The 141,103-nt window shown below is 39.9% G+C and overlaps 11 protein-coding genes, 1 long non-coding RNA gene and 1 pseudogene across 20 annotated transcripts; 6 read left to right on the forward strand and 7 right to left on the reverse strand.

Annotated features, from left to right (window-relative positions):
• Positions 1-1,918: 1,918 nt before the first annotated feature.
• LOC122040631 (AP2-like ethylene-responsive transcription factor ANT) lies at positions 1,919-5,757 on the reverse strand. Its single transcript, XM_042600017.1, has 9 exons — positions 4,384-5,757; positions 3,702-4,269; positions 3,546-3,628; positions 3,434-3,442; positions 3,262-3,350; positions 3,118-3,191; positions 2,998-3,048; positions 2,855-2,931; positions 1,919-2,769 (listed from the first exon to the last, which is right to left on the reverse strand). Exons 1-9 carry the CDS (start codon positions 4,664-4,666, stop codon positions 2,192-2,194), a joined length of 1,812 nt encoding a protein of 603 aa, XP_042455951.1. The 5' UTR covers positions 4,667-5,757; the 3' UTR covers positions 1,919-2,191.
• Positions 5,758-40,064: 34,307 nt separating this feature from the next.
• On the forward strand, positions 40,065-42,802 carry LOC122040633 (annotated as a pseudogene).
• A 117-nt stretch (positions 42,803-42,919) lies between these two features.
• Positions 42,920-44,602, reverse strand: LOC122040632 (probable transcription factor KAN4). The gene is made up of 5 exons (XM_042600018.1): positions 43,894-44,602; positions 43,730-43,806; positions 43,609-43,657; positions 43,403-43,541; positions 42,920-43,306 (listed from the first exon to the last, which is right to left on the reverse strand). Exons 1-5 carry the CDS (start codon positions 44,297-44,299, stop codon positions 43,075-43,077), a joined length of 903 nt encoding a protein of 300 aa, XP_042455952.1. The 5' UTR covers positions 44,300-44,602; the 3' UTR covers positions 42,920-43,074.
• A 6,927-nt stretch (positions 44,603-51,529) lies between these two features.
• LOC122044377 (B3 domain-containing protein Os12g0592300-like) lies at positions 51,530-53,198 on the reverse strand. 3 transcript variants are annotated; one of them, XM_042604879.1, is made up of 4 exons: positions 52,888-53,197; positions 52,412-52,799; positions 52,116-52,345; positions 51,530-52,033 (listed from the first exon to the last, which is right to left on the reverse strand). In XM_042604879.1, exons 1-4 carry the CDS (start codon positions 53,017-53,019, stop codon positions 51,893-51,895), a joined length of 891 nt encoding a protein of 296 aa, XP_042460813.1. In that variant the 5' UTR covers positions 53,020-53,197; the 3' UTR covers positions 51,530-51,892. The 3 variants fall into 3 exon arrangements, with proteins under 3 accessions (XP_042460813.1, XP_042460812.1, XP_042460810.1); XM_042604878.1 differs by having other exon boundaries at positions 51,531-52,047; positions 52,155-52,345; positions 52,888-53,198; XM_042604876.1 differs by having other exon boundaries at positions 51,542-52,047; positions 52,888-53,193.
• A 1,630-nt stretch (positions 53,199-54,828) lies between these two features.
• On the forward strand, positions 54,829-59,137 carry LOC122040634 (nuclear pore complex protein NUP58-like). Of its 2 annotated transcripts, none has more exons than XM_042600020.1 (6): positions 54,829-55,379; positions 55,738-55,852; positions 57,117-57,578; positions 57,760-58,300; positions 58,749-58,789; positions 58,886-59,137. In XM_042600020.1, exons 1-6 carry the CDS (start codon positions 55,054-55,056, stop codon positions 58,922-58,924), a joined length of 1,524 nt encoding a protein of 507 aa, XP_042455954.1. In that variant the 5' UTR covers positions 54,829-55,053; the 3' UTR covers positions 58,925-59,137. The 2 variants fall into 2 exon arrangements, with proteins under 2 accessions (XP_042455954.1, XP_042455955.1); XM_042600021.1 differs by having other exon boundaries at positions 58,755-58,789.
• Positions 59,138-63,139: 4,002 nt separating this feature from the next.
• On the forward strand, positions 63,140-67,706 carry LOC122040635 (calcium-transporting ATPase 10, plasma membrane-type-like). 2 transcript variants are annotated; one of them, XM_042600023.1, is made up of 8 exons: positions 63,140-63,569; positions 63,974-64,028; positions 64,135-66,083; positions 66,172-66,330; positions 66,538-66,709; positions 66,817-67,115; positions 67,215-67,480; positions 67,622-67,706. In XM_042600023.1, exons 1-7 carry the CDS (start codon positions 63,393-63,395, stop codon positions 67,461-67,463), a joined length of 3,060 nt encoding a protein of 1,019 aa, XP_042455957.1. In that variant the 5' UTR covers positions 63,140-63,392; the 3' UTR covers positions 67,464-67,480; positions 67,622-67,706. The 2 variants fall into 2 exon arrangements, with proteins under 2 accessions (XP_042455957.1, XP_042455956.1); XM_042600022.1 differs by lacking the exon at positions 67,622-67,706 and having other exon boundaries at positions 67,215-67,610.
• A 638-nt stretch (positions 67,707-68,344) lies between these two features.
• Positions 68,345-68,861, reverse strand: LOC122040636 (transcription factor bHLH103-like). Of its 4 annotated transcripts, none has more exons than XM_042600027.1 (3): positions 68,691-68,861; positions 68,522-68,611; positions 68,345-68,458 (listed from the first exon to the last, which is right to left on the reverse strand). In XM_042600027.1, exons 1-3 carry the CDS (start codon positions 68,859-68,861, stop codon positions 68,345-68,347), a joined length of 375 nt encoding a protein of 124 aa, XP_042455961.1. The 4 variants fall into 4 exon arrangements, with proteins under 4 accessions (XP_042455961.1, XP_042455960.1, XP_042455959.1 ...); XM_042600026.1 differs by having other exon boundaries at positions 68,522-68,614; XM_042600025.1 differs by having other exon boundaries at positions 68,345-68,611.
• A 6,465-nt stretch (positions 68,862-75,326) lies between these two features.
• On the reverse strand, positions 75,327-77,391 carry LOC122040638. 2 transcript variants are annotated; one of them, XR_006128666.1, is made up of 3 exons: positions 77,014-77,391; positions 75,676-75,734; positions 75,327-75,605 (listed from the first exon to the last, which is right to left on the reverse strand). It is a non-coding gene; the product is annotated as an uncharacterized LOC122040638 (long non-coding RNA). The 2 variants fall into 2 exon arrangements; XR_006128665.1 differs by lacking the exon at positions 75,676-75,734.
• Positions 77,392-79,178: 1,787 nt separating this feature from the next.
• On the forward strand, positions 79,179-82,074 carry LOC122040639 (probable receptor-like protein kinase At5g61350). The gene has a single exon (XM_042600028.1). The coding sequence runs from the start codon at positions 79,354-79,356 to the stop codon at positions 81,901-81,903; it is 2,550 nt and encodes an 849-aa protein (XP_042455962.1). The 5' UTR covers positions 79,179-79,353; the 3' UTR covers positions 81,904-82,074.
• A 152-nt stretch (positions 82,075-82,226) lies between these two features.
• LOC122040640 (protein IMPAIRED IN BABA-INDUCED STERILITY 1-like) lies at positions 82,227-88,962 on the reverse strand. The gene is made up of 9 exons (XM_042600029.1): positions 88,404-88,962; positions 87,739-88,023; positions 87,331-87,648; positions 86,694-86,921; positions 85,831-85,928; positions 85,020-85,128; positions 84,351-84,875; positions 84,140-84,269; positions 82,227-82,482 (listed from the first exon to the last, which is right to left on the reverse strand). The coding sequence occupies exons 1-9, from the start codon at positions 88,746-88,748 to the stop codon at positions 82,463-82,465; spliced, it is 2,058 nt and encodes a 685-aa protein (XP_042455963.1). The 5' UTR covers positions 88,749-88,962; the 3' UTR covers positions 82,227-82,462.
• Positions 88,963-90,509: 1,547 nt separating this feature from the next.
• LOC122040641 (probable WRKY transcription factor 3) lies at positions 90,510-93,061 on the reverse strand. Its single transcript, XM_042600031.1, has 4 exons — positions 92,389-93,061; positions 91,360-92,030; positions 91,121-91,276; positions 90,510-90,962 (listed from the first exon to the last, which is right to left on the reverse strand). The coding sequence occupies exons 1-4, from the start codon at positions 92,662-92,664 to the stop codon at positions 90,683-90,685; spliced, it is 1,383 nt and encodes a 460-aa protein (XP_042455965.1). The 5' UTR covers positions 92,665-93,061; the 3' UTR covers positions 90,510-90,682.
• Positions 93,062-93,701: 640 nt separating this feature from the next.
• Positions 93,702-96,390, forward strand: LOC122040642 (heparanase-like protein 2). The gene is made up of 10 exons (XM_042600032.1): positions 93,702-93,892; positions 94,105-94,340; positions 94,443-94,479; positions 94,567-94,747; positions 94,822-94,970; positions 95,051-95,284; positions 95,359-95,551; positions 95,621-95,746; positions 95,829-95,928; positions 95,993-96,390. The coding sequence occupies exons 2-10, from the start codon at positions 94,134-94,136 to the stop codon at positions 96,380-96,382; spliced, it is 1,617 nt and encodes a 538-aa protein (XP_042455966.1). The 5' UTR covers positions 93,702-93,892; positions 94,105-94,133; the 3' UTR covers positions 96,383-96,390.
• A 13,788-nt stretch (positions 96,391-110,178) lies between these two features.
• On the forward strand, positions 110,179-117,316 carry LOC122040643 (alpha-1,4 glucan phosphorylase L isozyme, chloroplastic/amyloplastic-like). The gene is made up of 15 exons (XM_042600033.1): positions 110,179-110,510; positions 110,646-110,878; positions 110,971-111,072; positions 111,356-111,532; positions 111,656-111,931; positions 112,557-112,828; positions 113,449-113,566; positions 113,661-114,209; positions 114,331-114,483; positions 115,101-115,229; positions 115,313-115,549; positions 115,645-115,721; positions 115,975-116,161; positions 116,482-116,682; positions 116,932-117,316. Exons 1-15 carry the CDS (start codon positions 110,312-110,314, stop codon positions 117,046-117,048), a joined length of 3,027 nt encoding a protein of 1,008 aa, XP_042455967.1. The 5' UTR covers positions 110,179-110,311; the 3' UTR covers positions 117,049-117,316.
• Positions 117,317-141,103: the final 23,787 nt, after the last annotated feature.

Consider the following 141,103-nt stretch of genomic DNA (forward strand, 5'->3'; position numbering starts at 1 on the left):
TGTTGTGCTCATGTAGCTAGGCAGTGGCCCAAGTGCAGCAATTCCTTGTCAGTTTTAACTTTCAGCCGCTCAAATTGATCATTGAGTTGATCGAGTTAGTCGAGGCTCAACTCGCCGATGTCCCTAGACCAATCCATGTCTTCGGTTTGGACATTGGTTAGCCATAAAGAGAGTCAAATAAATGAATTAGATACGCAATTCATTTCACCTAAATCTATCAATTTGGTAGTTTCCAAACATGTAATGATAAAAAGGCATAAGATTTGATTCCCAAATTGGAATGAAATGCTTATATACACTAATTAGTATGATGGAAAAAGTATAGTTTTGAAACTTAGATAATGTAGGATTGTAGACGTGCTAGAGGGAGGTGAATAACATGCGTTGTTTTTTCACTCATTTTGGTAAACACACAGAATACGCAGCGGAATAAAGAATAAAAAGATAAGCAACGCTAACAAATTTTCTTTTACTTGGTTCGGAGCTTGTGGCGACTCCTACTCCAAGGCTCACGATCGTTGATCGCTTTCGTTGAGCAATCACTATAGATTCGAAAATTGAGTACAAGTACAAATATGCAGCTTACAAGTATTGCTCAAAATTAAACTTGTTATCAACGACTTGGAGAAATAGAACTTCTAGCTTGATCGTCGTTGGAGCAGCGTTTAAATATTTTCGGAGTGCACGCAAGAGCTCACCTTGTTCTTCAAGAATTGTTGTCGAAGCACCTTATCGAGCCTTCCTTTTATAGCCGAGTTTGATCTGATCCAGATCCCCTGATCTTGGGATCAGATTTGACTCGTCGTTGATCGATCAACCGATCCTCTTGATCGATCGACCGATCCCGCCTGAATCGGTCCGCCTTCCGGTTCTTCTACTCGGATATACTTTCTTTGTTCGATCGACCGATCCCGCCTGGATCAGCCCCACTTCCCGTCCAGATTCTGCTGTTTCGGATAAGCCTTCGTTCGGTCAATTGATCTCGTCGTTCGATCGATCGATCAGCTAATAATCTCTACCCCAATCAACCCAACCTGATCCAATCGTCGTTTATCCCTAGTTTGGTCGACCAAACCCGAGATTCGATCTGCCGATCCCTTGGTCAAACTCGGTCCACTAGTTAGAACTCTGATCTTGCTGCTTGGAAGTTCGATTGATCGATCTCGATCAAACATCAACCTGCAGAATCATTAGTCTTCCTACAAAACAGAGTTAACACATAGCAGATACTATGTAAATAAATAACTTTGACTGCCTTTAGATTGCCCGGTTCTGACTTCGGATTTTCTCCGGAAATTCTAGGTCGAACCGACGCCTACTAATTCGTCACCAAGGAACGCGTCCTCACTTACTCCTCTCAAGAGAGATTATCTGTTGTCAGACCAATTCTCTAGACCGACTGAACTTTTACTCAACGTCCGATGCTTCAAGACTTTCTATTGAACGCCAACTCCACGACCCGTTCAATTTTCCACCTAGTCCGCGATCACCAGGACTTTCAACTTGAGTCTTCAACTCTAGAATTTTGCCTGAAACGATCGACCTGTCAAGACTTTCCGTCTAGGATTACTGCCCTCTAAAATTCTCCACCTACCTAACCGCAGTTAACACTTTTTATCACCTAGGGTTACCACTTCCTAGGACCTAGGATTACCGCCCTCTAAGATTTTCCACCTGTTTAAAATCCACTAAAACTTTTGCCTAAAACATCTTAGAACTTTCATGCAAGCTCAATCAATCTTCTTAAATCACAAGACGACTTAACTTTGGATCCTTTAGACATAATCAAAATCCAGATTCGATGCTTCCCACACCAATAGATAAAACTCTAACCATTAGCAAGTTTGTAAAGCATAAACCCTAAACCCTAAATAATAATGAAAGACAAATATGGAAGAACCATAGCACACGCCAAATGTAAAAAGGATTGAGCAATAATAAGGTTAGAAATTCACTAGCACTAAACAATGCAGTAGCTAATCTACCAGCTCCAAAGCCCCTGTAGTGCAAAATCCTTGCCCAAGTGGCCCAAAAGAAATAGATCAAAAAAAAAAAAACACTCTGTGAGCCACAAGAGAAGAACAGAGGCCAGGTCTCAGGGAATGATGCCATTCCCTTAACTACAAACAAGCTTGATTACTAACTAATGTTTGGTGCTACTGCTGCTGCTCTTGCAAGGCATGGAAGGGGCTCAGGCGTCTGCCCAAGCGGCAAACATTGGGAGGTGATCGAAGGACAGTCCCGGCCTTAGCTGGGTAGCCGGCATCCATGAGTTCACCGGACTAGGACTGAGCTTCGGCGGGGTCTTGGCAAAGAACATGGAGATGTCGGCCCTATCAGGACTCCCTTCTCGAGAGTTGCTCAAGTCGGTAATCAGCGACAGCGAATGCATTCCTATTACAGTGCTCAGGTTCCCTGAATTCCCCGAATCATCGCCGATACTTTGCATCGAGCTACCGTCCATGCCTCCTCCGACTAGGCTGTGAAGATGGTTTGCAAAGGGCTCATCATTTTGGTACTCGGAGCTACTCGTGTTGTTGTTTCCGGCATTCAAATTGAGCTCTTGGTTGCTGCCACTCTGAGCTACCGGAGCTGCACTCCGGCGCTCCACGCTCTTGTTTCTTTTTGCAAGTTCGCCGGCCAGAAGGGTGCCGCTCGACAAGATCTTCTCCACATCGTACCTTGAGATGTCGAAGTTGGTAACAGCATTCAAACCGCGGAACTTGATCGCGGCAATGTCATATGCTTCAGCTGCCTCCTCTTGAGTACCTTAAGAAGAGGAAGAATGTTAGCTTTTGCTTCGACTTTTCGATTTAAAGATCAAGATCAAGATCGATCAACAACATGAACTTACTGAAGGTTCCAAGGTAAAGATCCTTGTTCCCTGAAACCCTTCCGATTCGAGCCTGCCACCTTCCATGCTGGTGATGCCTGCAGAAATCTCCACGAGTGTCTTTAAAACAAGAAACACAATCAAGGAGATAGAAAACAACAGACCTAGTCACGCCACGGTACATCGATGCTCCTCGCGAAAAGCCGCTGCTTTTCCTGTGAAGGAGAGAAGTTCACATTGTAGATCATGTTGGAATTAAGAAACAGAGGGTTTCGAGTTTCGACCTTCTTAGGTGAGCAACGTATTCCTGCCTCGTCATGTTCTTCATTTCTTCAATCTCGTTTCGGTAATCTTCCAGCTGATCCAAATCATCGATCGGTCATCACACTGAAACATGTGTTTTTTGGGGCGAATCTTCGACGGCTTACCTGGAAGTTGATGTGCGTGTTTACTCCCCAGTACTTCAACGCAGCCAAGTCATAGGCTCTTGCAGCTTTCTCTTCCATGTCGTAACCCCCTGCGATACACAAGGATCGAAAGGATGAATAGAATAGAGACTTGATCTCTTGAAATGGTAGAGAATGAGTGATGGGAGCTTACCCAAGTAAACTGGTTCCGACAAGTTCGCCATTAACGGAAGCATGCCCAACCAAGAAATCAACAGTTAGATTGTGGAATAGAAATAACAAGGTGTTTGGATGTGTGAACTGACCTTGCCTCCCTTTCCTGGTTTGACCTTCCTTCTTGCAAGTATTATCCCAGAGATGAGCTTCGTATCTGCCAGTCCACCGGTGCCTGTGGCAAGTTCACCGTTCATAGCCATGAATATCGATCAAGAAGAACAGAGAATGAAAGCTTGGGCACTGACCTTGTGACGCCCCTGTACTGGGACGTCCGCTGCCCGAATGTGTCAATCGACTTGCGATGAACAGGCTGCTTCCGGCCGCCTCCTATAGACTCTCGCTTTTTACAAGGTTCGGAGATGGCGTACTCGCCGGCAGTGGCCGGAGAGGCATGTTGCGGAGCGGTGACGCAGCTTGACTGCGAAACAGGGCTCATGGACAAGCTCAGGGATTGCAAGTCTCCGTAGCCCATCATTACACCGCCGTGAACCAAATCTTTGATCCTGCCGGAGGCTTCCTCGGCAAGCGGCGGCTGATACATCTCGTGGTTGGTGAGCAGAGAAAAAATGCCGTCTTGGAAGGGCGGCAAGTGGCCGTGGATGATGTCCGAGGGAGGGTGGGGGTGGGAGTGACGACCTCCTCCGCTGCCGTCTGCCTCTGCTTTGTGCCGGTGGTACGCGGTGCAGTCCAAACTTAAAGCCATCGCTGCCCCCCTGCTTCTGCCATTGCTGCCCCCGTACTGATGGGTCCCCATGTCTGGACCACAGCCTAAGAAGTCCTCGAGCTTGGGAGACGGAGATGATGCCGCCATTGCTTCATTCGCATGAATGCAACGATCCATGAAAAAGGAAGGTGGCACCTTGGCCTTTCAGATCCTTGTGGAATGAAGCTAAATAAAGAAAGAGGAGCCAGATTTTTGAGACAGACCTTGTTGTGATCTGGCGAGGGCTTCCATGAGGCAAAATGACCCACTGGACTTGAGTGGAATGGAGGCTAACTGAGAATAGTCGTGTCCTCCTCCTCCTCCTCCTCCATTCTCGCTGACGCCATACATGAAACCAGAGCTCGTTAGTGGAGGAGAGATGAAGAAGCTACCAGGAGCCGAGCGAGATTGATCCGCAGCAGTAGCTGCCTCCATTTGAGGGGAAAGAGAGAAGCCCAACCAAGCACCGCAGTCGTTGCTCGTGTTCGTGCTGTATATGGACTTCATCTTCTTCGATTGCACCAGGGGCGAGGCAACTCAATCATCGAGCAGTACACAGCGTAATCACCCGACTCCAAGCTAAGTTAAGAAGCTCCATGGCCGAGACAAGTAGAAGTGATAGCAGGGAAGCAGGGAGGGTCTTAAAATAAGCAAAAAGAATGAGTCCAACGAGCAAATGGCGGATAAATTCCGGTGTTCCTCATAGGGATCTGTGTTCTGAGGACCATTGCTTTACCTTTTCTTCCTTTCCCCTTTCTCTCTCTCTCTCTCCCTTTCTTAACACCCTGCTGAAATCTCTGCTTAAGGAAGGGGGCTTTGGTTTTCCGAGGAGAGGCACGTCGGAGCCTGCCATGCCTAAGCTACGAGCTTTGGGAAACACAGAAAATTAAACTGGGGTTTTGCTTTTTGCCGCTCTTGCTCTGCTTCTGTAGCCACGAGAGAGAGACGGAGAGGAAGGACTCCAAACATGTCACTTCGCCCCAGCTCTATTGAGCTCTCTGTACTGCTATTTTGCGAATTCAAAGTGCATGCATCAAAAAGGATTTTCCTCCTTTAAGCACCTCAGCAGATCACCAAAAGATCTGCCCGGACAAAGAGGTGATTCAAGAAAGAGAATGGAAAACGTCGTCCAGTCCATAGGTTGCGATTAATTATAAAAGTAAGCACGCTCGAAACTCCCTCAGAGAAATAAATTGATTGGTGTAATGATGATCGAGACCAGCAACTAGGAGGTCTCTTTCAGCAACTAGGAGCTGAGGAAGAAGGGACTCGTTCGATCGGGTCAAACGATTCTGCCCCCTCGTTCAATGTTTCAGTTAATGCTCATTATGCCGGCGTACAGTGCGACATTCTTGAAGGTCTTCCCGAGTCAACGATCGCAATGTTGTTACAAAACCGGACTTGACTTAGATCCTGCAGAGGCCGATTAAACAATCTCCAGATACTCAAAAAGAAACTCTCATGTCACTCATTCCTAACGCTGCATATCGAAATGGTGCACAAAATAGGGTTGCTGCCTTCTCTGAGCACTAGAAGGTCTCAGGCAGAAGCAGCAGCAGTAGCTAGCATCAAGTCCATAACGTAATTGGCAGGCATTGTGATAGGGCTGTCTTGTGAAGAGCAAGGGCATGTGTAGAGAGGAGGGAAAGGCCGAGCTCATCTGTCCCCTCTAATACTGAGCAGATATGTTGGTGTTGTGACTGCAGAGATGGCATTGATATCAGACGTGTGCATGGACATACGAGGGCCCAGGACTTCCATACTGCCACCTATGACATTATCATTCAATGCATCACCAGCTGCTCTCTTGTTTGCATGTAAAAAAAAAGTTGGGTCTATATAAAAAGACAGACCGATAGAGAGACTTAAGCAATCAGCAGAATGTGCATCATGCTATATGCTAAGTTATCGACTCGTCCACAGATATAATTTAATTGTATGCCTCATAAATGATTCTTTCTGCTAGAATCAAAACTCATTTAACACAATTTTAAAAAAAGAATTAACAAACTGAGCATTTTGCTGTCCCTTGTCAGAGTCCAAAATGCTTAAATAAGGGCCACGTTTGTCTGCTTATGGTCAGGTCAGCTACAATAAGGCACGTGAGTATCTAATGCAAGAACATGCAAAGTGCTAGATACTAATTTTCATAACAATAACAATAACAAAAGTGGGAAACTTATTTAGATCTATTATGTGGCTTTTTTTTGTCACGTATGGTACTTTGTATATGTTGTTAAGCAAAAGTTCTTAGTGTGTTGAGTATAAGAATGTTTAGTTCCAAACTTAAAGAAAATCTAGCAAAGCTAGATACTAACTTTGTGCCTTATTGCGGCACAGTAAAAACTAAAGACCAGGACAGGCAAATAAACATTGCGGTATATGGACTGACATGGTAAAAGGAAGAAAAAAGTTTAAGAGAAATAAAGCAAAAGCTCATTCCATTCAAGCCTTCTGAAGCAATGCAGAAGCTCAGTGACAAAGGACTTAAATGCTGGTTCTATCTTTCACGAGGGAACGAAACACAAGATCCGAACAAAATCCAAGCTAATTGCCAAACAAAGTGTGCGAAGGCCTAAAAGGGAAAGCTGGGTAAAGAGCCCCTCGACGGGAACTAAACAAGCATCAAAACAGCTGAAAAAAAAAGTAGAGAGAGAGAGTGTAGGAGGAGGAGGACCTGTAGCTTGGTCACATGGCACAACTCTCATTCTGCTCCCTATTGAAGGTCCCAATTAATTCTCCCTCTGAACTAACCCTGTACAGAATCAGATGTCGGTTAGTGCTTTTACCACCCTAAAACAATCTGTCACTGTTCATGAGCAGTCAACATCCAACGAGGGTTCAGTCGTGTGTGCAGATTAAGACTTGTCTCTAATCTTTTCATAAAAAAGCAACTAAGGATGCATATTAAATTTCCAAAGCAGCCAAGGGCAGGTTCCTGCAGTTGGAACAAGTTCAAAAGGAGATAACATGAATGCCAAGGCTAATGACTGGATGGTGGGGGCCCACTCTAAAGTTCAAGCTTGTTCATGCCTCTGCGACATTCTCGCCTGTCCTGTAATCACAGGATTTAGCAGTGGTGTGGGAAGAAAGAGAGAGAGAGCTATCAGCGCAAAAAAGCTTCTCCAGAGCTCTGCTTTCTTTTTGTGTTTTTTCTTTGTCATGTAGCTAAAAATTTAGGACCTGCAAAGTTAATAAGATGCGCAAAACAGTTTTGCCAAAATCATGCAATGGTCTTCAGGAAGCCGTAAATTTGAGTTCAGAAGAACTAATAGGTGTTTCTTTATAGAAGACCAAACATCAGTTTGATGATCTTGAGAGTTGCAAAAATGTTGAGCCTCCATGGCCAACATGCTATCAGATCATTCATGCATGGATGAGACAAGAGAGGACGAGAAGAGTGTCATTCCATGCGATCCTATACAAATCTTTTTTTCATTGGATTTGGATTGGACTCCATTGTGGCAGAAACTTTATGACTGATGGGTTAATGGAGATGGATTGACATAGATGTGAGATAGTAAAATATGTAACAGGAAAAAAGAAACAAATGGAGAAGACCTATATTTCGTGTCCATCACATCACATCTGTCCCTGTGTTTGAATTTATGGAGCGAAGAAGACACGAACCATGAACCAAGACAAACTGAAAAAGGATTTCTTCAGGCACAAATCCTACTAGTTAGAAAAGCAGAGGATTAAGACCTAAACACTGAGAAATCACTATGATGTCAGGATGAAAAAAATAAAGAAACGAAGAGAAAAAATTGATGGCAAAATTAAGAGGAATAATAATTCCAATGGCTCATCCCTTCTTGTTAGGCAGTCCTAATTTGTATCATCTGCAAACAATGAAACTACATGCAAATCAGCTGTTACTCGAGTCCATGCTAAGGAAAAATGACCAAAAGTTTTTTCCATTCAAGCAGTGGTAAAGTTAATCATCTCATCACTTTTATCAAAATCAAAATTTAAATTTGACCTCATTGCATCATTTGCCAATTTGAAACCGTTTGCATGAAATGGAGATGGCTTCCCAGAATGTAGAAAACAAATTGAGATCAGTTGAATTTTTCCCACCTATTTATACGCTATTCCTAAATCTTGTTTAAATCGAACTAAATTGAGTTTGTTTCAGTCTAGAAATTTAATTGATTTGAAGTTTCCCTGAGACCAGTCAACCTGTAGATAGATCTCATTGAAATTGGTCTGTAGTGACAATAAGACTATTTCCTGCAGCACAAATACATAAATAGCCCACAGTAGCACTGACAGTAAAGTCTTCATATTTATAAGGAAGAAAACACTTACGTATACATGAAGCCTTACACCAAGAACAACTTAAAGAATGATTATAATTATTCTAGACCTGATGATATCTCAACAGATAATAAAAGACAGTCATGATAATTCAATATTGGCCTCTTTATGACGGAGTTTACAATGAATCCCTCCCATCATTGGGAATAATAATGAATGTTTGGTTCAGATTAAATATACAAAATCGATTGACTTCGTATACCAACAACTCTAGCTATATTCAAATTTGATTGGATGTTCGTGTTCCTTGCCTTAACTAAGTAAGGTTCATTTTTCCTCAAAGAAATAATTATGATAAGAGAAAATTATATTTTCAGTTCTGTAACTTACATCTTTTTCAATTTTAGTCCTATTATGAGTTAATTTATATTCTTAATCCTGTAACTTGTAATATTTTTCAATTTCAATTTTTTTTCCTCTAAAATTAAAATTTTTCAACGGAAAATATCTAATTTGTGATTGTAATATAAAAAGCACATGGGTCATAAAAAATCAAAATCCTCAAATTCAATTTATAACTCATCAATTTCCGTTGAAAAATTTTAATTTTAGAAGAAAAATAATTTAAATTGAAAAATATTACATGCTAAAGTACTTAAAAATATAAATTGATTCATAACAGGATTAAAATTGAAAAAAAATATAAATTATAAGACTAAAAACATAATTTTCTCTTATGATAAATTTGAATCTGAGGGCCAATTTCCTTTGGAGGGGAGGTAATGGAAGAAAATATGCCTTGAGAAAAGCTTCCCTAGCTAGGCAACATTCCCAGTCATTTTCTAGGATCGAAGCAGATCGGGAGGGAGGGAAGGAAGAGGATGGAGTAATGTTTTTCTAATTATTGTTCATGCAATTGGCAAGGAAATTCAGCAAGCATAATAATCTATGTAATTAAACAGTTTTTTTTTAAATTTATTTAGGTACTAAACTCCGGCCATGACGAATTATTTCATCATGACCGATTCTAAACCAGGATTAAAGGGAAAGATTACATTAAATTGTCATGTTAAATTATAAATTGGAAGAAAAAAAATCCTATCCTTTTCACTTTTCTTCCCTAGCTTATTTCACCTCTCAGAGTGGCCCCTAATAGTAGGGGAAAGGGCCACTCCTTTTAATCTGAGGTAGGAAGTTGTGGCCTATTGATTGGGAACTTCCAAGTTCAGATAAATATATTCTAAACTTTGGTGAGACCATTGGAAAAGAAAAACTTTAAACGAGATTGTGGAGCAATCTCACCAAGCAAGAACAATTTTGAAGATATATAAGGACCCTAGGTCATTATGAATAGATAAACTCCTAAAGAAGGGGTCATTTGAACCCAAATTAAGGACATATTGGTGGTTAAGGAATGAGAGATTCTGTCGGAGGAAATAATTAGTTGTCGGAGATTTATTAGATATTAGCTGAATTAAATTACACTGAACTAAATTCACTTATCTATCGAGAAGACTGAGTAGATAATCTCAGGTTGTCAACGGGGGTTGGTTTCTGTCAAATGTTGAACGCAGACTGCACAGTATCTGAGCAAGCTAAATGGTCGAGCGGGCAGAGGGTCGAGCGATCGAGCGGCTGAGCGAATGATCGTCCGAGCAGACCGAGCGAGCGGGCAGGCGTGTGAGCGGACGGGCTTACGACCGAGCAGACAAAGAGGCCGAGCGAGCGAACGGTCGAGCGAATGAGCGGTCGATCGAATGAGCAATCGAACGGGCGTGGAACCGACCGGACGAAAAAGGCCGACCAAGTGATCGGTTGAGCGAGCGTGCAGCCGATCGAACGAAAAGGCCAACCAAGTTATCGACCGAGCAAATGCAGAGGCCGGCCAAAATTTCATCGAGAGAAGGATTCAGCCAAGCGGAATTTCACCGAGTAGAGCAGCCGAACGGGCTATGAGGCTGGGCAGGCGATGCGGTCGGGCAGGCGATGAGGTCGAGCGGGCACTGCAACCGGGTGAGCGATGCGAGCGGACGCACATGTGAACCGAGGCCCATGATAAGCAGTTTCCTTGAAACAGATTTGCCCCACCTCATGCTATGCTTCGAGGTTTCCTAGACTAGTTTGTTTCTTAGGGTACAACGGTGAATCATGATTTCCACCAAGTACTAATGGTCACGGCGAACTGAAAGGTACTTGACTGCTATCATAGGCACTCCGCCGAGCAAGAGATGCACGGCAGAGGAGAAGGGGTATGCAGGTGGAGAGTTTCAACTTTTTAAGCATGTAACCTTTTGGTTGCATTACTCTTTCTTTAATGCTTCCGTTACACAAGCAGCAAAAAGGTTTATGTGGTAAAATATTGGTTGCTCCACTTGGGCAAATTTTACCCCAGTTGGTCTAGCATTCGGCATGCGCAGGTCGTGTTCTCACATGAGTCAACTTGGTTCTATGCAATCTAGGCCCAGATTTGTACCCCCTGCGCACCCACGCGTGAGAGAGAGTCTCTCCCTATGCATTTATTCACGTCATCAAATCATGTGAATTAATATAAACCAACAAAAATGCCTTAAAACTCCTAATGTGGGACTAAAGTCTCATTCATAATGGAGCTTCTTTCCTCTTCCACCTCTTCTCCATTCATATATATCCAACAATCCCCTACATGAATGAAATATACTTTCACCAAGTATATTAGACTTCCAATCATTCGAGAGTACTCTATCTGAAATATACTTTCATCTTGATTTTTCAATAAATGTTGTCTCATATCTATCGATATTCGTGCCAACATAGTATCACCCTTGGTGAATTTATCAAGAATCTTGTCCATGTAATGGGACTGATTAAGAACAAGTTCTTCTGTTGTTCTAAGAATTTTAGTTCCTAGAATCACATCAGCTAGACCCATATCTTTCATATCAAATCTTGAGTTCAACATATCTTTAGTGGATTTGACTATCTTATTATTACTCTCAATGATAAGTATGTCATCTAAATATAGGCACAAAATGACATAGTCATTCTCTGTTGTTTTCATTAATCTTGAATCCACATTCTTTTATAGTATTATCAAATTTTTCATGTCACTGCTTTACTGCTTGTTTCAAGCTATATAATGACTTTACCAATCTATAAATCTTATTTTTCTCTCATGGCACAGAAAACCCTTTAGGTTGCTCCATGTAGATTTCTTCTTCTAAATCCCTGTTTAGAAAGGCTATCTTTACATTCATCTAATGTATTTCAAGATTTCCTAGAGCGACAATAGTCAACAATACTCTAATGAAAGTTATCATCGACACCGTAGAATACATATCGAAGTAATCAAAGCCTTCTTGTTGTCAATATCCTTTGATTACTAATCTGACCTTATACTTATCAATTGTGTCATCTGACTTTATCTTCTTCTCGAAGATCCACTTGCAACCTAGTGGTTTACTTCCAGGAGGAAGATCTACAAATTTTCAAGTGTTATTTTATAAGATAGAGTCTATCTCATATGCAATTACCTCTCTCTAGCGAGGTCCATCAGAAGAGCTTACATCTTTTGAGTAATTTCGGGAGTCACTTTCCAACATGAAAGTAATAAAATCCGATCCATAGGATTTCTCTACCCGAGCTCTTTTGCTCCTTCTAAGCTCAACCTTCACTAGTTATTCATCATCTTCTTCACCTTGTGTTTCATATTCCCGCTTTGAGGAGCTAGCATCCTTTCGGGTCTTATACGAAAATACATGCTCAAAGAACTAGGTATTTCTCGATTTTATTATCGAGTTCTTGTTATCTTCGGTATTTGTGATTCATGCACAAAAAACTGAACACACTGTTGTGATAGGATCCATTGGCCGACAAGAAGGGGGGTTGAATAACCCTGCATAAAATCAAACAAGCGAACCCTTCTCGGACTTAAAAGAACACTTGCATTAAATAAAATAAGAAATAAACTGAAAGACAGAGGCTCGGAGTATTTACTTGGTTATAACCGGGGAGGTTGTTAATCCAAGGAAGTGAACGCATACTAAAGATCTCCTTCATACGGAGAAGCCTCTTTACAACAATGAAGCACAGAAAATGAGAAGCTAAATAGAAACTAAAGCGTGTACAAGTGTTGTTTGCAAAAATGCTTATTGTCATTAGCTTCTGGACCAAGGTTGTATTTATAGTCTTGGTCAGGGCGCCTGGAAGGGGATAGAATTTTATCCCCAACGCAACGGTCAACATCCACGTCGAAAGTGGATAAAAATGGGTTCTGAGCGCCCGAACCTTAAAACTCAACAAGGTTGACTTTTTCTGATTTGGGCCCTCTGCTCCGGTGCTGCTCGCCTCAGTCCGGATCTTCTGCTCCGGCTCCGCTCGCTTGGATGATTTCGGTCATCCAAAATAGGGTTTATCTGAACCCAACTTCCGTCCTTCTCGAGCAACCTTCCATATCGGATTCTTGTCCCTCGGAAACATCACGCGCCTCCTTTTCGTCCGCCCGCGTACTCTTCCGTAGCACCTCATCCCTCAAACGCACCGAGCGCGTCGGCTCTCTCCCGTGCTGTCCTTCTCACTAGCTGCGTCTTTTGCTCGACTTTCTGTGCTCCTAAACTCCTGCACACTTAGACACAAGGTTAAACACAACATGACCTAACTTCACTTATTTGATCACATCAAAATAAGCTCATCTTTTCGATCCTACAATTGGTATCAGAGCTCGGGATGCCAAAAGTTTTAACCGCCAACTGTGCACAAGAGTTATGGTCTGATTGAGCCATGTGGGTACAATATTGACCTCGAACAAAGAAAGTGGGGGCTCCTATGTTCGGATCAAGAGGACCAGATACCAGGCAAGAAGTCCTAGTTGTGACTAGGCAATGAAGTCATAGTAGGTCGGGTGGACCGAGGGGCAGGAAGACCTGGTCGGTCAAGGATCGGACGTGGGAAGCCTATGGTCCTTTGTTTGAGGGGGGATTGTTGGGGTTGCAAGGTTGCAAACATAGTCCCATATTGAAAACACATGGGAAAGATCATGGGTTTATAAGAGAAAAGATATCTCCATTGGAATGAGGCCTTTTAGAGAGAGTCCAAGAGCAAAGCCATGAGGGTCTAGGCCCAAAGTGGACAATATCATCCTATTGTGGAGATATCTAAATTCTTTTCGATCATACACATACAACACATTGTTCATAGGAAGATCCTTGCCCGAAGTCATCTTCAGCACCACCACTTTTCCTTGGCCCATGATGTCTAAGGTTGTCGAGTGCCACATAAACCATTTCACTCGACATCCATTACAACAAGTAGCAAAAAGTTCCTCTTGAGCAAATTTTACCTTGACTGGTCCGGCATTCGGCAAGGATAGAATTAACGCATTTATGAATAATTTATTTATAATATATATTTATAAATATTAATTAATAAATTGAATATATCAGATAAACATAAATAAATATTTTTTTAACCATAATAACCTGCTTTGCATCTATCGGCATGTGCTAGTTCATGTTTCACCGTTTCTGATTGATATGAAGTATTATGATCTCCACAGATGACAGATGGTGTGGCAGCTAAAGTAAAAGTGAAATGATAGTTAGAGCGCTTTCCTTAACTAGGCCTAATTCCTAACTCACCGTCAGGGAAGGAGCTACACATATCTTTCACCTCCTCGATATGGAATTCCTAGCTCCGTCCTTATTCAACACCACTCTCAACTGTGCCTAATTTCTCACAAAGCGCTAAGGCCTTTGATATAAGGATGATCGGTCCAAGAGCTGGACAGACTTAAAGAACCTAGTGCTCCACTTGTAAATAGTCGGTCGGTATAAATGTTGAGCGGACTTTCAATGCTACAATACTCAGTATACAGTTGATCAACCTTATAATATCTTAGTATATAACCGGTCGCCCCAATAGCTGGTCGGACTTCCGAGAGTATAACAAGTCAATTATAACACCGGTTAATTGCACGAGATCTAGCTTCCCATTTTTTCAATATCACTCAGCTTACAGATTGTTAGGCCTACAGTACAACCTTCAGTATAACTCCTATTGGCAGATAGACGGTCAAACTTACAGGGTTAAGCTCCCTATTCTTCGAGAGTCAATCTCTCATCATACGGTTGGTCGGTCCTAGCGCTGATCGTACCTACACGACTTATCTTCTTATTACTTATCAGATCTTTAAGACCAGGGCCCATAGGCATATAGTCAACTGACCCTATGGCCGATCAAATTTAAGGGATTCAGCTCCCCATTCAAAGGTACAGAGCTCCTATTACATGAGGTCGGTTGGATTTATAAGGCTATGTTCTCATCTCATATATGTATACTCAAGGTAAGGGCATAAAGCAATTCTCATTACAAATCCAGTCATACATAGATCTGATCAGGTCTCCAAATTCTAGAGCATTTCAGGGGCAAGTCCCATAACATGAGGTTGATCAGTCCAAGGGCTGAACATATATCCCAGGGCTCGGATCCCCACTCTTCTAAGATATACATCACAGTATATAGCGGGTTAGCTAAAAATCCGGCCAGGCTACCTCGTTTGGCTAAAGATCCAGTCGAGCTATATCTAGGAGACAACATTGTCAAATAATCGCAATAGTCCTTCAGAGAATAATAGTTATTCACAAGGAATATTTTGATATCTAACACATATATGTGATAGAATCTTCTTATGAAGATGGTTATACAACTTCTATAATTACTGTAGAGGTTACAAAAGATTGTGCATATACATATAACGGAAGATTCCTTGAGGGAAGATTGTACACTTTCTATTACCCGATATTTTTTGACACCGAATATTTCTTGTCGACTCATTATGACGGAGGTTATAAGAGATAATATATAAAAAAAAAGATTCTCTCTGTTTGTCAAATACGCTCTCATGCGCACATCCACACATTTACTATAGAACTACTTTTTATCTTCTCCAACTTTCACTCAGCCACAGTACTGACTTGAATGTCGAATGACATGCACCAGAGACCTCTTCTATGATTTTTACTATAACGTTCTGTTTACTTTCTCTTTGGTGTTGCATAAAGAAAAGAAGTATCCAATCTTTTTTGCTCCGGTTCACGGTCTTTTTTCTCTAGCTTGGAGTATTCTTCTAGTGAATAATATTAGGGTACCTGCAACGGTGGGTTTACAAAACCCAAGAAGTTGGGTTTTGTAAACCCAATGGCATTGCAGGTATGGTAAAACTTGAGGATTCGTGAACCCAGCATCCAAAATTGGATGTTGGGTTCATAGTGATTTTTAATAAAAAGTTAGTGGACATGGGTCCCACTGTGTCAGCCATATACAACTTATTTTTTTAATTAATGAAGAAGACAACGTTCATTGCCTTTTTTAAAAAAAAATTAATGAAGAAGACAACGTTCATTGTCGGCAACGTTCAATTGGAAAAAATTTTGACAACGGTTATTTGGTAACGGCTATTTTTTTTACAAAACGATAAAAAAAAAATGGCTAACTTTTTTTAGCTTATAAATAAAGAAGTATTTTTCATTTATCTACTCACTGTCTAAAACTTTCTCCACAATATTTCTATCTTCTTATTCTAAATGGCTAAAAATAATATCCGTGAATTTTGGAGGAATGAGATGTGGGAAGATGCGAAAGATAATGTTGATCGAATGATGATTACGCTACTTGAGCAGGAAGAGCAGAGATGTTAAGAAACTCGAAGTTCTCGAAGAGCTACAAATCGGAGATATGTGGATCGGGATCATGAAGACGGGCATGTTCGCCTTGTCCGGGATTACTTCTCAGATGTTCCAACATTTTACGCTGAAGTCTTTCGACGATGATTTCGTATGCGAAGAGAGTTGATTGTTCGCATAGTCAATGCCTTGACAAATCAGTCAGAGTATTTTCAGTGGAGGAGAGACGCAATTGGAAGAAAAGGTTTGTCGCCACTTCAAAAATGCACAACGGCTATTCGTCAATTGACATATGCATCCCCCGCTGACTCTCTGGATGAGTATGTACGAATGGGTGAGAGAACTGCCCTTGATTGCTTGATCAACTTCTGTCGATGTATGATCAATGTGTTTGGGGCACGATACTTGCGAAGACCCAATGTTGTTGACACTCAACGCTTGCTTCAAATGCATGAGCAAAGACACGACTTTCCTGGAATGCTGGGTAGCCTTTATTGCATGCATTGGGAGTGGAGGAATTGCCCCGTCGCTTGGAAAGGCCAGTTTACTAGAGGTGATTATGGTGTCCCAACAATAATTCTTAAAGCTGTCACGTCTGCAGACTTGTAGATATGACATGCTTTTTTTGGCGTCGCAGGGTCGCATAACGATATAAATGTTCTTAACGAATCACCGTTATTTAATGCCGTCCTACAGGGAAATGCTTCGGATGTTAATTTCACGGTAAACGACACATCATATACAAAAAGATACTATCTGACATATGGTATATACCCGGAATGGGCTACGTTCGTGAAGAGCTTTCCGTATCCCGAGGATCCCAAAAGGAAAAAAATTCAAGAAGAGACAGGAGGCTGCAAGAAAGGATGTGGAGTGAGCATTTGGAGTACTCCAAGCTCGTTGGACAATAATTAGAGGTCCTGTGCGATATTGGTACAAAAATGACTTAAGGTATATCATGTATACATGTATTATTTTGCACAACATGATTATTGAGGATGAAGGAGATGCATCAGTTAATTGGTCAAATGAAGACTCTCCTCCACCTGCACGAATAGTCATGGGCTCTACCCAAGAATTCCGAGAGTACCTCCAGAATTATAGCGAGCTACGTGATAGAGAAGTGCATCACCAGTTTCGAGCTGACTTAGTTGAACACGTCTGGACACGTTATGTTATGAATGTGATTAGTAGGGAATAAGTTAATTATTAATTAATTCTGTTTTAATTATATTATGTTTTATTTATCATCTCATTGTAATGATTTATTGGTTAATGTTACAAATTATTAAATTTTTAATAGTATTTTTATGAAATTATTTTGTTCGTAAATAAATTTAGTGAAAATAAAAAATAGAGTTAATTATTATATATTAATTATTAAATTAATAATTTATTAAAAATATTAAATAAAACTAATATATATTATTAATAAATTAATTAATATGTATATTATAAATATATATTTATGATGATATATAAATAAATATTAAATAAAAATAGTAAATATAAAATATAGACAATGATGTGGTGGATCTAATATAAAGTTATTTGTTGGGTTTATGATTGTAAGAAGATGTTTATAAAAGTTGTAGATTTTTTTATTTTTGATGTGACAATGATGTAGTATAATAAGTCTCATTATAAAATTGGGTTTATAAATTTAGGGTTAAGGTTACCCTTTTTACCATCTACCTAGCATATACCTAGCGTGTCATCTTTTTCAACCAAGATCATTGATGAACACTTGAATGCATTGATGAGACATTCACGTGGCAAAAGGCGAAATCGCTCGCCCCCAGCGCCCCCGTCGCACCCGACTCAAGGTCATCACGAGGGAGGTAAATCACAACATCCTGAGCGAGCATGTGGCAGGTGGGGTGAGTTGTACAAGGATCGAGGATTTACGTCCCAACTACCCTGAGTTTCGACCCCGCGACCTTATGTGGCAAGCATCCCACCACATATCAACTCGGATGACATGTGGGATCAAGTTAACTGAGGTGATAAGTAGTTGATTCTTTGCCATATGTGATTTTGAGGTTGAATCTAAGGCACAGGCCGATGGAACTCAAATTTCTGCATTTACTCATAAAGCTTAATATTTATCACTTCAAATTCGCTCTATTTAAACATTTGAGTGTGTTCATGGAACACAACCACATGTGTATTTCTTGTATGAATAAAGAGGGCTATATATTATATATAACAATATATATTTTTCATGTTGAACCAGGAGCACGAAGTAGATCTGCCCAGGGCGCAGCTCTTCCGGCGCTCGCACCTCCGGCACCGACCCCTTCGATCTCCATGTCACCCGGCGAAGCGCACGAGGAATCGCACTCCAATCCGCCCCGCGCCCCCTCCCCCAACGCGCGCGGGTACTCGCGGGCGGAGGCGGCCGTCAGGGAGAATCAGTGCAATCGCCATCGCATTTCCGAACATCGCGGCCGCCGCTGCATCGCACGAGTAATGACCGCCCATCGCCTCCGGGAGCGTGCCAGGAGCCAGGCGATGATCCGGAGGGGTAATCTGGTAAATTAGTTGTGAGATATCTTGTGTAGCAATATAAAAGGGGTAATTTGGTAAATTAGTTCCAAGATTGGGTGCTTTGCCTGATAGACTGATAGTGACGACCAGGTTGGCATCAGCATCTCAACCACGAGGAACTGATGTTATTGCTTAATTTACCTCGTCTACAACCATATGTATAATCGTATTACAAAGTGTGCATACACTAATTATCTATCTGATCAGGGGAAGGCGAAGCTAGCGTCGAGCCACGAGTAGCACGGCGCCCCCTCGACGGCGTTCCCCTTCGCCTCCCTGCCTGCGGAGGAGGGTGGCGCCGCCGGCTTCAGCAGAGTCTGAAGAGCGTTCCGGAGCCAGTAGACGTGCTTCCGCCGGCGGATTCGCCGAAGTACCGCCTCCCTGTCGAGCGACCTCTTTTCGCCAGCCACCGCCTTGAGGTAGAGGCACGTGGTCACTGCCACGGTCGAAAGATTGAGCTTGCTGTCGCCGCTGTCAGGGGAGGGAGGGGGCTTGTGGGTGGTTAAGGCAGCCATGGTTTAGATTTATAACGACGATTAGCGGAATTAATTGGGGTTAGGAGAGTGAGCGAGTGGATGGACCGGGTTTATATAGAGAAGAGGAAGTGTTTGTGGGCGGTAAAAACCGGGTTCGGGAGCACGTGGTTTTTTTTACTTTGCTAGGCGCACAAAGTATTGGTTGACGGATTTTGCAAATCCGTTAACCCGTTTCTCAGTTTTCAAGACCCGATATTAAATTTTGGATCTTGTCTAGTGAATCATCCTTTCCGTGGGGAGAAAAAAAAATAATTAATCAGGTTGGGTAACGTCGAGTTTGGGATGATCAATCTAGTCCCACAGAAATTTTTCATCGGTCATCAGGATAAATCGGGAAGCGCTCGTAATGGGCAGCACAGGAGTCCAATATCCTTTAGTTGCGTGCCCCATTTGAAGGAAAAATTCCTATAAATTCGTCATAGTTGGAGCTCAAACCGTGAATACTTGGATGTAGGGGTGAGCAAAAGTTCGGTTAAACCGAATAAATCGATTAAACCAACCGAATTTAAAAATTCGGTTCGGTTTATTCGGAAATTCGGTTTTTTATTTCTAAAAAATCGGTTAATTCGGTTAATTCGGTTCGGGTTCGGTTTTGATTTTTTTTATTCGGTTAAACCGAATAGACCGAATTTTTAAACCAAATCGATTTTTTAGACCATTAATTTTAGACCAAACCAAATTTTTATTAAGTTAAACCAATGTTTTAGAAAAAATCAGTTTATTCGATTTTTTCGGTTCGGTTTGTTCGGTTTTATTGAAAATTCGGTTCGGTTCGGTTCGGTTTTTATCAAAAATCGGTTCGGTTCGGTTTATTCGAAAACAAATCGGTTCGGTTCGGTTCGGTTAATTCGGTTCGGTTCGGTTCGGTTTTAACCGAATACTCACCCCTACTTGGATGACAATCTAGATGCTTTGCCGCTGTACCATAACCCCGAGGTAACCTTTCCAGGAGAAGCATGACGGTGTCAAGGAGTTAGGGCAAAATATCAGTATGATTTCTCTCACGGAATGGATCGTTAGGTAAATGCGCCTTGTAATTTATCCTTTTTCATAAAGAATGGGTTCATGAAGATGATTGTTCCGGCTAAATTATTATGGATGATTAAGCCGGTCAACGGATAAGCTGAGGTGTGCTTGTTCCGAAGATTGTCAGTGAAGGAGATGAACATGCTTGAAATGTACTTTCAAAAGAGGGTTAAACGCTCAAGTTAGGATTTTATCTAAATAATACGTAAAAAGTAAGATAGGAGAAATGAGATAGTACTTGGCAGAATTTCTGGTAAAAATGTAACATCCCTTTGTTTTTTTTTTCCTTCGTGTGTGCTTGTATTCTCCTTCGAAGAACTTCTCCATGTCAATCGGAATATCATCGCAGGGTCAAAGATGATATTAGATCCGACAATCGTTGATCGCACCCACTCACACAACATCATGTGTTAGCTAGGTGAACATCTAAGAGACCGAGTTTGATAATCTCGTAATTGTCAGGTCATTTTCAGGATGTCACATGTCTGAGAATATTGTCTTGTCATTCTTAGGATGCTATGTGTTTTTGGAATATTTATTGTTATCGCTAATGAGTTGATACATAAGGTAAATATATTTCAAGGGTAAAGAAAGTTATATTAGTACGAAGTGACCTTAAAGAAGATTATTGGACACCAAACAATCTGTAGCCGGAGATATATAGGGTATTTAGCTGAATTTAAAATTACACCGAATTCAAATTCAACTTACAATTGAGATGACCTGAGCTGATAATCTCAGGCTGCCAGCAGGGGCTGGTTTTGAGCAAATCGTCCGAGCAGCAAGTCAGCAGCTTGGCGGGTCGGCAGACCAGCTCGGCGGGTCGGCAGACCAGCTCGGCGGGTCGGCAGCTCGGGTCGGCAGACCAACTCGGTGGGTCGGCAGCTCAGCTCAGCGGGTCGGCGGGTCGACAGCTCGGGTCGGCAGACCAGCTCGGCGGGTCGGCAGCTCAGTACGAACAGCAGGTCAGGTCGACAGCACAGTAGCTCAGCCGAACAGCGGGTCAAGTGGATTGATCGAGGCCTGCGAGTTCGCAGTTTCCTTGAAACATATTCGCCCCCACCTCCGGCTGTGCTTCGAGGCCTATTCGGGAGGTCTGTTTCCCAGGATACAACGATCTGACCGTGGACTCCACCAAGCACTGGTGGTCACGGCGAACTGAGTGGCACCCGATCACTATCATGGGCGCTCTGCCGAGCAGGAGTTGCACGACAGAGGGGAACGAGGAGGAGGACCTTTGCTTTTGTTGCTCTCTCTTCTTTTTCTGCGTGTGATCACAGCCTCCTTATATAGGAGCTCAGATCAACGGCAGTGTTAATGACCTTAATGGTCATTATTAGCCGAGCAGCGAAACGACCACCGTTTCACTCATTATTATTCGGCCAGTTTTATTCTGCATTAATCTCGAATTAATGTATCCGTTTTATAGCAACAAAAAGTTCAACGTGGCAAAATGTTGGTTGTTCTGCTTGGGCAAATTTTTGCCCCGACCGGTCCGGCATTCGTGTGTGCAGTCGCGCTCACACACGAGTCAACTGGGTTCAGTGCAATCCGGGCCCTGGATTTGCACCCCCACCTGCGCACCTACGCGTGAGAAAGAGTCTCTCCCCATGCACTTGTTCACATCCTCAAAGTATGTGAATGAATATAAACCAACAAAAACCACTTGAAACTTCCAATGTGGGACTAAAGTCCCCATTCACAATGAAGCTTCTTCTCTTCCTCCTCTTCTCCATTCACACTTAATCAACAATCCCCCACATGAATGGAGATATGGTATGTGATAGCATTCAGCAGTTGAGTCAAGTATAGGATAAGTAGGGTTTACCCTTTGAACCTTCCCTTGTGAAGATCTGGTTGCTTACTGTGTAACGACCCGCCTTCTAACTACTAGGCTGTAAGGCGAATCGCTACCGCTGTACTGTACTGACTGTGCGGAAAACTGATCTAATTTAAATTTTTCTACTAATTGATGACTGTTCTTGGTTCTACATGTGCTAAAGGATGCAATCTGAGGAACACAAAGCGTATCCTACATCCCCCATGGACTAGAAGTTGATCTACTGAGTTTCTTGGTCGAAACTGAGCTTCCCAATCGATCCAAACTGAACTGGATCGATTGCTTTCCCGTTGGATCGGTCAGCTGACCGATCCAGAAGCTGCATCGCTTCTGTATGCTGCTGGATCGGTCTCCCGACCGATCCAGGAGTACACTGATCGGTCGGCAGACCGATCCAGGTATGTCTCGATCGGTCGGCTGACCGATCCAGGTACCTAAAGCTCTCTGGAAACTACTGTATCGTGCTGGATCGGTCGGCTGACCGATCCAGGAGGATACAGTAGCATACTGTATCTGTCTGGATCGGTCGGCTGACCGATCCAGTGACATTGCCCAGGCTCTGATCGGTCTGGAGACCGATCAGAGTTCTGATTTCGCCTGGGAACTCTGATTTCAGCACTTTGGCGTGCCAAAATACCGCATAACAACTATCCAATGCATGATAAACTATTCTAATAACATGTAGTAACAATTCTAAACTTAAACTAAAGCAAGGTTCATCAACTCATAACCTTTAACTACTAGAAATGCATAAAAAGCAAAGTATAAGAAAATGTCTTAAGGAAGAACTAGTTTCTAATTTGCTAAACTCTCCAAGGTCTTTTATTCCAGTTCCTGCCACACACACCATCCTTTGCATTGTCCTCCAGCTCCCTCTGCTAGTCCATCTTTCCTTTACCTTTATCTGCAGTATAAGGAAAAATAGTATCTGTAAGCTTAAAGCTTAGTAAGAAACCATCTACCTCACGAAAACATGCAACGATGCAAATATGATTTTAAATCATGCTGTTTAAAACATATGCTGGATATACTGAATAAACTGGCATGGCATGGCATATAAGCATACAATCATGGCATACCTAAACCTGAACATAAAAGCATGTTTAACAACTGCACATAAAGTTATCATGCATATTCATAGGGAAGAACTAAACTGGAGCATGATACTGAACTGAAACTGAACTGCGCTAAAACTAATCTTAAACTATAATCACTGGATTAGATTAAGAGTTTGAAAGCTAATATCATAATAAATGAAAATAGTAATCATGCTGTTTGGGCCCGGCAACTGTACTTGCTGTGCGCGCATCCCTAACTAGACCCGGGTTTGCAAGTCCCGAATTTAGTAGGGTTAACTAGGTTATCTAAACCTAGGGACGACTGTGGGAGTCCAACCCAATGGATATCTGATCCAGTACAGTGCCACTGAAAATAAAATAATGAATATAGCTAACTGTTTTAACTTGCTGTTTCTAGGTTATCTGAACCTAGAGCTATGTTATCTGAACCTAGAGCTAGGTTATCTGAACCTAGAGGCGACTGTGGGAGCCCACCCATTGGACCGTAGTCCCATAAACTGAACTAAACTAATGCGCTGTTTTAAATGCTCCTAATGCAATTAACTGAGCTATTAAACATAACTGAGGTGGTATTTAGCTATACTAACATTTTACCGAACACTTGGTGTGCTCCAACTCTCTCCTCTAATAGGGAGATCACCTCTAGGCACCCGACAACGTCTAGAATCTCCAACTAAAGGAGACCAACGTGTCCGGCCCGTCTAGAGGTGCTTAACTAGATCCCTAATCCTCGAGGAGGGTTTAAACACACCCTATGTGCTGAAAAACCTGCCTATAGCTAAAACTAATGCGTAGAAAACCAAACGGAGCTATTATACTGCAGGTGAGGGGTTTCTTACCTCCTATTCGTAATTTCTTACGATTCAAACCGCTGGTTTTCCGATGGAAACGGTCCTCTCGACGATCCACTTGCGTCTTCGCGTTCCTCTCGCGGAGAAGAACCTTTTTCGTGTTGGAGTCGTCACCGGAAGAAGTTCCCTTGGCCCTTGGGCTTGGTGTGCCGTGAGAAGGAGGAGAGGGAGAGGCGGCGGTGAGGTTTTGAGAGGAGAGAAGTGGCGTGAGGTGAGGAGGTGTCGAACCAAACTCTTAAAATAAACCAAACCCTCTTTAAGTTTTTAATCTATATTAAGTGGTTTAATGAACCCAACTCTAATATAAATATATTTGGTTCTCCTTTCTTTCAGCACGGCCCTGCTGGGTTCAACCGGTTACTAACATTATCCCGTATACCATAGGTCTCGGGTTCGATTCCCGCCTAAGCTATTTTGCGGTTCTAATTATTTTTGCTACTTCCGATACTCGGAAAATTCCGGAAAAATATCTAAAAATTCTAGAAAAATCATAGAATAATTCTAAAATAGTTTTGAGAATTTTCGGGCGTTACATACTGGCTGATAGTAGACATGATGTCCTTAAACTATACTGCCGTCTGTGTAAGCAGTGACAAATCTCACCCAAGACTCTCCCTGATACAACTCAGTTCTCATGAGTGTGTTCGTTCTTGGCCATGAACACGCCTGGTTCTGTGAGAAGCTCTAAGAATTGTGCCTCCAATTCTCTTCGAAGCGGCCCCACTTCTTTCTCACATAGGTGATCCCGCAAGAGTTATCATCTACTCTTTTTGATCATTAAAAGCTCATTAGCTTATCCTGCTCTAGTCACTGTTTCAATGGGCTACCCCCCACAGTGTGTCTAGTCAGTGCAGATTAGTTGTCCCTTTGAACCTAGTTTTTGGGATCTTCAGTCAGCATAGGTTGGGTGTCCTCTGCACTGATCGCTGACAACGGCATCAAGTCCATTCCCTGTGATGAGCTTGCAACTAACTCTCGATTTAACTCTTTGGTTACCGGATCCACTAGGTTATCCTTTGACTTCACATAGTCAACAGTGATAACTCCAGTTGAGAGTAGTTGTCTAATGGTATTGTGTCTACGACGTATATGTCTAGACTTACCATTATACAGATGGCTCTGTGCCCGACCGATTGCTGATTGACTATCGCAATGTATGCAAATCGTCGGCACCGGTTTCGCCCATCGTGGAATATCTTCTATGAATTGTCGTAGCCATTCAGCCTCTTCATCGCACTTGTCAAGAGCTACAAACTAAGATTCCATCGTGGATCTGGTTATTACGGTTTGCTTAGAATATTTCGAGGAAATGGCTGCACCTGCTAGAGTGAAGACATACCCACTCGTAGACTTAGAGTCTTTTATATCGGATATCCAACTTGCATCGCTGTATCCTTCGATTACAGCAGGATATCTCGTATAGTGCAGTCCATTTCACGAGTATACCTCAAGTACCTCAGTACTCTTGTTATCCCTTTCCAATGCTCAACACCGGGATTACTTGTGTATCTACTCAGTTTGCTTACTGCGTAGGCCAAGTCTGGTCGAGTACAACTTATCAAGTACATCAGACTTCCAATCACTCGAGAGTACTCTATCTGCGAGATACTTTCACCTCGATTTTTCGATAGATGTTGACTCATATCTATCGGCGTTCGTGCCAAAGCAGTATCACCCTTGGTGAATTTTTCAAGAATTTTATCCACGTAATGGGACTGACTAAGAACAAGTCCTTCGTGTTGGTGTGGTTAGCACTAACGGTCTAACTCAGGTTTTGATGAATGACAAATCAGGTTAAGTTAGGTTCGTCGTTATCTAACACTCTGATCGAGTGTGCAGGATAAGTCCAGCTAGGTCGACGGGCTGACCGGATAGCTGGCGAGAAGTCCAAGCGGGTCGACGGGCTGACCGGACGCTTGGCGAGAAGTCTAGCTAGGTCGACGGGCTGATCGGATAGCTAGCAAGAAGTCTAGCTAGGTCGACGGGCTGACCGGATAGCTAGCAAGAAGTCCAGCTAGGTCGACGGGCTGACCGGATAGCTGGCAAGAAGTCCAGACGGGTCGAAGGGCTGACCGGACGTCTGGCAGGTAAGTGAGGTAAGTCACTGGAGGGGAGTGACTGCGAGGACGCATTCCCGGGAAGGGAACATTAGACGTCGATCCGGCTTAGATCCATTTCGGATGTCTAAGTCGAGATCGTGACTAGATTCCGGTCTCGGAAAGACGAATCTAAGTCATACTAACTTATGCTAATTCATACTATTATAAATGTGCTAATAATCTGTTTTGCAGGATATATATTGCCTTGGACTAACTTTGTTTTGCAGGAAAATGGAGATTTCTAGAACAAGGTGGTCCGGGCGCCCGGAAAGGATCCAGGCGCCCGGAAGGCAAATTATATCCAGCCGAGTCGTCGCCACGTGGAGCATCACGGTTTGTGCAGCTACGTCGCATTCCAGGCGCCCGGAAGGGATCCAGGCTTCATCAATAATTTATCTGAGAACTCTTCTACTGCTGGTCTTGCTGCTCGACGTTCAGTGCGACGCCAACAACGCTCCGACAAAGTGCTCCTTCAGTTTCTATTTAATTTCCTTGTCGGTATTGCTTTATTTTCACTAGCATTTCCTGTATTCATTCTGTAATCATATTTCGATTTGTTAGTGATTGCCCAACGAAAGTGGTCAAGGACCACGGGCCTTCGAGTAGGAGTCGTCACAGGCTCCGAACGAAGTAAAAAACATTTGTGTCTATTTTTACTTTTCCGCTGCATTTATACTCTAAGTTTTCGAATCGATATTCACCCCCCCCCCTCTATCGAATCTAACGGTCCTACAAGTGGTATCAGAGCAGGTACCGCTCTGATTTGGTGCAACCACCAATCAGACTGGGGGTGAAATTCCGGTCTTCAGTTTTACACTCAAAACTCCGGTCTTCAGTTTTACACTCAAAACTCCAAGCTGGTTTATAATTTTCTATAATTTTTTCTTACTAAATTGGTGCAACACCAATCTAGATTTTTTTAATTTATTTTTATTTTCTCCTCCCGCACTACTAATCCAAGACCAAGTCTTGGGTTTTTTTTGGTTATTTATCTGTGTACAGGATGTCCCAACAAGAAGGCTTCAGCACAGTACGACCTCCACTTTTCAATGGAGACGATTTTCCGTACTGGAAAAAGCGCATGGAGGTCTACCTCAAAATAGACTTCGACCAGTGGATGAGCGTTACGAGGCCCTACAAAATTCCAGCAGACACTTCCGGGAATATACTGGATCCTGAAGACTGGACAGCTGATTTGAAGAAGAAAGCATCAACAGAAAATAAAGCAATCAACACTCTACAGTGCGGATTAACAAGAGAAGAACTAAACAGAGTCGGTCCACACAAAAAAGCTAAAGAGCTGTGGGACAAATTGATCGAGCTGCACGAGGGAACGAGCGACGCAAAGGTAACCAAACGAGACTTGCTCTTGAATAAAATTTTTAATATAAAAATGCAGGAGAGGCGGCGAATCGGCTCCACGCGAGGATCAAGGATATCCTCAACGGGCTTCATGCGATAGGCCACCAGATGGATAATAGAGACTTAATAAGGTACGCATTAAACGCCTTTCCACGTAATAGTTTGTGGGCATCAATAGTGGATGCCTACAAAATTTCTAAGAATCTTTCTAAATTAAAATTAGATGAGCTTTTCTGTTAATTAGAATTACACGAACAAACTAATGCTGGAGCCGAGAAAGGTGTAGCTTTATTTGCAGGTTCCTCTAAAGAAAAGAAAAGCAAGCCTGAATTTGAAGAAGACTCCGACCAAGACTCCGAAGACGAAGAACACCTGGTGAACTTGGTAAGAAAAATGTTCACCAGGAGAAAGAGGAGCTTCAGCAAAAAGGATCTTCAAAAGATCAGTTCTCCTTCAGAACAAAAGAACGTGACTTGCTACGGCTGCAATAAAAAGGGACACTACAAGAACGAATGCTCAAAACTGAAGTTCGACAAACCAAAGCCAACCAGAAAGAAGGCACTCAAAGCAACGTGAGATGACTCCTCGGACGAATCAGAGGAAGAAGAGCAGAAACATCAGAGCCACCTCGCATTGATGGCCCGCGAAGACGAAACAGAAGACGAGTCGGAAGATGAAGACGGGTCTGAACCCGAAACAAGCCACGAGTCCATACTCGTTTCCGAAGGCCCGAATGAGGTATATTTTAATTTAAACAAAAAAATTTTTAGAATTATTTCCTACTTAAATAGTAAATTAACCAAAATAGAAAATGAAAACAAATCACTTCTTGAGGAAAATCAAAACCTCAAGGAACAAATCAAAAATTCAAATCCAACTCAAGATCTAACACTTGAGAAGGAGAATTTATCACTAAAAAATGAGATCAACAGTTTAAAAGGAATGTTAGAAAAATTCACAACAATATAAAAAAATCTTGACTTAATCCTGAACAATAAAAAAGCATGTTATAATAAAACCGGACTCGGATACAAGTCAAACTCAAATAAAACTTTTAAGTCGTTAATAACTCAATACAAATCAACTAATCAAGCGTGGGTTCCGAAAGCGTGCTTAACCACGCAAGTAGGACTCAATCAATATTATATACCTAAAGAAAAAATACATTATATAAAATCAAATAAACCAAACCAAAATCCAAAATACAAACCTAAATCAAATTCAAAATCTAAATAGTTTAAAAATCAACAAAATTATCACTAAGTTAACCATGACTATAAAAGGAATCGACACAAGCCTAAAATCAAAATTTATTAAAGGCCAATAATTCAGGGGGAGGCTCCAGAATAGCTGGCACCTCCAAAACTAACAGGGTAACCCAAAATTTACCAACCGGGTAATTAGGATTAGTTAAAAAGAGACCAAGTTTAACTTGAATCATGGTACTGGTGAAATTTTTGGATGATAGTACGTTAGGGAAGCTTGGGCATCGCATGTCTAGAAAGATATGGCTTCGATCTGGTGCATTTGGCTAAGTGGAACTAACCAAAGCTACCCTTAAATGAATCCTAACCAGTTAGACCAAGATTTAGTACTAAGTTCCGTGCATAGGACTATTCGAAAAACCTCGAAAGGTTGGTTACTTCTAATGATGTCCATGTGACTCACCAAGCTTAGAAGTTTATCCGAAGAATGCCTATTTGTGGAAACCAAAACTAAATCTGAATCTAACACACGTTAAACCAAAACTCCATAATTAAAAATCCAATTTCATCTCACGAAATCATAGGATTCCCTGATTGAAAATATAAATCGGGTGAGATGAATAAGGCTTCAAAATTTTATTTTTAAACTTAAAAATTAATTTCAAAATTTTAATCTTAAATTAAAAAAAAAATTAATTTCAAAATCTTATTTTTAAAATTTTTTTAACTTAAAAATTAATTTTCAAAATTCTAATTTTTAAAACTTCAAAATTATTTTCAAAATTATTTTCAAAATTTTAAACTTAAAAATTAATTTCAAAATTCTAATTTTAAACTTAAAATTACTTTCAAAATTTTAATTTTAAATTAAAAATTATTTTTTTAAAAAAAAAATTAATCTTAAAAACTTAAAAAATTTATTTTTAATTAATTTCAAACTTAAATTAATTTTACACTTAAGTAATACATGCTCAAAAGACTAACTTTAAATCCTACTTACTGTAGGAAACCAAGTGGATTTTGGACAGTGGTTGCTCCAAACATATGACTGGAGATCACACCAAGTTCACTCAACTCACTTACAAAAGCCTAGGAACAGTTGCCTTTGGAAACAACGGCAAATTCAAGGTAATTGGTATAGGTAATATTGAATTAAAATTAGACTTTATAATTACAAATGTTTTACTTGTTGAAAATTTTAAATATAATCTTCTAAGCATAAGTCAATTGTGTGATACTAGGTATAAGGTCAAATTTCTATCTACAGAGTGTTTAATCAAACATCTAGATAATCCTACCATAAACCTAAAAGGTTTTAGAAAAGACAACATCTATGCCATCAACCTAACCATTTCTTCCATTAAGTGTTATTTAACACAAAAAGAAGAAACTTGGTTATGGCATAGGAGGATGTCTCACACCAACTTTAGAAATATAAGTAAACTAAATGGACTTGTAAAAGGCTTACCAAAGCTACCTAACTTAGATTCAACTATATGTAATACTTGTCAACAAGGCAAACAAACTAAATCAACCCACAAACAAACAAATCAACCACAAACTAACTCAATCTTAGAACTCCTACATTTAGACCTTTTTGACTCCCATGGAGTCAAATCTATAAATGGAAACTTATATTGCTTAGTAATTATAGACGATTATTCTAGGTTTACTTGGGTAAAATTCTTAAAACATAAAGATGAAACTTTTGAAATTTTTACAAATTTTTGTAAACAGATTGAAAACGAAAAAGATATTAAAATTAAAAGAATTAGGAGTGACAACGGGGGAGAATTTAAAAATCACAACTTTAACTGTTTTTGTCTAGAAAACGGTTACCATCATGAGTTCTCATGCCCTAAAACCCCCCAACAAAATGGAATTGTAGAAAGAAAAAATAGAACCTTACTTGAAGCTTCTAGAACAATGTTAAATGAGTATAACCTACCTAAATACTTTTGGGCAGAAGCCGTTATGTACAGAACAGAACAACAATAAATAAAACTCATAACAAAACATTCTTCGAAATGTTTTATAATAAACAACCTAATATAAAATATTTTAAAGTATTTGGGTGCCTAGTCTTTATCTTAAATACAAGAGAACACTTAGGAAAATTCACCACTAAAATTGAAAATGGAATTTTTGTAGGATATTCCCTAAATAGTAGAGGCTACAGAATTTACAATAAGGTTACCTTAAAAATTGAAGAAACTACTAATGTAAAATTTGAAGAAACTAAACAAGACATAGAACCTACACAAATACCTAAGTTTGTTCCAGAAACCAACCAAATTCTAAGTCATGAAGAGGAGGAACAACATCAAGAGAGTCAACCCCCTAGAACAATAAGGGTCAACCCAAATCATCCATTTGATCAAATAATCGGTGACCCAGACTTAAGAGTTCAAACCAGATCATCTTTTCGAAACCTAAGTCAAATTTCATTAATTTCAAAAATTAAACCCAAAACTGTGGATGAATCCTTACTAGACCCAGATTGGATTATAGCTATGCAAGAAGAACTAGCCCAATTTGAGCGTAATGAGGTTTGGGACCTAGTCCCACCACCTAAGAATAAGAAAATAATAGAAACAAAATGGGTATTCAGAAACAAACTAAACTGGGGAAATTACTAGAAATAAGGCTAGGTTGCAAAGGATTTAGTCAAGTTGAAGGACTTGACTATGATGAAACATATGCCCAAGTTGTTGTTAGAATCCATCAGAATGTTACTAAGTTATGCAGCCCATAAGGGATTCAAACTATAATGGATGTTAAGTCCGCCTTTCTTAATGGACTAATTAAAGAAGAAGTTTATGTAAATTGACCTCCCGGGTTTGAAAGTCTAGAACATCCGATTATGTTTTTAAATTAAAGAAAGCACTATATGGACTTAAACAAGCACCCAGGGCATGGTATGAGAGGCTAACATCTTACTTAACATCTAAAGGATTCAAACAAGGTCAAATTGACCCAACCTTGTTTGTTAAATCATTAAATACAGACATATTTATTGCACAAATATATGTAGATGATATAATATTTGGCTCAACAAATTCAGAATTTTTAGAAGAATTTATTAATCTAATGGAAAAAGAATTTGAAATGAGCTTAGTGGGAAAATTAACCTATTTCTTAGGATTACAAATCAAACAAACAAATGAAGAAAATTATATTTATCAACATAAATACACCAAAGAATTACTTAAAAAATTCAGAATGGAAAATGCAAAAGAAATAAAGACACCTATGGCAGTAAACACAATCTTAGACAGTGACCCAAATGGAAAACCAATTGATTTAAAACATTATAGAAGTGCAATAGGTAGCCTACTGTACTTAACTGCAAGCCGACCTGATATTTTATTTGCAGTTAGTATGTGTGCTAGATACCAAACCTGTGCTAAGGAATCCCATTTGACACAAGTCAAAAGAATTTTTAGATATCTTAAAGGAACAACAAATGTAGGAATCTGGTATCCTAGGACAAATAATTTTGAACTAATAGGGTATTCTGACTCAGATTATGCTGGATGCAAATTAGACCGCAAAAGCACAAGTGGTGGATGCCAATTATTAGGTTCATCACTTGTTAGCTGGTTTAGTAGAAAGCAACATTGTGTTGCTCTATCTACAACTGAGTCAGAATACATAGCTATAGGCGAATGTGTTGCACAATTATTATGGATGATGCATACTCTAAAAGATTTCAACTTAAATATCACAAATGTAAAAGTATTAATTGACAATATAAGTTCAATTAACTTAACCAAGAATCCTGTGCATCATTCAAGAACCAAACATATTGAAATTAGGCACCACTTCATCAGGGATCATGTTACTAAAGGTGATATTGAACTCAAATACATTGAGTCCAAATCAAATTTAGCTGATATTTTTACAAAACCACTCCCTGAAAGTGAATTTAGCAACTTACGGCGACAATTAGGAATGTGCCTAATAGACTAGGATTTTTTTTAAAACTACTTTAAAATATTTTTTTTAACTTATAAGTTAAAACTGTATGTTTTCAAAACTTTCCATTTTTAGATTTTCAAAAACAGCTTTGGCCTTAGACTAGTTTCGAATCCATAGAAAGCATGTACCCATAGGTCTAGTTTTTGAGCATCTCACCAACACCTTAGGTTTACCTTGCTTGTGTTTGACAAACATAGAAAAAGGGTGAGATGCATAGGCCAATTGTCTGGACTTAAGATGCTTATTTCAGTGCATCAGCATAAGTCTGGACGTTAAATACAACTCAGATATTAATCAGATTAAGTTGATCAGTCAAGTCAACTTAATCTGACTAACCAAGTGAAAGCTACTATCTTCTGATAGTCAGTTAGTACCAAATTGGTTAGACAGCTGGTTAAATTTAAGTATCAAGTTCAGAGGGAGAGTTAACTAAAATTTGTGTGTTTGAAAAATGTTTTATGTTTACAAAAAGTTAAACTTAACTAAGTGTTTGAAAAACTTGAAAGATTAATTCCACCTAATTTCCAAACCTGATTTAAAAAGTTGACTATTAAACTTTACAAATTTAGCTTTTATCAAATTAGCCTTAAAATTTTATTTTGGCAAAATTTAATCTCACTTAATTTTTGCTTTGTTTTGAAAAAAGTGAAAAGTAAAAGTAAATGTTACTTAAACCAAAAAATTTTTTTTGAAAAGTTGAAAAACCTGATTTAAAATTTTTTTTTTACTTGGATTTTTTCTTGAATTTTTGAACCAAACTCAGATATTTTTCAAGATCAGCTGTTTTACAGTAACTCTACACTATGTGTACCCTTGTTTTTTTTTTATGAATGCCAAAGGGGGAGGGTTAGGTGGTTAAGTTAGAGCAACTAAATGCAAACTTGAAAAACTAACTTAAAAACCTCGAAAATCATGCTTGATTTTTGCATATATTTATCACTAACTTAACCAAGTTGTCATTCCATCAAAAAGGGGGAGATTGTTGGTGCGGTTAGCACTAACGGTCTAACTCAGGTTTTGATGAATGACAAATCAGGTTAAGTTAGGTTCGTCGTTATCTAACACTCTGATCGAGTGTGCAGGCGACGGGCTGACCGGATAGCTGGCGAGAAGTCCAAGCGGGTCGACGGGCTGACCGGACGCTTGGCGAGAAGTCTAGCTAGGTCGACGAGCTGACCGGATAGCTAGCAAGAAGTCTAGCTAGGTCGATGGGCTGACCGGATAGCTAGCAAGAAGTCCAACTAGGTCGACGGACTGACCGGATAGCTGGCAAGAAGTCCAGACGGGTCGAAGGGCTGGCCGGACGTCTGGCAGGTAAGTGAGGTAAGTCACTGAAGGGGAGTGACTGCGAGGAAGCGTTCCCGGGAAGGGAACATTAGGCGTCGATCCGGCTTAGATCCATTTCGGATGTCTAAGTCGAGATCGTGACTAGATTCCGGTCTCGGAAAGACAGAATCTAAGTCATACTAACTTATGCTAATTCATACTATTATAAATGTGCTAATAATCTGTTTTGCAGGATATATATTGCCTCGGACTAACTTTGTTTTGTAGGAAAATGGAGATTTCTAGAACAAGGTGGTCCGGGCGCCCGGAAGGGATCCGGGGGCCCGGAAGGCAAATTATATCTAGTCGAGTCGTCGCCACGTGGAGCATCACGGTTTGTGCAGCTACGTCGCATTCCAGGCGCCCGAAAGGGATCCAGGCGCCCGGAACAGCATATAAAAGAAGCCCCAGGCAGGAGCTTCATCAATAATTTATCTGAGAACTCTTCTACTGCTGGTCTTGCTGCTCGACGTTCAGTGCGACGCCAACAACGCTCCGACAAAGTGCTCATTCAGTTTCTATTTAATTTCCTTGTCGGTATTGCTTTATTTTCACTAGCATTTCCTGTATTCATTCTGTAATCATATTTCGATTTGTTAGTGATTGCCCAACGAAAGTGGTCAAGGACCACGGACCTTCGAGTAGGAGTCGTCACAGGCTCCGAACGAAGTAAAAAACATTTGTGTCTATTTTTACTTTTCCGCTGCGTTTATACTCTAAGTTTTCGAATCGATATTCACCCCCCCTCTATCGAATCTAACAGTCCTACACTTCGGTCGTTCTAAGAATTTTGATTCCCAGAATCACATCAGCTAGGCTCATGTCTTTCATGTCAAATCTTGAGTTCAACATATCTTTTGTGGATTTCATTATCTTATCATTACTCCCAATGATAAGTATGTCATCTACATAAAGGCACAAGATGACATAGTTACTCTCTGTGACTCTCATGTAGACACATTTATCACATTCATTGATCTTGAATCCACATTCCTTCATGGCATTATTGAATTTCTCATGCCACTGCTTTGGCGCTTGTTTCAAGCCTTATAATGACTTCACTAATCTACATACCTTGTTTTTCTGTCCTGGCACAGAAAACCCCTCAGGTTGGTCCATGTAGATTTCCTCTTCTAAATCCCCATTTAGAAAAGCTGTCTTTACATCCATTTGATGTATTTTGAGATTCCATAGAGCGGCTATAGCCAACAATACTCTAATGGAAGTTATTCTCGATACCGGAGAGTATGTATCGAAGTAATCAAGGCCTTCTCGTTGTCGGTATCCTTTGATTACCAATCTAGTCTTATATTTATCGATCGTGTCATCTGACTTCATTTTCTTCTTGAAAATCCACTTGCAACCTAGTGGTTTACTTCCCGGAGGAAGATCCACAAGTTCCCAAGTGTGCTTTTGCAAGATAGATTCTATCTCAGATGCAATTGCCTCTTTCCAGTGAGGTCCATCAGAAGAGCCTACAGCTTCTGAGTAACTACGGGGCTCACTCTCCAACATGAAAGTGATAAAATCCGATCCATAGGATTTTTCTACCCGAGCTCTTTTGCGCCGTCTAGGCTCAACCTCCACTGGTTCCTCATTGTCATCATTTTCTTCTTCGCCTTGTGTTTCATTCGCCCGTTTTGAGGAGCTAGCATCCTCACGGGTCTTATATGGAAACACATGCTCGAAGAAAGAGGCATTTCTCGATTCGATTATCGAGTTCTTATGTATCTCCGGTATGTGTGACTCATACACACAAAATCGATAAGCACTGCTGTTATGTGCATATCCAATAAATATGCAATCAACAGTCTTTGGTCCTATCTTAATCCTTTTCGGATCAGGTACCAACACTTTGACAAGACACCCCCACATTCATAAATATTTATAGGACGGTTGTCTTCCATTCCACAACTCATAAGGGCTCTTATCTATTTTCTTCCGGGGCACCTTATTTAAAAGGTAATTAGCTGTTAACACAGCTCCCCCCACATGGACTCTGGCAATCCAGAGCTTAATAGAAGAGCGTTCATCATCTCCTTAAGAGTTCGATTCTTTCGCTCAGCGACCCCATTTTGCTGAAGAGTATAAGGAGATGTTGTTTCATGTTTGATCCCATGTTCAGCACACAACTCAGCGAACGGTGACACATATTCACCGCCTCGGTCACTTCGAACCACCTTAATCTTTCTATTAAGCTGGTTTTCAACCTCGTTCTTAAAGAAAGCAAATTTCTCTAGCTTCATCCTTACTTTTGAGAAGATACACATAACAGTATTTTGTGTTATCATCTACAAAAGTGATGAAGTATTTATTTCCACCACGCGTTGGCGTACCTTTTAGATCGCACACGTCAGTGTGGATTAGGTCAAGTGATTCGTTACTTCTTTCAATATGTTGAAAGGATGACCTTGTCATTTTCGTTTCAACACAAATATCACACTTGTGTTTTGGGTCAAGGTGGAATGTAGGTATGCTTTGCATGTTTATTAATCTACGCAATACATCGTAGTTAACATGTCCTAGTATATCATGCCACAAACACGAAGACTCAAGCATATAAGTGGAAGAGCTTTCAGTTTTATTTATCTTGTGCCTAATGACCATTACATTGAGCTTAAACAACCCATCAGATACATAGCCTCTTCCTACAAACATCCCATTTTTGGACAATACAACTCTGTCCGACTCAAAAACAATGCGAAAGTCATGCTTGCTCAGAAGTGATCCGGACACTAGATTCTTCCGAATCTCCGGAACATACAGCACATTGTTCAGAGTGAGGTCCTTGCCCGAGGTCATCTTCAGCACCACCTTTCCTTGGCCCGTGATGTCCGAGGTTGCTGAGTTCCCCATGAACAGTTTGTCTCCAGTGACTTCTTCGAAGTTGTGGAGCAGCTCTTTGTTGCAGCAGATATGTCGAGTGGTTCCAGTATCGATCCACCATTGCCGCGGGTTTAAACCGATTAGGTTCAGCTCAGAGACCACAGCGCAGAGGTCGTCCATTTCTGGTCCCTCGTTCAGGTTGGCCTCCTGCTTCTTCTTCGGCTTTCTGCACTCCGAAGATTTGTGACCCACTTTGTCACAGTTGAAGCACTTCCCAGAGAATTTCTTCTTGCTGATGCCTCCTTTGGGTCCCATCTTAGAAGACTTGGGGTTCTTCCATTTCGAGCTTTGTCCGTGCTCGACCACGTTGGCTTTGACAGTAGCCGGAGAGAACAACTTTCTCTCTGAACTCTTGTTGTCTTCTTCGATGCGAAGTCGAACGATGAGTTCCTCCACATTCATCTCCTTCCGCTTGTGCTTCAGGTAGTTCTTGAAGTCCTTCCAGCCGGGAGGTAGCTTCTCGATGATAGCAGCCACTTGGAAGGTTTCACTCAGAACCATCCCTTCTGAGTGGATCTCATGCAAGATCACCTGAAGCTCCTGGGCTTGACTGATCACCGTCTTGGAGTCAACCATCTTGTAGTCCAGGAATCTGCCCACGATGAACTTCTTTGCCCCTGCGTCCTCCGTCTTGTATTTCTTGTCTAGGGACTCCCACAGTTCCTTAGCCGTACTCTTCATGCTATACACAGCGTACAGCGAGTCGGCAAGGCAGTTGAGGATGTAGTTTCGGCAAAGGAACTCGGACTGAGTCCATGCCTCCACTGTACTGATGGTTTGCGCATCAGCATCCTCAGTGCGCTTGGGATGGTCCTCGGTCAAGAACCGAGCCAGATTGAGTGTAGTCAGGTAGAAGAGCATCTTCTGCTGCCACCTCTTGAAGTTCAGTCCACTGAACTTCTCTGGCCTTTCCCCATGACTGATTGGCACAGTTCCAATCGGGGCGGAGGGGGCCTGAATGTGTTGAGTCTGTTGCACCTCAACAGTTAGTTCCATGGCCATCTCAACAGAATCGAATCTGTTTCAAGATTGTTAGACACCAAATAATCTGTAGCCGGAGATATATAGGGTATTTAGCTGAATTTAAAATTACACCGAATTCAAATTCAACTTACAATTGAGATGACCTGAGCTGATAATCTCAGGCTGCCAGCAGGGGCTGGTTTTGAGCAAATCGTCCGAGCAGCAAGTCAGGTCAGCAGCTCGGGTCGACAGACCAGCTCGGCGGGTCGGCAGACCAGCTCGGTGGGTCGGCAGCTCGGGTCGGCAGACCAGCTCGGTGGGTCGGCAGCTCAACTCGGCGGGTCGGCAGACCAGCTCGGCGGGTCGGCAGCTCAGTACGAACAGCAGGTCAGGTCGACAGCACAGTAGCTCAGCCGAACAGCGGGTCAGGTGGATTGATCGAGGCCTGCGAGTTCGCAGTTTCCTTGAAACAGATTCGCCCCCACCTCCGGCTGTGCTTCGAGGCCTATTCGGGAGGTCTGTTTTCCAGGATACAACGATCTGACCGTGGACTCCACCAAGCACTAGTGGTCACGACGAACTGAATGGCACCCGATCACTATCACGGGCACTCTGCCGAGCAGGAGTTGCACGACAGAGGGGAACGAGGAGGAGGACCTTTGCTTTTGTTGCTCTCTCTTCTTTTTCTGCCTGTGATCACAGCCTCCTTATATAGGAGCTCAGATCAACGGCAGTATTAATGACCTTAATGGTCATTATTAGCCGAGCAGCGAAACTGCCACCGTTTCACTCATTATTATTCGGCCAGTTTTATTCTGCATTAATCTCGAATTAATGTATCCGTTTTATAGCAACAAAAAGTTCAACGTGACAAAATGTTGGTTGTTCTGCTTGAGCAAATTTTTGCCCCGACCGGTCCGGCATTCGTGAGGTCGCGCAGGTCGCGCTCACACACGAATCAACTGGGTTCAATGCAATCCGGGCCCTAGATTTGCACCCCCCCTGCGCACCCACGCGTGAGAGAGAGCTTCTCCCCATGCACTTGTTCACATCCTTAAAGTATGTGAATCAATATAAACCAACAAAAACCACTTGAAACTTCCAATGTGGGACTAAAGTCCCCATTCACAATGAAGCTTCTTCTCTTCCTCCTCTTCTCCATTCACACTTAATCAACAAAGATGAATTATAACTTCACTTGAAAAGGAAGTTGTCGGCAGTTGAGGCTAAGGTGAAGTTGTCATCTGGGGCTACAAGGTAGACTGAGAGGATGTTTGATGTCGAGGTGGAGCTTGATGTCGAGACGGAATCTGAGATTAAAATAGAGTCTTTGATCGAGATGGAGCTTGAGATCAAGATGGAATCCAGGATAAAGATAACGTCTAATCCGAGATGGAATTCAAGATTTAATTCAAATTAGGTTGGTCTATAAAAAAAAATAAATTCGGATTGTATATTTTTATGTTCAAATCGGATTTAAGTTGGATTTAGATTGATCCATATTTTGATCGGAATTTAGGTTTTAAAAGATTTTTTAAGATTAAATTAAATTTTATTTTAAAAATTAAGTTATTTATATATATATTAATATAATATTAGTATGATAATAATAAAATATTAAAATAAAAATGAAGAATTTTAAGAAAAATAAGTTAGAATTGAATTATTCAGATTAGATTTGAATGGATCAAATTTAGAAGTTTCGTATTGAACTCTGATTGATTCGGGTCATATTCGAATTGAATTTTAAAAAAAAATTCCAATTCGATCTGAATATGATTCAATCCATTCGCCCACCCTCGTCGTTCACTCAAGCGACCAAAGTGGCTCTCACCTCTTCTCTGCTCTTGCCCCTCTTGCTCTCTCACTCTCGCGCGTGTACCCGAAGGTGCCTGCCGCCTTCTACCCTTCCTCTCCTCTTTGCTTGATCCGCCGACTGAATCGAGGCCAGGGTTAGGGTTCCGCTGCGCTACGGTCATGCTCCACCATCCCCGGCGCCCTCCGCAGTTCGATTCCCTCCTTTCCGCTCCTGCAATGGCCTGCCGAATCATCAAGGCGCCGCTGCCTGCCGTCGAGTAAAAGGACCACCCCCCCCCCGGTACCCTTATGACCTCCGACGCTCTTTCCTCATCGTCCATCGACGTCAACTTCATTCCCCTCGCCGCTGTCTCCCCGCTTTCTGCCGCACTTCCGGATCTTCCCATCGTTCGCCCGCTTCCCTCCCCTTCATCTCCCATTGCGAAGCCGCCTCAGTTACTGCCGCAGCCGCCGGAACCCGCCATTTAAGCCGCTTCCTCCGTCTCTGTCGTTGAGATTCGTCCGGTTCGGTCGACCCTTCCTCGACTAAGACTTCCGACGTCGTCGACAGCTCTGGCGCTGTTGGATTCTCTGACGAGTTCGGCTCACGACATGGTGCCGAACCGGCTCTCAGCAGAGTCGACTATCAGCATGGAGTTTGGCTTCCAGTCGTCTGCCTCCGAAGACGAGGAGGATGAGGTGGTCTCTGTGCAAGCGAAAAAGACGTTGTTTGTGTCCTTTCAGGAATCAGGTCAGTCCAGTTGTTCATTGTCCGCGGCAATCGTAGACTGTCCTCAAGCAAGGGCGGAGGAAATGGAGGTAAAGATTTTTTTTTTAAAAAAAAAAGGCGCTTGCTGTAAGTGTTTGAAAGGAGAAAGAATTTTGCTTGGTCTGCAATGCTAAGTACTGCAGTGGATGCGTGTTGAGAGCCATGGGATCCATGCCCGAAGGGAGGAAGTGCATTGCCGGCATTGGTTCTCCAATCCTGGAATCGAATATGGAAAGACTGGGAAAGAATTTCCGCGTGTTGAAGAAGTTGCTCAGTTCCCGGGAATTTCAGCAATTGATGAAGATTGAATAGAGCTGTGAGGCAAACCAGCTACGGCCAGAAGATATTTGTGTCAATGGAAAGAAACTCAGCATGGACGAGATGATCCTCTTGCAGAGCTTCCGTTACCCTCCAAAGTTGCAACCTGGATTCTATTGGTACGACAAAGTATCTGGTTATTGGGGCAAGGTACTTTTTAAATTATGCTCTAGATGCTGCTCTGTTTGTTTGTGGAAATCTTTTTGCTTTCATTTTTTTTCATACTATCATGCATTTTGAAGCTACATCTACTCTCTCCTGATCATTGCATTTTAAATTTTATTCTTAACTAAGAATTCCACAAATCCATCTTAGCATATACGTCTCTGCTAGCATTATTTTTTTTCATGCATTGTTTACTAACAATCCAACACTCTTAACTATCATTATAGCCCCAGGGACTCAATATCAACGATGCATGTTGATCATTATAATTTATGATTTAAATCTTTACATTGAAGAATTTCAGATTGTATACAAATATTGAGAAAAATCTGAAACCATATTTACAGTCAATGCAGTTCAAAGAGATTTCTTCTATTCAGTATAATGGGCAAAAACTTCAGTCTTATGTTTGACAAATGAATATGCTATTAATCTTATGAGATTGAATAGAGAGCAACACAAGAAATTTCATTGGAAGCTAGAATAATTAATCAAATGAAGAAATTTTCATTAGGGCAGCGAGTAACTTGTTGAGGATGTCAATTCTGCAGAAGCTTAGTAGGAAAGTTTGAGTATATTATACCCATCTTAATGTGAATGGTGAATACTATAGGATATACTTTTGTCCTTGTATTCTGAATGGCAATACAACAAAGAGAACCCAAACCACCCTTTTTGTGGCATGCTGGAAGTTGTATTAGGGACCAATTTTAACTTCATAGTCAATGTTCAATTTATTAGTAATGATGGTGCTGGGAATTCTTCAGGTTGTTGGTACGTCAAGAGTTGATTTCAAGCCCTCTGATACTGATATCTTCTATGCTGCTGGAATAACTTCCTCCAATGGATTAATGTACATGGACTTCCAGTTTCCTCCATCAGCTTATGCTGGAAGTGGTCTTGATGATGACGAACAGCAAGAAACCTTGTCAAGGTCAGTACCAACTGCATTGGCTGTTGCAAGTATAACCATGTAAGGTAATCAAGATATTTAAAATTAATTTCCATAGCACTTGGTAAGAAAATTACGGACACATAATGTAAGGGAAGAAGAGGTAGTTTTAGGGTCTAATTGCTGGATGAAAGATTATGAGAGAGGAGGCAATGTGATAAAAACAATACATAAATGATGCAGCTCCTATGTATTCTCCGCTTTCTCTTATATTTTTCATTACATTGTATGGGGAAACAAGTTTTCTGACAAAATTAGATGAAGCAATAAAGATGTTTTCTATCACCTTATTTCCTTCTGGGCTTCTTTCCCTCATAAGAAACACACTTTGTCTGAATTTTCAAACCGTCCTACAATTGTGTTTATGATGGTTCCTTTCTTGCACTTGTTTTGTGTGTGTGTGTATGTGTTTTTTATAAATAGTTAGTCCTCTTAGAGTATGTTTAGAACAACTATTGTCTCAGAAGCTTTTGCCATAACTCCACATCCGCTGTAGGTGTCAACTGATCAGAATTCACACCAAAGGCCTCGGAGAGAACTGCAAGTGTCTTGGCATGTTTGAAGATGTTCACATTGTCATTTTCTCTATTGCTATAACAGACTACAATGAATACTATGAAGACACTGATGGCATGACCATGGACCGGATGATGGAGAGTAAAAGGCTCTTTGAATGCATTGCCAGTCATCCATCCTTCCAACATACATATTCCCTTTTTATACTTAGTAAATTTGATTTGCTTGAGCAGAAGTTAGACACAGCACCTCGCTGGGCATAAACCCTACAGCACTTGAGTATGCCAAAGAGATCATCAATTGGGAAGATGAAAGTATGGCACATGGCACATCAGAATCCATGTATAGCACAGAGTTAAACTCCTATTCTTACTGATACTTGCAGGAAATATAGCTGTAAATACATGGCCTGCTCCATTTTTTTCCTCCCTTTATCATGTTGATCTAAAATGTCTTCCACTGTATGTAATATTCATTATTCTTAATAGTTCTTCCAAGGAAAAGAGAGCTCTCTGACCTGGTATGCAGAAAATAAAAACTCAGTTGGCACAAGAATCTACTAAATCTGTCCATTGATTGCTCTACAATTCTGAATAGGAGGTTGTTAAGATTCATGGGGAGGAGTTATTTTCTTATCAGTCCCAAAGAGTTAATCATCATAAAATCATGAGTACAAATGCATGCACCATACAAAAATTTAATCTCTAGCCAGATTTTGTCAGGACTAGATTTTACATGTACAAATGCAACTCTAACTCCCCAAATGCAACCCTAACTCTTCAAACATTCCAAGTAATGCTATTTCTGTGACTTGATAGGCACTTGAGAAGGGTCCTCTCTTCAGATACATCCTCATGCTGCATTTGCCAACTCTGTCTGCCTAATGTTATTTCAAGGTCAGGAAATGCTCTTCCACCATCTACTGCAGCAGAGAAAGTGTCGATATTTGCCTCCTCTTCCCTCTGCACCTGTCTGTCACTCTTCAGCCAATGATCCCTTCTCAACTCAGCACTGACAATCAATTAATGCCCAATATTAAACTACATGCAGCTCTTAAATCGCATCTACAGGCCAATAATAATTTTTTAAGGAGAGAAGACAGGAGACCTAGAAGAGCAGTGGCAATGGCTGATCTGATCGTATTGCCCAGCTTTATCATATGCCTGCAGTTGTCCTCCCTCCACTTCTAGTTCTGCTGCTTCCACCTCTCTTCCACTCCTCTGAGCAACACTATTCATCCCCATTTCTGCACCTCGACCATTAATATATATATATTAAGGAATTAATTTATTGATTATGGTGAATCCAAATACCTCCTAATTGTGCTCCTCCTCTGTCAGTGCTCTTCACTGTTCTATACATCTGCAGCATTAATGGACAGCAATTAACCACTCTAATTAGTCTTTAGGCTTAATCTCTGTGTGTGTTTTGTACCTGGAGATGGCTCTTGACGTGAGCTAGGGTTAGATCCTTGACGTTCATGAGTTCCAGAACCGATTTCGGGGTTGCTCCTGCAGCAGCATGCAATCGGTTACCATGCGATGAATGGAAATTAATATATATTATTTGAGACCATGTGGATCTCCAACTGTGCTTACTCTCATGGCCGCCGAGGAGTTCGACGGCATGGACAAAATGGGCGTGGAGTGTGGTGGTCCACCTCATTCTCGGAGCTCTGATGCTCCTCTTCCTCGCGTGGCTGGCCTGCGTGCGCTTGAACCCGTGCGCCGCCTGCCGGTGACGGAGACGGCGCAGGAGTTGATCATGGTTAATGCTGTCGTACTGGTCGAGCCCAAGGTGTAGCGTCGGTTCGCAGCCGCCGTGCCAGACTCGATGATGGTGATGAAATGCCTTCAGTCGTTGCTGTTCTCGCACAAGGAGGCCATGGCTCAACTCGCTCCCGCTGCTGCCGCTGGAGTTGGATGCCACCGCCGCTGCTGACGCCGCCAGGGCGGCCGACGGCGGACAGATGTGGAGTGAAAGATCAGGGTAGACGGTCGCCATATGATCGATCCACCTCCACTCCAATCCCAGGTCAAGATCAAGATCAAGCTAAGCTTGCAGTTGCCTTTCTGGAGGAAGGAGAAAAAGCTAAGTGAATCTAGAAAAGCAAAGGAAGGAGAGAGATAAATAGAAGTGCCGGAGTGATTAGGTCATGAGTAGGTTATGATTTCTATGGGTGCATAATAAAGAATAATAATAATAATAACAATAATAATTAAGGAGGAGAATAAATGGTAAATTGCAGTGCCTGTGGTCAGGCATATTGACTGGAAGGGAGGTTATATGTTTTGAGGAAGATGAGGAATAACACCTAGAGAGAGAGAGAGTCGAAGAATAATAATGTAACATCTCTTTCCTCTTCCATGAAAGGGCAAGGAGATTTAAGGGCACTGTCCCTGACCCTGTTCATGACTGCAGCATGCATGGACAGGGGCAGGAAGAAAGTGAGAGGAATAGGCACGAGTACTGTTTAATTTCTTTGGCACACTGATTCATTCAGACCGAGCCTTGTGTGAGCTGGTGCACTTGCGTTGGAGCTAGTGAGGAAGCTGCCATGCAAATGAACAGTTGAAAAAGAAAAAAGAAGAGAAGAAGAAGAAAGAGTAATAGTCGTCAAGTAATTAATTATAATGGATTAACTAGAGAGTTTCTTTGAGCTAGATATCTGAGGATCGAAACATTTGATTAATTAGGGCAGAAGAAAGAAAGAAAGAAAGAAATATGCATGGAGATGGTGTAGCTGATTGGTCCCCTGCTGCCTGGCCCTCACAATGTGACAGCTTACAGGGACATGGCTCCTACTAGTTTCTCCTTTCAAGCTTATCGAGACTGCTTTTAACAACTATGCATATGTCATGTCTCATTTCTACTTGGGCCATTTACTCTTTCAAAAGTCATTTTTTGAGTCGTAAAAATAGTTACTTATAATGTAAAATAAATAAAATTATATACAGTGGACTCAATGATCTAATCTAAGACGTGTAAATAACTTCTCTTGTCATTTTATATTGTTCTTGAATGACTAAAGACTAGTGTGCACTTGTTAATTATCACCTCTTGAAAATTTAGGGAGTGTTTAGGGATCAAGGAATCAGTTTCGTTGATAGGAATGAAATTAAAATTTTGAAATGGAACCTAAAAATTTGGGTATTGATAAAACTCATCTCCTCCATTGGATTTTGCTGGGAATGAGAATGAGAATTAAGTTTTGGACAAAAATATCTTTAATATATTTGTTTAATTTCTTTTTCATGACATACTTTTTCTCTTCTTATTTTATAATCACACTTTCTCTTTTCTTATGTTATTTCATCATACTTTCTCTCTCCTTATTTATCATCACATTTTCTCTCTACCGTACATTATCTCCCATAATACTTTCTCTCTCCTTATGCTTTCTCTGATTCTCCCATCACACTCTCTTTCTTCTTTTTTTCTCATCACACATTTCTTTCATCATAATTTCTCTCTTCTCAATTTCTCCCATCACACACACTTTCTCCTCATTTTCTCTCATCACCCTTTCTCTTTCATCACACTTTCTCTCTCATCTCATTTTCTCTTTCATCATCTTCTCTCACATTGCTCTCTCAAATCATACTCTATTTTCTCATTCTCTCATCACATTTTCCCTCTCTTTATTCTTTCTCATCATATTTTCTCTCTCATCACACATTCTCTCTCATCGTATTTTTTTTCATATTTAATTTTTTTCTCTTATTTTCTTCTAAGAGTAAAAAAAAAAAAGTTTTGTTTATTCTGATAAAAAAATAATTTATTAAATATTATTTTTAAAAATAATATCTATACTCATATCTATTATCATTCCATAATATTATAATTCTCATACTTATTTTAATTCCTATAAAAAAACCAAACAACATAGTTAGTTGATAAAAAAAAATATATATCATTTGAATCTTTTGTGAATTCTAAATGAAGTGATCCTTTTACACCAACTTTGAACCTTTTAAGGGTTATATATAATATAATTATTAAACATAAAAAAAATAATAAAAAATTGATAAACATGTGGTTTAATTACAATTAGTGACTGACACGGTGGTCAGCATGTCCGGGAACACCGGAGCCGGGCGCCCACGTGCATGGGATTGGGCGCATCCTGACCCCACGTTGGGCGCAACCGACGGCTACCATTTGTCGGCTTCCCTAGATGTACACCACGCCACTTAATTCCCTCCGTGTCCAAATATTCTCGAGCCCCTCGAGGCCACGTGGCGCACACTCAGCTAGTTTCCGGGCTCCTCCACGGGCTCCTCTCACGTGACCATTCATTTATTAATTCTCCTTCTTTTTCTTTTTCCTTTTTAAAAAATATTATTAATAATAATTATATGGCTTGATGTAGTTTATTCATTTATGGAATATTACTCGATCTAAATGCATTTAAATTCTTCATTCGACCATTTCAAGAATTTGACTTATCACCCGATCGACCTAACTCCCCCCTCAGAATAATATTTTCTTTTTAAAAGATTTCTCATACTTAATTTCACCTTATGCTTTTTAATTATACTTTTCTTCTATATTTCATGTTCTAATCATTGAGCAACAAAATTCGAAATTCACCTATGGCATCTCCAATGATTAAAACTTCATATAAATTTTTTTTAGACTTCTATATGTCACTTTAATATCACATCAAAAATATAAAAATCTATCATTATTTCCATTATAAAAAAAATCTCCTTATATTTTTTTTGTGAATCCTATATTATTAATATTTTTATACATCATTAATTACTGGTCTCACCCGTATTGTTAATTTTAAGGTGGAAAATAAAGTTTAAAATTTCACTACCACTCTTAAGTACAAATCACAAACCTTACATTCATAATAATTAAAACTTTTTTTCTTCAATTAGGCTCACTAGCCGTTTAAGTTAGGCAATCAATAAGGGCATCTTGAAACCCTAAACAATTCTTCAATGATTAGTGCTAAATATTTTTAAGGTTTGGAGTTTTAGTTTGTTAAAAATATTTTTTTTTAAAATGATATCCATTATAGCATTTTTTTTTAGTCTATTGTGGGTTCTTTGGAACATTTTGAGTCTTTCTATATATTTTTCATTTTTTTTCAATGTTAACTACTTGTTCCTATATAATAATATTAATATATGAATTTAAAGTAGATGCTCCCAAGAGCCTTTTAAGTTGTTTATGCCTTTATTTTTTAATTGTAATAAATTTAAATATATATATATATATAGTAGTTTTGATTAAAAAAATCTATTGTATAGATTTAAATCATTAAATTTTTAAAATGATAAATTTAGTGTGTTCCTTAAAACCTCAAAATTATTATTATTATTATTATTATATGAACCCTTAATTAATCAAATTTCAAAATTAACACTTCTAGAACCTTTAAAGCCCTAACTTTTTCAATTAATTCTCACGAGCTTTAAAAACATTATCTCCCTCTCTTGCCGACAAAAAGAAATTACAACTGAAAAGTTTGATTGATGGTGTAGAAACAAACCACAATGCAAAAGCTTCACCAAAAGTAAATCTAGAGCATTATTGACACTTATCACCAACTTGCTTGCACCTTTTATATTTATTTTTCACTTTTATCTATTGTGTTTCAACTCCATATATCCAAGAGTATTAATTTTGTTTCTCCAATATTTATTATTTCTCTCTTCTAATTATAAAAAAAAAACTAAACTTTATAATATATCAGATATAATAAACTTTTTTTGCCTTGGGAATTCATGCATGGTGTCAGTAGGTGGCTAGATTTATTTAATTAATTAAGTCCAATTCTTTTAGTGGAAGAGAAGTCAGCGGAAGCAGACAAGAAGAGGAAGAAATTAAGGAACATTTCGAGCAGAGTGGCAAGGTTTAACTAATCAATTAACGCACTAATTAATACACTAATTAAACTGTTCATGGATTCCTCCAACACCTTTTACCTCCTTTTCCTCTTTATTATCACTATTTTTTTTATTTCAAGTACTAATTCAGGAGAGACTTATTATTATGCACATTCGACAATGACCCACCTCTAAAATATTTATTTATTTTGAATCTTGATTCTTTGATTATTTTTACGAGTGTTTTAAATTACCACATCATTAATTATGTCGTCTCACTGGCTTCCTTCTCCTTGAATGAGATGTTTTTAAAGAGATTTTGTGAGATGAAAAAATTGTAGGAAAAAAAACTCTAACTATTTTGAATACTTTGAGATCTTAAATCGGGAAAGATGGTGTGTGGGTTAGTGACTCTGATATTAACTGTGAGAAGACTATGAGCTGAAAGTTGAAGGCTCTGAACTATCATGTATGTCAAAAAGGAAAATAGGGAGAAAAAATGTTAGTAACCGTATCAGGGAAGGGTCCCGGTACAAGTACTCTGACGCTCAAGCCAAATAGATGACTGAGAGAAAAAAAAATAATGTAATGAACAGTAGCCAAGAAAAGCGAGCTCTGAGTGTGTAATGTTGACCCTTTATATAGTGTTAGTTTTCCTATCTGCACGAATCTCAATGCATTATCAAAAAAGGACTAAACCTTTTGATATTCTGACAACATTCCGAAAATGGATCCACCATCTCTGTGATTTGTATAGTAGAAGCTTCCTTTATAAAGAATGCACAGGGAATATTTCTTTGTTTCTTTGACAACCATTACACAAAATATCAAAAGAGAATATTAGGTCGTTGGGTTGATGGACCCTCAATATGCTTTACTGGCAAGCCGACCGAATCCCCTTTATAGTCTAATCAGATCTCGTTTGTAAATGCGGTTGGGCCGACTTAAGGAATAATGCACTTTTTGATGATTCAGCCTTCGCTCGGTTTGTTCACTTGACCAAAGAGTCTACTCTGATCGAGTCGCGTGCCTAGCATGTCCGATCGGACCTATGATTCAATCGGCCAAACCACTCGGCAGAGATATTGACTCGACTCTGAATGACATTAATGCAACTCGAGGTTTCATCGGTTCTGAGAGACTCAGAATCCAATCGAATCAACAGCCCGATCGACTAGACCACTCTATCGAAATAAGTGATCGTATTATTTCTAAGGGTACGTTTGGTTCGGGGTTATTCTTGATAACCTTGGTTATTCATCCAAGGTTATCAACAAAAACCTTGTTTGGTTTAGGTATTCGATGATTCCTAAGTAATGTTCTATTCCCGACACGTCAGCAAAAGGGTTATGCAGCCCGGAATCGGAAAACCTCAGAAAACTAAGATTTTCCTTGATTCCGGGGTTAACGAATTTTTTTTACCAAAAATATCCTCCGATAAGAAAAAACATGAAAAAAAGAGAAAAAATGTAAAAAAATATTAAAAAATGTAAAAAAAATAAAAAATGTTTTTAAAAATTTAAAATTTTAAAATATATTTTTAAGAAAAATTTAAAAATATAAATTTTAAAATAAAAAATAAAAATTTTAAAAATTTTAAAAAAATTTATTTTTTTTTTAAATTTAATTTTTTTAAAAAAATTTAAAATTTTTTTAAAAAAATTAAAAAATTTAAAAGTTTAAAAAAATTAAAAAAATAAATAAATAATATTAAAAATGTAAAAAAAATAAATAATATAAATAATATAAAAATATAAAAACATTAAAAAAATAAAAAAACACATAAAAAAGTAAAAAAATATACCGGAAAAAAAAGTAAAAAACATTAAAAATTAACTAAATAAATAATAATAATAATATTATGTATAGTTGGTTTTGTAATTGAGGGTAATACGGTAAAATATTAAACTAGGGTATTCATTAAAACCTTCAAACAAATAAGTTTTTGTTACATTACCTAGGTTGAACCAAACAACAATTGATTATGTTTTATTCCCCATAACCTTGGTTATGTGATTACCTGATAATCACATAACCAAGATAATATATGATGACTTAAACCAAACACACCCTAAGTGTTATCTCTTCTTTAACTTTGACCGTCATCTCAACCGACTTCTCTAACTTTGACCCTAATTTCAAAGGCCCTACATTATTGATCGTATAATATATTTGAGACTAAAAAAATCATATAAAATTCTAATAATAATAATAATAATAATAATAATAATAATAATAATAATTGGAGATGCCTAATTAATTTTTCATGGATTCCGAAGCCGCAGCCAGCAGCGGCAGACGCCGTGATTCCCAAGGGGAATTCCATCCCTTTTTGCTTTTTTTTACTCTTTATTATCACTTTCTTCCAACCGACAACGTCCTTGTGTTTTTTCAACAATTTATCAAACCACACACACATATTTCCTACTCAACATTCTTATTTATTAAATAACATAATCATTTTCAATTATATCTCTATTTTAATCACACACATTTATGATCAACAATCGTCTTCTTGCCATAACTCATCAATCGACTACTATGACCTAGATTAAGATCGATTGAGCCAAATTATGTTAAGATTATGAAGATTTAGTGCAAATTAAATGATATCTTGAAAAGAAAAGGAAAAACAAAAAAGAGAGAAAGAAATGATGCATATCGTCAGTCAGTCGATCGTATCTATGATCTATCAGACTATCATCTTTAACTTTGCAAACAAAAGATCTTCCAATGCCGTGGAAGCTTTTTTGACAGGTTCACTTTCTTCCTTTCTTTTTCTCCTTCCATGAACAGTTCCAAATCTCTATCTGAGAAGCAACAGCAGATAGTGTTTTCTGCCTCTGTCACCTCTTTTGTCTACCCCCAGGACACTATTTGGTCAATCCACCATCTATTGTTCTCTGTCACCCTTCCTTTTACTTCTCATTTCCACACCTAGCTAACTACAACAATACAATCAAACATATATCAATATATACACAGATCACTTCTTCCATCCATATATTCATCTCCTAATTATTTCTCTTCTCAAACGATATAGAGAGAGGAGCTAGAAGAAAGATTAGTTATTAATTGGGAAACCTAATATTATAAAAATGCATGCAATTCGATGGTCGATCGAGCCAGTCAAAACTCCCATCGAGCACTGATCAATAATTGAGCTCAAAAGCTTTCTTCTTTTTTGCACCATCACATCCTTTTCTTTTCACCTGCCTCAACTTAGCCTTCTCAAAGGCTTCACAAAATTCTAGGGTTCCGAGCTTTGAAGTCACGCATGCTCGTTCATGCAAGGACACATGCTACGTAAATACATCTTTATTGTTCTTTCTAAGTTCTGACACCCTAATTCTAGATACATTACAAAAGTTCAGTTCATTTCTCATCAACATGAGCAACCATCAATCACTCTCTTCTAGTAACTTCAACCGAGAAGCTAAAAGTAATTGTTAAACAGAGGCAAGACTACAGATCATCAGAAGAAGTTTGTGAAGAACCATGGCCATTGGATATTTTTGCTAGATCCTGAATCCCTTATATATACACATATACATATAGTTTAATTAGGCTTGCAAAAAGAAGCACTGGTTCAGCAGCCCATACTGTGTCTCATGGCACAAAACATGTACACCAACCAACTCAATTGCCACTCCATACACAGAATCAAGTTTCATGCTTGGAGATGTGAACCATCATCTTGGCACCTTCAGCTTCAGTCAGCTCAAAGACACAAACATCCCCTTCCTTCAAGTTGTTATCGTCGGCGAATCTCTTCCATGTCACTCCGCCAATCGACTTTCGGGTCTTCGCGATCTTTACCATCCATCTTTTTGCTCTGGTTGGGGTTTGGAGAGTAATTTGTGAAATATCTTTGCGAAGATAGGCTTTCCGGAAACTGGCAGGGATGGTCTAAGGACAAAATTATTTATAAACTGAATGAAACATATGGAAGAATGATCATAATTTGCTTGGCTTACTAGTAAAGGTTGTTCTGAAACATTCAAATGCCGCATTACCGCCACGAAATTCGGATGCTCCTTGGGAATTCTGAGAGATAATTTGGAAGCTTTCTTTAGTTCAGTGAGTGATAGTTTAGTCTTCCTTGAGATAAACAAGGAAGGAGTAGTAGTAATCCCCACTTGCTTTTGCTTTTGCTTTTCTTTTCCAACCTGTTCTTCCTTAATCTGAGCCTGATGATCCTTTTCACCTGAAATTAATTTCTCAATCAATCACGCACTGATAAAATTTAATCATAATACAGATTCTGATAAACCTTTATATGAGCTGCTTGGAGAGCTGATTTCTGCAAGGGTTTTGCCATGAGGAGAAGATGCACACAAGTTTAGTGCTTGTGCAGAATCATCTGCCCTTTCTCTTCTCTTCAGATTCCTTTTCTGATTAAGAAAACAAGTAGCTTTCTCGCATCCATCCCCACCAAAGATCAACACATCAAAGCAAGAGTCTCCGTCGTATCTAAACACCAAAACGTCAAATTCCTTAATGTGGTGATCTTTGACAAAGTTCTTCCAACCAGCTCGGAAACATAACTCAGTCTCCATGTTGGTCGAGCCAACCCTCCATTTGCTGCCAGATGGGCCTTTCAAGGTTACATCTTCAGATATGTGATCTTTGAAGTTTTTGACAAAGTTCTTTGGCAGTTTCTGAGGAAGTAAAAAACAAATTTGCAGATCGAAGGTGAATGCATAATAAAGATGGTGTAGTATATATTATATCAGATCAGATGAGCACCAAGCGTTTGTTGAAATCTCCAGCCATGAACTTGAAGAAGTGTATCCTTCTCTTATCCATATGGTTCCAGTAGAAGTGCTTCTCCCACTCCTCACATCCCTTGCATCTTCCACTCATCTTTTGTTGAAGCATGGGAAGAGGATGGCAACAGGAGTGAGCTGAGATGGTAGGAAGGTGCAGGCAAAAGGAGAATTGATCAGATTAAATGCTCATTAATGTTGTCAGTTGGAAACACAAACAACTGGAGTAATGGCTGAGTTCATGAAGAAGCACGAGTTAAACAATAACAACACAACATTGGCAGCGCTTTTGTTGAAGGATAGCATTTAATAGAGAGACAGAAGGTTGTTGTATCAATTTGTGCCGGCAAGAACACAGTTGGATCTCTTCCTTGCGAAATGAATCTTTTACCTGTCCATTTTTGTTTCTGAAGATATATAGCGGCAATGATAGTCAACTAGAATAAACATGAACAGTTTGGTCTGGTTGACTGATCATTCCTTGAAGTCATTCTGAATTTATTCCAGCAAAATGAATAGCAGCAGTTTTGAGATTTGATTTACTCGAGAGGTATTTGATCTTTACTTGCAATCAGTTTGTGTAAATCGATCGTGTGAATCAAAAACAGAACAAATTAGTTTTTTTATCTAACTCAACCGATCCCATTTTCATAAACAAAACAATAAAACATGAGTAATTATGGAATTCGATCACTAAATTAGTGATTAAAGTTATATAATAGTTTAGCGACCAAAACTATATTCGATCGTTAAATTAGTAATTGAAATAAAATTGATCATTAAATTTGCAATCGAATTAGCAATTGACTTAAGTTCAATAGCTAAATTTAGCAACTGATTTTATATCGATTGCTAAATTAACAATCGAATTGAAATTTTTGACCGCTAACCATTAGCGATCAAAAATATAACAACTGACTAAATTAATCTATAAAAGAATTTAAAGACGATAGAATCAGTTATAAAATAATGTTTGATCTTCCTCCCAACCGACTTGGTATATGTTTTATTTGTTATCCGATTAATTTATGTTTATTTGAGTTTTAGTTTTAAAATCATTTTGTTCATCCTCATGGTTCACATCAAATAATAATTTATCCACTAAAAAATAAATTGTAAATAGTAATTCTTAAGTCTTTATGTATTTTGAACGGATTTATCTTGGATAATCTTAATTATTCATCCAAAATTATGAACAATACTGTTTTATTTAGATAATCGATGAATTTTAAATAATGATTCATGCCCAACATGTATGCAAAAGACACGCAACCAAGAATAAAAAAAAACCAAAAATAAGATTTGACTTAACAATTTTTTTTACTAAAAATATCTTTCTATATTTACACTTTGGTATAAAAATAACTTTAAAATTGTTATAACAAAATTCTATTTTAAATTACAAAAATTAAATAAAAAATAAAATATATTATATTTTATTTTAAAAATAAAATTTATTCTTTGATATATATATATATATATATATATATATATATATATATATATATATAATATATATATATATATGGTTGATTTTGTAATCAAGAATAATATTATAAAATATTAAATTGAGTTATAGATTAAAATATCTAAATAAATAAATTGTTTTAATACAGTTAAAAAAATAAAGCATAAAAATATATGATATTTTATTATAAAAAATAGTATTTTTGAAATATAATATCTATGTATATAAGGAAGTTTAAAAAAAAATATTAAAAAAACGTAAAGTTTAAAAGGAATGTAAAGTTGAAAAAGAAAAAAAATAAATAATATGTACGATTAATTTTGTAATCGGAAATAATACTAAAAATATTAAACTAAGTTATATCGGGTAATCACATATTTATATAGATTTTCGACGAGCCATTAACCTAGACTGGCTAAAACGTCTTAATTTGGCGGGCAATATAGTCTTTTTGACGAAGCAGAGTTGGGCTCGCCGTGCTTAATTCGAACCCCCACTGTCGTTAGGGTTTGCAATTTCTATTTATCCTCCGAAGCTCAGCGCTTCTCCCGCTCTAGTCGTCTCGCAAATTGATGCCAATCCCCAATTTGCCAGTTTGATCCCGGTTTCCGTCTCTACAGTCGCCGGCTCGCCGCCAATCAACGGTGGTGGTGGAAGCGTTGGCCTTCGGAAGAGCAAATGGCGTTCTCTTTTCAGACTCCTCCGCCCCAACTACAGTTGCCGCAGCCTTCGCCGTTCCAGACCCCACAGCAACAGTCTTCGCTCTTCCAAAATCCTCAGATTCAGCAGCAGCAGCAGCAGCAGCTATCTCAGCAATCGCCATTCCAGTTCCAGCCGCAGCCGCAGCCGCAGCAGCAGATCCAAATACAGCACCAGCAGCAGCCTGCAAGTACTGTCCCGCAGCAGCAGTTTTTGCTTTATACAAAGGATAGGGCGCCGGCAGGATATAATACCAATTGGGAGGATCTGCATCCTGACTCACAGAAACTGCTTCTGCAAATTGAGTATGCTTATATTGCCCCCTTGTTTTTTTTTATGTCTCTTTTTGTTTTTCTTGTTCGGTTGTTTCTTTTATTAAAAGTATGGTTTTTTTTGTTCCAACTTGTTAAATTTTCTAGCTTCTTACTTAAGATTTACTGCCTTTCAGAAACGGAAAGTGGATTCTTTTTTATTTTACCTTCACAGGATTATGAAATTTTGAGTTGCCTTTCATTCAATTTAGGTTAATCTTCCCTTCACTACTCATTTACTTCGTTCTAACTACCTGCATATCTATTTGGTTTAGACATCCTTTTTCTACTGATTCAGTGTAGGTAATCTTTGCGTCTGTGTTCTTTATCATTATATTTTTTTACCGTGTAGGGAGCGGATTCTGGAGTACAAGCATGAGAGCCAAAGGTTGGATCAATGCAGTCGGCTTTACGATTCATCTGTATCAGGTGACAGTTTCGAGGCTAATTCCAGTCGAATCATTCAGGTTTGAGTCTTTTCTTTGCTGCTTTGTTCTCTTTCTGGTTCTTCAGTCATTTTGTAAATGCCTTTACATGGCGCTAATTTCTTCATTCTTTCTAAACTTGCAAAGTTTAAATTCCACAAAGAAAAAAAATATGTACTTTCTTTCTCTCTTAAATAGAAAGGGATTTGAGCTGTTATTGGACGTCACAAGCACACCATGTGCTTGTCTGGTTCCTAGATATAAGTTCCGGCATGGTATCTCACAGGGATGACAAACGAAAGTTATTACATCCAAAAATTTATTCCATATTTAGCTATCTTTAGTTATCTTAAACAGCTTTTCTGCTGTCAGATTGTAATTATTTTACAATTGGGGTGATGTCTGGTTATTTTTCTCATTAGGGGAAATTGTGAAGTTATATGATACCATTATATAGTAATTTGATCATACCTTTATTACAATCACCATGGTCATTGGATCATCCCCTAATTGGGTGAACTTTGCAATTGGTGCGATTTCTATTAAGTTACTTGTTAGTTTTCTCATTAGACAAAGTTATTATGTGACACCATTATTTAATAATTTAATTATACATTGATAACAAATCACCCTGGTGATTGGATCATCCCCTGTAGGGTGATTTGTTGGCTGTCAAAGGATGGTGATTCCAATTCATCCCATTGATTTGCTCCATATTAAATTATTTGGTCAAACAAATCTTTATTTGTTGCATCATCTTCAGTATTGCAGGACATTCCTAACAGAGATATAATAAACATCTTTGTGTCATACTTGAAGTTTAAATCACCACAGTGATTTTATCACCTTCACCTACCACTTAATAATCTGTAACATAGACCTCAAATTGAATTGTTATTACCATCTGATTCCAATGCAAATATTCTACGTGGATTGCTGCTATCCTTAAGTAGATGAATGCCATTGTATTTTTTATATTGCATTTTGTATTCTTTTGCTTTTTTTTTCTTTGTTTTTTTTCATTAAGTTTTAAAATTCCTTCCATCCATAATTGATGTTGAAGGTGGCCATGATGGGAGAAATAGCATGTATAGAATGAAGATTAGCTTACCTTGCACAAGTCCAACATCTTCTGGCTTGATTTTGTATTTCTATTTTATCTTGTAGTCATAGCACCATGCATCTAGGTTCAATTTCTGACAAGCAATGTGCTCTGCTTATGTATGTTAGATTGTCTATTAGTACTACTGTACTTATCATACTTGTGCATCAATTAATGCATAGTGGGTCTTATTTTGATATTTAGGAGCTTGGGCTTATCACTGCTGCAATGGAAAGGGAAAAAGTTTCTGTCCAAGATCTAATGGCATCTGCAAATAAAATGATGTGGGATACTGAATTTGCCATTCGCTCATATATGATGTTAAGGTCAAGCTTTCTTCGTCAGAGCGTCCCAACCTCTTCAAATGTGGCATCTGGAAGCCCAAATACAGGATATGGAACCGCTTCAAAGCAAACCAATCAATTGGCTTCTGGCTCGGTGGCACCAGTTTTTGATTTTTATCGTGGAATACCTAAAAGGCCATCTCTCTTCATGGAACAAACAGTTGCCAGATTTGAGAAGTATCTCACTGAGTGTTACCAATGGATTGAAGAAGTAGAACAGCTAGTAATGTTGGATAATAAGAGAATGAGTTCAAATTCTCTCGATTCTTTGCCACAAGTGGTTTCCAATGTCCATGATTTTTTTATTCATGTGGCTGCCAAGGTTAGATGATTAATTATTCCCTACATAGTTAAAAATTCCTCATCATTATTTTGAGGATTGCTTTTAATTTTTAAAGGGCAATTTTTTATTAGTTTCTTTTGGAATTTGAGTAATTAGTCTCTTCGTATGCTATTAGTGGATATTTTTGCCTTTTGCTATCTAATTATTGTTTGGATTGCAGGTGGAGAATCTTCACCAGCATGTTGAATCAATGAAGACAGCATATCTTGCTGATCAGCGCCGGCAAGGCAATGTGAATGATCCATTTCTTGAGGCTAACAGAAGAGAAGCGGCTCAACAGGAAGCTGCTGCCAAAAGAGTTCATCCAACGTTGCATTTGCCTGCAATATCTGCACAACCAACTAGCCAAGTTTCTAGTGCATTTACTAGTTTGGTGGCACCCTCAACAAGCTCTGTGCAGCCATCTGCTGGACCTTCAGCAGCATCTTCTGGAAGTGGATTTTCATTATTTAGTACTCCATCCTCAGCTCCTACTGCATCTTCCTCTTCTTCTTTCCTCTTTTCAACCCCGACAGCACCTTCTCCTACATCCACCTTATTTGGTTCCTCCGGATTTTCGCTACAGTCGACACCATTTGGTACTCCTTCTACATCTCTATTTGGTTCTACTCAAACTCCCTCAGGACTGGCAATTAGTACTTCATCATTTGGATCCACTCCGGTGGGTAGCTCACTTTTCTCGACACCGCTCGCTGCGGCAGGTACATGTACAGTATGTATTTTATTGTATTTACACTTATCAAACTATTCATCCATGATAGAGTACCCATGTTTTTTTTGTCTCATGTTTATGTTTTTTGTTTAACAGAGGCAGCTTTATGGGCTGCTAGAGTTAAGCTTGTCGCTCATAGAATATGAATACAATCATCCTTAGAGATATTGAACATATGATTGCTAAACATGTTACATGCCTCCCACACACCGCTAACCATCATCATCGGCCAATACATATTTATGTTGGTCTTGGATTTCTCGTATTCACTCTTAGTCTTCATGCTTTCCTTCTTAGAGGTGAAGACATGTAACAAACCTTTTCTATCTAATGATTGCATTACGACGATTAATGTTAAGTCGACCCCTTCAACCGCAGAACCTAGTCCATAAACATTTGTGTTATAGTTCTATGTTTAACAAGGTTGTTTTGTTTAGGTGCAGGAACTGGTGGTTCGGGTGCTAGCTTCGGACCATCTGTGAGTTTATACATAAACTTCTCTGTTTGTTTTTTTTTTTAAATTTGTATTTGGATACTCACAAAATCATCACACACCATCACCTCTCTTTTGCAGAAATCATCGAGGCCAAAATCTCGCACCAGCAGGCGTTAGTCGTTCGACCAGTTCATCTGCTTTATAATTCGCAACCAAATGGAGATTCTTATCGTGCCAAGTGACCGCGCCCGCATCTAATTTAGAGTCGAAAGAGCATTTTCTATTAATTTGTGGTGTTCGACCATGTATGTAATCTAGAAACAATGGAGTTTTAATATGGATCTATTTATTTCTGAGTAGATTTATCGAAATCAGACAGTTAAGAAGACAGTAATTGTGCATTTCACCAATTTGTTTTGTATTTTGATGCTGTTTACAGAGGTGCCAAATGACTGGCAGTTCAGGTCTGGCATGATATGGATCGTTTCGTGTCCAGCCGAAACCAGACTGGCATGGTCAGGGTGGCACCCACCCGGCCTGTAGGCCGAGTATCAGTTCCATATCATCTGGGACATTAGTTGGTAGAATCGTGATCTTAACGGAGAATCTATTTAAAGTTAAAATTATATCGGTCGGGATTAGATTATACGATTCTATTAATATATATGCAATTGAAATTAACATGTATTATTACTGGTATAAATTTAAATTAATGAACGTCGATAAAATATTTAGGGTGCGATTGGTTTAAGTTATTATAATTTTGATTATGTGATTACTAAGTAATTACATAACTAAGATTATGGGGAATAAAACATAATTAGTTATTATAATCTTGATTGTGTGATTACTAAGTAATCTTGGTTCAATCTAGGTAATATAACAAAAACATGTTTATTTGAAGTTTTAATGAATAATCTAGTTTAATATTTTACTATATTATCATTAATTACAAAACTAACTATACATAATAATAATAATAATAATAATAATAATAATAATAATAATATTATTATTATTAGTATTTAAACTCTATTATATTTTACTATATTTTTAAGTTGTTTATTATTATTATTATTATTATTATTATTATTATTATTATTTAAACTCTATTATATTTTACTATATTTTCACGTTTTTCTCTATTTTTATATATTTTTTATTTTTTTAATTTTTTTTTTATTTTTTAGGTTTTTTGTTTTTTAAAATTTTTTAGGTTTTTTTTTACATTTTTCTATTTTTTTATTTTAAACATTTTTTAAATTATTTTTTACTTTTTTTAAAAAAAATTTCATGATTTTCTATATTTTTTATTATTTTAAAATTTTTTTTTTGTTTTTCTATTTTTTAATGTTTTTATTTTTTAATGATTTTTTATGTTTTTTAAAATTTTTTATATTTTTTTACTTTTTTATTTTATAATTTTTATATTTTTTGTTTTTTTTTTCTTTTCATCTTACTTTTTTTTTTGTCACATTTTTCGATTATCCAAGGATATTTTGGGTAAAAAAAATCCAATAACCCCGGAATTAAGAAAAATCTCAGTTTTCCGAGGTTTTTCCGATTCCTGATTGCATGTCTCTTTTACTGACGTGTTGGACATGGAACATTATTCGGGAATCATCGATTACCTAAATTAAACAGGATTTTTATTGATAATCTTGGATAGATAATCAAAATTATCAAGAATAATCCCCAACCAAACGCACCATTAAAATAAAGGAAGTTATTGAATATTTTGATTTACACATGAATAAAATAATCTTTTAAAAATTTTCATAGAATACTAGATAATAAATATCTAAAATTCATCATTTTAACTCATCATTTAAAAAAAATGATAAAAATTAATTTAAAAATAATTAAACAGATATTTAAATAATTTGAAAACCCTAACCTTAACATAAAAAAATATTCCGAGACTCTGAAAAGTCTTTTAAATAATATTTTTTAGTTTAAAAAGGGACGATTTAGAATAAATCTTGAAATTAACTATAGATATTTTAGAGAGATTTAATTTGAGATATTATAATTATTATGATTCAACCAAAGTTAAAAGTTATAACCTCTCAAAATATAAATTCGTTACATTAATGATCCTCTAGTGCTGGCTCCATAGATATGGAGGGAGGTACAAATAAACCTCAGGTCGTTAATTTCTGATAATCGAATTCTGACCATTACGCCAGATATGCTATGCGCCCATCGTCTATGTTACGCCCTGAGACAAAATTATAACCTCTCAAAAAAATATAGTCCTCCTAGTGTCGATTCCAAGGATATGGAGGGAGATACATACAGGAACATAAGTGTCAGGCGCATGCAAGATTGTCAGTTCCTGATAATCAATCCATGATCATTACGTTAAAAATATCATGCATCCACCATTTATACTACGTCCTCAGGACAAATTATAACATCTAAAAATTTATACTGCTCCGATCGTATCTATTCTATTTGGATTTTACTCAAATCCTACTATAAAATTTAATTCTACATAATTTAAAATTTATTTGTGCTTTCACATCGTAGAATATGATCCTATCATATGGGAAACTATGCATGACACGACTTCTAGGTTGAGCCGGACACCGCTTGCTGGCTGAGCCTGATGCAACACGGAATCTGCCATAATTTTAAATATTTTTTAAAAATATTTTCATTTTAAACAACGTTAATGAATTTATATTCCTTTAAAACGTGCATCATGTGCATTTTAAGTATTTTGTATTTTGCAGTGATGAATGCAGATCTCCTCTGCGATTTTATTCGAATGTTTAGATAAATAAATAATCTAAGATGGAAACTATTCCACAAAGGCGAATTAGTCAGTCCAATAAATCATTTAATTGTTGTATTAAAATTAATCACAAAATTAAAAATTAATTGAAGGGAAAACAACAAAATTATTTGGTGCGATGCTTTAGCCTCAAAAAGAATATTTTAATTTTTTATTAAAAGGCATAAATTGTGCCGAATAACTTTTAACCAATAAAGATTGATTCGTACGAAGCCGGGCGGAAGCATCCGACTAATCGCAAGTCCTTTGTCTCTTCACGCCAATTGAAAGAAAACTGACGTACAAGCTCCCGTGTTAGGTGCAGCGGATTGCAGTATGGTCGGAAAGACATTGAATTTTAATATAGTATATATCATATCAAAATATAAAAATAATATCAATTTTATAGGATATTAAAAATTTTGGTATAATATAATGTTATATTAAATTTTTTTAATATTGCTAACGGTATAATATTTATCTTATAATTTTATTATATATTAAATATTTCATATACAATATTTATCCTATCTAAAAGTATGAATCTAGAAAGTTAGGAGATGACAGTTTCGCTGATCGAATTTGAACTTTGTTTCACTTTGTAAAATATATAATATCAATGTCAGATCAAAGAAGGGGTCTTGGTGTTGACCCTCTAATACTTAAATCAGTCATCAAAATATAAAAAAAAAGTGGAACAATAAAAGTAGCAATAGTAGAATTCAAGAATAATGCGTATCTCTGTCCGTGAAGGACTCCCTTCATATAGAGTCTTGGTGGATAACGTGCACGCTTTTTGAGACAGGGCATGCTCTCTCATGTGTTTCATGAAAGAGCATTGTTAGGAAAGTACCTCTAATACAATATCTTAATAAAACATGTATATCACTGACGTGACATTAGAATATTCCATCGTACGATTTGTCTGTCGACCATATCTCGGGTCAGCGGTACTATCTCCCAAAAGGATGTCGAGCGATACTACAGTGACCTCGTTGCTTGACCGAGCGAGATAGCTTCTTGATCGGGACTCTGCTCTGTCCATGGCCAGGTCCCGTTCCTTGGCTGAACGGGATAGACGTTCGATTTGGACTCCTCCGCTTTATCAGTTTCCGTGGTTCTTCTATGCAGTGACCCTGTAGTAACATATCTTCCATGTTTAGATCAACTATACAGTCTCCTTCGACGTCCTGCTGCTCCGTAATGCACGTAGACGGTCCTGTGTATCATCTCGATCGAATTGGGGCTCTGCTCGGACCCTTCTCCTGCCGGCAAGGGCTTGACCGGTCGATCGACCATTGTAATGATCCTCCGTTCGACTCTTTGACACTCGGATATTGACCATCTTAACTTTAACCTCTGCCCTAATAGTTAATCCCGTGCTAGGTACATCTCCCTCTTCCGACGCATCAATTATAATTATTGATAATTTTGAGATATCATTTTATAAATGATAAATTTGTGACGTTGGAGACCGTCCATTACAAATACGATCTACATTCTGGATGAGAAATTTTAGTAGGACCTTAAACTGTCTTAAAAAAATCTGGCAAACACCAAAAATGAAAAAGAAATATTCCAATTATATTTGGACACGCGATAAAAAGGAGGAAATACTTCGCCTACTCTCAATCCTGAAGTTGACTCCGCTTGTTGCCTCCATGATCTCTTCCATTGTTCATTGTTGTCGCCCATTACTCCTTCCTTCTGCAGATCTAGTTTTTGCCTTCAGTGGAGTAGTTTCTTCCATCTAATTCAGCTTTGGAGCGCTGGAAGTTGGAAAGTTTGCATTTTTTTCTGTTGCTTGTCGCTGGTTAGGAGCCGGAGTCTGCTTCCTCTTTGCTGCGTTGCCGTGGGATAAGGGGGATGGAGAACTACCTGAACGAGAACTTCGGGGGAGTGAAGGCGAAGAACTCGGAGGAGGAGGCGCTGAGGCGATGGCGGAAGCTCTGCAGTGTCGTCAAGAACCCCAAGCGCAGGTTTCGTTTCACCGCCAACCTATCCAAGCGCTCCGAGGCCGAGGCCATGAAGAAAACCAACCAGGTCGGTCCCTTTTTCTTCTCGGCGTGCCCTGGATCTGTTCTACTGTTTCTCTAATTGGTAATTCCCCACTAGGATCGGATTAGGGTTTCGATCTCTGACCAAAAAAAAAAAAAAAACAAAAGGATTCTTTCTTTTGCGAACTGAAAAGTGACCAACATCGGTTTCTTCATCATTTGATGCGTCAGAAAATTTCCATTATATTCTTGTGGTTCCTCAACAATAATTGCTCATCTGCTCTATGTTTTGGTCTTCCGGTCGTTTACCCTACCGATCCTTGACCTTCCTCCCCATGGCAGAATCTGCTTCATTAGAAGCTTGAGATCTTACTGCACTGCTCAGCTCAGCTCATATGGCTTGTTTGAAATGATAAATTAGCCATTAAACTGACTAGTTGCATTTAACAGGAGAAATTGCGGATTGCTGTTTTGGTTTCAAAAGCTGCACTTCAGTTCATACATGGTGATTTATAATCTCACTTCTAATCTGTGTTTAGTCCATCTATCTAGTTGGTTGATAAAGTGATATTTTTGTGTTTCTCAATCTGTAAACATAATCTACGTTTCAGGAATTGCTTTACGAAGTGAATATGTAGTACCTGAAGAGGTCAGTGCAGCAGGTTTTCAGATTTGTGCTAATGAATTGGGATCTATTGTTGAAGGCCATGATGTGAAGAAGCTGAAGATGCATGGTGGTGTTGAAGGGATCATAAATAAGCTTAATGCGTCTACGACTGATGGGCTTTCTACCACTGGCAACAAGTTAAAGAAGAGGCAGGAGATTTATGGTGTAAATAAGTTCACTGAAAGTGCAGTTCGGAGTTTTTGGGTATTTGTTTGGGAAGCACTTCAGGACACTACATTGATAATTCTTGCGGTGTGTGCCTTTGTCTCTCTAATTGTTGGAATTGCAATGGAAGGATGGCCAAAAGGTGCCCACGATGGCCTTGGAATCGTTGCGAGCATCCTATTGGTTGTGTTTGTGACTGCTACTAGTGACTACAGGCAGTCCTTACAGTTCAAGGATTTGGATAAGGAGAAAAAGAAGATTTCTATCCAAGTGACACGAGATGGTTTCAGACAGAAGATTTCCATTTACGATCTTGTTCCTGGTGATATTGTGCATTTATCGATCGGAGATCAAGTCCCTACTGATGGTCTTTTTATATCTGGATATTCCTTGTTGATCAATGAATCAAGTCTAACAGGTGAGAGTGAACCTGTTTCTGTTAATGCAGCGTACCCTTTTCTTTTATCTGGGACTAAAGTCCAAGATGGGTCATGCAAAATGTTAGTAACCACTGTTGGCATGCGAACCCAATGGGGTAAGCTGCTTGCTACGCTTAGCGAAGGAGGAGATGATGAAACTCCATTACAAGTCAAACTGAATGGAGTTGCAACTATCATTGGAAAAATTGGTTTGTTTTTTGCAGTTATAACATTTGCTGTGCTAGCTCAGAGACTTGTTGCTCGAAAATACCAGGAAGACTTGTTATCGAGCTGGTCTGGTGACGATGCACTGGAGCTGCTCGAGTTTTTTGCAATTGCAGTCACTATCGTTGTGGTTGCAGTTCCTGAAGGACTTCCCTTGGCTGTGACATTGAGCCTTGCTTTTGCAATGAAGAAGATGATGAATGACAAGGCACTAGTTCGCCACCTCGCAGCTTGTGAGACTATGGGCTCAGCTACAACAATCTGCAGTGACAAAACTGGAACACTAACAACTAACCATATGACTGTGGTGAAAGCCTGTATTTGCAGAAATGTTGTGGAAGTCAGTTCTGAGAAAGATGGTAATGTGAGTTCCCATATAGTAGACGTTGTGCGAAAAACTCTTCTCCAGTCCATTTTCAACAACACTGGTGGTGAGGTTGTGATCAATCAAGAAGGAAAGCTTGAAATCCTGGGAACACCCACAGAAGCTGCACTGTTGGAATTTGGTCTATCACTTGGTGGAGACTTTCATGCTCAAAGACAGGAAACAAAGCTCGTCAAAGTTGAGCCCTTTAATTCCACAAAGAAGAGAATGGGAGTAGTTCTTCAACTTCCCGAAGCAGGATATCGTGCCCACTGCAAAGGTGCTTCTGAAATTATTTTGTCTGCTTGCAACAGTTATGTAGATTCTGCAGGCAATGTCGTACCTCTTGATGATGACGCAATCAATCATCTTAAGAGCACCATTGATAGCTTTGCCAGAGAAGCTCTTCGGACTCTATGCCTTGCTTACAAGGAACTTGGCGATAACTTCTCTGCCAAAGAGCAAATGCCGTTAGAAGAATATACATGCATAGGAATTATAGGAATTAAGGATCCTATTCGTCCAGGCGTGAAGGAGTCTGTTGCAACTTGTAGGGCTGCTGGGATTATTGTTAGAATGGTTACTGGTGACAACATAAATACCGCAAAAGCAATTGCCAGGGAATGTGGTATCCTCACTGATGATGGTATTGCTATAGAAGGTCCAGAATTCCGAGAGAAGAATTTGGAAGAGCTGAATGAATTGATTCCAAAGATTCAGGTAGCTTTCTTGGTACTTCTAGATTTACTAGTTTTCTATTCAATGATGTTCTATCACAACTAACTGTTAATCTTTTGTTTACCGCAAGGTCATGGCTAGATCGTCGCCAATGGATAAGCATACCTTAGTTAAGCATTTGCGGACCTTGTTCCACGAAGTTGTTGCCGTGACTGGTGATGGCACAAATGATGCCCCTGCACTCCATGAGGCAGATATTGGACTTGCAATGGGCATAGCAGGAACTGAGGTAATTCTTGAATGCTTTTACTTTGTAATATTCGTCCAAAGCACTATGATGCTCCAATCGCATCACAATGTTTGGCTTCTTTTATGCATTTTAGTTTTCTTTCGGTCGAGTCAATAGGCAGTTTGTTTTTACACAATTTATCGCTGAGACTACTTAAGGAATAGCAAAATACTAATATCAACACTTTCCTGGGCTTACTTGATGCAGGTAGCTAAAGAAAGTGCCGATATCATAATTCTGGACGACAATTTCTCAACAATAGTGACTGTAGCAAAGTGGGGACGGTCCATATATGTCAACATTCAAAAGTTTGTGCAATTTCAGCTCACTGTTAACGTGGTTGCTCTAATTGTTAACTTCTCGACGGCATGTTGGTCAGGTTAGGCATATACTCAGCATGCTTCCAATACTTCTCTATCAACACTTCTGCAATAAGTTTACCATGTTTCCCATTTTTCTTACTATTTCTTTGGACTTCTTCTGTAGGAAGTGCTCCACTCACAGCTGTTCAACTACTTTGGGTAAACATGATTATGGATACTTTGGGAGCATTAGCATTAGCAACTGAGCCACCAAATGATGACTTAATGCAAAGAACACCAGTTGGAAGGACTGGGAAATTCATCACCAATACAATGTGGAGAAACATCTTGGGACAATCAATCTATCAGTTTATTATCATGTGGTGTCTCCAGACACAAGGAAAAGAGTTATTTAGGCTCAGTGGCCCTGATGCTGATCTCACACTCAACACAATTACATTCAATTCCTTTGTTTTCTGCCAGGTAAACTATCTTTAAATAGGCATTTTATATTTATAGAGCATTCTACTAGTCTTTGTTAGAATTCATGTTGGTCCCAACAAAATTTGTTGCCTGATGCAGGTGTTCAATGAGATCAGCTCAAGAGAGATGGAGAAGATAAATGTATTCAAGGGCATCTTGCAGAATTATGTCTTTCTATGTGTGCTTATGAGCACCATCATCTTCCAATTCGTCATTGTCCAGTTCCTCGGTGACTTTGCGAACACGACGCCACTTACAGCGGCGCAATGGCTCGTGACTGTTTTCATTGGATCCGTAGGAATGCCAATTGCTGCACTCTTCAAGCTGTTACCCGCAAGATCCTGTTAGAGGTCATGCAACAGGAGGTAATTGAATACAAGTAAATTTAGATGCTGTTGTGGAATTTATCCATTCCCTTAATTTTTCAACAAATGAGAATTGACAGAGCAATTTTAGCTCTAAACTCTTCAGTCGTTTAGATTTTCTTGTTCTTTTCCTTTTAACAGTTGAAAGATTTGTTCAACACTCAATTGAAAATGGAAATTGCTCACGTATTGCTTGACTGAAGATACGTAAGCACAGTAAGAATCTTCTTTGTATTGATTAACTTCGTTATGCTCTTCGAAGAAGAAGAAGAGACAAACACTTTAAAAGTCTAATTTCTTGGTCAAACGTTGTTGTTACTTCTTACAAGAATTATGATCTTAAACAAGATTCTGCAGTATCTAGATTCTGTCAACTCTAAGAAAGAACTTAGTGCTTGGAAATGGAGGAAGATGACTTGCTGCCCCCCATCGTGGTAGCCATGGCCGGCGACCAGAAATCAGCTCCATTGCTGCTCGTCACGAGCTCCGCGCAAGAGACCGGCACCAGGCACAACCCCCGGCTTCTTAGATCATCGATCCTTCTCGCTTCTTCCTCCTCCGCCTGCAACGCCAAAGGAGTGAACACTGAAGAAGAAGGATTGACGCAGGGAAAGTCTAAAAGTTTCTGTTTTAATCAAGCTTTACTGCAATTTCTTCCAAGAACTGCGAGTTTCTCAGGTACGGCGAGCTCAGAACCTGACAGAGACCAGATTTATTGATATATTAAAACTATAGGTGTCGAATTTGGGAGGTATAGCTATGAACCTGGACTTGGTCATGCAAGAAGCGGATGTAACCTAGGGCTTCGTGGAGAACACTGGCAGCATCAGACTGCAACAGAGAGACAGTACTGGGAGTAAACGATCAAGCCAATGTCGCCATGAAATTGATATAATCACGGTTAACAATCACCTTGCCAAAGGGAGAAACCAGCTGCTGCAATGCCGTAATTCGATCTCCCAACTTTTCCTTCCTCCTCTGCGATTCACAGATTTGTTTAATAATGGACGTAGCCAAAATGCACATGTATATGAAAGGGACCTTGGTGCTGCCATCGAAGCTGCTGGTAGCTGAAGCAGGGCACTCTGTTTTCGGCGTCATGATGGAGGTTGATAATCTCTTTCCGGCAATCTTCTGATAGCAAGGCGATAGATAAATACAGAAAACCAAATTGCGCATGGAACGAAGGTTAACTCAGTCAAGAAAGAACCTTTGAATTCTCGGAAACTTTGCTGTTTTCTTTTTCTCTTTCTTCTTCCTGTTTCCCACTGAAACAGACCGTCGAAGAAGAAGCAGAGCCGTCGAAGAGCAAGATGCTTTTCCCTGAAGTAAGCAGCTCCATGAAGCCCACCCCTCCGCCGCCTCCTCCGTCTTCTTCCATCTCGGAGCGGAGGAACCTTCTCTCTCGTTCTTGCAGAATCTATTTCTGGCAGATCTCGTATTTATGGCATTGCTCTCTGCATCTTGTTTGGCCTCGCTATGGGCGTCGATGGGAAGGCGGAGGGAGGAGATGCGAGTGGGCTACTGCCCGTTGGGTTCGGATTCGGATCCCTGCGCCGGCTTCGGGCTGCGCGCAAGTCGCATTCGGTCAACGCCCGCCACCCGAAACCCGATAGATCAGAATCTGTGCCTATCTGCGCCGCTTCGGAAGTACCAGCTTCAAGATTCGCTTCATTTAACATCATTTTTACTCGTGTTTTTCCTTTTTTTTCTTTGTGTTTTTAGAATTAGGCGTCCTTTTTTATAAAATTTTACGAGTATACTATTCTATATTATTATCTCTTATCATATCCTACCTATCGATATTTGATATTATACTATACTTATATAAGTATTTATCTCAATAAATCTTAGAGTAAATTTTTAACTGATGTATCTTATAATGAAACTAGCTATATTAAATTGTTTGAGATGAGAAATATAACCTTATGCTTTAATTATCATCTTTTATCACACATATTAAATCCTGCCTCAATCAAGTATAAATAGGATAAATCTATATTATAGCAATTATGATTTCTTAATTGTTACAATGTGAATTAACTTATTCATCTAACATTAACAATGTAATAACTATGTGATGTAGAGTATGATAGATCGATTTAGCGAGTGAAGGAGGTGTTTAGGTTGAGAAAAATAAGAAAGGTATATAGCCGGTCGAATGAAGACCGAGCAAAGCACCCACGTGCTTATATATGCTCGGTCGGTAAAAGTCCGTTCGAGCATAAAGACATTTAGCCTTATATATGGTTCTCAACATATTACCAATCGATCGCAGGCCGAGCGAGCATCTATGTGCTCATATATGCTCGGTCGAGAAAAGTTCACCCGAGTATAAAGGTATTTAGCCTTATATATGATTCTAGCATATTACCAGCCGGCCGCAGGCCGAGCAAGCACCCACATCCTCATATATGCTCGGTCGAGGAAAGTCCGTCTGAGCATAAAGACATTTAGTCTTATATATGGTTTCTCAACATATTATCGGCCGACCGCAGGCCGAACGAGCGCTCACATGCTCATATATGCTCGACCGGGAAAAGTCCACCAGAGCATAAAGGCATTTAGCCTTATATATAATTCTCAACATATTACCGGTCGATCGCAGACCGAGTGAACGTCTACGTACTCATATATGCTCAACCGAGAAAAGTCCGCTTGAGTATAAAGACATTTAGCTTTATATATGGTTCTCAACATATTATCGGTCGACTGCAGGTTGAGCGAGCACCCACGTGCTCATATATGCTCGGCCGAGAAAAGTTCGTCCGAGCATAAAGATATTTAGCTTTATATATGATTCTCAACATATTATCGGCCGACCGCAGGCCTAGCGAACACCCACATGCTCATATATGCTCGGCCAGGAAAAATTCACCCGAGCATAAAGACGTGCTCAATAGAAGGTATTCCTAATATATATATATATACAATTATGATACTATGCGCGAGCTTATTTTGCGCGCCTGTGCGCAACTGTTAACGTGGCATCCCACTTGTTTTTTTTTGCCTTTTATTTTTCTTTCCTCTGCCGCATCAATTGAAATTTCCTTTTATTTCTAAAACCTAACCTTTCAGCGACGAAGTTCCCGCGACGCCGCTCGTCGATCCCCACCTCGACGTTCCTCTTCCTCTCTCGTCGATCCTTCCCATCTTTCGTCGCTACCACTGCCGCCGCTGTCTGTCGAGAGCCCCCTTCTTCGCTCTTTGATCCTCGCAGCCCTCGCCTTGGCGTTCCTCGCTCGCCGATCCCCACCGTCTTTTGTCGCCACCGCCGCTGTCTATCGAGAGCCGCCGACGCCACGCTGCCCCTACCACCGTCCCTCACCGTGAGACCCCTCCCTATTATGTTTCTAATAGCAAAACTTTTTTCTTGCAAGAAAATCCTGTTGTGTCTATCCTCTTCACTCTCAGATATAGCCTCCTGCTTGAATCGAAGCAATCTTCAATTCTAGTAGTTCAACTTGCTTATAGAAATCATTTCTTTTTTCATCCAATTCAATTTCGTGAAGTGTAACCTGTCGATGCAACTCCGTTTCTACCTTTTGATGTTCAACTTCATTCTTCAAACCAGCAACAAGTGAGCTTGTATCTTCTAGGTCCAGCCGGATGGATTCTTTGTCATTTTTTATGTAACTTAGTTAGGCTTCTAAAGCAAATACAAGTTCTAATAGCTCGACATTTTCTTCTTCTAGCTGAGTTACGTGCAACTCTAACTCATTTTTGTTTCTTTCAAGTTCCATTGAACTTCTTTCAAAAGACTTATTAGTGGAAGAATGCAATTCTATGCTACCTGTGATCACTTGCTCACCATGCTCCACATCTTGCAAGTGTTATTTTCTTTAAGCAAGTTGAAACATCAGAGAAATTATTTTCCAAAATAATGTTACTGACATTTCATGCCAAATAATGACACCCCTCTTGACCATGCTTAGAACTTGTAGAAAATGAGGTACTGTGCATCTAAATTTTTAATGGGCATAGTATATAAAGCTAAGAATTGTATTCGTTGAAATATCCTATATTTATTGCTTATTTGCAAAGATATAACACATCCATTCTATTTCCCATTGTCCATGCCTATCATTATAGTGGTAAAAGTTTTGTCATTGTCAGCCTCTTTGATTTGTTTATCTGATGCTGAATGTATACATACACTAGAATCTTCATGGTTTATAATTTTTCTCTCTTCTATTTGTTTCTTTGATGCTGAATATAAACATTTCTCATTGGCGATGACCACCACATGAGAATATTGTGTTAGATTACTAGCTAATTTTTAACTATTCTACCAAACGACACACTTGTTATATGGTACTTATCAAACCTTCACAATCTAACAATATTCTTTTTCTTATGTCTATTTGATTTAGAATGTTTGTGTGGCTATATGGTGATATGCAGAGCTTCACTTCATTTGAATCTGAAATTCCCTAGCAATGGAAGAAAATGATCAGCTATACATTCCCCAAGTTCCAGATGATCAAAAGCCAAAATATGGGATGGAATTCTCATCAATAGAGGAGGCATTTTCGTTCTATAACCAATATGCACGAGAATCTGGATTTAGTGCAAGGATAAATAATAGCAAGAAAAATAAGATGACAAATGAAGTTGTGTGGAAAACATTTGTATGCTTTAAAGAATGACATACAAATGATCAACAAAATAAACAAGCAAAAGGTGATCAACGGACGAGGAAAAGAGCACGTGGCGAAGTTAGAACTGGTTGTAAGTCAAAGATTTCACTTGTCAAAAAATAAACTGGACCTAATTGGGTTGTCACTAATTTCATGGAAGGTCATAATCATCCACTCTCGACTCCTTCAAAGGTGCATTTGCTACGCTCACACCGTAATGTTTCGACAACAAAGAAAGCATTGATTCAACAGTTTTCAGAGGTCAATGTGCCAACTTGTCAACAAATGCGATTATTGGAGATAGAGTATGGAGGACCTGAGATGGTAGGTTGCACAGAAAGAGATATTAGAAACTTTGAGAAAAAATTAAGGGATGAACAAAAAGGTATCGATGCTGAAACACTAATCGAGTTATCTGTATCTGAGAAAGAGAAGAATTCAACTTTTTTCTTTGATTATGAGGCTAATTCAAATAACAGATTTAGTAGGTGTTTTTGGGCAGATCAAGTATCAAGGAAGGCATACAATGTATTTGGTGATGTAGTTGTATTTGATACAACATATAACACCAACAAATATGAGTTGATTTTTGCACCATTTGTAGGAGTTAATCATCATCATTAGACAATTATTTTTGGTTGCGACTTTATAAGTGATGAGAAAAATGAGTCTTTTGTTTGGCTGCTTAACAAGTTCATAGAAGCTATGCCTAAAGGTGCACCAAATGTGATCATCACTGATCAGGATCATGCTATGACGAAAGCCATTGCCCAAGTTTTCCCTCAGACAGTGCATCGATATTATTTATGGCACATATTGAACAAATTTTCAGATAAATTACACCCTTTAACTTTTCGTGACTACTACCAAAGCATAAAGAATGTCATTGGGAATTCTACCACACCTAATGAATTTGAAAATTCATGGGAAGAGGTTATTAAGTGTGCTAACTTGGAGAAAAATGAATGGTTGTCTTCGATGTATGAATTGTGATACAAGTGGGTGCCAGTATATTTTAGTCATATATTTTGTGTTGGAATGTCAAGTAGTCAAAGATCTGAAGGTTCACATGTATTTTTTAAGAGATATGTTTCAAATAAAAACTCATTGATGGATTTCATCCGTTTCAATAGGGCACTGAAACACCAAAGATACAATAAGTTAGTTGCTGACCATATTGATATGAATGAGCATACCAAGATTAAGACGAACTGGCCAATGGAAACTCAAATGGTTAAGTTGTACACGAAAAAGAAATGGTTAGAGTTTCAAAGTGAATTAAGTGAGATCCATGGTTATTATGTGAAACAAACATCTATGGGAGTTAACTCAGTGGTTTATCATGTGATGAATTTTCAAAGTAGTTCTTCCTCCAAACCAAGGGTGCTCACACATGACAAACAGAAGGATATACATTCCATGCAGGCATATGTTAGCCTTTTTTCGTATCAACCAAGTGTTTCATTTGCCAGATAAGTATATACTCAAACGATGGACACGAGATGCAAAGGTTGGAGCAATACATGCTTTGGGGGAGCAAAATTTCATCGATGATCCAAAAAGGGTTTTGATGTCAAGACACTCCAGGTTATCCTATAAAGCTTCAGTGCTAATTGATTATGCATCTTTGACTAATGAGGGGACAAACTTCTTGGATGAACAATTCGATTATATCTACAGCAAAATTCAAGAGATGAGCACTAATAAAACATGTGACAATGGAAGTCAAAGGAAGAAATTCATTGATAAGACTCCTAATATTATTGATCCTTCTTTAGTAAGAACAAAGGGATGTGGGAAGAGAATAAAATCATCAAAGGAGAAGTCAATTTTAAAGTCTCGGTTATGTCGTGGATGTGGGTATCGAGGTGTGTCACATGACAAGCGTAATTGTCCAATTGTACAGCAAGGGTATGTGTCAATTAATTCCGCATTTGTATGATAATTTTATTTGAAAATTAATTATTTTATTAAATTTTGTAAATATAACGATGTGTTGATTGCCAGATCTACTATAGATAATCATTATAACAGCGATGACGACATATATGAAGAAGAATTGACATCTATTGTTGGTACTATCAAAGTTTAATTTTATAAAATTATAGTGGTTGATTGATTGAGATATTGAAATTAACAATTGTTAACAATTGCCTTTATTGTTGCAGGTTCAAACAATATGTGCTAGGAAAAAACTTTTGTAGATTCAATAACAAGTATGAGACTGACAATGGTATTCTTCGTCAATGCCTTGCTTGCTATCTTATCATTAGCATTTGTGTGAACATTTGGCCCCTCACGTCCTGATGATATAGATAACTTGAGGAGATAAGCACCTGAAGCTGCAGCACCTAAAGGTGGAGAAGATGACAATGTCCCATATCTAGTGCTTGGAGAGAAATTTGAGCATACTGTTGAAAAGATACAAGATTCATAGGTTTTACATTTGAGCAGGCTGTTGATGTATTATTTTTTCTCGCTGTTTAATCTTAACGATGTAAACTTTTTTAAATATTTCATATCATTTTTGGAAGATTTAATTAAATGTGGCTATGATGAAGGATTATTTTATATGTTGGTGTTTATCTCTATTGTTTTGATCACTTCCAACGACTTTGAATTGTGATTGTAAATTGTAAGTTGTAAATTGGCACAAACATGTTGATTGCATCTCTCGGTTCCACTTTGATGTGAACTCCCATGCTTGGAAGTTGGAATTGCTATGTTAAAATAAAAATGATTAGATATCTGTATTTGCATGATCAACTCGTTCCTAACATCTTATTGTAGTATCAATCAGTTACGCTTGTGTGAATATGTTGTAGCTTTGCTTCAGGAAGCTCATCAGTTAGAGTAATCATCCTGCAACAGGAAGAGATAAATTAACTGGTTCTAAGGCACCTCGGGAGTACAACACTACTATCGAACAATAGATACGTTTTTTAATAATGACTAGCATATACCAACTTAGAATTCAAAACTACATATATAAATTTATGAATGTGAAACCGTTTTCCAATAACATGTGCCTCTTTAAATAAAGTCCGAATTGAAAACCTAAATGATAGGCATAGTGGTTAGATTTGGTAGACAATTCAATAACACAATATATAGCAAGTCCATGTTATCTGAAGGGACATGCATCATAAATCATCTTTCCACTATGTCTCATGTGTTTGTTGATGGATAATTTGATCATTTAATCATGAAAATAATAACAATAATCAGTATTTATTAGCCATTTCCACTTGAGCTAAAAGCACAAATATTTGTTAATAATACAAAGTCTACAACTATTAACAATGCAAGTGAGAAATACATTTGTTATGCTTCTTGATAAACATCATTAAATTACAATGCTTCTTCTCAGAAATGGTTCTTCAAGGTCTTGGGATGATTGGATTTTGTCTGGTTGGCATTGGGGAAATAATGTCCCGGCAGACGTTCAGCACAAGGAGCTAACAACTAACAAAATTCATCCTCACCTGAGAAAAATAAGAATTAAATCTAGAGATTGCTACAACAAGATCCTGAAAGCATATGCATCTCACTTACTCAAACGTGAAAGCTTGCTATTTTCTTACACCAGCATCGCTCACAGATTTATGTAAGTGCTAAATCAATAAAATTAGTAGAAATTATCAACAGAATCAAGGATGAAGGCCATTCTACTTGCTAAATATCAAAATCAAGAAAGCATTAAGAAATCGAAACCATCTGATTTATACCATAATGAAAGTCATTCACATTGAAAAAAGACTCCTCCACTAGTTTACATGAGTCAAGCAAAATGGAATATAGTTACATGATTAGACAGACTATCTTTCCAAGAAAAGTAGCTTCATATACAATTGACACTTTGTGAAGCAATTTTAATAGGAGCCCTAACAATGGTTGAGATTGTAAGGTTGCAAATAAAGTCCCATGTGTTTTCAAAATACCTTTGGCCTAACACCAACAAAATTCACTAAATACCTTCAATCTTTCATGTCTCAATTATTTGTTAGCAAAACAATATATACAACCCCAACCTTGTCATCCAAGTCTTGACCACATTTTTGTTATTGGTAATCCCTTTTAGCACAATATCTTTTAAAAGAGAAAGAAAAAGAAAAATGTTTAAAAAATAAATTTAACACTCATCCATTGCTTAGCAACATTTGTACAATAAAATTTTCTTTTATGCTACATATGGGAAATACTTGGATGCTCTATAAAAAATACTTGGATGCAACATTTGTACAAGAAAATTTAACACTCATCCACAGTACCTCATTTTCTACGAGTTCTAAGCATGGTCAAGAGGGGTGTCATTATTTGGCACGAAATGTCAGTAACATTATTTTGGAAAATAATTTCTCTGATGTTTCAACTTGCTTAAAGAAAATAACACTTGCAAGATGTGGAGCATGGTGAGCAAGTGATCACAGGTAGCATAGAATTGCATTCTTCCACTAATAAGTCGTTTGAAAGAAGTTCAATGGAACTTGAAAGAAACAAAAATGAGTTAGAGTTGCACGTAACTCAGCTAGAAGAAGAAAATGTCGAGCTATCAGAACTTGTATTTGCTTTAGAAGTCTAACTAAGTTACATAAAAAATGGCAAAGAATCCATCCGGCTGGACCTAGAAGATACAAGCTCACTTGTTGCTGGTTTGAAGAATGAAGTTGAACATCAAAAGGTAGAAACAGAGTTGCATCGACAGGTTACACTTCACGAAATTGAATTGGATGACAAAAGAAATGATTTCTATAAGCAAATTGAACTACTAGAATTGAAGATTGATTCGATTCAAGCAGGAGGCTATATCTGAGAGTGAAGAGGATAGACACAACAGGGTTTCTTGCAAGAAAAAAGTTTTGCTATTAGAAACATAATAGGGAAGGGTCTCACGGTGAGGAACGACGGTAGGGCCAGCGTGGCGTCGGCGGCTCTCGACAGACAGCGGCGACAGCGACGAAAGACGGTGGGGATCGGCGAGCAAGGAGCGCCGAGGCGAGGGCTGCGAGGATCAGAGAGCGAAGAAGGGGGCTCTCGACAAACAACGGCGTCAGCGGTAGCGACGAAAGATGGCAAGGATCGGCGAGAGAGGAAGAGGAACGTCGAGGTGGGGATCGACGAGCGACGTCGTGGGAACTTCGTCGCTGAAAGGTTAGGTTTTAGAAATAAAAGGAAATTTCAATTGATGCGGCAGAGGAAAGAAAAATAAAAGGAAAAAAAAGTGGGATGCCATGTTGACAGTTGCGCACAAGCGCGCAAAATAAGCTCGCGCATAGTATCATAATTGTGTGTGTGTGTGTGTATATATATATATACACACACACACGGTCGGCTTGAACGACCGATCGAGACAGGTTCAACAGAAGGTATTCTCAATATACGGTCGATTTGAACGATCGATCGAGACAGGCCCAACATAATATTTGACAGAAAATATCTTCTAGAAACTTCTTCAGTTACAATGATGTGCCCCCATCACAAATATAAGTCGCAAACGATAAAAGAGGTACATCTAGGGTACAAAAAAGATTCCTTCAAGGATTATTATACGAAATATAGAAGATGACTTCATCTCTTAACAAACCCTAACGAACCGGGGACTACTTCACGACTATGGAGATCACGTGAGGTAGTATAAAAAGGGGAATCCTCTTCGTTGGCAAGGTACGCAAGTTCTAGCATCTAAACTTTGTTTCACTTCAGTTACTATTCTTTTTCCTTTCTTCCACCTTTGAGAGAGAAACTGACTCGAGCGTCAAAAGGCCTATTCAGGGATCTCCATTGGAGTTTTAGGTCACTAACGCTTTGTTGGTTTGTCTCCCTGTGCGTAGAATCACAGAGGGTTTCTTCTAGATCTCGAGGAGGTTCTCTTCATCAAGGATCGTCATTTATCAGAGCTAGCACACATCTTTGCATATTTCAGACAGGATCACCATAAAATCGTAACTGCTACCATTCAGACGTGCTCTATTCAATAATATTTAAATTGTAATAGTTACTATATCAATTACAAATTCTAGCGGCTATAATTCGAATCACATTTCAACCATTATGAAACTATAAAAATTATAATATTGGTAGTAATTATAATTTTATAGTTGTTATAATATTATTTATCATATTTATAGAATCGTCCGATCAATTAAACATTTAATAGGTATAGTAGGATACGAAGAAGAAGAACGTATTTAAAATATCTCATTGGATAGATATGATAGGATAATTATTATCTCTCAGTAAGTCTCATTGATTATTTCTGGAATGATTGATTCGGTCTCACGAAAGTTTTCTATTGACCATCAGGGTAAATCTGGAAGCGCACTAGCATCTTTTGATTGTGCTCCCTATTTGGAGGAAAATTACTTAAATACGTCATAGCTGAAGATCAAAACGTGAATACCTAGATAATAATCTGGCTATTCTACCGTGACACCATACCCTGAAGACATGGTAAGTGGCAACTATAATATTCCTACGGTAACAATTACGGTGGCAACTATAAATTATAACGGCTACCGTTCGAATCACAATTATAATATTTTCAGTAATTATAATAAAGACTTCTCGTATTTATATAATTGTCCGATCAAAATTTAATAAGGACGATAGGATAATTATAATATAATACTTATCCTTTTATAAGAAACTGACCGGTAGAGATTTAAAAAATAAATAAAAAATGAACGGCCTGATCCTTTTCATTTGGAAAATATTTTACATATTGATTATTGCTTTTGAGAGAGAGAAGGAGGATGTTCGTTACGATATCGACGTGCGTCCCATTTACTCGAGTGGGGACCCACCTGGCCACCTCCAACCCTAGCGCGAGGCAAACATCCATCAAGAAACGAGATGGGTGGGGGCCGGGCCGAGCAAGGGACCCACTCGTAGCTGGAACGCGGCGGGGCAGTTTCGACGCCCCCTCGTCGGCGTCCGCGTCATTATCATGCCCGCGGGGCCCTTGGTCCCTTCCCTCTCCGTCCTCACCCAGCCAACACGCTTCTCCACCAATCAGAGTCGATGGGAGGCGATCGACTGGAATTTCTAGATTTGGATTTAGATTATTAGATTTTGTTTTGTTTGACAGCAGAGATCTGGAAGTGGGGCTCTCGTTTTTGAACCAAGCCTTGCTTCTCTCGATCATTCCCATCTCCGCCGTGGATCTCCCTCCCCATGCACGTCGGCGACGCCATTGCTGCGGCAGTTGAGCTTCCGCTGCTTAATTGAGGCCCTATGTCGACGCATGGGGCGGAGAAGCTCGCATCGTTGTTACTGCTCCTCCTCTGCCTTGGCCGTGGCGGAGCTCAGGAGTCGCCGCCGACGGCCGTCAAGTTCACGCCGGCGGATAACTACCTGATCGACTGCGGCTCCCCGAATAGCACCCAGCTCGGCGATGGCCGCGTCTTCCGGTCCGATCCCCAGTCGACGTCCTTCCTTTCCACCGATCAGGATATCGTGGTCTCTGCCGACGGCGTCGGTGCTACTCCGATTCTGCCGTTGTTCCTCAATGCCCGCGTCTTCACAGATCGTTCTTCCTATAGCTTTGATGTCTCCAAGCCTGGCCGCCACTGGCTCCGCCTCTACTTCTACGCCTTCGCCTGCGCCGGCTACAACCTCACCTCCTCTGTTTTCTCCGTCCAAACCGATGAAGTAGTCCTCCTCTACGACTTCAGCCCGGAGTCCCCAGTCGTCAAGGAGTACCTGCTCGCCGTCGCCGATGACCGCGTCTCCCTCGTTTTCGTCCCCAAGAAGGGCTCCCTTGCCTTCATCAACGCCATCGAGGTCGTTTCGGCGCCGGACAACCTCATCGCTGACTTCGCCCATGGCATCGCCCCTGCCGCTCAGTTCCGCGGCGTGTCTGAGTTGGACCTCGAGGTCGTCTGTCGGCTCAACGTCGGCGGGCCGTCGATCTCGCCGGCGAATGACACGCTGGGGAGGACGTGGCTTCCCGACGGCCCGTTCCTGAAAGTCCCCGCCGCCGCTCAGAGCGTGGCAGTGCCGACCCAGGCAGTGAGGTACGCCGACGACGGGTCGGTAACGCCGCTGATCGCTCCGAGCACCGTCTACGCCAGCGCCGACGCGATGGCGAACTCGAACACGGAGGATCCCAGCTTCAACATCTCGTGGCTGGTGCCCGCCGACGCGACGTTTTCATATCTTGTTCGATTGCACTTCTGCGACATCGTCAGCCAGAGCCTCAATTCGCTCTACTTCAACGTGTACATCAACGAGCTGATGGCCGCCTCAACATTCGACCTGTCGTCGCTGACCTCCGGCCTCGCCATAGCCTACTACAAGGACTTTGCGGTCAACGCCACCACCATCACCAACGGGACCCTTCTCGTGCAGGTAGGGCCGCTTCCCGACTCCGGCGGGGCCCCGCCCAACGCCATACTCAATGGCCTCGAGGTCATGAAGATGAGCAACGCGGCAGGGAGCTTGGACGGGAAATTTGCGGTCGACGGGTCCACCAAGGGCGTCGCGATGATGGTGGTATCAAGGGTCGGGCTTGGGTTGGGCGCGTTAACCTTGGCCGCGGCGGCGGCGGCGGCGGCGGCATTATGCCGGTCTAGGAAGCGGCCGGAAGAATGGGAGAGGAAGAACAGCTTCTCGCCGTGGTTCCTCCCGCTCCACGCGGGCCAGTCGAGCTTCATGAGCAAAAGCAGCAGCAGCAGCAAGATCCGGAGCTTCCGGAGCCGCTTTGGATCAAACAGGAGCAGGAGCGGCTACTCCGGCGTGTTCTCCTCCGGCAGCATAGGCGTGGGTAGAATTTTCACCTTCGCCGAGATAAGGGAGGCCACCAAGAACTTCGACGAGAAGGCCGTGCTGGGCGTCGGCGGATTCGGGAAGGTTTACCTCGGCACGCAGGACGACGGCACGAAGCTGGCGATCAAGCGAGGGAATCCGTCGTCGTCTCAGGGGATCAACGAGTTCCAAACAGAGATCCAGCTTCTGTCCAAGCTCCGGCACCGGCACCTGGTGTCGCTCATCGGCTGCTGCGACGAGAACAATGAGATGATCCTGGTGTACGAGTTTATGGCCAACGGGCCTCTGCGCGACCACCTCTACGGAGCCGACGCCGCCATGAGCCTGCTCTCGTGGAAGCAGCGACTGGAGATCTGCATCGGCGCCGCGAGGGGGCTTCACTACCTCCACACCGGCGCCTCGCAGGGCATCATCCACCGCGACGTCAAGACCACCAACATCCTGCTTGACGAGAACCTAGTCGCGAAGATGGCCGACTTTGGGCTGTCGAAGGCGGCTCCGTCGCTGGAGCAGACGCACGTGAGCACCGCCGTGAAAGGCAGCTTCGGGTACCTGGACCCGGAGTACTTTCGGCGGCAGCAACTGACGGAGAAATCGGACGTGTACTCCTTCGGGGTGGTGCTGTTCGAGGTGCTCTGTGCGCGGCCGGCCATAAACCCGGCGCTACCGAGGGAGCAGGTGAATCTAGCGGAGTGGGCGATGCACTGCCACCGCAAGGGGAAGCTGGAGAGCATCATCGACCCGCATTTGGCCGGCGCCATCAACGCCGCCTCGTTGAAGAAGTACGTGGAGGCGGCGGAGAAGTGCCTGGCCGACCACGGGGCCGACCGGCCGACCATGGGCGACGTCCTCTGGAACCTCGAGTACGCGTTGCAGCTGCAGGACGCCATCATGGAACACCCCGAGGAAGGGCAAGAGAAGGAGGACTCCGATTCCTTAAGCAAAGGAGACGAAGGATACGCCATGATCAACGATAACTCTGCCCCCATTGCTGGCCCACTGTTTCAAGGGAGGTGAACTCTTCTAACCAGATGACACGAAGAACGCAGAAGAATTCTTTTTTTGGTCTTTGTTTTTGTTTTTGTTGTGTGAATAACAACACTATGTAATTTGCTTGATTTACATGTTTATTTCTTGTCTGGTTGTCTTTATTTTCCAAATGATCAGGCACTGTGTTGCTTGTGTTCTTATCTTTTGTTTCAACTCATTTAGAATCATTATTGAACAATTCGCATTAACAAAACTTGGATCTTTAAACACATCATTACAGAATCTCTGCATTTGCTTATTCTCAGCAATAGTTTGGTTACAAGTTTTTTGGGGTTTTTTGGCTTTAAACAAAAATACAGATTAAATTGCTAGTAAATTTGTTGCTGAAAAGGAAAACATGAATCCTTTTACATTACAAACTTCGGTATTCATCAGATTGACCAAATTACCAGCATATTGCTTCGTCTGCTTTCTATGATGAACACTCTGAACTCAAGCGCTATTTACACCTTTTGAGGTACTTCTGCTGGTGTGCTGGGCCGCTCATTTAGTTGTAGAAGGGAACGTCGATTTGGTTCACAGATTTCTATTGTCCGCGCTTTTGACCTGCTTAGAAATAATACTGAAATAAGAGAATTCCTTGAATGAACCAGAGATAGTCAAGTAAGGCACAATGTTGGTAGATTCTCATTCAGCGGAAAGAAAAGATGGTTTATCCACTCAACTATTAGTGAATTTGAACTATTGCTCGGCAGGCCAGTCATCTTGTGTGTGAGCAGCGGTGGACGGTGAGTTTCGCTATAGTAATGAATCAAACATGACTTGCGATAATGTGTATTGACATAGTGTGCCAATAAAGCATCCTATTGCGTCTCAGCGTGCCACAAATGCCTCAATACCCATGTGTGCTTCGAGGGAACTTCGTTAGCCCTGATTGCACTTGATGCAAGCATGTAGATAACAAGATGTAATGTTGTGCATCACTCATCTACATTGTACATGACTTGAATCTACCATTTACATTGTATATAACTCTGCAATGTGAGCACATGGTACCTCAATGAACAACACCTTTATCCATGACATAACTTATTTAAATGCTTCGATATCCTTCAAAATCCTAGAGTTTTAACGAGCTCGGAGACACTCTCCTATTTCTTGTTTCTCTGCATGCCTTTTTGAAGATAAATTTTTATTATAAAAATTCCAGAAACCCCTCACAATTTTCAAAATAAAATAAGCTATTAAAAAAATATGTTTCTAAACCTTCAATGAGCTTGTCTATCCTAGAAGGCATACACATTTTCTGACTTGAGTATAACATAGTGGGTACTCCTTGCATTAACTATTCCATTTGTTCGACTAGAACTAACTTATGTAAAGGATGATTCTTAAGTTAGATGCCCAAAATGCAACCAGGTACTATTATGACCATGTGTCCACATCCTTTCCCGTGAATCCTTGAAACGTCCATACTCCATATTTGCAAAATCAAATTAAAATTATTCCCATACATACTAAAACTTGACATCTAATCTCACGTTTATCAAGAGAAATAGTTCACTCTTTAGGGTACCCAAGCACCTCTAACTTAGAATGATTCATCCCTTACATTCACCCATTAGATGCACATTCACAGAACTCAAAACATGAAATTTTTTGAATCATGTTGAGGTTCTCTCATTTGGCAAATTAAAATGGTGATCTCACTCTTTGCAAGGCTTTGTTAGTGGACTTGCCAAATTTTGGTGTAATTTTTTAAAATCAATGGTAATATTACCCTCCAATTAAATTTCTCAAACTAGCTATCTCTTAATTTAACGTGTCTAAAGTTTCTATGAAAGACGCTATTAGAAGTTCTAGCTAATGTAGCTTAACTATCACGGTGCAAACATACCAGAGTTGCGGGTTAAGGTCAAATTGGAATATTCAATAATTGGACCCCTACTCATTCCACTTCCTTTATTATGGATGACTACGCAACAAATTTTGCTATCATGGTTGAGTCTGTAATACATAGCTACTTTTTGGAGCCCTAGGAAATAACACAGCTACCAAGGGTGAAAATCCACCCACTTGTAAAAATTGGTTTGCTCCTAGGTACAATGTGACATGCCACACCACTCATGTATTGCATATGACTCCACTATGTGCATAACACATGATAGTCTCACTTTTTATAGGAAAAAGATTGAATGGCCAACAACAAGAATGACCAACATTGAAGAGGGTAAGCTATTCTCTTTGAATTATGAAACTTTACCTCTTTGAAACCATGATTTTCGAATTGCTTTTTGAATACGCTGTTCATGCCTTTCTAGGAATTCATCAACCTTTTGTGCCTGAAGTAGAGGTCCGGACAACTCAATTTTTCGTCCTTGATCTTGACCTCCCTATAAGTAGTCAAAGAATAAATACAAGATAAACTGGTGTTGTAGAATACAAAAAAATGTTAAGAGTAGATCCACGAATACCAAGATTTTTTGTGATAGTGTTGTGTCTCGTCCATGAAGAATTGTTTCTGATAAATTACGAGTATGAAAAGTGCCAAAAGTATATACTGGGTCTTGATGTTCTGGATGCATCCACTGCTTCAGCATTTCATCTTTCATAGATTCATAGGATTTATGATCTTTCAAATTGGAATTAAGTGCAGAACCAAGATCTCCACTTGCAGCATTAGTCAACTTGAAAATACCTGTCTTTGAAATATTTGATGGGTCCAATGTTCCAGATTTGTCCTGTCTAGAGATGGATTTTGTAAGAGATTTCATGTTTGTTTGACCTTTTGTCTTCTTTGTCCATGCAAAACTGTTAGATCCATGGATAGGACCTGAGAAGGGAAGCTTTGTAGAGGTTTGCTTGATTTTCCAGACCTCATCTTGGGATGTATTATTTGACATCAGCTGTGAATCAACCAGTAATTGTGTGCCACCATTTACAACAGGAATCTCTTGCTTGGTGCTACCTCTATTCATTCCTTGAGCATTTGTTGAACGCTGTGGAAGCATAAAAGTTTTGCAATGAATGATACAAAAAATGGCTAATTGCTTTCACACATTTTGGAAATCAGTCTTGTTTAAATTCACTGGATTTAATTGGCATGCACACATGCAAACACATAGAAACAGAAAGAGAGAGACCTCCTTACGCTTTGCTGTTTTAAAGAGACTATTTGATCCACGTGAAGAACTTTGTTGTGCTGAAGATTTTTTTTTCCTCTCTAGATGTAATCTGCTACTGATACTCCCCCTGAAAGTGATAGAGAAATCTACATATCAAATAAGACTTTGATACAATAAGCATAAACAAGCTGCACATCCCAACTATTTGGTGTTTGTGAAGTTTTTCTTTGGTATATATTATATAAACAAGGTTGTTCTGATGTGAAAATGAACAGGATAATCAAATCTTTCTGCAGATTATGACTAGTGATCTTGAACTGCCTCTTGTTTGCAAGTTGAACATAATCAAAGTAATTCCACATGGAAAAACTTAAGTTCAAATTCAGATGCTAGTTTCTCCTATTACCTGAATATGGCAAATTAAAGTAAGTACTTAATACACATTACGATTTACACCAATGAAAAGGGAATTAATAAAACCCCATAAAATGTACATAAATTTTAGGATGCCTTCTTTAAATCAACAAATTGGGAACCAACAATCAGGGAAAGCCGCTATCAAGTCAGGGTCCTAGGCCTCATAGGAGGGTCCCATCGAGTAAGAAAGAAATGACTGGATGGATATTTCCCCATAGGTAATACTTTGACCAACTTCAAGTTAAAGGGAATGACTGAAGGGAGATTTACATATAGCTAATACTTGGATCAAATATTACGTATAAGGAAATGACTGAAAGGAATATTGGCACCAACTTCATGGTCTGAGACAAAAAAAAAAAAACACTTACAAATGTGAATACTTAAATGACATAATTGAACTTGAACTCACCTACATGACTGTTCACGGAACTTTGTATCAATTTCTTTGTTGGGCTCATATTTTGGTAAGCTGGATGGTTCACATGCATACGGTTGAGTCCTGAAATACTGAACAAGTTTGAGAAAACAATTAGCCTGAATACTGACATTGTATAGAGAACATTCATAGTGCATCTAACACTAAAAGACAAGTGAAAAATATGATGCAAGTGTTGGAATATCAATGCTTGATAAAATTGTTTAGGAATTTGGTTGTATATGTCTCATTTCAGAACGCATCTTATTAAGGGTTGGTAGAGTTGTAATTATGTGCAGTATAGGTTTATTACCACCTTAGGTATTTAGTTATAGGGTATTATGCTTGTCTTATATGTAGGGTAACAGTTCAATCCAAAGAATAACAATACAATATTTTTTTTTCTTTCAACTCATCTAAAACAGAACCGCAAGAACATAATTTCATTAAAAGAAAAATTAATGAAAAATCTTCAATATGGTGACAGTATGAAACTCATGGTAAGGAGATGATTATTGAGTCCGCAATTAAATCTTTTTGCACGATGAATTTAGATAACTTTCTAACAACTTTTTCTACCCTATGGAACCACCCATAGATGCCTCTAGGTTCCTGTAACTTCAATGGGCATCCTCTTACAGATTTAAGTATAGGAAAATGGTATGAAGTGGATGTGACAGTGTCATATAGGAGTTGTACTATATATATATCAGTTGCTTCTAGATGTAAATAGTAGCAATGTGGAGTATCTATCTATACATCCGTAAACCATTATTAGAGCCTTATGTTGAATGTCTCATATGTAGAATAATAAGAAGATACTATTATAATGCAAATCACTGGTACAGTAGTGTTACCTCAGAACTAAGGGCAGAGGAAGCTGAGCCACGTTTATTGGGCACAATAGATAAAAATGTTTCCAACAACCTTAATGCAACAACTGGTAAACACTCAAACGTCTCTTTAATGCAATTTACATAAAGTTGTTGCGGCTTGAAAACTGTTGCATGCGGCAGGTCAGAATTCCTCCAAAATTCATCTGGTGGAGAACCACAAAGCTTAAATATTTTATGTAGTTGCTCAACCTGAATATAATATATGTATTATAAGAATTTGAAACCAAAAAAAAGTGAGTGAGCTTTAACAAAAACGAAAAAAAGATCAACACCATTTATGACCTCCCTCCAATGTTATTATAGTTGCATATGGACCTAAGCATGATGAAATATTCAGATAGAGATCAATTATATGCTGCAGAAACAAGATGGCAAGTTATGGTCTGTATATATTATTTTCTTGAATACAGTAAAGATGTTAAAACTCTGATATTTACATGCCCCTGAATTGACAATGATTTAAAGTACTGACTCTTAGAATTATCATTGTGCAATAATTGAAAATTTAAATAAGGCTTGACTCTTGTCGGACGGTTAATAACAGCATCATAGTGAGAATAAACATGCAGATATTACCAGATAATACTAGGATAATCACCTCAGTTCTTCCTTGTAAAAGAGGCTTGCCAAGAAAAAGTTCTGCAAGTACACATCCGATGCTCCACAAATCTACAGATGGCTCATAGTTTGTTGATCCTAGGAGTAGCTCGGGTGCACGATACCATAGTGTCATAACTCGAGTAGTTAGTGACTGGTTTGTACCAGGATTCCAAGTGTTAGCTAAACCGAAATCAGCGATCTTTAGAATCCCCTCATTGTTAACTAAGAGGTTTGCACATTTGATATCACGATGTATAATACTGTGTGAATGACAATGTTCAAGCCCAGATAGTAACTGGTGCATATAACATTTGATCTACAAAATATGTCCTTGGTCAAGTTTCTTCTGTGATATATTTTTTTTGTTAATTTTATATTCAAAATAGTTTCAAAGAATGTGCATAACCTGTGGGTCAGTGAGTTTGATGTCTGGACAAGATGATAACCCTGCAAGATCATGCTCCATATATTCAAAAACAAGGTACATACTGCATGACAATCGGGAAGTAATTAAGCCTTCCAGCTTGATGATATTTGGATGATCAAGCTTGCGGAGCATCTGTATCTCCCTTGCCATAAACCTAACACTCTCAGGTTCAAAATTGTTGAAGCGCACCTTCTTTAGGGCAACAATTCTCCCTGTATCAACCTCACGAGCTCTAAAAACGCTGCTATATGTACCTTGTCCAATCTTAGGAACATTGGAAGTTAGCAATATAAGATGATAGCTGAATAAGCAATAAGAAAAGGAAGCATTTGCGTAAAAGAGCAATTAATGTCATCTTTCACCAGGAAAGAAAATAATATAACGACAAAGATGAAGAAAGAGAAGCAGATAAGGACACAGCTGAAGATAATGTAGGTAGGTATAAGAAAATTGTATGATTGCAGAGGCCACATTATCCATTACACGAATCTTTTCTTGATATCATTTGATAAAACCAATGTGTTAGCATCTCAGACGAAGAATACAATCACAAATGATAATATTTTCTGCTGAATTCTTAGATAAATTTGGTCTACCTTTTCGAGAGAAGGAAAAAAAATTAGAGAAGATAAATTAGATATTACCTTCTCTAATTTCTGAAAAGAGTCAGCTTTGAGGGGCACCCATCCATGAATGGCTTCTCCGGCCACATTGCTCAGCCACGCAGGCCATCCTGCGGCGATCTGCTCCGCTTCCGCTTGTCGATTCATGTTCCACATGCGGAAGCTCACAGAGCTATTGCCGGAGCTCATTTTCTCTGATTCCGCAGACTCGCTTCGTTCCCCCAACTCAACATTCTCAAGCCGAGGGCGGTTCCACAGCGACGACGCAAATTCGAACTCCCCGGAGCTATCCAAGTCCTCCAGCACGCCGGAGCCCTCAAATGTAGGCGTAACATGGGCTGCGTTATTGGACGGCGCACAACCCATCACGGCCTACTACTCGTCGGCCTCCGGCGAGGGATCAAGGGGATCAGCAACGACACCAATAATAGGAATCGAAACCGATAAAAATCATGAAGAAGAGAAGGTTATAAGGATTCAAGAGAAGAAAACCGAAATCTTTCTCATCTGTCGATTCTGCCTCGCCCCAACTCTGCTGCGTTCGCAGCCACCTCACGCCCACGCGCGTTTAATCTGGAAAAGACACCGAAGCCAAACAAACAATAGACGCGGAAAATCATCAGAAAATGCCAAATATTGGAGTTTTATTTATTCTCATTCATTTCTTTTAAACAAAAAGGATTATATATATATATATATATATATATATATATATATATATATACTGTATTCATTTTAATTTCGAAATAAAAAGAATATTCATTTCAATAATTTTTAAAGGGGGGATTTTTTTTAATGATATAGATATATAAATAAGAGCACATTTTCTGCTTTTAATCAATGATATATTTTTAAGTAATTATTTTCTTTATCATCGAAGTATCAATAGCTTTTCGTTGCAAGAGTTTCTGATGCAGGATCGGTTCAAGAAAATTTTTGGAATTTTAAAAATTCATAACTTTTGACTACAGAATCGAAATTAATTTTTTTTTCTTTTCACTTATAGATCTATATTTATTATGGGTGTAATTCATAATCATAAAAAATTAGATCCGAAAGACACCGTTTAGATTTTTCTTTTTTTCTCCAATTACCTATTTTAATATTTTTATAAAAAAATTTATATTTAGAGTATTTTTTTGATAATTTTGACTATTATGAGTTAGGATTTACCTATATAAATATTTATTTAGTTGTCTGATGAATTATCTTTTAATCTTATTATTTTATTAAAAATTTATCTCCTTTACTAATTAATTTTAAGATAGAAGATAAAATAAAATTATGTTAATATTTTTTTTAACATAGAAGATAATTTTAAGATTTATTAGTAATTTCTACTAACATATCAATCAGAAATCTAAAATTCAAGACTAAGTTATGATGTATTATTAGGAATTTTCTCATTAATCAATCATGAATCTAAAGTTCCAGCTGTGGTATATTATTAATTTTTCTCATTAATCAATTATAAATCTAGAGTAATTTTTAGTCTCACATCTTAGAATTGGAATATTGCGAGTAAAGAAGCTTTTATAAATACCTTGACATATTAGAGTATTTTTGATGATTTTGACTATTATGAATTAGGATTTGTCTATATAAATATTTATTTAGTTGTCTGATGGATTATCCTCTAATCTTACTATTTAATTAAGCATTTGTCTCCTTTATTAACTAATTTTGGTGAAACTTAAAATGAAATTACGTAATGTATTTTTTTCTTTTTACATCAAAAATAATTTTTATTAGTAATTTTCACTAACACATCAATCAGAGATCTAAAGTTCAAGACTCATCTATGGTGTATTATTAGATTTTTTTTTTTCATTAATCATTTATAAATCTAGAATTCTCTTTAGTCTCACATCTTAGAATTAGAATATGCGGGCAAAGAAGTTTCTATAAATATCTTGAACTGATGATATTAGAAAATATATATATATTTTTGACTTTTTTTTTGACTAAGATTAGGTATGATATTAAATTAATTTTTTTATAAAGGGCAGTCTCTTACCATTTTTACCTTCTCCTCAAATCTCCATCTCGTCCATCTGTAGCATAATAGTAATTTGATAAAATTATTTCCATATTAAATTCTGAAAATTTTGGTATACTTATCCACAAGTATCCTCAAGTGAGCCATGAAATCTTTGGCACAAACAAACACAGCAAAGATACAACTTTTTCAGTTACAGGTTGCAAAAATCACAGACAATGTTATCAAATCCACCAATTAATTAGGACAACAAATCCAAGTCTTCAAACTTCTATGCTATTTGAATGATTAGCCGAGGTGTTCATTTCTTCAGGTTGAAAAGATGGCCACTTTCATCTTCTTTCTTCAGCTCAACTGCTGTTCTACTGAGTGAAGGAGGATTGTTCTGAAAAATACTTGGAGGAGTGTTGCTTGAAGTTGAACCACCAGCATTCATCACGTTGTGACTGCTAGTTCTTGCTTCTGGTAGATCATGGTTATGCTTTCCTTCGTATGTCGTTATCACAGCTTTAGGATCCGACGAAGCTCTTTCGATATGTTTCCTTACATTGCAACCAATGTTAGTGCACTTGTAGTAGCTCCTGCATTTTTCAACAACATTTTAGTTGTTTGCAGAAATAAACTCCAAGAGAAACATCAAGCAAAACAAACTGAAATACCAAAGGAATTCATGATGAAACTACAGATTTAATAACCAAGAACATAAGTGACTGACTCAGAGAAGAAGTATCATCATCACCTGGGATGAGGATTTCCTTTGACCACCTTTTGCCCATATTTTCTCCATCTATAACCATCGTCCAATAGATCAACTTCACTGGTTGTTTGAACAATAACTTTGGGCTCCGTCATCGTCTTGTAGGATGTTGTTTTGATGTTCCTCGGATTCATGTTTCTGCAAAATACATTAACAGGTTGCCTTTTGTTTGAAATGGAGAATTGTGCACATACAAAACAACAAGGCAAGAGAATTCTTACATTCTTTTTGAATCTGACTCAATTTCATCCATCTCATCTCTCCCCATTGAACTCTCCTCATCTTGCTCATCATCACTTGAGTCTGATAGATGTTCCATGGATCCAAAATCCGATTCTCGGTCTCTCTTATATGTAGCCTCACTCTGTCTTGAGCCTTGCAAAGAAGTTTCAGGGTTAAAATCACTTGCCAATCCACCACCTTCCTTTCCCTGCCTAATTGGCTGGGGTGGTTGGTGATTGTGCTGCCCCTTGTAGATTATTTCAGTTACTTGTGCATCAAAAGAGCGCTCCACCTTCTTCTTAACCGGGCACTTTGGATGAGTACATTTGTAGTAACTCCGAGGGTACTCGCCGCCCTTCACCTGTTTCTGGCCGTATTTTCGCCAATTGTAACCATCATCAGCCGGTTTGTCGGCAATGAGGTTCGAAGTTTGTGGTTTTTTGTCAGCGAAAGGAAGGCTTGAAAGTTGAGGAGAAGAATTGTATGTGCTCAGAGGCAGATATGGCATCTGCTGAATTGAAGAGAGGTTGAATGGTGGCACACACAATTGTCTCAAGGAGGATGTCGTCGATGTTATCGTTGTCGTTGAGGTAGTAGATCGAAACTCTGGAGGAATATAAGGAAAAGGATGAAGATGTGAGCCTTGAACATGATTCAGTTCGAATTGTCCCTGCATAGATTCACATTGTTTTCTTCACTATTCCAATAGTTTAAGCCTTAGAAACAACACAAATTTGATAAGGCAACAGAGTACAAATGAATCAATCTTCTGATGTATCCTTAAAAGATAAGGCAACAGAGTACAATATCAGAAACCAAATAATGATCAGCTTTGTTTTCTTTATTCAAAGATTTGTAGGATAGAAGTCTAATGGCGAAAGTCAAAAGTCATATGAGTGACTTTGCTAGTTTATCATCCATCACCAAAGTCAACGATTGTTTCAGGAAGCAACGAAGGATCGATCTTAAACATCAAGCTAAATAATGGCGAAGACAAAAAGATTGGATTTTGAAGCGATCGGCAAAACCTGGTTTTGCGAGTACAGTGACAGGGGCGACTGGAACAAACTCGACGGGCTGATTCCCGCCGGAAATGTGATCGCCGGCGTCTGGTTCAACATGAGACTGGCCGGCCGGCTCCGCCCCAAGCTCAAAGCCACCTCCTTTCCGCCTCTCTTTGACTCCCCATTCATCGAATCCTCCTCCTCCTCCTCCCCTACCCTTCTGGGCGCCGGCGCCGACGCAGCCGCGGAGGGCCCTATGGCGCCTGCGAGGAGCTGGGAGAAGGAGGCGCCGTAGTCCATCTCGGGTTCCGCCAAGAGGCTCGACAGGCCGGGACTGAAATCCACCGGGCGAAAGAGGCTCTCTATGGCGGTGCGCGAAGGGAGGGCCACTGCCGGCCGAGGCGGCTGCGGCGGCCTCGGCCGCTGCGCCCCTCCTCCGGGCTCCACAGTGGCGGCGGAGCGGGAAACCAAAACAAAAAAAAAAAAAAATCTTGCCTTTTGGCTTTAATTCTTCGACCGAAGCGGTCGTCTAACGGTTGCGACTCCGGAGCCCTTCCATTCTTCGATGGCAGATTGACAGTTGGAGTTGAAATCCTCGAGGGGAAGGGTATCGTCGAACCCAGCCTTCTCCCTCGTCCCGTTAAAAGTCTCGCCGGCGTCAAGTCAACCCCGTTGACTTTGAATAATCTAAGGAATTAAGACACGGTCAACAAACTCAATCCGACTCAACTCAACTCAATTCGGACCTTTTACAAACCAAATCAAGCAAACACATCCTTCCTTTTGCTTGGAGATCAAGGTACAATCTTTTTAAAATAAAGCTTTCAAATTTTCCAGACTAATCTATATAACTCAAGTATATCCTTAATTGGGTACAAAAGCATGCCGACAAGCTGGATGAATATGCTAAACAAAGATCCAATCATGCGCAACATAACTCAGGTCAACTCTCACAAAAGCTATTAAATGATTTTTGAGTAATAAACAATTTACACTATAATTCAAGGCATTCCACGAGGAGGCCAGCTTTTAATTTTACATGGAAACCATTTACTTTTTGTTTGTAGCCTCTCCATCGGCATCACCTTGCTGATTATATCTTCACTAATTATTATTGTTTAAGGAATTTATAGAATAAAGAAAAGGGTAACTTGTCATGAACTCCTTTGTCGGTTTATTTGCTATTGGTTCCTTGCTTGAATTGCAGTCTGTAAATTATGCAACACAACTTTTAATATGAAACTATTTTTTTACTCAATTTTATTTATTTAGTCAATCTGCTCCACCACAATAATTATTGACAAATTAAAGAAAAAAGAAGAGAGATTTGTTTGACCATTCCACATTGGAAATTGGAATGACCACAAGTCATCTAGATTCTAGATCGCTTGGTGTTCTTCAGTCACCACTCAACAGGATGCCGTTCCTTCTCAAACAAAAGGAGAGCTGGAGCACATCGACCATGTCTCCATCTTGCCACTTGCTGAAGCAGACATCCTTCCAGAGCTCTTCTAACCATTGACGAATTGTAAGTGGTGCCTTTCTTTATCCTTCACCAATGGCAGGTCATCGATATTGGAAGTCTACAGTCATCGAAATTATATTTTGACTCTTTCTTATTCATGTATCTTGTTCTTCAGTCGACGTCAGATCTACTCCGTTTCCTTTCCTTTTCTTCTGGTATGATTATGAACTGATCTCGACGAATTCATGCCTGCTGCTTTTCCTCTTTGGTTGTAGATTATCAGTCAAAGCTTGAAGGCTGAGGAATGATACTTCAGTTTCTGCTATCTGCCCTCTTCCTCATCACTGGAATTTCAGCCGATGAATCGCCAGATATTACAGTAATAGTCAGGGGATCTGATTTATTAGCTGAGGTTGATGACAGTTTTGTGTGTGCGACTCTTGATTGGTGGCCTCCTGAGAAATGCAACTATAATCAGTGTCCTTGGGGACAAGCTTCAGTTCTCAATCTGGTAATTTTCCTTTCAGAAACACTGCTCTAATTAGCAAGAACAACTTTTTTCTTAAGTAATAAGTGAGTTTCTTTTCTCTCCTTTTCATGCTTCATTCCTCAGAACTTGACTCATCCATTCCTAGCTAAAGCCATCCAAGGCAAGTGCTTTCTCCCTACTGATTAGCCTTTTTTCAGATTGATATTAGTTGGCCTAGTTAATTGTGGTTGTTTGTTAACAAAATCAGCTTTCAATCCTTTGCGAATACGCATTGGAGGCTCATTGCAAGACAAAGTGGTGTATGGAGTCCCTAGTTTGGAGTCTCCATGTCTTCCTTTTTCGAAGTCGACTGGTTTGTTTGGTTTCTCTCAAGGGTGCTTGAGCCTTGCAAGGTGGGATGAGCTAAATCTTCTATTTGAGAAGGGAGGGTGAGTTTTAGTTTCTCCATGCTGATATTAAGATAGATAACAAATAGTGTGGTTATGGATCCTTTTGATTGCAGTGCAATTATCACATTTGGTTTGAATGCGCTAAACGGAAGGGATAGTCTCGACAATGGAATGTGGGTAGGCAATTGGAACTCCACGAATTCTCGTGAGTTCATCGAGTACACGATTTCGAAAGGATATCAGGTTGATTCATGGGAATTCGGTAGGTCCTCGCGTTGCTCTATCTTTCTAGGATGAAGATTCATCTACTAAACCAGGAACACAACATGCTTGATGCATCAGGGAATGAATTGAGTGGAAGAGGTGTTGGAGCAAGGGTCAGTGCAGAACAATATGCACAAGATGTGATTGAACTTAAAGCCCTTCTTAAGGAGTTATATCGAGATTCGCATACAAAGCCAATTCTTGTTGCCCCTGGAGGATTCTTTGATCAGCAGTGGTATGCTCAGCTTCTTCAGGATTCAGGTTTAGGAGTCGTCGATGCCTTGACACATCATGTGTACAATCTTGGTGGAGGTGAGTATAGGAACAAATCAAGTGATTAAACAAAATTTACAACTAGTGTTCAATCACTTTGATTGTGTCTGTAGGTGATGACTCCCATATTGAAAGCAAAATATTGAACCCCTGGTACTTGAGTCAGACGGCAACCGATAAATTCCGAAACCTCCAACTGACTATAGAAAGACATGGACCATGGTCCAGAGCTTGGGTTGGTGAAGCAGGTGGTGCATACAACAGTGGAAATCGTCAAGTATCAAACAAATTTCTCTATAGCTTTTGGTAACTTATCTTTCTTTGATATTGAATCTCAATTGTCTTTCAGACTAAAACTGGTTTGATGAAACTCAGGTACTTGGATCAACTTGGTATGGCATCCAAGTACAACACCAAGGTTTATTGTAGACAGACCTTGATCGGCGGAAACTACGGGCTCCTTGACACAAACACTTTCGTCCCAAATCCTGATTACTACAGGCAAGACATCCAAACACAAGTTACAAACTAAGTTGTAGTCCTACTCCCTCAAATTGCCATACTAATCCTCTCATTTTCACAGTGCATTGTTGTGGCACCGGCTAATGGGGAAGGGAGTTCTTTCTATTGATATGAGTGGCTCATCGTATTTGCGAGCTTATGCGCTTTGCGCGAAACGAAAGGTATGGACATCAAATGCTATGTGTCTTCATGTGATTCTAATCCATGACTTGTTGATTCATACAGTCAGGCATAACTCTGCTCCTGATCAACCTGAGCACATCCATCAAGTTCAGTGTGACCGTTCGAAACGATCTCAACGTCCTTCTTGCCGAAGGAGGAGGCATTCAGTGGGGCAATGCCTTCATCCGCACTCTAAAGAGAACAGTCTCCTGGATTGGGAGGAAAGCATCAGATGAATCAGTGCACAGAGAGGAGTATCATTTAACTGGAGCTGATGGAAATTGTTTGAGCCAAACTGTGCTGTTGAATGGCAATCCGTTGGAGCTTGTCGATGGAGAAATTCCACAACTGGTTCCTGTTTATGCTCCGGCCAACTCCCCCGTAAAGGTTGATCCTTTGTCTATTGCATTTGTGGTCTTCCCCAACTTTGAAGCTCAAGCTTGTAGTTCATGAGTTTGGTCTACTAAAAGGTGTATATAATTGATATGTTTAGGGATCAAAGAAAGTACATGTAAGTGCATAGAAAATTTTAACAGTATATAATAATGGGCAAAAGTCCAGAAGGTACCCTTTTTTTTCAAATCATAAAAGGACGATCCATTTTTATTTTTTGCTTTTCAGATGTCTCACATCTGTACAATTACTTAACTATCTTTTAATACTTTGTAACCTTGTTCAGAATTGTTATTTACCGTTTAAATTTTGATCCGGTTGGATACTTTGTAGCGGTTATAATTTTATAGCTACTATATAACTATAAATGTTATAGTAGTTACAAAATTGCAACGACTACAATATATACTTAGTTTATTCAAAATTATTTAGTTACAATATATACTACAATGCATACACTTAATCTATTTAAAAATATTTACGTTATAGTAATTATGATTTCATAGCCGTTAAAATGTATATTTAATTAATTTAAAAATATTTATGTTGTAGCAGGTAAAATTTAGTAATAGTTACAATGTATACTTAAATTATTTAAAAATATTCATATTATAGTAGTTATGATTTCATAGTTATTATAACGTTAATTTGACCTACTCACTTAATATTCACGATGTAATAACTATGAAGTTGTAGATGTTATAATACGGGTTCGACATGCTCATTTAATATTCACATTGTAACAATTATAAAATCATAACTGATCTCATATACGTAGTAATTATGATTTTGTAACTACTATAATGTGTCTGATTGATTTAAAAATTAGGTGAAAGATACCAATAAAAATAATATTAGAGAGTGGTTAGATAATTATACACATCTTATAGTAGAGCGGGATGTTTTTCTTTAAAAAAAATTAAAATGATTGGCTCCTTTGAGGATTTAAAGAAAAAGAGATGTTCTCAATTTTTATCAAAAATAATTAAGTAAATCATCTAGAATTTATTAAAATATCCCTCCTAAGAAAAAATCTTTGATAATTTATCAAAGGGTGCACTAAGTTTACGAATTGATCAGAAGACATACTATATTTTGTTATTTATCAAAGGATGCACTCAATTTACTACTCTTCCTATTCTACCCCTCAATCATTTATCTTTTCTCTTTCCTCTTTCCTCTATCCTCTCTTTGATGCATACAATTTCTATACTCTTTTACAATTTTCTCTACTCTTTCCTCTCTCATATGTCTGCAACCTCTCTTCTCTTTTCTCCCCTCTCCTCTTTCCTCTCTCTTTTAGATGCACACATGCATAACGAGGGCATGATATAATTTCATATTAAGTCTAACGTGGACATGATATGATTTCATACAAAACCCACAGGGGTTAGGATTTAGCTGATTTTTTCGATAAAATTTTAACACCTTCGGAGAAGTTGAAACATGTAATGGATGATACCATTGAACTCCTTGCAGTCTCAAAAATCTATAGGATCTGGAATGGGTCTAATCAGACATGTTTAGGTTCATCAGTGAGTTTTGATCAAAATCCATTAATCGACTTAGAGACCTCGAATTATAACCATTTCAGGTCCTGTAGATTTTTGAGATTGCAAGAAGTCCAACAATATCATCCATTGCATATTTTGGCTTCTCAAGGGGTGCTAAAATTTTATTAAAAAAAACTGAAGTATATAAATTCATTCATATCAAGCTTACGTTAGGCTTGATATAATTCATATAAAAAAATAGGGTTATAATTTTGCTAATTTTTGATAAAATTTTAACACCTTTAGAAAATTCAAAATATGCAACGCATGACACCATTGGACTCATTGCAGCCTAAAAAATCACAGGACCTGAAATGGATCCAATTGGACATGTCTAGATCCATTAGTATCTTTTGGTCAAAACTCACTAATTAACCTATAGATCTCAGATTGCAACTATTTCAAGTCCCGTGGATTTCTAAAGTGCAAAGGAGTCCAACGATTTCATCCATTGCATATTCCGATTTTTCTAGAGGTGCTAAAATTTTATCAAAAAAATCAGCTAAATCATAAACACATTTATATCAAGTCCACGGGGTTAGGGTTTAGCTAATTCCTTCAATAACATTTTAACACCTCCGGAGAAGCCGAAATATGTAATGAATGGTGCCGATGGACTCCTTGCAACCTTAGAAATCCACAAGACCTAAAATGATTGTAATCTAGAGTCTTTAAGTCGATCAATGAATTTTGACCAAATTAAACCCATTGTTGGACATAAACAAGTCCTATTGGACTCATTTCAGGTCCTCTAGATTTTTACGATTGCAAGGAGTCTAATGGTACCATCCATTGCATATTTTAGATTCTCCAGAGGTGTTAAAATTATTGGAGCAGTGGGCTAGCAAGAGGGGGGTGAATTGCCTATCAAATATAAAAAGAAATCTTTTCTGATCTCTCAACTCAGATTAGTAGCAATCACACAATTATAACAAGTTAATTAAATAACTATAAAATAAAAGAGGTAGAAGAATTTACTTGGTTATAACATAGATGATTGTTAATCCAAGTCAAATGAAAAAGCAATAAAAATCTTCTTCATTGAAAGTGGAGAAGTCTCTTACACTTGTTGAATGCTCAAAAAAGAACTAGGAAATGAATACTAGAGTTGTTCATTAATTTCCTAGGTCTAGGAGTCTTTTTATAGCCTCTTGGAAAAAGTTATCCACAGCTTGAAGGCGCCTCCAAAGAGGTCCAAGGCTCCTTCCATCAGATAGAGTTTATCTATCAAGAATAAAATTTTATCTTCGGCTAACGACTAACAAAGGCGCCTTCGTACTATTCATCGAAGGTGTCTTCCAGCCATGGAAGTCACCTTCCACAAGGCAACTCAGCTCAAAGTTGATCTCTTCGTGTAGGTGATTCTCCAGCTAACCTAAGTTGAGCTCATCCGAACCTAACTCTGACCTGTTGGGGATCGTATGGTCGGCTAGAAGGGTGGTTGAATAGACGTTATCCTCAATTGATCGTTTTTTTCTACAATGTTAGTGCGCAAGCGGAAATACAATTAAAGAAAGCAGAAAGTTAAACTAAAGAAAGGAAATGCAAACTACAACACGTCAATTTACATGGTTCAGAGATTAGGGTTCCTACTCTATGGCTATCCATTAGTAGATTAGTCCTCGAAAACTCCGACTAGCATAATCCTCCTTGTCGGTGGAGAAACCTCGCCACAACTCGACCAAGAACATACGGATTGTAATATAAGCTTGGAGACTCTAATTAGACTTTAACAAAGTTCAATTTCGTCAACTTTGGCCAGTCATCCCAAGCTCCATTATATAAAGCTTGGAAGAAATAGCAAGACTGTTTTACCGTTACCAGTCGACTGATCCTTGCACCAGTCAATTGGTGCTTGGCCAACGACTCTTCAACGGCTCTTTACCAGTCGACTGGTATCAACACTAGTCGACTGGTCCCTATCGTTCGGGCACAAAAACTCTCTGTGCTTTGCCCCAGTCGACTGGTCTCAATACCAGTCGACTGGTACAACCCTAAATTTAGGATTTCTCTTCTCGAGTACATTTCTCTCAATACTCGGACCCTCATGACTCACTTGATTCTTCTTTGCAGCTTTGACCTCTTGCTTTCAAGCCTACTTCCTTTGGCTCTCGTCCATTGGATGCATTCAAGCCCGTGGCTCATCCCCAATGTCATCATCCTTCATGTATGCATTGAAGTCACTTCCCTCGGCCCTTGCCTTTGCTGCCTTGTCCACGATTCCTCGGATGCTCCATTCTTCACCGAACCTGAAGTCATCAAGCTGAGTCATATGTGTATCCTGCAAACCTACACACTCATTTACACATATCAAATATAAGGGTGAACCTAACTTAAACCTTTTTCCCAAACATCAAAACACATGGTCGCACGAACCATTGAGATTGCTCCAACACAACCTTCTCCTCGAGCAGGCTTCCTTCCCGACTTCTTGTCTCTCGAACGTCGTGCATGTTCTTCTCGTCCACCGGTGTACTCTTTCGTAGTATTTGTTGGTGCAGCGGAGACCAGCAAGAGGGGGGGTGAATTGCTGTAAACAAAAATAAAACTACCCTCCTCGGATTTCAACTCAGAATAAATGTAGTAGTAAAATAATAAAGACAGAAAGTAAAAACAGAAACAGAAATTTAATCTGGTTACAACCAAGAGGGTTGTTAATCCAGGGCAGTGAAAAGCACACTAAGAAAATTCTCCTTCTCTGAAGGCGGAGAAGCCTTTTACACTCTAATTGCTCAGAACTACTGCTAGGAATTGCTTACAGATTGATTGCTTGAGTTGTTATTGAATTTCTAGCTCCAGGGGCTTTTATATAGGCCCTGGAAATCTTATCCCGAGAGTCCAAGGCGCTTCCAACAGGGTTCAAGGCGCCTCCAACTCGATCTGCGGATAAAACTTTATCCGTAGCGTAAATGGTCAAACTGACCTGCTCAAGGCGCCTTAAACAATCCATTCAAGGCGCCTTCAATGTGTTTAAGGCGCCTTCAATGTGTTTAAGGCGCCTTCAAGGTTCCTGCTACAGTAATTTCTGCTACAGTAACTTCCTGCTACAGTAATTTCCAGCCTCTTTTGACTCCTTTTCTTCTTCTCTTTGACTTCCGAAGCTCCGTTCTTTTGGATGATTACGACCAACCGGAATAGGGCTCACCCGAACCCAATTCCCGGCCTTCTCCTCGAGCAGCCTTCCGTCCCGGCTTAACATCCCTCGAACGCCGCGCACGCTCTTCACGCCCACCAGAGTACTCTTCCGCAGCTCTCTCATCCTTCGAACGCACCAAGCCCGTCGGCTCCCTTCCCGTGTCGTCCTTCTCGCTAGCTGCGTCTTCCGCTCGACTTCCTGTGCTCCTAAGCTCCTGCACACTCAGACACAGGGATCAAACACAGCAGAACCTAACCAACTTGGTTGATCACATCAAAACTACCACGGGGTCCAACAATCTCCCCCTTTTTGATGTGCATCAACTCAAGTTCAAGTTAGGGTTAAAAATTGACATAAAGAGTAATTTTAAAGAAAAATTACTAAACTAACAAGTTAAGCATAATTTTTGCAATTAGTAAAATTACAACTAAAAATAATAACAGAAATTTTAAATTTTTCTAACTCCCCCTAAACTTGTACTTTTCTCCCCCCCTTTGATCACAGCAAAAATGGGGTCTTAAGTAAAATATTTTCAAGTAAGATTAAATCTTTGAAAAAAAATTTCTAAGTAAAAATGAATTTTTGAAAAAATTTCAAAGTTAAATTGAATTGTTAAAAGAAATTCTAAGTCAATAAAAAATCTAAGTAAAATTTTTAAATGTTCCCAAAAAATAGTTAAGTCAAATTAAGTTTTTCGGGAAAAAAAAATTTAACAAAAAAAATAAGTTAGAATTTTTCAAGAGAAAATTTCTAAGGAATATTTTTTTTTTATTAACAAATATTTGATAAACTTTCAAAGCATTATTTAATTCTTGTTTAATGCTTTTTCAGAAAGTTAATTAAATATTTTCTTTCAATATTTTAGCTTCCAGGTCGTGGCGAGGCACTAGGCCTTCTTGGTTATTGGAACAACAACCATTTCCTTAGACAAAGCTTCCATAAAGAATTTCAATGTTTAATTTTCTCACTGTAAGCTTTTAATTTTTGAAAGATTAATTAAGCACAGATTTTGGAACCCAATAGAGGTTTCTTCCTACAGGATTAATCAAAAATCTAGGGGGTACATAGTTTCTTGGTATTTTCCTAAGTTGTCCTTGATGCTTCCTTATATACCAATTTAATTTACCATAACTTCTAATTTTTGACTTTGGAAATTTCTTTAAGCATGCATCATTTTTCAATTTTTCAATTTCTAATTTTAAATTTTCATTTTCTGATTTCATACTATCGTACATTTCAAGTGGACATGCTTTTGCTAATTCTATTTTTAATTCTTTATTTTTTTTTCTAATTCGAATAAATCTTTGGAAAGCGATTTAATAAATCGAAATGACTGAGACGGGGTTAGATTGCGTACCTTACTTACCTGATCAGGTGACGCTCCCCCTTCACTGCTGCTTTCTTCTGACGTTCCTCCCCCTTCATCGATGCTCATCTCTGAGCTTGAGTCTTCTTCCGGTTGATGGTTCGCCAATAGCGCTAACCCTGAGAATTCTTCAATGTCCGACTCAGAGGTTGACGAATCTGACCAAGTAGCCTTCAGATTCTTGTGCTTGGAGGGTTCTGGTTTCTTGTATTTTGGTTTTTCCTTTTCTTTCTCCTTTCTCTTCAATTTTGGGCAGTCCTCCTTGATGTGCCCTTCTTCGTTGCAGTTGTAGCAACGAACCATCCTCTTCTTTCGATGATGCCTCTGCGATTTAAATTTATTAGAACTGAAAAACTTATTGAAGCGTCTTACCAGTAGTGTCGCTTCGGATTCGTCGACTGAGGCTTCGGAGTCAGAACCGTTTACTTTTGCCTTTAAAGCTATGTTCTGACCGGTCTTCTCTACTCCATTTGGCTCTGAAACTCGAGATTCGTGAAGTTCAAAAGTCAAAAATAACTGTTCTAATGTACTTACCTCGAGGTCCTTAGAGATGTAGTGTGCATCTACTAAGGAGACCCACTCTGGAGTTCTCGGGAAGGCATTGAGCGCGTATCGGATGGAATCCCGGTTGGTTACCTCTTTTCCAAGGTTCGTTAGTTGCATTATCAGCTCCTTGATTCTCGCTTGGAGTTGCGCTACCTTCTCGCCTTGGTTCATCCGGAGGTTCGTTAACTGGTTCCGGGGGATGTCGCGCTTCGCTAGCTTCGCTTCGGAAGTACCTTCGTGAAGCTCCAGGAATTTTTCCCAGAGATCTTTCGCTGAGTCGTAACTTCCGATCCGATTTACCTCCTGCGGCGGTAGAACGCTGAGTAGGTGGAACTCAGCCTTTCTATTGGCGACGAAATCTGCTTGCTCCTTTTTCGTCTAGGTATTTTCCTCCTTGTCTTTCGGAACTACATAGCCATATTTCATTATTAAAAGAATGTCAAATTCGATTTTAAAAAATACCTCCATTTTGCGCTTCCATGTGGCGAAGTCTCCGTCGAACTTTGGGGGATGGATGTTCGCTCCGGCCATCGTCTTGATCGTAGTGCTTTAGTTGACGGTTAGTCCTTCTGAGGCGATCAGGCTCTGATACCACTTGTTGGTGCAGCGGAGACCAGCAAGAGGGGGGGGGGGGGTGAATTGCTGTAAACAAAAATAAAACTACCCTCCTCGGATTTCAACTCAGAATAAATGCAGTAGTAAAATAATAAAGACAGAAAGTAAAAACAGAAACAGAAATTTAACCTGGTTACAACCAAGAGGGTTGTTAATCCAGGACAGTGAAAAGCACACTAAGAAAATTCTCCTTCTCTGAAGGCGGAGAAGCCTTTTACACTCTAATTGCTCAGAACTACTGCTAGGAATTGCTTACAGATTGATTGCTTGAGTTGTTATTGAATTCCTAGCTCCAGGGGCCTTTATATAGGCCCTGGAAATCTTATCCCGAGAGTCCAAGGCGCCTCCAACAGGGTTCAAGGCGCCTCCAACTCGATCTGTGGATAAAACTTTATCTGCAGCGCAAACGGTCAAACTGGCCTGCTCAAGGCGCCTTAAACAATCCATTTAAGGCGCCTTCAATGTGTTTAAGGCTCTTCAAGGTTCCTGCTACAGTAATTTCTGCTACAGTAATTTCCAGCCTCTTTTGACTCCTTTTCTTCTTCTCTTTGGCTTCCGAAGCTCCGTTCTTTTGGGTGATTACAACCAACCGGAATAGGGCTCACCCGAACCCAATTCCCGGCCTTCTCCTCGAGCAGCCTTCCGTCCCGGCTTAACGTCCCTCGAACGCCGCGCACGCTCTTCACGCCCACCAGAGTACTCTTCCGCAGCTCTCTCATCCTTCGAACGCACCGAGCCCGTCAGCTCCCTTCCCGTGCCGTCCTTCTCGCTAGCTGCGTCTTCCGCTCGACTTCCTATGCTCCTAAGCTCCTGCACACTCAGACACAGGGATCAAACACAGCAGGACCTAACCAACTTGGTTGATCACATCAAAACTACCACGGGGTCCAACAGTATTTCGTCCCTCGGATACACCAAACCCGTCAGCTCCTTTCCTATGTCATCCTTCTCGCTAGTTGTGTCTTCCGTCGACTTCTTGTATTCTTAAACTTCTGCACACTTAGACACAAGGATCAAATACAACAAGACCTAACTGAACTTGATTGACCACATCAAAACAACCACAAGGTACTAATAATCTCCCACTTTTTGATATGTATCAACCTAAGTTCAAGTTAGGGTTAAACATAAAGTACTTAGAACTTGCAATTAAAATAATAAGCAAGTACGAATAAATTCGTACAAATAATATTCGTATTACTCTCCCTTAACTTGTGCATATTTCTTCTCCTTTGATCACATAAAAAAATAAAAGAAAAATATAATAAACAGTTAAACACATTCGAAAAAATATTTAGGGGTACTTACAATTTCAAAATTGTTTTCAAACACATGTTATTTTTACTAATTAATTGCCTATTTTGACAAAAATAATTTAGAAATTAGTTATCTATTTTAAAATGTTTTGAAACTTTGTGTCAAATTTAAATAGAATAATATTCATCACTAGAAAAATTTTCACAGGAAAAAAATTTATTTTAATGAATAAAATTGATTTATTTTATCAGAACAACTAATTTTACAAAAATAAATCTTAAAAAAATTTTCAACTCTAAAAATTCTTCTAATATTTTTTGGATATAAAAAATATATTGTTGAATACTAAAAAAATTAAAGTTCCCAAATTTTTATTTTCTTAAATTTTTAATATTAAAAATTAACTTTTCAGAAAATAATTTTTTAATAATTCAGACATTATTCAAAAAAAATTTTGAAACTATTTGTAAGGATAGAGAATATTATATTTTATCATAAAAAAAAGTTTTATAAAATAAGTCTGTGAAATAATTTTAAATTTTAAAATATAATTTTTATTGATAACTTCGTAGAAAATAACTTAATGAAAAAAAAATCTTTAACAGAAATACTATTATTTTATAAATATAAAAATTTTGAATATAAAATTTGAAAGACAAATTAAAAAGAAAATACTTTTCTAATTAAAACCACCTTTATCCTAATAATTAAAAAATTTAGAAATTTAATCAAAAAAGGGTTTTGGAACCCAATATAATTCCTACCTACTGGATTTATTAAAAATTTGGAAGTACATAATTTTTAAAGATTTTTCTAATTTATCCTTGGTGATTTCTAATGTATCAGTTGATTCTATTATTATTTGTAAATTTTGATTGTTAACAGCTATTCTAATTCAAACATGCATAGTCATTTTCTAATTTTTCTATTCGTGCTTTCAGTTTATCATTTTCCATTATTAAATTATCATACATTATTATGGGGCATGAATTAGTTAAGGTTAGTTTTATCTTAGCATTTTCTCTTTCTAATTTTACTAAATCCTTGGGAAATACCTTAATAAATTAAAATAACTTTTCAGGAGGTAAGACATGTTACCTTATCTCGTGTTCTGATGTTTTCTTTTCATTTAAGCTTTCTTCTGAAGATCCTCCCTTTCATCAATACTCATCTCTGAATTGCTTTCATCTTCTCCATGGTGGTCGGCCAGTAGGGCTAGTCCCGCGTAGGCCTCGATCTCGAACTTGGAGGACAAAGATTCATCCCATGTTGCCTTTAAATTCCTGAGTTTTGATCTTGTTGGTCTTTTGCCCTTGTCTTTCTCCTTTTTCAGTTTGGGGTAGTCGTATCCTTGATGTGCTCTTCTTCTTGGAAGTTGTAGCATCGAATCTTCCTTTTGCTCCGAAAGTTCATTTTTGTCCGCGACTTGAATTTATTAGATTTAATAAATCTATTAAACTTCCTTACCAATAATGTTGCTTCATCTGTGTCGATGGATTCTTCAGAGTCTGAGTCTAGTCCGCCCTTCTAGACTTGCAGTGCGAGGTTCTGACTTGATCTCTTTCTTTGTCCTACACACCAAGACTTGTGTAATTTGAAAGTCGAAAAAGGATTTCTAATGTACTTACCTTGAGATCTTTGGAGATATAGTAGGAATCTACTATAGATGTCCATTTTAGTGTTCTTAGAAACACATTTAAAGTATACCTTTGTGAGTCCCAATTAGTTACTGTTTCTCTTAGGTTTGTTAATTCGATGATTAGCTCCTTGATTTTTTCGTGTGATGTGCAACCGATTCGCCTTCTTCCATCCGGAGGTTGCTGATTTGATTCCAGAGCAGGTCCCGTCTCGCGAGCTTTGCTTCGGACGTTCCTTCATGTAGCTCTAGGAACTTCTCCCAAAGATCCTTTGCTGATTCATAGGCGCCGATTCTATTGACTTCCTACGGAGGTAGTACACTTAGCAGATGGAATTCAGCTCATCTATTAGCTACGAAGTCAGCTTATTCTTTTTTTGTCCACGAATACTCTTCTTTCTCAGCTCCTTGTTGGTCTATGGGACTACAAAACCATATTTCATAATTAAGAGAATTTCAAAGTCTATTTTTAAAAAATACTTCCATTCGACATTTTCATCGCGGGAGTTTCCCTCAAACTTCGACGGATAAATGCTCGGTCCTACCATTGTCTATGTATTTCAGTCGGTGATTAGTCATTCTGAAGTGGTTGGACTTTGATACCACTTGTTGGAGCAGTGGGTCAACAAGAGGGGGTGAATTGCCTATCAAATATAAAAAGAAATCTTTCTTGATCTCTCAACTCAGATTAGTAGCAATCGCATAATTATAACATGTTAATTGAACAACTACAAAATAAAAGAGGCAGAAGAATTTACTTGGTTACAACCTAGGTGGTTAATCTAAGGCAAATGAAAAAGCACTAAAAATCTCCTTCGTTGAAGGCAGAGAAGCCTCTTAAACTCATTGAATGATCAAAAAAGAACTAGGAAATGAATACTAGAGTTATTCATTAATTTCCTAGGTCCAGAGGTCTTTTTATAGTCCTTAGAAAAAGTTATCCGCAGCTTGGAGACACCTCCAAAGAGGTCCAAGACACCATCCATCTAATAGAATTTATCCATCGAGGAAGGCGCCTTCACAGGGTGTCGTCCAGCCATGGAAGGCGCCTTCCACAGGGCAACTCAGCTCAAAGTTGATCTCTTGACGTAGTTCTTAACGTAGGTGATTCTCCAACTAACCAGAGTTGAGCTCACCCGAACCCAACTTCGACCTTCTCCTTGAATATACTTCCTTCCCGGCTTCTCATCCCTTGAATACCGTGCACATCCTTCTCATCCATCAGTGTACTCTTTTGCAGCATTTCGTCCCTCGGATGCATGCCAAGCCCGTCGGCTCCTTTCCCGTGTCATCGTTCTCGCTAGCTGCGTCTTCCGCTTGACTTCTTGTGTTCCTAAGCTCCTACACACTTAGACACAAGTATCAAATACAATAGGGCATAATTGAACTTGGTTGACCACATCAAAATAACCACGGAGTACTAACAAAAGTGTTATCGGAAGAATAATCTAAATCCTAATCCCCGTGGCTTGATATGAATGTGTTTTGGTTTAGCTGATTTTTCGATAAAATTTTAACACCTCCAAAAAGCTAAAATATGCAATGGACAACACTGTTGAATTCCTTGCAGCCTCATAAATCCACATAACCTGAAATGGTTGTAATATGAAGTCTATAGGTCGATCAATAGATTTTTACCAAAACCTACTGATAGACTTAGACATATCCGATTAGATCTATTTAAGATTGTGTGGATTTCTGAGGATGCAAGGAGTCTAACGGTGCCGTGCATTACATATTTTGACTTCTCTAGATGTGTTAAAGTTTTATCAAAAAAATTAACAGAATCGTAACCCTATGGGTGTGATATAGATTGCCCATGAATCGATATTAGGCCTAATGTGAGCCTAAAAAAAATCCATATCAGGTCCAATGTGAGCTTGATATGAATGAATTTATATACTTTAGTTAATTTTTTTGATAAAATCTTAACACCTCCGGATAAGTTGAAATATGCAATGAGCGGCACCTTTAGACTCCTTGTAGTCTTAAAAATCCACAAGATCTAAAATAGTTGCAATCTAAGGTCTCTAGATTGATTAGTGAATTTTGATCAAGACTTACTGATGGACCAAAACAGATCTGATTAGACCCATTTCAGATCTTATAGATTTCTGAGACTGTAATGAGTTCAATGGTGTCATCCATTGCATATTTCGACTTCTTCGAAGGTTTTAAAATGTTATCGGAATAATCAGCTAAACCCTAACCCCCGTGAGCTTGATATGAATGTGTGTATGGTTTAACTGATGTTTTCAATAAAATTATAACACCTCCAGAAAAATCAAAATATGCAATGGATGACACTGTTGGACTCTTTGAAATCTCAGAAATTTATAAGACCTAAAATGGTTGCAATATGAGGTCTATAGGTCAATTAGTGCATTTTGACCAAAATCTACTGATGGATCTAAACTGATATAATTAGATCCATTTTAGATCATGTAGATTTTTAAGGCTGCAAAGAATCCAACGATGTCGTCCATTGCATATTTCGACTTATCTAGAGGTGTTAAAATTTTATTGAAAAAATTAACAAAATCATAATCTCGTGGGCCTAATATGAATTATATTAAGGCCACGTTGGGCCTGATATGAAAAAAATATCAAGGCCACATTGGGTCCCATATGGAAAAATATTAGGCCCAACGTGGCCCTGATATGAATCCATATTAGGTCCAACGTGAGCTTGATATAAATGAGTTTATATACTTTAGTTGATTTTTTTGATAAAATTTTAATACCTCCGTAGAAGCCAAAATATGCAATGGGTGGTACCGTTTGACTTTTTGCAGTCTCAAAAATTCATAGGACTTGAAATTTATATAATCCGAGGTATCTATATCGATCAGTGGATTTAACCAAAATCCACCCATGAACCTAAACAGATTTGATTCTCATTTCAGATCTTGTCGATTTCTGAGACCACAGGAGTCCAACGGTATCATCTATTGCATATTTTAACTTCTCCGAAGGTGTTATAATTTTATCGAAAAAATTAATTAAACCCTAACTCTTGTGGGCCTGATATGAAATCATATCAGGTCCTTAGGTCTAATATAAAATTATATCAGATCTTTATTATACATGCATCCATCTAAAGGAGAAAAGAAAAATAAGATAAAAGTAGAAAGAAAAAAAAAAGATTACATACATAGAAAAGAGAAAAGAGAAAGAAATTATATGAATAAGAAAGAAGAGGAAAATGATCGAGAAATATAACTGTAAAAATAGTAAATTGAAGGTGTCCTTTACTAAATAATAAAATATAATATGATTTTTGCTCAGTTCATAAATTTGAGTACGCCCTTGATAAATTATCTAGAAAAAGGGAGTGGTGGTGAATAGTCAAGGGACCCGGAAATGAACGGTTCAAAAGGATCCTTCTCCAAGAACGATGCGTTCAATTGCACCTGGCCGTTGAACCGGATCGGCACGGATTCCATGTTTGCCTACGACAAAAGCGAAGCCCGCCCTCATCTCTCAATGTCACCCTGCCACGCTACAAGACATATTGCAAAATGGTCGCCATCTCAAGCCGTGGGTCATAGAAGGATCCACGTGTCACCTCCGTCGGCCGTCAGTGGAGTGCACTTTCCAGCCCGTGCAGGCCATCAATGAAGAAGTTAACGTGTGCGGTGGAAAAGCGCCTTTGTGTGCAAATCCGGTGAACGATAAGGTGGGTTTTGGAAACTCAAATTGCTGGAGGCCCTCAAATATATAAGCCACCGAAACGGCCACTTCGCTACAAAACAAAACTGTCACGGAGCGAGAGAAAGCGAAAGCACCGGATATTTGGATCGCTCGCTCCGCTCCCTCCCTCGCGTCTCCTTCTTCCCTTCTTTTCCGAAGAGGAGCGACGGTCTCCTCGTCAGGTGAGATGGCGTCTTCGTCGATCCCTTCTCGATCCGCTTCATTCCCTCGGGTAGGATGCATTCCGAGATCGCCATTTTCCCTTTCATCCACCACCTTCGTCGTCCCGGTCGTCTTCTCCGCCGGGATCCGTAGAGGGTTCGGCAGCCGCCGCCTCGGCAGACCTATTTCCGTGAGGAGCGTCAAGCAGTCCGTCACTGATGGTGGTAAGATATTTTGTCCGGCCTTCGACCTACTAGTTCGGATTGGCTTTTCTTTTTCCCTTCTGTTTTACATCTTATACTCCGGACGACATTGCTTTGATTTTTTGAGCTTTATGAACTGTTGAATTTATCTTGTAGGTGCACCAGGTTTCGTGATTGCAGATGATGCCGCATCTATAACATCAAGTATAAAGTATCATGCCGATTTCACTCCCTCATTCTCTCTGGAGAGTGTTGATCTCTCCAAGGCTTACTTTGCTGCGGCGCAAAGTGTTCGTGATGCATTAATAATAAATTGGAACGCAACTTATGAGCACTATGAAAAGATGAATATGAAACAGGCTTACTATCTTTCAATGGAATTTCTTCAGGTTCAATGATTAATTTCACAGCTAGTATTGTAAAAAATTCAACTTGTATTTCCATGCTACTGATTCTTGTTATCCCTTATTGGCAACTTTAGGGAAGAGCACTATTAAATGCAATCGGTAATTTGGAGCTAACCGGCCAATATGCGGAAGCATTGAGTCAGCTAGGGCACAATCTTGAGAATGTTGCCGAGACGGTCAGACGAATTTCTCTTACTCTTTTTTTTGTTTTTGGAAATAGATCACAGTAGTCCTACAAGTGATTTCCTTATTCTAGTTTTAAGGTCTGTATTTTCTCATTAACGTCATATTGGCACATAGTTTTTTTTTTTTTTTTTTTCTATTATACATATCGTTGCCTTGGGAGCTGATCACAAGGGGCTATGTTTACTCTCTTTACAATAGATGTGTATTGAGTCTCTCTTCTTTCCTACATTATAATTTCACGATTTCTTGGCTCGGGTCAATAATCTTATCCAGGAACCAGATGCTGCACTTGGGAATGGTGGTTTAGGACGTCTAGCCTCATGCTTTTTGGATTCCTTAGCAACTTTGAATTATCCTGCCTGGGGATATGGGCTTCGTTACAGATACGGATTGTTCAAACAGAACATCACAAAAGATGGACAGGAGGAAGTAGCAGAAAACTGGCTTGAGGTATGTCTCCTAAACTTGCTTTTACGTCATCTGATTCATTTCGTGTTCATTATGGTTGTCATTTTATTTCATTCTATAATTTGTTATAAATCCTAGTGATTTTCCCACATATTTTTGCTACAGATGGGATATCCCTGGGAAATTGTTCGATATGATGTCTCATATCCTGTAAAGTTTTACGGGAAGGTGGTTATTGGCTCAGATGAAAAGAAGCATTGGATTGGTGGGGAGGATATTGAAGTTATTGCCCATGATGTACCAATTCCTGGATACAGGACTAAAACCACAATTAACTTGCGTCTCTGGTCGACGAAAGTGCCATCAGAATGCTTTGATTTGGAAGCTTTTAATTGTGGAGAACATACCAAAGCATCCGAGGCACATGCAAACGCCGAAAAGGTTTCTGGTCTATCATATCATTAACAGATCTCTAAATGTCTAACTTGCTATTCATGTAACAATTTTCCATGCATAATGATCAAGTTTAGGATACTATTCAATTCTTTTCAAATGAAAATGGTGAACTTTCTTGAACCATTTATTCATGATATTCATTTTTAAGACTGCTCAATTAGCTTCTTAAAGAGCTTCTATGTCCTTGTTTATATAGTTTCTCCGCCTGATCGGAGTTCAGTATTAGTTAATATTACCATTTTAATCACAAAGGAATGTCTGTAGAGGAACACTTACTAGTATACTAGTGTGTTTTTTGTTCATTAAAGCATGGTGAAGCACAAGTGCATATATTATATTCTGAGGAATCCACATGCTAATGATTACTTTCCAGGAGATATTTGTCAAGATGCCTCTTTGTTGCATACATGTTTCTGATGCATGATTTTTGAAGATAACGATTCTTGATATTGCAAGGATGTGTTATTCAGCTCTTGCTTGTGTTCCTATCCTTCTGTTTATATTTTAATTGATTTCTAAAGATACTTCAGGTTTTACTGTGTTTGATAATGATGCTTAATACATTAGTCATTAAACAAATATCCACTGATCAATAATCTGCCTGATACAGATATGCTATATATTGTATCCTGGAGATGATTCTATAGAGGGTAAAATTCTTCGGTTGAAACAACAATACACACTTTGTTCGGCCTCTCTTCAAGATATTATTGTGCGGTTTGAGAAGAGATCTGGAAGTTCTGTTAATTGGGAAGAATTTCCTGACAAGGTTGCAGTCCAAATGAATGATACTCATCCTACTCTATGCATCCCAGAGTTAATGAGGATACTGATTGATGTGAAAGGATTAATCTGGGATCAGGCCTGGAAAATCACTCAGAGGTATTTGCCTGCGTTTTCTTTCAGTTCTGTATAGTGTATATCATGATTTTATTTCTCTGCTTCTAAAAAATTTTCAAGAACTGAACCAAACTTTTTTATTAATAAAGATTAAACCAAATCAAAAGTTGAGTTTGTTTTTTTTAGTTTGAACAGGTCAGATATCTGTTAAGGTAATGGATTAGATTTGTTCACAATTGTTTGGTACCTAACTGGCAGTACTGATTTGTACTAGCCCATGCAGTTAGCCAGCACAGTATAGTTTTAAAGTTGTGCTTGCCCTGTATGGAGTATTATATGGACTGGAATTTCAACCTTGCTTGTAGTAACTTGTTCTACATGCTAAAAGGAAGGCAAAGTCATTTTTGCTCTGTTTTGAACTCCTTTTATTACCTTCTCTTGAAATGACTCTTTAGTAAGTCATGTTTCTTCCTCAAGGTTCTTTTTCTTGTCACTTAAAAAGCTTTCTATACAATGCAATTTTCCAGCTAGATTAATTCTTCTCTTTTTGATTCAGATGCTAGAGTTAATCACTGAGCTTCCACTATCATGTGTTGCTAATTATTGCCTGCTAAGCCATTTTTTTTATAAATTGCATTCTGATTTCCACTTGCATTTTCTAGAACTGTTGCATATACAAACCATACAGTTCTTCCAGAAGCTTTAGAGAAGTGGAGTTTGGAGTTGATGCAGAAGCTACTTCCACGGCATGTGGAGATCATAGAGAAGATAGATAACGAGGTACAATTTGGTATGCCTATAATTTGTTATGTAATTTAGCACTAGATAATCCCCATTTAATCATTTTTTACATTGCTTTCATTGATATAAACAGTTGCTTAATGACATCATTTTGGATCATGGAAAGGAAGATCTTAAGCTTTTGGAGAAGAAACTCAAAGATATGAGAATTTTGGACAATGTTGACTTTCCAGATTCCGTTCAGAAATTGTTCGAAAAACCGAAGAAAGAGACCAGAAAAGGGAGCCTGGAAAAGACCTTGGTAGAAGCTCCTGCTCCCCTTCAATCTGAGAAAAAGCTTCAAGTGGAAAATTTAAAACCGTCCAGTGTTTTGGACAATAAAGTAGAATCTGGCAAAAAACTTTCTGACAAAGCTCAGACAAAAACAGATTTGTCTAAAAAAATCAAAGCAGAGGAAGAGATTCATGGAGAAGAAGAAGAAAAAAAAGAAGAAGAAGATGAAGAAGATGATGATGATGAAGAAGAAGAAGAAGAAGAAGAAACTTTTTTGAAATCTAATCCGAAGTTACCTAAAATGGTTCGCATGGCAAATCTCTGTGTTGTCGGTGGCCATGCAGTGAATGGAGTTGCTGAAATACACAGTGACATAGTTAAGCAGGATGTGTTCCAGAACTTCTACAAGGTAAATATTATATAATGTAAATGTTATTTTAGTTCTTACTTGATGCAAAATCAGCTAATTCAATCTAGTTTAATCTAATGTTCTTACAAGTGATTGTATAATGAGTATTATCATCTTGCAGTTATGGCCAGAAAAATTTCAGAATAAGACAAATGGTGTAACTCCTCGTCGCTGGATTCGTTTTTGCAATCCTGAATTGAGCGGCATATTAACTAAGTGGATTGGTACAGATGAATGGGTTCTCAACACGGAGAAGCTAGCAGATCTTAGGAAGGTAACTAATGGTCTGGCTTCTCTAAAATTTGGCTTTATTTTATTCAACCCTCCACTGATTTTGTGATGATTTATTATTAACTAGACATGTATTCATTATGCTTATATCAAACTCTTATATTGAATCAGCCGTTAATTAACTATTTTGAATTGGTGACAGCAGGAGAAGTTAACTAGACTGTATCTATACTGTCATGCGCATCTGTTTTGTAGAATAAAAACTCATGTGCATCATCTTTACAGTCAGGATCTATTTTTCTTCCTGTTAAATGGCGGTAGCACACTTTCATAATCAACTAAAATACCTTTAGTCAACTAGTACTTATTGTAACCTCGTTGCTTCAACCTTCTGTTCCAACTTGTCATGTTCTGCAGAGTGCCAACCCTCAGATCTGTCTTTGTTCTTGTTTTACATTTTAATATCAATCTTTTGGACAAATTTATCAATCATTAATTCTTAGGAAAATACTTATTTTTTCCTTCCCATGGTAGATCATAGTAAAATTAAGAAATGGTCCAACATATTTTTGTCTTATTTCCAGGGCCTTACATTAACTTTTTTAACTATCATTATCAGTTTCTTTGTATTCTCTAACATATGTATACAAATCTTGACAGTTTGCTGACAATGAGGACCTCCATTTGGAATGGAGAGAGGTTAAAAGAAACAACAAATTGAAAGTTGCTTCATTTATAAAAGAGAAAACAGGATACATAGTCAGCCCAAATTCTATGTTTGATATTCAGGTTGTACATATGAAAAAAACAATCCTGTAATTTCAAGTTGTTTTTAATCATTAGCTTACAAAGCTTGCTTGCTTTCTTATCAGGTGAAGCGGATTCATGAATATAAGCGTCAACTATTGAATATCCTAGGAATTGTCTACCGTTATAAGAAAATGAAAGAAATGAGCGCAAAAGAGAGATTATTAAGTTTCGTACCTAGGGTCTGTATATTTGGTGGGAAAGCTTTTGCTACATATGTTCAAGCTAAGAGAATAGTTAAGTTCATCACAGATGTTGCGTTCACAATAAATCATGATCCAGATATTGGAGATTTACTGAAGGTATGTTTAGCCAAATGTCGGTTGAATCCTGATCATATCTCTCTTTGCCATTAATTCTATACTGTGGGAAAAATATACCCTGGTTTTATTTCCAGGTTGTCTTTGTTCCTGACTACAATGTCAGCGTTGCTGAGAAGCTCATACCAGCCAGTGAGTTATCTCAACATATCAGGTAGTTCTACTCCCATGATCCAGTTTTCTTTGTGACATGTGAGCTATATTTGATGAATAAGCTCCATGTTGTGATCCGTAGTCTTTCTACTTGCCACAACTCAAAACCATTATATACAAAAAAAATTTCTCTCATTTGCGATGGTGATTATGAGCGGCATTGAATTGGAGATGTTAATTTAATATCATTTATTATCCAATTTTGTCAATTTTCTTGAACTCAATTGGGCACAACCTTGTTTTCTATTTCATAGCACGGCTGGCATGGAAGCAAGTGGAACTAGTAACATGAAGTTTGCAATGAATGGCTGCATTCTAATTGGAACTCTGGATGGAGCCAATGTTGAGATAAGGGAAGAAGTCGGAGAAGACAACTTCTTCCTCTTTGGTGCTCGTGCTGATGAAATCGCCGGTTTACGGGAAGAAAGAGCAAAGGGAAAGGTATGAGTGCTTTCCTCATTGGGAAAATTCAAAAAAAAAATGCCCTGTGTTTTGAAGATTTATAAAATCTACTATACAAAAATATATTATAAAACTAAAAAAATGGGTTTTTTTTTGAAAAACCAAAAAAGATGAAAATTTTATTACTTAGAATATATTTAGAATTATAAAAAAGGATAAATATAAATTTTAAAGTGTCATCCCCATATTTGTCTAAATATGGGTTGCCTTGCATTTTGCCTTCTTTATTTTAGTTAACTACAAAAATGTTTCCATATTTGACTAATTGAATAAGCTTATTGGCCCCGACCTGCTTACAGTTTAAATCAGACCCACGATTTGAGGAGGTGAAGAAATTTGTCCGAAGTGGTGTATTTGGAATACATAACTACAACGAACTTATGGGATCCTTGGAAGGGAATGAAGGATTTGGTCGTGCAGATTATTTTCTTGTTGGCAAGGACTTTCCAAGTTACCTTGAATGCCAAGAGAAAGTTGACGAAGCATACCGTGATCAAAAGGTAATGAATCATCAATGTAACAATTCTCAACACTCAGTCCACATAATATGCCTGCCTGTTTTGCTGAAAATTTCTTCTGTTCTTGCGTCTCGTTTTTCTTTGCACAATTAATTGTTTTTGAAAGTACATTAAATTATACAATAGAAAAGCCCGCTTGAGTTTATGCAAGCATGTAGACTATGCACAGGACTTGCCCGGAGTGATATCTGTTTTGCTAATAGTTCTAAGCTGTTTCATTTTTTTTTTCAGGGATGGACAAAAATGTCAATCTTGAACACTGCTGGCTCCTACAAGTTTAGCAGCGATCGGACGATTCACGAGTATGCAAAGGCAATCTGGGACATCAAACCTGTTGTAGTACCTTGAAAAAGAATCTGAATCTTTCATCTCTTTTTAGAGAAACCTACGTCGCCTCGCCCAAGTTCAAATAATGGGAGTCGTTTGTTGTTGAGAAATAAGCTGACGTATTATCATCCTTTTCAGCTTGCATTTTCTTGATGTTTGCTTAGAAAGGACACGCCGTATCCTTAAATAAAAATGTATTCAGGAATATTTTTCCCAGTTCTGGCATGGAAAACTGTCCGTTTGTAAATGTATTTCCCAATTGCAAACTGCTCATGTTCTTTTGGTCGTATATTTCAATGTGTTCCACGAACACAGTACGTTGGGATGAATCATGTCTTCGGGTGTGTGTAAGCCCGAGATGGGTGATGCTGCTCAGCAATTGCTACTCTTACTGCCACAGATCCAAGTAGGTTACTAGAAGCTCTCTCACATCCTGTTTCTGAACACTCTTATGTGTAAAATTCCAACCAATAATTTTGATCTCACTGATTCTTGTAGGATCCACCGGTTGCACTTCCCCAGCTCCCAAAGCCATGCATGGCTGCCCTCGTGCTTTAAGAGCTCATGACTGTTGCCGGTGCAAAAGGTTATGCGATACTGCTGATGACATTGCTCGACTACTTGCTCCTCCAATTTAGCCATCTAACATCTAATTTTTGGTCAGTCTTGTTTTGTTTTGTGTCCGTGAGCTAAAGTGAAAGAGATTGCACTTTGTTTAGTTAACCCCAGTCGTATGCCCTCGCGGAAGGCCATTGCTCGTTCTTGAATAATTGGACTGAACCTGCATATTATTGTCTAGTCTATGACGTTTAAATGGGCCTTACCAGACTATTCGGGCTCATTACAAGCCCGGCTTTCTTGCTCAGGACTCCCTATCTCCTCGATCTTGTTTCCCGGCGAACATCATTCGGCAATTTATCAACTTATGTTCAAAATCATTCGGCAATTTATCAACTTGAACATCATTTTCACGTCAACGAAGGTAAATAGCAGATGATCTTATTTGCACATGTAATTATGCTACTTGATGAGTGTGATTGAATTAAATCCAAATTCTGGAGAAACATGTAGAAGGCCAAGATTTTAAGTTAAGAATATGAGTATGACTCATAAATTATGTGCTCCTCATGTTAAAAGAAAATTTATGAGATATTCGAATAATATCTAGGAGAAATTAAGTGTAGTTCTAATGATGATAAAATGTCGGGAAATAAGTTGAGATGGTATGGGCATGTTCACTCAATAAGGTTGATGAGATCTTCTTGAATCATCCAAAGCGAATATTGAGATCCTGATTTCTTAATTCCTTCCTTGACGACCATGGGACCATCCACGTATTTGTACCAAATAATTTAGTATTGGGTGATCACTATTCAGCAAACCCATTACTCATGGATAATACATTATATTTACTAAGATATAACAGATGAAATTAATATACCAAAAACTCTCTAGCTCAAATGCAGTCATTTGAATTAGCTTGCAAACTAAGCATGGAAATTATCAACTTAAATAAATCAGATGATAATAGAAAATGCAATAAAATCCTATAATTGATTTAAATGACATAGATCAACCCATAAACTGGGGTTGTTCCATCTATCACATCTTTGATTGAGTGTGATAGTGGATATTTATATCTATAACCATGTTTAGATCCACATTGCTATTCCTTAAGCTTACTAATCTTTATCTGTATAAAGAAGAAGAGGGATGATACGGTGCATAAAGGTGGGGTCTGATAAGGTCAGACAGTCAGAAGTCAAAGAGACATGACAGTCAAGACAGTCCAAAGTCAAGGAAGCGTGGCGGTCAGAAGGGACGTGACAGTCAAGGACAGTCCAAAGTCAAGGGGGTTTGACGGTCAAAGTCAAAGGGACGTGGCAGTTAGCAGTTAGGAGGGGAAAGAAGGAGTTACACCGCCTAACGTCATCTGTTGCATAATTCTCAGTCGGGTACAGACAGATCAGGGTCCCAGATCTAAGACTCAAGATGTAGCCTGGAGTAATATCTAACCTGCCCCGACTGGTTGGGTTTCCTCGGCTCGGACCGCATAGTCAGGCCTGGTACTTTTAATAAGATAACTCCCGGTCGGTCCTTCAGCGATCCAAGCGTGAAAGATGGGACACTCGCCACAGCTCGTCCCCCTCGTCAAGACTCGAGTTAGGTGACACACCCGAACGGTCATTCCGAGTTGTCCATAGCTAAACCCGGGTAGGACAGAAAGTGCTAAGTGACAAACAATGTCAGGGAAGCGTAACCGTCTGTCAGAGAATAACTGTCATCAGCTAGGGATAAGAGGATACCAAAATACCTCATACAGGCGACAAAGAATTATCATTCCGCACATGGCACGGAAGGCATTGGGGGTGAATTGGAATAAGAGGATACCAAAATACCGACTCAAGGAGGAAAAGAAGGAAGGTATAGGAAAGCGGAGACCGCCGATAAGCTGGTCTTTGAAGAAGGTCACAAAGTCGGTGGGAGGAGGATAAGGATGGTCGTCGGGTCCTGGAAGACGAAGCTTGTATGCTTCAGAAAGCTGCAAGCTAGATTGTACTGACTTGAGATCACTCTTATCAAAATCAGAATGAAAATATGCGTACCATGATACCACCGCTTCTCCGGCCATCATCAAATCGAAAAGCGAAGGAGCAGAAGATAAGGGAGGAGAAGCACTTACAAGGAAGATGAACGAAGAAATCGAACAACCAGAAATAAGCAGAGAAGGAGAGGTCGAAGGAAGACGAAGCGCTAATAAACAGTTGTTGGAGACCTTTAGGATTTTTAAATCAAAACCCTTAAGGAGCATGGAGATTTGAGTCGGACAATCGAAACAGCGGGGCGCACGATGATCGTCAGATCAAGGGAGAGAAGCGTTATCGGGTCACGTGCAGAAGGCGTGCATCAGACATCATATCAAGGGAGCTTTGTAGGACACGTGTCAGCTTCCTATGAAATGACATTTATGATAGAAAAGACAGGGAAATCATAGAGTTGATATGGGAACAGTGACACCATGTCTCACTTGGGCCATGCCTCGAGGATCGAAAATTCTATGCGGCTACCTCGGGAAATAGAGTAGGAGGCGGCGGGAAGCGTTGATCATAATTTGACGCCTCATCCCAACTTTGGAATCAAAGTAAGATTCAAATTTAACTAATGTCTTATGTAATACGCTTCATTATCACATGTGAATTGGGCTAAGTACATGGGAGCATTTCCTTCAATCTCCAATGACCTCTCGGTCGATGTCCCAGACTCTCGCCCCAGCGTGAGCCCTAATGACCTCTCGGTCGGGATCCAAGACACTCATCCCAGTGCGAGTTATAAATGAGCATGCTCTCACGACCAATGACCTCTCGGTCGGTGTCCCAGAATCTCGCCCCAGCGCGAGTTATAAATGAGCATGCTCTCACGACCAATGACCTCTCGGTCGGCTTTCCAGACGTTCGCCCCAGCGCGAGTTATAAGTGAGCATGCTCTCACAGCCAATGACCTCTCGGTGAGGATTCTAGACTCTCGCCCCAGCGCGAGTTATAAGTGAGCATGCTCTCACTATCAACGACCTCTCGGTCGGCATTCCAGACTCTCGCCCCAGCGCGAGTTATAAGTGAGTGTGCTCTCACGACCAACAACCTCTCAGTCGGCGTTCCAGACTCTCGCTCTAGTGCGAGTTATAAATGAGCATACTCTCACAACCAATGACCTCTTGGTCGGTGTCCCAGACTCTCGCCCCAGCGCGAGTTATAAGTGAGCATGCTCTCACAGCCAACGACCTCTCGGTCGGGATTCCAGACTCTCGTCCTAGCGCGAGTTATAAATGAGCATTCTCTCACAACCAATGACCTCTCGGTCGACGTTCCAGACTCTCGTCCCAGTGCGAGTTATTAGTGAGCATGCTCTCACGACTAACAACATCTCGGTCGGCTTTCCAGACTCTCGCCCCAGCGCGAGTTATAAGTGGGCATGCTCTCACACCCAACGAGTTTTCGGTTGGGATTCCAGACTCTCGACCCAGCGCCAGTTATAAGCGAGCATGCTCTCGCACCCCAACGACTTCTCGGTTGGCGTTCTATGCTCTCGCCCCCGCGTGAGTTATAAGCAAGCAAGGCCTTCACCAACTACCTCTCGGTCTATATTTTAAACTCACCACATCGGGGGCGATAGATGGGCAAGGCCCTTGCCATGGCTCAAAGAAGTGGTTTTTCTGGGGGCAATTAGCATCGTTATCGTCATGTAATTCGTGGACATTCAAAAACGTCCTTTCTGTTAAAGATGTCTGCATGAAGCAAGAGAGTTCCAGTGGGAAAGGAGTAAAGGGCAGGAATAAGGACTGAAGCATGATTAGATTTGCATTCAATAAATTAAAGGGAAGCACCCCTCAACATCTCATTCTTGAATCGATAAAAACCTTGAGGTCATATAAGTGCTTAATATTCTCTTTCGGTGCCAGCTGTTAGTTGGCACCCCAGGCAATAACGTTCTACTTGACCTGCTTTCTCAAGATGGATTCGAGCCTGTTCTAACTCAGCCTGAGTCAACTGAAGAACGCGTCGTTGTTGAACGATGGTTTCATCTTTAATATTTGCTTCTTCTTGCATTAAGTACATGGAAGAGGTGTGTTTCTCTTTCAAATAGATAATGAATTGAGCTTGACTCTCCATATCTGAATAGGCTTTATGTTTCAACGCTTCCTTAGCACGGACCCGCGATTTAGCAGCTAGCCAAAGTTCTTCAATTTCCCTACGAATGGAAGACTGAAGATACCTCTCTTGCGTCATCTCGGCTAAGGCCGTATCCTTCTGGGCAAGCAGTTGGGTCATATGAGTCAGTTGCTGGCGAAGGTGTTGCAGTTCATCAAACTAGGAGTTCAACTCCATGATTAGGGAACAACAGTTAAGGGAAAGTATATATTTGTGGGTGGAGGTCAGCCCCTTTTAAAGAGGAAGAGGAGGGAAGTCAACTTCTGTAGAGATTAAAGTGACCCTTCCCCGAGGTTGATTGAGCAATTAAACAGGTTACAATACCGTTGGTCTAGGAAAAGAAGCAACATTTATAGTCCTAATGGCGAAGTAAATGAAACTCGAGTTTGAGTCTAGTCAGTCAGACTTGAGCCTCCTTCGATTAGATTTGAAGGGGAGACTTGTGATATGATGTATAAAGGTAGGGTTCGATAGGCAGTCAAAAGTCAAAGGGACATGGCAGTTAAGGACAGTCCAAAGTCAAGGGGGTGTGACGATCAAAAGTTAAAAGGACGTGGCAGTCAATAGTTAGGAGGGGAAAGAAGGAGTTAGACTGCCTAACGTCATCGGCCGCATAATTCCCGGTCGGGTACAGACAAATCAGGGTCCCAGATCTGAGACTCAAGATGCAGCCTGGAGTAATACTTAACCTGCCCCGACTGGTCAGGTTTCTTCAGCTCAAGCCGCATAGCCAGGCTTGGTACTTTCATTAAGACAACTCTCGGTCGGTCTTTCAGCGATCCAAGCATGAAAGATGAGACACTCGCCACAGCTCGTCCCCCTCGTCAAGACTCGAGGCAGGTGACACACCCGAACAGTCATTCCGAGTTATCCATAGCTAAACCCAGGTAAGACAAAAAGTGTTAAGCGACAAACACTGTCAGGGAAGCGTAATCGCCTGTTAGAGAATAATTGTCATCAGTTAGGAAATATTCCAGTTGTCAGCCAGTATCTGAGAATGAAACATTCTTTCAACCAATGAGAGGGCATCACGTGTCCTCCATTATCTGACAGACCTTGACACCTGACATTCTCTGATATCCGTCAGGCTCCAGAGGTACGCATTGTCATATAAAGGAGATGCTCTCTTCCTTGCGCAGGTACGCGCACATTCATACTCATCTTCTATAGTTATTTTTTCTTTCATACACTGTTCTTCTGGGAAAAAAGTACTTGACTTACGTTGGAGAGTCTGCGCTGGGGACTTTTTCCTTGGTTTCTGGTCTCTAACGTTCCATGTGAGTATCTGAGTATGCGCAGAGTCTAAGTACCACCTATCTCGTCACCACCATCCTTGAGCTCCACATGGGGGTCCGTCTTTTTGGTGCACATACGCTAGGTGTATCCAAGTTGTCTCTCCGTTAACATCGACGTCATCTTAGTCGATCTTAGTCTGACTCATATTCCAAACAGGATATGTTAATTAACAATGTCAGATATCATGATATCAGAATATACTTGATCCACCGTGAAAGGAATAGTCCGATAGAAAGCTGATCTCTCTACCGGAGGAGCCATGGTAGGCTCGTTTGGCTTAAAAATTAGTAGTTAATTTGTTCAGATCAGCTTTTAGATACTATGGAAAAACTGTAATTTACATTAAATTGTCTAATTTGAGGTCTCGTACCTGACAAATGGAGACCAAAAAGAGAGAGTAGCTAATTTATATTAATTTAACTTGATTAACTTTGATCCTAATAATTGATACAATAAAATTATTTGTTTAGGTTGATTGGCTACCTTTTATCCCACAAGCTTGAGCTAGGAAAGGAACCAATTTATATATTTATATTGTTAATATTTCTTTATGTAATGGGTGGTTATACTTAATTCTCAAATCTAACACATGGATTGATAAATGAATTGATAATATATTTTTGTCACATAAGTTTTGGCGCAACGATAAAGTTATTGTTTTGTGACCAAAAGGTCACGGGTTCGAATCCTGGAAACAACCTCTTACAAAAAATAGGGTAAGATTGCGTATAATGAATTCTTCCCGGGACCCCGTATAGCGGGAGCGGACTGCCCTTTTATAAGTTTTGAACCCTAGACCTTTTGATATGTACAAGTTAAGATTAAATAATTGTTTGCTAGTTGTACTTATATGGCTAAATCAATTATATATTTTAGTTAAAACCATTAAATTAATTAGGTTTGATTGTGAGATTAATTTCTTATCTATCAAACTGTTATCTTCTTGTTTAGTAAACAAGCCAAGTAAAATGGGATTTGAGTAGAACCAGTCCATTATCATCTTGGCATGCTTAACCTTGCCTCACTATAAACAACCTAAGTATGACAGGCACCAAAACTCCAACCTAAGTGGAGAGCATATAATCAGACTGGCCCTACTTGGCAATTTTGTAATCATTCCATGCTAACATGTAGCTCTGTTATTTCCCCTCTATATTGGTGTTGGAATTCATAATTTCCTAGACTGAATAAATTCTATCTATTTACTCTTAGATGTTCCTTATCCTTTTGCTTTTATCAACCCTTCTTCAACAGATCTTTTTTATTAGTCATTTGTATTACAAAACTTCCCTATGGAATTAATATTCATATGTTCTTTTGATGTATGGTGTTAAAAGTGACTTGAAACTTGATTTATTGCCTTTCAATAATTGATGGTCTCTTTTTCTGCTTGCTCGGGTTTCTCTTCTTCCGGACTTGATATCGACTTCCATCTTCAGATGTAACACGAACTAGAGTTTGGGCCGGCGTGCCGGCAGAGCCCCTTTGACGCTCAAATCAGTCATCGATCAGAGAACGAAGAAGAAGACTGAAGAAGAAGAAAATAAAGAAGAAAGCTAATGGAAAAGAGTCGCCTCCGCTTGCCAGAATAAGAGAACCAACTTTCTTAGAACTTACCATTCGTGGTGTTTATATAGTTATAAGAAAAACATCTCCACGTCAAATCTTTTGCGTCCTTCCCACTTTCTTCCATATGAGTGAAGACGAGTCTTTTAACAATCTGTTATGCCCTCTTTCATTCATCAAGTGTCATGTATTGGTAATCAGAAGCTTTGGAGCTTATTATTAAGTAGCTGATTTTAGTACTTGGTGAAAATATATTATGATGCTTGGTAGAATTAGACTTCAATGCTCGGTGGGATTTTGTTTTGATGCACGGAGGAATTTTTTATATTGCTCGGGTAACTTTGCCATATTGCTCGGAATTTGGTGATATTGTTCAACAAAATTTGGTTGTATTACTCGGGAGAATAGATTGATTTCCAGGCCATCATAACTTTATTTTACTGTAGCAATGTGACTTAGCAATGTGACGGGTAGCATAGAGAATGTGATTGCTTCAATAATAATTGGAGGTTAGCATGAAGAATGCTATTGCTCATCTAATAATTGGATGTAATAAAAAAAAAGAACAGTTCAATGCATGAAGCTTTTGTCATGCGAGGTCCTGGGAAAGGATTCATTATACGCAGTTTTACTTTACTCTTTGCAAGAGATGATTTTTTGATCATAAAATAATAATTTTATTACTATGCCAAGGCTGTCTTCAATAATTCGATATATTAACAGTTAATAATTGGAAGTTATTGTAGTATAGAGAATTGCTCGGATAATAATTTGAGAGGTATTGTGGCAGTTTTCTGTAGTAGAGATTGTGATTGCTTCATAATTGGAGGTATTGTAGCAGTTTCTGTATCAGAGATTGTGATTGCTCGGATCATAATGGGAGGTTGGTGTATTATCAATTTCTGCTGCTAGGTTGAATTATCAAAAGTGTTTATCACGCCGCTGTTTTTCTTCATTGATAGTACTACAATCATTTGTCAAGCGTCCTCAGATAAGATAATCTGAGAAGTGCCTTATCTTTCTTGACGTTCTTAGCTGCCCTGCACCTGCAATGAATAATTAGATAATGGGACCATGACGGTCGACTCTTGCCTGCCAATTTAACTTATTTATGCTGCTTCCATCCAAATTGAAGTTTTAATTCAGTGACGTCGAACTGAGATTTTATTCCAGAATGCGTTGGATTTCATAGCAGTGGGAAGTCTTGTAGATTTTTTTCAATTGACATTGATCAATACTTAAAGGTAGAGTCTAATAAGATCATACAATCGGAAATTAAGGGAGCATGATAGTCAGGAGTCAAAGGGACACGATAGTCAACAGTTAAAAGAAAGAAAGAGTTAGACCACCTCATGTCACTAGCTGCATAATCCCCGGTCGAGTAAGAACAGAGCAGGGTCCTGGACCTGATACATAAGATGTAGCCTAGAGTAATGTCTGACCTCCCCCAACTGGTCGAGTTTCCTCAGCCCGGTCCGCATAGCCAAGTCTGCTACTTTCAGTAAGATAACTCTCGGTCGATCCTCTAGCAATCCCAACATGAAAGATGGAGCCCTTACCGCAACTCGTCTCTCTCATCAAGACTCAAGTCAGATGGCTCATCCGAACGGTCAACCCGAGCTGTCCGTAGCTAAACCCGAGCGGGACAGAAAGCATTAGGCAACAACAATGTCAAGGAATCGTAACCTCCTATCAGGGAATAACTGTCATACGTCAGGGAATATTCGGTTGGTTTGCTATCATCTGCGAATGGAACTTTCTTTCAACCAATGAGAGGGCACCACGTGTCCCCCATCACTCGACAGACCCTGACACCCGACATTCTCTGACATCGGTCGGGCTACAGAGGTACGCATTGTCATATAAAATGAGAGGTCCTCTCCCTTGAGCAGGTACGCGCACAGTCGTACTTGTCTTCTCCAGTTCTTTTTTCCTCCATACATTATTCTTCTTGGGAAAAAGGAGCTAACTTGAGCGTCAGAGGATCTGCGCCGGGGACTTTTTCCCTATTTTCTGGTCTCTAACGCTCTGTGTGCTTGTCTGAGTGTGCATAGAGCCCAAATACCGTCGGTTTCGTCACCGCCGTCCTTCAATCCCACATGGGGGTCCGTTTTCCGGGGCACAACCACTAGGTGTGTCCAAGTCGCCTCTCCGTCAACACCGACAACATTTCAGCCGGTCTTCATCTGACTCAGATCCTGGACAAGATCAATTTGGCAACGTCTATGAAAATTTCCTTTACATGTTCTGGAACATGACAATGGAGGAAACCGGAAAGATCAACGTCATCATGACAGTAGGAGAGTACGAACTGTTCAAGGAGGCTAAGAGGCTAGCAGCTTCCAAGAACAAACCATTGTTTCACACCCACACAAGATACCCGTAATTTCCAAGGACCAGACTCATGTCTCGAACAGGGGTCTAAAAGAAAACAGCCTGAGGATTTCCCTCAAGCCTTCTATCGGGAGCCCTACTCAAACTATTATAACAAGGGTCCGGACTGTTATAATAAGAAAGAGCAACCATAGGCCTCCATGACTGAGAGTTTCCCGCTTAGAAATTCAAAGAAGGGGAAAGTCATAGTCCTCCGGAAGGAATCTAAGGACGTGCTTGAGGAGCAAGTGTCCTTCTCTCTAAGTGTACTTGAGAAAAAGCTACCAAAAGGGTACATGTCACGCCCCCAGAGGAGTCCTTACCGAAAAATTTCGGCAGCATCTCCCCTGTACCGGTGACAATCTGAGGCAAACATACATACAAAATACATCAGCCACATACGGCTGGAATATATATACACAACCACGCAGTTATATAATCAGCCCACTCGGCTGGAACAGAAATAAACACAACCACGCAGTTATATAATATATATGAATCAGCCCACACGGCTGAACAAAAATCAACACAGCGAAAATCTCAAACAACGATCACAAAACACAAATCAACTGACTGCGAGCCGGCTCGGCTTGACACAATAATATCAAACCCAATACAAGAGAATACAAGTACATAAACAAGTATAAAACCCAAAATACACATAACGTAAGAAATACCGAAATCGTAAAGTCGTCCTCGAATGTGACGTGGAACTGGCGGACAGGATCTCCAGGCGACTCCATAAATCCTTTACCTGCTACATGGTGAAATTACCAATATACGGGGTGGTGAGTATAAAGACTCAGCGGGTAATAGACTGATAGTGCATGAGTATGGTAAAGAACTAGAGATGCAAAGGTATACAGTCTCGTATGGAAATAGCAGATACTACAGTGATATCATAATAAGTGTCCATACCTGAAGCCATATCCTAGGCTAGTGGTAGAAGGTAAAGTGTAGCAAAATCCTGCTACAGTACTGCTAATAACTACATGGTATTATGTGAGGTATATACATGTCAACAGAAAGTAGGCCAGTGTCTAAACACATATCACAGGTATAAATCTCAACCTATGTAAGCATAATAGCATAAATAAACAACAGCAGTATAATCTAGCAACAGCAGCATAGATAAGCAACAACAGCATAAGTAAACAACCAGCAGATATAATAACAACAGCGTATGTACGGATGGTCACCCCGCCTACCTCTCTGCAACATGACCCCTGTATGGTCGAGAGGCCGGATCGATGACAACTGTACCACCCAAAGGCCGCCACAACTCTCGAGTGACCGGATGGACAGGTGCATAGTAGCTGAATAGCTACGCCTGCCCTGCTGCTCACAACTCCAACCGCCACTACCCATGAGTGGCCGAGTGAGACACGACAGGACAAGCACGCTCCAGCTACCACTACCCATGAGCGGCCGAGCGTGCGGCCCGTGCCAACGACTGCCTCAACCACAAGGGAGCCAAAGTCGTTGGCTATGCAATGACATGATGCTAAAATGCGCATCATATATATATAAATGTAAACTGTATGCTACATGAAGCCAAGATGCTCAAGAAGGTGTGTAAATAAATGTAAATCAAAGGTAAACATGGTATCGTGTCCATATCCAATACCTACTATCTAATGTCTGGTATCTGGTATCCAATACCTAGTACTATAGTATCTGCTAAATATCATGAATAGCAACGAGAGACTGTATCGATACATAAACGAGTAGCTCAAAGATTGAGTGGAAGTATCAAGCGCAGGAAAAGTAAGAGTGGAGTCAAGATAAACATAGTAGCCAACTAAACATATAGCTCATGCACTAAGATCAATGTGCTAAAGAGATAAAGCAAAAAGTACCCGCCTTGATACGTAGATCACGTCCTGAAATCCCACGCCGAGACGCTTGTCCCGAATCCAAGTCCTGCGATCACATAGTATATTTAGCTAATTACATACGAAGTAAATAACTAAGCAATTTCCCCCACCTAATTAGAATAATCCTAATCATACATGATTAAGGATTAATCCTCCAACTAACCTTAACCATAATACAACCTAATTAAATTAGGTTATACATGTTACATCTCCAAAACTCCTCCAAGTCACTAACCCAATTTTATCCAACATCGAATCAATATCTCCCAATTCGATAATCATTCAATCAACCTATCAACCAAATCATCAAACCACAATCAACCACAAACTCCAACATGATTCATCTTTAAATTCTCACCCATATCCATAGTTTCCAATCCAAAACCCCTAATCTAATATCAACATGGATTCAACAATACACGCTAATATATCTAAGCAAAAACAAAGTCCTACAACCCATAAACAGACCTAATTGAGTAACATACTACTAAGAAGCAGAAGTACATCAATGAAATACACTCACCTTGAGATAAGGCAACCAAAACCCATAGCTCATAACACCTAGATCCCTGTCCATAAGCTACAAAAACACCCACACATCTATTCTTCCAAGAATTAATCCATAGCTCAGTTTGTACAACAGTGTAGATGCTGAAAACCCTAATAATTCATACCTTACCTCAATAGAACCCTCACCTCCTCACCTGCACAGCTTCCAGAAGTGGAGTTGGCAGTGACCGGCAACACGGAAGACCCACCACATACTGGTCCAATGCTTCCTCAACAAAGCTGGCCAGAGCTACAAAGGGTCAACCAACCTAATTAACACAATCTTCCATTCTAAAATGAGAATCCAAATCTCTACAATCCAAATCAAAATGCAAATCAAAATGCCTTACCACAATCTCCTATCGGTAGATACCCTTTCTGACCGAAACCAACCGAATGTGATTGTCGAGATGAATGAAGAAAGAATCAACAGTAGCTGACGCAGTGGAAACCGCTCGGTAAAGAGGGCAGATGCAATCCAGAGAAGAGTGATGAGTCAAAACTAGGGCACAGCGGCAGTGTGGCATCAACCCAACCAAGCGACGACACCAAGCTTGAATCTGATGAAGAGGAGGTGCTAAATCTCCTCACCGACCCTCAGCCGAGGCCCTGGCAGAAGACTCAAGTGCTTCGCGGATGAAAAGGAAAGCTCAGACGGAGGCGGATTGCACAGCGCTGGCACATCGATTTCCTTGTGGCATCGACGTCGGCTATTGGCTTGTGGCAGCCGGCGCTAGGGCAGGGACGGAAGAGGAGTGGTTCGGAGCCCAGGTTGCTGGCGATCGGCGTCGGGCTGAGGTGGTCGGCATCGACGCGAGAGAGGAGATTGGCGGGCCGGCGATGGATTTGGGGAAGAGGAGAAATGGGGTTTCGGGTAGAGATGTGTGCGGCGATGAGGGAAAGAGTTAAGGCAGGGTTTATAACTTATATACATATGATTTAATTTATTAAACCCTAAATTAATTCCTCAATCAACTCCCACTTAAATGGGTATTCCAAAGAGGCTTTCTCGTTGCCCAATAATTAATCCCCTTAAAGTATGTCATACGGGCTCCAATTAAATCCCAGAAAATTTCTAAAAATTCCTGAAAAATCCAATAAGATTATTTATCCAATAACCTTATTATTTAGATATTATTTGGGTACCGTATTTTACAGTACAAGCCCCCAGCTATTAGAGAATACGATAGTAGCAAGGACCCGGAGGATCATCTTTGAAAATTTCGGAATGCTGCGTTGCTGCACCAATATAGCGATGCCATCAAGTGCCGAGTGTTCTTAAACACTCTGTCCGGCTCGGCATAAAAATGGTTCGATGGACTGTCAAATGGGTCAATCACCTGCTTTCAAGACTTCAAGACCGTTTTCTTGCGTCATTTCGCCAGTAGCAGGAAGTATCAGAAGACAGACCACTGTCTTTTTGCCCTCGAGGAAGGGTCTGTGGAACCCTTGAGAAGCTATATCAAACGTTTTAACCAGGTAGCCCAGGACGTCCCGTCCACTACCTCAGAGATATTGATGAGCTCCTTCTCCCACGGTCTGGTGTAGGGGGAGTTCTTTCGGGCTCTCATCCAGGAGCTAGTAAGGAATTTTGATGAGATGTTGGGGAGGACAGCCAGCTACATCCATATAGAAGAAGCCTAAACGGCTCGGCGGAAAGCAGACAAGGCACCTGCTCCTGCCAACAAATCAGAGAAAAGGTCGCCCCAACCTCTAGCTCAGCCTTTTCCCCGCTCTAAGGATGCCAGAACGGGATTCTCCGATCAGCATTCCAAGACAGCGCAACGAGTAGAAGCTGTCCAAGCCCTTAGACCTGGTCAGTGGGGGCCCCGCTATTGCACTTACTATAGGTCCCACACTCATTCCACTGGAGATTGCGTCCAGTTCACCCATGACTCTCGGCATGCCGTTGAACTGGGCCTACCTTCGCCCGAGATCTCGCCCAAGCTTCAGAGGTTGCTAACCAGCCAGCCTGCCGCAGCAGGTCAGTAGGGTAAAACCCTGCCCGACAATGCAGGTCAGGGAAGCCAGCAGCCAGGCCGGAGTAAGGAGCAAGTGGATTCCCTGGAGGAAGAGAACAGGGGAAATGCCATCATCCAGGAGATCGACATAATCTCCAAAGGACCCACTGATGGAGATTTCACTCGAGCTCGAAAATCTCATGAGCGTCGCTTAGAGATACATGCAGTAAGATGCAGCCGAGAACAAGCTGCAAGGCCTGTAATCAGTTTCGGACCGCAAGACCTAGAGGGATTGGAGCTCCCTCATGATGATGCCTTAATAATCAAAATCGGCATTGCCAACAGTAGCGTGGCCAGAGTTTTCGTTGACACTGGAAGCTCTGTCAACGTGCTGTTCAAGAATGCGTTCGAGGGCATTCAGATCGACTCTAGCGAGCTCCAACCCATAGCCACTTCATTGTATGGGTTCAATGGTAATGAGGTAAGAACAATGGGTCAAATCAAGCTAGTCATATCTCTGGGTAGTGAACCCCTGGTGAGGACGCAGAGAAGCACTTTCATCGTGGTGGATTCACTATCTTCTTATAACGTCATCTTGGGAAGACCAGCATTGCACGAGTTCCGAGCGACAGTCTCCACCTTCCATCAGAAGATTAAATTCCATGTGGGAGACCAGGTCAGGGAAGTCAGAGCCGAGCAACTGGTCTCTCGCAGGTGTTATATCAAAATGGTGAAGGTCGAGGCTCGCAAGGCTCAAAGAACCTAGGATAGCGGAATCCACGTCATCCAAGATGAACCCCTTCCTAAAGCTAAAGAACACATCTCTTGGGAGGAAGTTCAGCACTATCTAGAACGGTCGGAGAGCGTAACCCGCATATCAGGCGATTTGTCGATTGAGATCAAGACAGATCTGGTCAAATGCCTGACACGCAATAGGGGCATCTTCGCCTAGTCCCCCAAGGAACTATCATAAGTTAAGCCCAAGGTAGCTGAGCACAAGCTACACCTTTTGCCTGATTCCTGGCCAGTCAGGCAGAAGAAGCGGAGCTTCTCGGCTGAACAAAATAAAATCATCTAAGCTGAAATTGACCAGCTCTTGAAAGCAGGACACGTTAGAGAAGTCTAATTTCTACCTTGGCTCTATAACATAGACCTGGTGTCCAAACCTAACAATAAGTGGATGGTCTACGTCGACTTCCGAGACCTTAACCGAACCAGCCTTAAGGACTGCTACCCGCTACCAAGAATTGACTAGATGGACTCTACTTAAGGTTGTGAGAAGATCTGCATGCTTGATACCTATCAAGGATACCACCAGATCTCTCTCGCTTAGGAAGATCAGAGAAAGTTAGCTTCATCAGAGCCGATGACACTTTGTGTTATACGATTATGTCGTTCGGTCTACGCAACGCAGGAGCTACTTATTAGCGAATGGTAGACAAGATCTTCCAAAAATAGATCGGACAAAACATGGAAGTTTATATAGATGACATCCTCATCAAGTCCACCACTGTAACAAGCCTTATAGCCAATGTGGAGGAAACTGTGGTACCCAGCGGCAGTATGGCTTAAAGTTAAATCCACTGAAGTGTTTGTTTGGAGCCCGAGGGGGAAAATTCCTTGGGTATCTCACTACCAAGCGCAGAATCGATGCTAACTCGAAGAAGGTTCAGGCCCTCTGAGACATGCAAGCACCCAGAAATCTGAAGGAAGCACAGAAGCTAGTGGGTAGGATTACGGCGCTCTCTCGATTCATATCCTAATTTACAGACAGGGTGCCCCCTTTCTTCAGGATGCTCAGAAGGGCTGCTAAGTTTTTGTAGGATGAAGAATGCAGCAAAGCTTTTGAGGAACTGAAACAACATCTGGAGACCTTACCTTCGCTGTTTAAACCTATTGCTGGAGAATTGCTCTGGGTATATCTATCAGCTACCCCTGAGGCCATGAGGGCAGTGTTGGTAAAAGAGTAGGATGATGTATAGCGGCCAGTGTACTTCTTCAGCTATTTATTGAAAGGGGTCGAGTCCCAATACACTGCCCTGGAGAAGTTGGTGTATGGATTGGTCCTTATGGCTCGTCGTTTAAGACCTTACTTCTTGGTACACCTAATTACTGTCCTAACCAATAGCATCATGGGGAGGGCTCTTACTAACATGTAGATAGCCGACCGTCTCATCAAATGGGTGACTGAACTGGGGGAATATGATATACAATATCAACCCCGAATGGTGATTAAAGCACAAGCCCTGGCGGATTTTCTGATGGAGGTCCATCATCCTAACTTTGAGGAAACATGAAAAATATAAGTGGATGGATCATTCACTTAGTAAGGGAGCGGAGTAGGGATACTTCTGATATCCCCTTAGGAAGACATCATGTAACTAGCCGTTAGGCTAAATTTCAGAACTACCAACAATGAGACGGAGTATGAGGCACCACTAGCAGGGTTGCAGGCAGCTCGGCATGTCGAGGCAACCCGGGTAGTCATTTATTTAAATTCTCAGCTGGTAACTCAGCAAGTGGCTGACAACTTTGAAGTCAACAATAAGAAGCTGCAGTTATACAAAGAAGCATATGAGAAAAATGAAGAAAGATTTCAAGGAAGTCACAGTGACCAAGATTCCCCGAGCAGACAATCAGAGAGTAGATGAATTAGCTAAAATCGCTAGCTCTCTGACCACGGGTTCTAGATAAGTCAATTGCTCAGAGATTTCTGATAGCTCAGATTGACATACAAAATAATTTGAAAGAGTCAATCGATTGGAGAGCTCCAATAATCATTTATCTTCAACAAGGCGTCTTACCTGCCAAGGTGGAAGAAGCCAGATCGATAAGAAAAGAGCTCATGCGTATACATTGATCGGGGACCAATTGTACAAGAGGGTATTCTATCAACCACTGCTTAAATGCTTAGGCCCGGATGAGGCAGAATATGCCCTACAAGAAGTTCATCAAGGATGCTGCAGTGACCACGTAAGAGGAAGGACAGTGGTTCGCAAGGTACTCCTGGCCGGGTATTTTTAGCCCATCCTGCAAAGGGATGCTCAGCAGTTAGCAACCACCTACCTCTCTTGTCAAAAGCATCAAAACCTGACCCATTGGCCGACCGAAACTTTGAGAACCTCAATAGTCTCTTACCCCTTCGGCCAATGGGGTATAAACATCGTGGGACCTTTCCCTATGGCTCTCAGGCAGAAGCGCTTTCTACTTGTGGTGGTGGATTACTTCTCCAAGTGGTTGGAGGCAGAAACCCTGGCTAGGATAACGAAAAGAGCTGTCATCCAGTTCCTATGGAAGAACATCTTGTGTTGATTCGGAATCCCTCACAAATTGGTCTCAGACAATGGTCGACAGTTCCAAGGATACAAGATTCAGGAATGATGCCGAGGATTTAGCATCACTCAGGCTTTCAATTCCGTGGCCTATCTACAAAGCAATGGGCAGACGAAGGTCACTAACAAGGAGATAGTTCGTGGGCTAAAGGTCAAGCTGGACCATGTGGGAAGCGATTGGATTGAAGAGCTCCCCAGCATTCTTTGGGCATACCACACGACTCCACGAGAGAGTACGGGACTCACTCCCTTCCATCTCGTCTATAGCAACGAAGCAGTCGTGCCGGTCGAGGTTAGAGTTCCGTTCGACTAGCGATTACTATATGACCCTGAGAATACTAAGTGGCGGCTTCTAAAGTTGGATCTAATCAGTAAAATCTGGAAGAGGACGGCTGTCCAGTTAACCGCGTACCGGCAACGGATACGGCAGACCTATGACAAGAAGGTGATCCCCCGCTTCTTCGAAGAAGGGGATTTAGTATGGAAAAGGATCACACCGGTTAAAGAGGTAACTAAGTTAACACCTCAGTGGGACGACCCTTATAAGGTCATTAAGAAATTAGTGTTCGGTGTCTACTATCTATAGGATGCTCAAGGTAAAAGTTTGGATCGCTCCTGGAGTGCTAACTACCTCCAATCCTATCGTGTCTAAGGGTGTTATTCTTTGTAACAGTGATTGTTTGAGAGAAAGATCTAAGGCCCAGAGATGAGCACTACAAGCATATGAGTAAAAAACTCGGTCGTGTAAGCCTGACCTGGATTAATCTTTCAACGAGGCACTTCGGAAGTCCTCAAGTCACAAATGTAGGACTTAGTTAAGTCCTACTACACTTCTTTTACAAGCCTCAAGAAAAGCTCTTCAACCTTGGCTACCTGTCTCAGCCAGGACGGGCAAAGATCCAAAAAGATCTCTCACATAAAGTTTTTTTGGCTTGTGGCCTAACGAGCTATACCTCACTTACACACACGAATCTAACCCTAGGAAAGTAGGAAACCCCCTATGGAGAGCAAGTACTAATGAGCCATAAAACAAGCTTTTATAAATAGGAAATGAGACAATATATGTGCCAGACAAGGAGTCATTTGAATTCAGAAAAAACATCATCGGGCATTTCTCTAATGATCCGATGATGGTCTAGGAAATCCTCAGGAGGATCAGACGACAGGTATCCTCCCTCTTGAAGTTGTTGGACTGCTCCTACTACTCTATAGGCCAGTGATCGAATGAAACGATCTCCTACCTGGGAGCCAAACTCTGGAGAGCGCGGGTACTCTGCCCGATCAGTCAAACGACGCTCATTCTCCCCTGCCTTATAAGTCTCCAAGGCCTCGGCTAAGTGAGATAAGGCAGATCGAGCTTGAGACAGATCCGCCTGTAAGGAGCTTAGCTCTGCAACTTGAGATTCTAGATCCCTTATATGATATATGAGGAGCACATCCTTAGAGTTAAGTTCCTTGATCAGACGGTCCATCTCTTGCTTGTGCATGAGCCTGAAGTCCTCTAAGGCTGCGGTTTATTGAGTCAGCTCTGACTATGTCTTCTCTTTAAGGGTTAGCTCCTCTTGGTACTTAGCCTCAGATGATTGGTGGAGAGCTTCTAATCTCTTCTAGTCATCCCGTAACCGATTAGCCTCTAGTAGGGCTTCGCCCAAGTTCTGTTCGTGGGATGCATTACCTTTCTCAAGGTCTCCACCTCTGCCTTTAGTTGGGACATGACTGAAGAGGGGTCAGAAAGTTGAGACTCTAGGTCGGTAACACGATCCTTTAAGATCTTATTTAGCCGATGTATATACGAGAAAGTCTGACTCAATCGCATCAACTCGGCAAAAATTTATTCATATAAATAGGAAGTCAGGATAAGCAGAAAGAAGCAATAAGAGAAAGCGGAGGCTTACCACGGTGGCACCTTCGGAGAACCGATCCACCTAAGCCGACAGCAAGAGGGTATCCATTCGCTGCATAGTCTCCTTCCAATGAGTTGCTACTTGTCCCCGTAGTAGGATACAACTAGCCTGGGGCAGTGGGGTTGCAATTCAATCCTCACTCTAAGAGCTTAGTAGCACAGAAACGGGAATGTCGAGATCGGGATGATCCAGGAGCAGTCCCGCTGGAGCCAGATTGAGTAGAAGTAGACGGCCGAGGGGAAGAAGGCTCGGTCAAGGCGATTGCTGAGAAGCGCCCCTCCGGATCAATATCTTCTTTAACGACTGGGATCTTCCCTCGATCAGCTCCTGGTCGGGGTTCTGGGGGAATAACAGGGTTGCCCGGGTGTTGTGGATCGGGGATAAAAGGTGGCGTTATCTGGGGCAATGGGGTCGTAGCATGTGCCTCGGCTACCGGACGAGATCCAATAGGTCTTTGCCTTGGTCGATGCGAGAGTGGTTGTTCGTCTGGGTCGGACCCCTCTTCCGGAGTCTGAGGGCGACAAGCGGGAGGAGCAGAATGAGTCTGCCTCCCAGGCTCTGGAATAGAGTGTGCAGGAGGCGTCGCCTAAGGGGTAACAGGACTAGAGACAGTAGTGGCAGCCACCCCAGAAGTGGTTGAAGTGGAATGTGGAAGACCCCGCCAACCCAAGATTATGCGCCCTCAGCGATTTATTTCCAAAGCGCTTAGGGGGAGGGGTCTGGTCAAAGATGATCGGGCGAAAGTGTCGGCTGCAGCAAAATGAGGGTTAGCACGAAAGGCAAGAGAAAGTTAAGGTAAAGATAATGCTTACCAAGGGAGTGTGGTAACTCTAAAGGAACGAGACTCGGCCTAAATAAATACAACACATCCTCTGTTAACAAGATGCTCAGATCGAAGTACCATCCCCCTAGCTGTGACGACGCCTCTACAAAAATAGGGTCTAAGCGGAAGTCTCCTAGAGGAGACGTCAAAGGGAAAGAGAAGTGTCATTCGGTAGGCCACTCCACAGCAGAGGGAAAGCGAAGGAAGAAGTATTTATCTTTCTACTCCGTTCCCAAAGGGGGTAAGGGTGCAAAAAGGTTGGTCTAGATACGAGCTTGGAAGTGAAAAATACCCTCACTATGATGTCGGGGAGTGAAGTAGTGAAATAGACGAGGAGTCCAATGAATATCACACAAGTCACAAATGAGAACGAACTTGCACAGGATCCGAATGAAGTTGGGGTGAGTTGACAAAGCGAAATATGAAAGTAGCGACTCACATTGGAAAAAAAGGGGTGGATAAGAAAACGAAGAAAGGTCACAACCTCTTCTTTGAAAAAAGCCACATGGACTTGAGGTGGTCGGAAGAGTCGATGGACCTCGGAGGGTATGATGATGTATATGGATGTGAATACTTCATACATGAAACGAAGATCGTCTAAATCTACACCTCTGAATGTGGAGACTCCGGGAGCATACCTAGGTATGGGAGAATCCATGGGAAGGTCAAGGCCGCAAACGGAAGACCAGAAAAAGCACGGAAGGAGGAAGAGAAGGGAAGACGACGTCAATTATTAGCGAGAAGTCCAAATGAAAGAAGCATACTATTTATAGTGGTTAGGGGAGATGCTTGGAAGAACGTCTCGACATCAGCACCAATCACATGATCCGTAAACGAGGTAGCTGGCGTCATCCATAGGCATGGAAGCAACGTTGGTCGTTGGATCGCCTTAGAAAATCGTGCAAAGAGACCTTGTCAGAAAAAATTGGGTCGAGGGACATGTGGTAAAAAGGAGTGGGGAGTCTTCATGGCATCGGAGATAGGCAATGCTACACTAATGCTCACTCATACCAGTAAGGGGACCTTGGAGTCACTGTGACTCGCAACCAATCGAATAGTTAGACCAGACCACGTAACCTATTCAGGAGGATGGAGCGACCATTCAGGATTGACGCCCGATCAGGTCAGATGACCCTTATTGATGCCTGCCCAGATATTAAGTCGACCAAGCATTCATGAAGGGGATAAATAATTAACAAGTCACTCAAGCATACTAGATGAAATGTCTAAGGGTCTTGAATGAGCCCAATGAACATGTAGACACCACATTGCACACTAGTACCCTGTCCATTCACACATCTTCAAGAACTTTCAAGTTCAAAATTACAGAAAGGTGTGAAACCTTACATCATCATTCAAATTGGAAGAGAGTCACAAGGGGGCACACACTACTCAAACGTGGGGAAGGCTTCGTTAGGAAGCTCGTTCAGGAGACAAGTCCGGTCTAGGAAGCTTTCAAGGGGGAGTTGACCGGAGCAAGCCTTTCTCTTGCAGCTGCAGCAAGGCCCCTACGCCACCATAACAAAGCATTCGGTCGATGAGGTTGTCTATCTTCAATCCAAACTCTTTGGAGGCTAGGAAGGAGGTCTTGTGAGCTGTTAGACGAGAGCTCTCGCCCGCTTGATAATCCTTCAGCTCTTCCCCGGCTTTGTCTGCATCGTGCCGTGCCTTAGCCAACTCCTGGCATGAGGCCACTGTCTCCACCTTAGCCGCTGAAAGCTTCGCCTGCATAGATTTGAGAGCAACCTGAGCCACCTCCAACTACTTCTAAAGTGCGACCTCCAGATTAGTGCTGGCAGACAGATCGACCGTTTTAGCCGCCAGGTCTGTCTGTAGGGAGGCATATGCCTTTTGGAGATCCTACAGTTGGGAGGAGAGGTTGCTAACCTCTGCCTCCTTTGCCTCCAAGTCAGCCAAGATCTGGACGTGCCTCGAACCCTCAGAATTAAGCTTGGACTTGCTGATCTTTAGGGCGGTCTTCAAGGACTGCACCTTCTCTGACTCTGCGTGAACCATGTTCCTGGCAGTTCAAGTTTGCTCCTCCACCGTCTGCAGGTGAGATTGGAGCAGGCTCTCAGAGGTCGTCGGGTCAAAAGCGCGACCAGCAATCGTAGGAGACGCCATCCCTCGAATGCAAGCCCTCAAGGACTCATTCTCCTGGTGAAGACTGGCCACATACTGGGAGAGGCTCGGCCCCATGACACAGGTCTGTCAAGAGCGCAGGTAAGATTAGCAGTATTTCAAGGATATGAAAAGGAAACAGATAGACTTATCGACACTAGTCGTCGGGAGAACTGGTCGGCCAAATCCAGTTGGAGTCATTCCAAAATCTGGTCGGCAGTGCTTTTCCATGAATCAGCCAGGGTACCATGAAGTTGTACTTAATCGTAGTTAGGAGAGGTGCTGGCAGAAGGAATGGGACCCAGCACTTGAAGGGATGGCAATTGGAACGAAGAAGTGAAGGCATACCATCCCTTGAGGCGCTCCGCGCTCCTTGGGAGGAGAAGAGGAAGCAGGAGCCAAAAACAATTGCTGGCTTGAGGACAGAGGAGCAGCGGGCGTAGTAGTTCCGGGCTGACCTTCCACTTGGGTGGTTGTCTGCTACTGGACGAGGATAGGGATAGGAGAGACTACAACCTCCGATGGAGCTGGAGCACTCACCCAGGCAGGAGTTTTGGCCTTGGAGGACACCTGCGACATAGGCAGCCTTTGGGGTGAAGATTGGACTGATGGAGTAACATGCCGTCTTTTGCGTTGAAGGCGTAAGCGCTGCTCGGGAGTTAGAGAGGGAGCCTTCTCACCAGCAGCTACCTCGTTGGGGAGTGATTCAGCTTCAGGGGCCTCAGGGTCCTCCGACTGTTGAGAAGAGACCCCTGCTAAGGCACTGGCCTTAGGAACCTCCTGGCCTGCCATGATCTCTCTACCTCGCTTCTGTAGGATTGCGCTGGGCATTGCAGAAGAGTCAAGGGCAAAGGCTCGGAATATGACTACTTCTGCAAACAAAAGAAAATACCTCAGTTAGTGGAGATATGCAAGGAGAGTCAAGTAATCTTACCAAAAGGTGCGCTCAGAGGTGTCTCGATAGGGCTTAGCCCGAAAGTATACAACACACTCTCCCATAACAGAGAAGAGAGTCGCAGTTGTACCCCTTCTAGTTTTTCAGAGGCAATCAAACAAGCAGGCTGGTGCTGATGGTTTCGTAATTCAAAGAGAGAAGGAAGATTGAGGCGCCATTCAACAGGCCAAGTCACGGATTCAAACAATCGGACATAGAAAAAGCGAGACTTCCAGCCTTTATTAAAAGAAGACATGCCTTCGAAAAATCTATACCTAGTCCTGGATTGCATCATGAAGATGCTCAGCTCCGAGCGCTTAAGAGAATAGAAATGGTGAAAGAGTTGAGGAGTCAAAGGGATCTCATACAGGCAACACAAGATTACCATTCCATACATAGCGCAGAAGGCATTAGGAGCAAATTGGTACAAGGGGATATCAAAATACTGACTCAAGGAGGAGGAGAAGGAAGGGATAGGAAATCGGAGACCGTTGAGAAGTTGGTCTTTGAAGAAAGTCACAAAGCTAGTGGGAAGAGGATATGGATGTTCATCGGGTCCTAGAAGGTGAAGCTGATATGCTTCGGAAAGCCACAAACTAGATTGTACAGATGTGATGTCACTCCTATCAAAATT

This window comes from Zingiber officinale, chromosome 2A, assembly GCF_018446385.1.
Source record: "Zingiber officinale cultivar Zhangliang chromosome 2A, Zo_v1.1, whole genome shotgun sequence".
NCBI classification, from domain to species: domain Eukaryota; kingdom Viridiplantae; phylum Streptophyta; class Magnoliopsida; order Zingiberales; family Zingiberaceae; genus Zingiber; species Zingiber officinale.

What these genes read in the sequence shown, in the direction of transcription:
- LOC122040631 (XM_042600017.1), bottom strand. Translation starts at nt 4,666, where the DNA reads ATGAAGTCCATATACAGCACGAACACGAGCAACGACTGCGGTGCTTGG. An exon ending in ATGTACCGTGGCGTGACTAG is followed by an intron (nt 2,932 to 2,997) that starts GTCTGTTGTTTT and finishes AGATTTCTGCAG; the next exon opens with GCATCACCAGCATGGAAGGT. An exon ending in TCTTTACCTTGGAACCTTCA is followed by an intron (nt 2,770 to 2,854) that starts GTAAGTTCATGT and finishes CCTCTTCTTAAG; the next exon opens with GTACTCAAGAGGAGGCAGCT.
- LOC122040632 (XM_042600018.1), bottom strand. Translation starts at nt 44,299, where the DNA reads ATGGCGACCGTCTACCCTGATCTTTCACTCCACATCTGTCCGCCGTCG. An exon ending in AGGAGGAGCACAATTAGGAG is followed by an intron (nt 43,542 to 43,608) that starts GTATTTGGATTC and finishes GTCGAGGTGCAG; the next exon opens with AAATGGGGATGAATAGTGTT. An exon ending in CATTGCCACTGCTCTTCTAG is followed by an intron (nt 43,307 to 43,402) that starts GTCTCCTGTCTT and finishes ATTGATTGTCAG; the next exon opens with TGCTGAGTTGAGAAGGGATC.
- LOC122044377 (XM_042604876.1), bottom strand. Translation starts at nt 53,019, where the DNA reads ATGCTTCAACAAAAGATGAGTGGAAGATGCAAGGGATGTGAGGAGTGG. An exon ending in GAGATTTCAACAAACGCTTG is followed by an intron (nt 52,800 to 52,887) that starts GTGCTCATCTGA and finishes TTACTTCCTCAG; the next exon opens with AAACTGCCAAAGAACTTTGT. An exon ending in TCCAAGCAGCTCATATAAAG is followed by an intron (nt 52,346 to 52,411) that starts GTTTATCAGAAT and finishes AATTAATTTCAG; the next exon opens with GTGAAAAGGATCATCAGGCT.
- LOC122040634 (XM_042600020.1), top strand. Translation starts at nt 55,054, where the DNA reads ATGGCGTTCTCTTTTCAGACTCCTCCGCCCCAACTACAGTTGCCGCAG. An exon ending in ATTCCAGTCGAATCATTCAG is followed by an intron (nt 55,853 to 57,116) that starts GTTTGAGTCTTT and finishes TTTGATATTTAG; the next exon opens with GAGCTTGGGCTTATCACTGC. An exon ending in GACACCGCTCGCTGCGGCAG is followed by an intron (nt 58,301 to 58,748) that starts GTACATGTACAG and finishes TGTTTTGTTTAG; the next exon opens with GTGCAGGAACTGGTGGTTCG.
- LOC122040635 (XM_042600023.1), top strand. Translation starts at nt 63,393, where the DNA reads ATGGAGAACTACCTGAACGAGAACTTCGGGGGAGTGAAGGCGAAGAAC. An exon ending in CCATGAAGAAAACCAACCAG is followed by an intron (nt 63,570 to 63,973) that starts GTCGGTCCCTTT and finishes TGCATTTAACAG; the next exon opens with GAGAAATTGCGGATTGCTGT. An exon ending in TGCACTTCAGTTCATACATG is followed by an intron (nt 64,029 to 64,134) that starts GTGATTTATAAT and finishes TCTACGTTTCAG; the next exon opens with GAATTGCTTTACGAAGTGAA.
- LOC122040636 (XM_042600024.1), bottom strand. Translation starts at nt 68,861, where the DNA reads ATGGAAGAAGACGGAGGAGGCGGCGGAGGGGTGGGCTTCATGGAGCTG. An exon ending in AAGTTTCCGAGAATTCAAAG is followed by an intron (nt 68,615 to 68,690) that starts GTTCTTTCTTGA and finishes CCTTGCTATCAG; the next exon opens with AAGATTGCCGGAAAGAGATT.
- LOC122040639 (XM_042600028.1), top strand. Translation starts at nt 79,354, where the DNA reads ATGTCGACGCATGGGGCGGAGAAGCTCGCATCGTTGTTACTGCTCCTC.
- LOC122040640 (XM_042600029.1), bottom strand. Translation starts at nt 88,748, where the DNA reads ATGGGTTGTGCGCCGTCCAATAACGCAGCCCATGTTACGCCTACATTT. An exon ending in TTCCGTGAACAGTCATGTAG is followed by an intron (nt 85,129 to 85,830) that starts GTGAGTTCAAGT and finishes TATCACTTTCAG; the next exon opens with GGGGAGTATCAGTAGCAGAT. An exon ending in AAACAGCAAAGCGTAAGGAG is followed by an intron (nt 84,876 to 85,019) that starts GTCTCTCTCTTT and finishes ATGCTTCCACAG; the next exon opens with CGTTCAACAAATGCTCAAGG.
- LOC122040641 (XM_042600031.1), bottom strand. Translation starts at nt 92,664, where the DNA reads ATGGACTACGGCGCCTCCTTCTCCCAGCTCCTCGCAGGCGCCATAGGG. An exon ending in CACTGTACTCGCAAAACCAG is followed by an intron (nt 92,031 to 92,388) that starts GTTTTGCCGATC and finishes GAATCTATGCAG; the next exon opens with GGACAATTCGAACTGAATCA. An exon ending in AAAGGAAATCCTCATCCCAG is followed by an intron (nt 90,963 to 91,120) that starts GTGATGATGATA and finishes TGAAAAATGCAG; the next exon opens with GAGCTACTACAAGTGCACTA.
- LOC122040642 (XM_042600032.1), top strand. Translation starts at nt 94,134, where the DNA reads ATGATACTTCAGTTTCTGCTATCTGCCCTCTTCCTCATCACTGGAATT. An exon ending in AAGCTTCAGTTCTCAATCTG is followed by an intron (nt 94,341 to 94,442) that starts GTAATTTTCCTT and finishes TTCATTCCTCAG; the next exon opens with AACTTGACTCATCCATTCCT. An exon ending in TGTGTACAATCTTGGTGGAG is followed by an intron (nt 95,285 to 95,358) that starts GTGAGTATAGGA and finishes TTGTGTCTGTAG; the next exon opens with GTGATGACTCCCATATTGAA.
- LOC122040643 (XM_042600033.1), top strand. Translation starts at nt 110,312, where the DNA reads ATGGCGTCTTCGTCGATCCCTTCTCGATCCGCTTCATTCCCTCGGGTA. An exon ending in GCCTGGAAAATCACTCAGAG is followed by an intron (nt 112,829 to 113,448) that starts GTATTTGCCTGC and finishes TGCATTTTCTAG; the next exon opens with AACTGTTGCATATACAAACC. An exon ending in AGCTAGCAGATCTTAGGAAG is followed by an intron (nt 114,484 to 115,100) that starts GTAACTAATGGT and finishes AAATCTTGACAG; the next exon opens with TTTGCTGACAATGAGGACCT.